Source organism: Bidens hawaiensis, unplaced genomic scaffold, assembly GCF_021521415.1.
Source record: "Bidens hawaiensis isolate Kalapana, Puna unplaced genomic scaffold, B.hawaiensis_p1.1 tig00000458_1, whole genome shotgun sequence".
NCBI classification, from domain to species: Eukaryota; Viridiplantae; Streptophyta; class Magnoliopsida; order Asterales; family Asteraceae; genus Bidens; species Bidens hawaiensis.
In genome coordinates, this window is record NW_027491030.1 from 5,538 (window position 1) to 149,716 (window position 144,179).

Sequence of the window (144,179 nt, forward strand, 5' to 3'; positions counted from 1 at the left end):
TTGGCATCTTCCATTGCCAAGGCATCATGAGCGCGTTGGAGAGCCTCTAATTTGCCTTTCAGCTCCTCATTCTCCAAACGCAGAGGCTCAGCAACGGCTTCAGCCTGGGCAGCCCTCTCGGTTGCGTTTCGCGCAGTTTCCCTGGCCAGCCGAAGCTGTTCATTCACAGCTTGGGCAGCCTTGGAACGGGCCTCGAGTCGCGCCTGAACTTCAACCTCGAGGGCCTTGAAGGCCTTCTCCTTGGCGGCGGCAGCTGCCGCCAGCTGTTGGTTCTCCTCCCGGAGAGCACGCGCTTCAGATACGTCTTTGGCGCGAGCTGCTTTCAACTTTTCGTTTTCACGACAAAGCAGCTCGATGCGCGGCTGCATCCGGGCCTGGAGAACCCGAAGCTCATTGGTTAGCCTACCCTCCTGGTAGCTAGCCATGGCTTCCCCCAACGCACCATGAGGAGCAGCGTGGCGGGCCCAGTCCACGCACTCCACAGGGGTACGAAGGGTTGTTCCTGTGCGTATGTTCCATCGTGGAACATACACTTCATTGGAATCCGACACTGCAAAAGAAACAAAGACAGTAAGGAAAAGCTGATAAAAAAAAGGGGAAAAACAAAGGAACCCTACGCACCTGTAGGGTCAATGACAGGCCGATATCCGCCAAACCCATCACCTGAACCTAAAGGAAATCCATCCAACAGGTCAGGCAGATGGGAAGGTGGCAAAGATCGGCAGGAAGCCCTGCGCGTACCTGATGGTCCGGCTGTCGGTGCCGGTGGCGCGGGCATGGTGGCAGCCGCCGTGGTCGCCGTCGTGGTCTCCGCCGCGGTCGCCGCCTCCTCAAAAGCAGCAGTAACCGCCGGTTCCGTGAAGGATGCTGTAAAAATCGCACTCACGGCCGGCGGTGACGTCATCTCTGCCGGAACAGTTGGCTCGACGGAATGAGCAACTGGACCAGCGGATGCAGGCGCAGGCGACTGGGTCGACGCCTCAGGAAGGCTGACCGAGCCTACCGTCATTGGCGAGGAGGTACTCCCCTGCATTTCACCACGGATTGCGTCAACATCCACGCCTGCACAAACAAAGTGTTAAAAGAAAATTATGAAGTGACAAATCTACAAAGGCATTATGATTATACTTACGGGTTTTCTTGACCCTGAACGTACGGACGGGCGGGGAGGAACCCGATGGAGCCGGCCTCTTGGTACCGGTCACCGTCGTCTTCGTTGGTTCTCCGGAGGTAACGGTCGTAGCCTCCGGAGCAGTGGTCTTCTCACCAACGGGCTTCCCCGCCACCTCTTCACTATCTGACTCCGTGTCAGATAGAACCACTGGATCAGCTGTGGGGGCCTTCTCCTTCCCCTTCACGCCGGCAGCAGTCTTCTTCTTCCGCACAAGGGGAGGACCATCTGCGGATTCCTCAGAAGAAGATAGGATGTAAGGATTTCCAACAGCGGGTACAGCATTGAGGGGTTCGGGATAAAATATCTCCTTACCTGGCCGCCGGTGGCTCAGGATCTCTTGGCCCGGCGGATAGACCTCCACAAACCTATCCGCCGTTTGCTCCAGGATGGGCAACTCATTGTCGTCCAGAGCACGAGTGCCCACCCGCACGGGACTGTCAGCTTCCCGCGGGAACAGGAGCGACTCCAAATTATTCCCCTCTGAAAGAAAAGAAAGTTAGAAAATAAACTAATATCAGCAAGAAAGACAAGACATACCATAAGGAATAGAGTTCAAACCGTATTCGAGAAGGATAGGAAACCGAGACGCATCCTTCCATACCCGGCTCATCCCCAGCAGCACCATCCCGGACTCCGCAAACCGGTAAACCGGAGATTGGACCCGGGATATCTTCGCGAACCATTCCGCCTCCTGGTAGCTGGAAGCGTGAAGGCTCGGAAGCGCTTGACCCTTCTTGAACTTCATAGCAATGGGGATGGCGCGGGCAGAGATGTAGAAGAACTCCCGCTTCCACGATCGGAGACTGCGCTCGGTCACGCAGATCTTTAAACCCTTAATACGGGTTGTCAGGGTGTACCACCCTTGGACGCACCTCCAAGTATAGAAGGTCATCAGGCGGTCCACGTAGGGCTCAATACCCAGAATCCGGCACACCCACTCGAAGTGCCGGACCTTGGCAATCGCCATCGGATGCACCTCGGTCAGGTGCACCCCGTGCCTCTCCAGGACACGGTACATAAACTTTGTCAATGGGAACCTAAGGTTTCCATACACAAAGAATGCAGCATATACCCCGATCTTGCCACTGGGGGCATCGTACACAGTCTGGTGAGATTCAGGAAACTCAGGCTCGAGGGACTCGAGCATGAACTTCCTGACGATGTACTGGTACTGATCGATAGGTAGAGCACACTGGCACTCGCCAGCAGTACTCCTATCGTCGGCTACAGCTTCAGCATCATGAGAAGACATTTTTGCAGAAAGAAGAGTGATTTCGGGAAAATGCTTGCCTGAAAAAGGGGAGTATTTGCCGGAAATCACTAAGAAGAAGAGAGGTGAAAGTGTGAATTGCAAATAACCCTCTTCCCCTTTATATAGTAATCGCAATTAATGCGGTGAATTTAATGCGGAGGAGAGAGAAATCGACAGTGCAATGAAACTATGACACGTGGCAAAAAGCAAGCTGGCAACAGCTGTTGAAAGGACGTGCCAGTAACTTCGCGGCCACGCGCCCGAAAAAACACGCCCACGCGCCTGAAAAAGCGACTGGAATGACCATGTTCTGTCACGTCACCATAACTTCCTGCACGTCCTGACACAGTCAGAAGAAACTGTCGCACGACGTTTCAGATGTTTGGATTGTTCTTATCCTTACCAACCTTTTGAATTTCAAAATTCAAAAAGATTCAAAAGTAAGCGGGAAAACACCCCTTACCTTGGCAACCAAGTAACCATAAGACGGACGCAGGTACAGTGTTAAGGCAAAACCCTTCACATACCTTGCACCCGCAGGGAATTGAAGCCAAGAATACCCCGGCAACAAAGTAACTATAAGACGGGTGCGGGTACAGTGTTAAGGCAAAACCCTTCACATACCTAGCACCCGCAGGGAATTGATGCCAGAGGCACCTTGAAAGTAAAGTAACCGTAAGACGAGCGCGGGTACAGTGTTTAGTCAAAACCCTTCACGTACCTAGCGCTCCGCAGGGAATTGAAACCAAGAAGGATCTTCTGGGCAATGCTTGCGGAAACGGAAATAACATCCCCGCATAGCGGGAACGTCGAGAACTACATTGTTTGAGGCTCCAGGATGGAATTGGTGGTTTAACATAATTGATCACTATGTTCAAAACCACTAAAACCTCAAGGAGAATCCACACAAGTGAGACTCAACGCTCCTGACTTGCGAGAAGGTTACATACCTACCCGCATCATACCCAAAGATCAAGCAAAAAAATCGGGAATTTTTGCAAGTGACATTAGGAAACCCGCGGGAAGAATCCCCACGGAGAACCTTAAAACTAAACCCTTTCAAAACCCCTTGCTTAAAGTCCAAAAGTTCACCTCACTTTATTAAACATTCGTGAGAAGAACATTGGACTGGGGGGACTTGAAGAGGTAGGTCCCAGCAGAGACCAGTTGGTCCCGCAAGACTCACCTTGAACAGGGACGTCTGCGCAAAGGCCATCTGCTCCCGCAGGACCCACCATGCTCATAGAATCTTACGCGCAGTACGCAAGCTGTACACGCAGGGAAAGCCTCCCAATGGTGAAGTACCCCGCCTGTTCCCGCAGTTGCGGATACAAGCCATCAGGGAAGGCTACCCGCAGACAGCAGAGCTACACGCACAAGACACTAGCTACTTCAGCAGTCACGTGAAGGAATGAGCAAGGCGGGAACAATCCCGCCCAAATGAGCCAGTCTGATTCTGAAAGATCTTTTGTACCATACCTACCAAGGTATGGATAGGACAGACGATCTGACCAGAACAGCCCATGAGCCAATCACAGGGTGACAGCTCACAGACAACAGTGCGAGGAGGAGCACCCTCTAGTACTGTTTGTCACTATTAGCCGCTGCCTACTCACCAACCCTTACTGTGGAGCATGCGCAGCCTACAGTTGGTGGAATAGTGTTACTGTTGGCCGTAACCTATTCACCAACCAGCATGGCCTGCGTACAATCCACAGTAAGTGGGACGTGCATAGTCTACAGTTGGTGGAATAGTGCAGCCGACTTTGTTACTGTTGGCCGTAACCTACCCACCAACCAGTATGGCCTGTGCGTAATCTACTGTTGGTTGAACAGGAATACTATTCAGCCGGCTGTACCTTCTAGAAAACCTACCTTCGGCTATAAATACTCCAACATCTTGGAATGGTAAGATCATCTGCTATCCAGTTATCTAGCAATCTCTTAATATACACTTATATTCAGAGCAACCTAGTCTGATTCTCACGCCGGAGGGTGGTCACAAGGAGGAACCCTCCCCTTCTCAGTGACGAGCTTACGGTGTTTGTTTTGCAGGTCTCCTGAAGAACAGCCTTCTCAGCTAGACCTCATTCGTGGGAAACATTACTTAACCCCCAGATTATCTATAATCTGTACCGGGTCACTTAGTGTTTCTTCAGTAATGAAATATCTCACGTTAGTACTTCAACTAGTAAACTTTTCACATTTGCAACATATTGTGTGTATATATATATATATATATATATGAATAGCATAGCCTTGCCCTCATATATACCATCTCGATTAATTCCTTAAAATTAACTAATTAATTAACCTCGGTGGCCTCATACCACTATGCCTATGGAGAATGCACCATGGCCCCCTATATCTCCTCCCATCACCACCCTCAACACCTTCTCACCCTCGCAGATGGCCCTTGCCCTATTCCTGGATGGTCAATCATATGCGATGTATGTGATAACAAAGTCAATGGACTTCGCTACACGTGTGATGCTTGTCACTTTTGCGCCCACCTTCAATGTACCGGCCCCGTGGTATCTTATTTACCATCCACTCTAAATTCTTCTTATCAGCAACAACAACAGCAGCTCCAGCTGAACCAGTTTCAACAGCAACCTCAGGTGAACCAGCTCCTACAACAGCAGCAGCAGCTCTTACAGCAGCAACAACAACTCTTACAACAGCAGCAGCAGCAACTCCAGTTGAACCAGCTCCAACAGCAGCAACAACTCTTACAACAGCAGTCCCAGATGAACCTGCGCCAACAACAATCGCGAAACAATGAAAGAAGTTGGATGGGGTACTGGACGCTAGGAAAGAAATAATCGAAATTATATCAGATATGTTTGCAAAAAGTTTGATTTTTTAATTCCTTTAAAATGTTTACTTTCAGTCTTTCAGGCAGTGTCCTTTACATGCTATGTTTATTTGATTTTTGTCCCTTTAAGCTAACTGCCATCCAATTCCTCCGTTATGTTGATGCACGTGAGTAACATGTGAACATGTTAAAGGTATTTAGGTGTGACTGATCTGGTGTTTTATCGTGGTTTAAGAGAGTGAGGGGGATAATTGACATGTTAAAAGACCAAAAAGCCCTCACTTGTTACTCACGTACATCAACTTAACGGAGGAATTGGATGACAGTTAGCTTAAAGGACGAAAATCAAATAAACATAGCATGTAAAAGATACGTCCTGAAAGTAAACATTTTAAAAGACCTAATTCGTAAATCAGGTATGTTTAACGGGTAAAATTTGTACTTATGTCTTGTTTTATATTCGTGTTTTACGTTTTCAAATTAATTATGTAACTTGTCTTTGTTTCGTTGATGTATAAATAATAATGAGTTATAAAATGTTAGAAAAAACAAAAAATATACACAACAAAGTATTTACCCAGTTGTAATTAAACAAGATGAACACATCAAACGATTATCTCTTACAGAAAGAAAGAAAGAAAGAAAGAAATGAAATCAATGAACTTGAAAGTCTATCTCAATATGAAAGTTCCCATATTTGGATAAATAAGTTGACCAATGTTTTGGCATATTCAAACAAAGCTGAAACTTTGTACCAAGCAAAAGCAACAGTTTAGTGATCATGTCAGCAACATTCTCTAAAGTATCAACTTTGTGAACTTGAACCTTTTGTGACTCAACAACATCGCTTGTGAAGTGCACTTTTACATTTATGTGTTTGGTTCAGTTAGAGCATTCTCAACCCATTCTCTAAAGTTGTCAAACTCATATAATTTAGGGTAAATTTTAAGAAAACCATTAAAATCACCTCTCCAATCCTTCCATTCCCTATTATATGGATAAGTTATATGACAACTAAAGTAAATCCCTAAATATAAGTACTCATTTTTGATCCATACCATATAATATATCACATATCTCCCAATCACCATTTACTATATAATAAGACAAAAGAGAAAAAATAATAAAGAATTAATTTATGGATATAAATAAGGAATAAAATGTGAAAGAATTTTGAAAAATGATAGATAAATTTATGGAATGATATTTTTTAGCTAAATTATAGAAAAAATATATAAAACAGGATGTGAATGCTCTAACCCTATAAATTTTTTAATATTTTTTTAAGTGTTTGAGAGTAAATGAGAGAGAATAAGTAAAGATAAGTTGTATAAAAATATTATTTAATTAAATATATGATATAAAATACACACTCTTTTTAGTGTAAAATTAGGTTTAAAGATAAAATAAAAGAAATGAGAATGCACTAAAGTATCATCATTTTAAACTTAATTCTTTAACTAACTTCCTTTGACTTATACTAACAACTCTTGAATAGTGCAATTTTATATTTATGGGTATACAGAGGATCGTATAAAGAAATATATAACTTTATAGAAAGTGTAGGAAGGACTTTTTATCATTGATCACAATAATTCAATGATTAAAATTAAATGGTGGCAACATCCTAATTATTAGTTACGCAATATGGTAAAAAAATTAAGAGGAAAAATAATAGCTTGATTTTGTTTTTCTTTTGTTAATTTTAGTTTCACAATTTTTAGAAGATAATCCTCGGCTACTGATTGTAACATTTGATTGCACATTGATTAAGGGGTTTCCATTTTTTATTACAACTGAATGGAATAGATGCGGATTGAAGGACTAATCAACTGAAACAGATGGGTGGTAATCTAAAGTGACGACATAAGGCAGTATGGAAATTGCCATTCAGAAGCATTGAAGATGAGATCAATACGTTGCACTCAAGTCACCATGTGAACCCTAAATATTCAATCATAGATTCTAAATGGTCTTGCATATCAAGTTGTTTCTTGCAACAAAATTCTACTCCATTTCAAATTGATCTAAAACAAATCTTCAATTTACTTGATTAAGGCTATACTAGTTTGTAAAAAAGTGTACATGTTTAACTTTCAACTATTTACTTACACACTTACAAATTTGTGCAAACTTTCCGAACATCTCTTCATGTAATAATGATATTATTATGGACCCTTTTCTTTTGCAAGATGTGACGAAAATGCCCTTAGCGTTAAAATATAGTTTTGTTCAGATATCATGGCTTGAAGGATACACTACGAAAATATATAATACCAAAAACCAGTCATCTTGATTTGCATGGTCATCCAAAAGCATATGCTCAATTACCAATTTGTCTCTTTTTCAATATTGACCCGTTTGACTAAACATAAGTCAAACCAACACTGTTTGTAGCAAATCACAAAACAGCTTTTTAAAGTTTATTTTTTAAATGTTCTTGCATGTCAAGTTGTTTCTTGCAACAAAATTCTACTCTATTCCAAATTGTTCTAAAACAAATCTTCAATTTACTTGATTAATGATATACTAGTTTGTACAAAAAAAATGCACAAGTTTGACTTTCAACTATTTGGTTACACACTCACAGTTTTGTGCAAACTTTCAAAATTACCCTCGAACCAATCCTAAATATAATCAACACTTTCTAATACTAAAGAGAAAAAACACATCCGTCTTCAGCACCGCTCTCCACAACATTAGTTCAGCACCACCCTCACCTCAACCTCACACGCAACCTTAGGCAGCCCATCCAGCACGTCTTGCAGCAACTCAACATCCTGTTCATTAACACATGAAACCAACACTTTCTTCAATCCCCGTGCTTTCACCGGCACATAGCTCAAAAACTTGAACTCAAGCCCGCCCACTCCATCAAAATGTGTAACCTTCAAACAACTAAGACTCTTAACCAAACACTTCGGTGGTAATGTGTCTACGGTCCAAAGAGAATGATCCAACTGTTAACAATGACACAAAATCAGCAAGTGATAATCAACAAACCAAAGTTTAAAAAACAACAAATCAAAGATTAAAAAACAACAAACACACCCTTTCAATTGACAAAAATCCAAATTAGGGCAACGCTCAAGTAGATAAAACACGGTAACAAGCCCATCTTCCACAATTTCTTTAAACTCCAGTTTCTTCAAACTCTGGAGTTTAAACAGTGGCGGAACGTTTGTAACCTGAAAAGGTTAAAAGCTTTAGTTAAACAAAATGAAAATATTAAATTTATGAAAAATACTTAAGTATATTAGAGAAAAGAAAAACTCACGTAGCCACAAGAAAACAACGACACCGCCTTCAGCGCACGAGATCCAGTGATTAGTCGGAAAACGTTATAGGAAACGTCACCTTAGGCAGATGTGTCAATAAACTGTAGACTAGGAAGACATATAACCATATGTGGGTACCATAAAGGTTGGTCCCAAACCTCAGAGACCCACCTTGAAAATCTAAGTTTTAGCTTGACGATGGTTCCACATGTGAAAAAAACCAGCAGAAGCTCTAGATCATTCACATTAAAGTCAATACCAGTGTCTCCCAAAAGACAGCCCCAGTAAACGACCAATGTAACGTGACTCGTCAATATTAAATATTTCTAAGGAAGTTAATCAAATATTTATAAGAAATGACCGAGACATATCCTTAACCACGTTTCCTTCATCAATTTTAGATAGATTTGGTTTTAGGCGTTAGCTTGTTCCCCAAGTTTTATGTATTATGGAAAAAATATGATATTATGTTGCTTGAAAGTTAGAACCTACGCATATCCACACTGATTACGTATCGTTTTGAAATTTTGAAAAGTTCATAACTAAATTTATTGAAGAAAAATGGAACGATACCCAACTACCAAGCACATGTTCCAACGATGAAGAAGATGAAATCGACAACACCTCATCTTCTTCGACTCATATCAAATCTCATAATAAACAAACCCGTTTGAAGGGGCCATAGACCGGAGTCGGTCTCTGGACCACCCTTCGACACTCAAATCAGTATTGAATTCTGAATCATATACATACATGCATACTGTGATACACATACATTTATGATTTAGAGAGAGAGAGAGAGAGAGAGAGAGAGAGAGATTTTTGGTATGAAGACCCTCTTTTCTTATGTGAAGTGGCCTCTTTTCTTTTATATGCGTATGATGTAGCAACCCTAATGGGCCTCTTTTCATTTGGGTCTGACATTATCAAATTAATAGGGGTTTAGACTAATATATTGTATGTTGGATTATGTGTATTAGATTATTTGAAAGGTTATCTCTACATTCATTTATTATAAATTTATATTTTTATTATATACTTGTTTTCATTTATTTAGTTTAATTAGTTATTTTATTTTATAATATGTTTTATCTTACAGGGTTTGGATATGGTAGAAACCATTTGTTAGGTAGGAAACGTAAGAAACAATCCAAGACTTTCATTATCAAATCCAAGGCATGATATCGTGTCTAGTAAAACAAAGTGTTTTTATTGTTTATACAGTTGTAAAAAGGGCAAAAAGATAAAGTGATGGTTTTCTAAATAAGGAGATTGCTCAATAGTTGTTCACCTTCAACAAAAATTCATGCGGTTCCCTCTCGATTTACACTCGACTAACAAAATTGAAGATAAAACGAGGGAATTGAAGATCGTCGACGGGATTTCAACAAGCAAGTCTCTCGTTTTAGTGTTGATTGGGTAAAAACCCTAATTTTTTTTGCTCTGGTTTTTCTTGTCGACTGTTTATTTTTTTATGGTTAACGGCGAAATCAGAAGCCGTACATGTGTAATGCACCTTGTATTTGTGGTATTTCTACAAAAATAGAAGCTCAATTGCAAGATTATTTTGATGTACATGCAGTTGGTGTGTTTATTTTTCTGGGTTTAAATTTGGTGGGTGCTGGGACGACCACAGTTGGTGTGGGTTTCTTAGGTCGGTGCTAACATGATATATGGTGGTGCTATATGAGTTGTTGTTGTTGTTGTTAGTAACATATATGTTAAACATTATGCTTGTTTCATATGTGTTGGTGATTTGCTATGGCTCTGTGTTGGTTTATCGTGTGTTGTTAACATGAATAATAAGGATGTTAAAGTATGTATTGTTATGGCGATGATGGTATCATTTTAGTGATTGTGCTGGTAATTTAAGGGGGGGGGGAGTATTATGCTGTGTTGGTTGCCACTAAGTTGTTAAGGTTTATGCATTATGTGTTGGTGATAGAATTGTTGATAAAGTATGGTGGTGTTGATATGATTTGAGCTCTTTGAGTTTTATGTTGGTGTTGATAGAATTTGAGCTAGTTAGTTTTTATGTTTGTGTTGCTAATTGACTTTTCTTTTAGTTGCTACATTGTGCCAGCAGTTTAGTTGTGTGCTTGTTTTTTAGTTGGTACACTGGTGTTGCTAATTGACTTTTGTGTTTGTCGTCATTCATGAATGGAAGGAACTAGTTGAAAGGAAGATTAAATTGCTTGATGTGTTCATGGATGCGGTTGAGGTTATATAATAAAAGAAGCGAAGGATAAATATGAAAACAATGATGGGATCAAGGCTTAGAAAATACACAAAAAAACTGTGTTGATTTATGTTGTTTTATACTTTTATGGGATGTTAAATATGTTCTTATTCATGTTGTTATTTGGGATTTGTATGTATATTTTTTTGTGTTGGCTCGAACAAATTATCGTGTTGACAAAAAACCTTATCGCAATAGAAATAAAAAAAACTTAGCGTGTTCCGATTTTGTGTTGTTAGGGATTTTATGTATTTCCGTTATTAGTGCTTGACTAAAACACCTTTATTGGATTGAGTTTAAGTGTGTTTCTATGAAAATTGTGTGTTGATATGAAGCATTTGTTTGTTGTAAGACCTGTAATTTAAACTACTGTTTTGCTATAAGCCTGAATTTAAACACTAATTTAGATAGTAATTGGATGATTATGTGTTTTTATGAAACATTTTGGTATGGTTTTTGTGTCGGTACGATTGCATTGATTTCAATTAGTCAAGCAGAAAGGAATGAAATTTTGTAACTAGATCAAATAAATTTTGTAACTATGATATTTTGTGTTGGTTCGATTGCATTGTATTTGCTATTGAAGATCAAATAAATCAGATTTTGAATATAAGAATTGAGTAAATTGTGGAATGAAATTTTGTAACTGAAGGTCCCATACTTTTCATGATCATAGGAAGTGAAATAAATCAAATTTTGACATATGACCAAAATGCCATTTTCTATACTGATTTTTTATTTCTTATTTTTAAATTGGTTCTCATCATTATCTTACAAACAAATTAATTAACCATTTATCTATATATTTTTCTTAAGGTTCTAATTATAAATTTGTAATTAGTTATCGATCTTGATGTAAGAAATGTTCCATTATATAATTTTGCATAAGTTCTGTGTCTAATTTTACATTTTTTCACCAACTTTCAGCATGCCTCGTATCGCTCAATTGAATTATCACATGTACAAATTAAATTAAATTAAATTTTAATTTTAATTTTTTTTTTTCCAAATGAGCAATCTTATTAATCTATTAACGCAACACAATTTTGTCAATTTGTCATTTACCTGGCATATCCACATATGCTTCCATATCATCAACTTTCCATAAATGTATTTTCCACATATTACCCATTCCCCGGTATGTTTATTATTACCCATGACCCGTAAGACTATATAAACTTTTGAAAAATGAATTATTGTGTGATACGGGATACCAACTCAAGACCTCATGTTTCAAGTTTCAATACAATGGTGCTTACCAACTCCACTAAAGTAGTAATTGTGTTATATTTGTTTACTTAACATATATAAATGCAATTTCTCTTCAAGTATAAAATCAAAATTATATTTAATTATTAACATTTCCATAATTCATAATATCACACCCTAAACCACTATATATTATCACATTTATAATTGTATTTATGTTAAAATATATGAACTTAAATATATTAGGTCATTCTTTACTATTTGTAGAGAAGGTTTATGTCTCCAATTCCTTTGAGTCGGATGCGAGCCGTGTCTTTATCAATTACTACTTATTTGAAATTGAAGAACACAAAAACCGGTATATAACAATTAGTCTTATATATTTTTTATTTTGTTTATATTTTTTAGATATGTTACTTTCTTACCAAGTAATATGTGTAACACTTAAAAACCTTTTGTTCGTTTGTTATGTTTTCTAATTAATTGCTTTTAATTAGAAACCATCTTAGCTCATCTAACTATACTATTAAAGCAATAAGCTTTAAGTCCATATACCCCCTTCTTATTGGTTGATTATCATATTTTTCATGTATATCAATGCCTTCTCTAATTTTCAAGTGAATAAAATAAATCAGTAATATATTAAAATAAGATTCATCAATGCTATTTAATTATTATCTTTCCTCTTTCCTTTAATCTTTAATTTTTCATTTTGAATACTTAAATAATAATGTAATAATGTAATATTTTAATATTACATTTAGCTAAAAGTGTAAATTTAGATTAATTAAATAACAACACAAAATATTCTAATTAATGTAATATTTTAAAATCGTAGCTATAGTTTGAATACGAAATATTCAAAATTTATTTTTGAAAATTTTATTATTTTTGGTTGATTTCATTCACCACCTTTGTTATTTTTTGGTTGATTTCATTCACCACCTGTGTTAATTTTATAGATAATATATAACAAATAATTTAATTAATTATTTGTTATTTCATCAATAGAAGAGATTACGGATTTAATATAGAGATTACGGGTAATATATATATATATATAATATATATATAGAGATACCGATTTAAAATATTATAATTCTGTTAAAATATTATATTATTTAAATTATATTTGTCAAACTCGTAAGGAAATTAAGGAAATTAGGAAAGGATGACCCATTTTATTAAGGAAAGTTTTAATTACGAATTTGTAAATTTGATATTCCCCCTTCCTATTTGAATTAATTATTGTCTAAATTATGGTCTAAATTTGAATGTAAATTTTATTTAATTAACAATCATTAAGTTTTACTATAATTACGTTAGTTGAACCATTGACCCAATGATTTAATTACAGTAACTTACTTTTAAGAATTAAAATAAAAATCCATTGACTTATTATTGTTTAACAATAACAACTGAGTTACAAATCCATTGTTGACCCATTCACCCATTCACTTATTATTGTCAATATTGACTCAGAATTACGATTTACTAATTAACAATTGAGTTACATATATATAACTAAATTAGTAACTTTTTATTTTCACACCTTATATGAATTACAATACATACTATATAATTAGTAACTTACATTTTTACATTATGTAACATTGCATTTTACAGAACTACTATTACATAAAATTCAAAAATTTGAAAATATATTATTTGTATTTCGAATCTAATTATGTAAGATTACATATTATTTGAAAATCCATTAATTACGATATCAATTCTATTCCTTCTTACTATATTTTTTTTGAAAATTTTTGAAATTTCCTAAATTTATGTTTTTAATCAATTACATTTATACATTCCTTCTATAATTTTCTCTACCCTAATTCGTTTCATATAAATATGTACATTTGATAGGCTAATTCTTACACCATCAAAGCCTTTTTAGTAAAAACGAGTAGCTTTGTGCCAAGGTTTTTAGTTTTTGTTGTTTATATATCTTCCATTTTCATATTTCATTTTTTAGGCTTAAAAGTGTTATTGTTATTTAATTTTAATTTTTTGTGTTTTTGTTAAATTTTTCTAGCACGATGGAGCCAACAAATATCACCATGTTGCACCAACTTGATGTTCTTAACAGTAAGTGTATCCTAAAGGTCCGTATTTTGAAACTTTGGCGGCTGAAGGACAACTCAAAGCCCGAGCAAGATTGGTCCATCGAAATGATTGTTCAAGACGAAATGGTATTGTTAACACATTCATTAATTTACTATATTATTCATACAACTTTTTACTAATCTTAATAATAATTTGCAGGGCAACAGAATGCAAGCCTATGTAAGGAAGCCTTGCATTCCTAAACTGATTTAGGTGCTATTTACAATTATTCTCTTAGATATGGTTGATTTAGGTGGTCATTAGAATTATTGTCTTACATATTCCGGTTAAATCCAATTTAGTTCTTGCTAAACCAAAATATGTATTTTTAATTTTTAATTTTATTCATTTCAGCTTCTGGTGGTGCAAAATTGTGAATTAGCAAATTGTCTCAAATGAGTGTGGATGTTATTGAAAATTTCTACTAATTGTAAACATGTTTTGATTGTTAATATGCGTGGATGTTATAGAAAATTTCTATCAATTTTAAACATGTTTGTCATTATTTTTTTAATGTGCTTTTTACAATAAACCTTTTCCAGCTTTATTACAGAATTACTCTTTAAAATACAAATTAATGACTTCAATTGATATTTAAATTTCAGATGAAGATATTCATTTGATTTTTCTTTAAAATCTTACTTAAAATACAAGTCTTTGTTTCTTAAATTTTGTTAATATTCATGACATAATTAATCAAGATTAAGTACGTATAAAATTAATGCATTTTTATGCCTAAAATATGTTCCAGTATTATTACCGAATTCCAGCATTAATGATTTTAAATACATAGCTTGACCAAAATATAAGTATTATCTTTGTTGCTTAATTTATTCTTAACTAATAAATAATTAATATTCATAACATATATATTTCCAATTAAATACGGAATTTTACTAATTACGTACTAACAAACTTTTAAAGCTTTCCATATTCTTCAATGTCAACAAACTTTCCATTTGTTTATATTTGACCATTTTTAGTTACGCATAAATGTTAAAATTAATGTCAAAAAATAAACCCCCAAATTAATAATTTCAACTTTCTATTCGAAATTCAATTTAGAATCATTATTATAACTTACTTTTAATTCTAATGTTACTGAAAATATAGTAAGCGTTGCTTAAATACGGAATTTGAGATAAATCATTTCGAATTTATATTTAAATTTCAAATTTTAAATAGTCACTATAATTGCTTAATTTATGGTTAATAATCATAACATATTTAAACCCGATTAAATACGGAATTTTACAAATTAAATACAAGCTTTTAAAGCTTTCTATAGTCTTCAATCTTAACAAACTTTCCATTCTTTTATATTTGACCATTTTTATTATGCCTAAATGTAAAAAATAATGTCTAAACTAAACCCCCGATTATAATGCTTCAAAAATAAAAAACCTTTCCATAATTTTTTGAAGTTGACTAATTAACCAATTTTTTTTATATTTTGTAATTATTTTGAAACAGGTTGTTTTAATTTTAAAAGAATATCAAATTTGTTTGGTATGAATTCGTGTCATCACAAGTTATTTTTAAGATATACTATTTTTTTAACTAAAAAGACATATTCATTTTCATATATAAATCATTTCGTAACCAGATTTTACAAAATATGAATATTTAAATTAAACCAAAACTTACACACGTTAATATTCAAATTTAATATTCAGATTTAGACAAAAACTGACATTATAATTAATTCTATCACATTCTTACAAAGTTTATCTAAATCATCTATAAATAAAAACCGTGTAATAATTTTGTTAAACAACTTCTATTAAAGCGTATGATATGATGACTATCTCTATATAATTCTTATCATAAAATTCATTCTTTCAATCCAAGGATGTATATAAAGATTTATGATTTGTTTATAAGCTTGTGAATTTTATTTGTACCTTTATTTCTCTTATTAACACAATACACTGAATTTGATTTTGTGGTGATTTTAGTTTTCTTCTTTTGCAAGTATAAAAATTACAACACATTTCTTTCTATTTCGATGATTGTTTAATGGACTTTATGACTTCATATATCATGATGTAGTATTTATTGATATATCCTTTTGGCCTCATGGTTTAAGTTAGAAAGATGTTTTAAGTTGGCAATTTACTTTGTATGTTATTTTGTTTTACTAAAAACAACATTGTAATACCTTCTAATGAATGTAAGATTATTTGTTCTTATAAATATTACACTATTATTATTATTATTATCATCATCATCATCATCATCAATGTCGCTATATATATTTATATACAATTTTCACGCATATGATAGACATGTTACTAGCCATTGAAAGATATTGAACAAGGAAGATAAGTTACAAATAAAACTACAAATGTGGTTTATAAGGAACTATTTACTATTTTGTAATTGTAAAATGGATGTTATTTTAGTTGAATGTTATGTTTTTACATTATTTATATTTCAGTTGATGCTAGAAAAGTGTGTATGTTACATTATTTATATTTTTCCACCCGTGACGCCCACGGGTCAATAAGCTAGTTACTTATATTATTTGTGACTCTCAATTTATAATGTTTAGTTTTTGTATAAAATTGTGTCAGAATACATGTAACATACATTATTGTAAATTTGGTTTTTCATTTTTATAATTTTTTAGTTCATATGCTTTTTCTACAGCAAATATTTACTTGCCTTTTGCTATTTTTGTTGAACTTAACACATATGATCGATATGCAAAGCTCTTTATATTATGAATGAATTGTTTTTTTTTCTAGAATGATAGCAATGAGTTATACAAGTATGTAATTTTGACTCACGAATTAATTAATCCTATAGATATTGCAATTTTTTTAACAACTTTATTAATGTTGAAATGAAACTCATTATGAAATTTGTTAACATGTTAATTGTATATTGAATCACGCTGCTATGGGTTCTTTCTTTCTTTTTTTCAGGTTGCGAAGAAAAATGACTTTCTTATGGTGGAATGTTGAAGAACTTGATGGTGGCATAATATGATTAGAACATGTTTAAGTCTTCGTTTGGTTGTTTGCTTTTAGGTGTATAGTAATTCTGTGTAATTATTAACTTTTTATGTAGACAATTTCCATGTTTAATATTTTAGTAACAAAACTTATGTTACATATTATTGTCTTGGTTTAATACGGTCTCTATATTTATATGTGAAAAAACACTAAGTCTAACCTGATAAGGTTAAACCTAATATCTCACCCCCAGGGGTAAGTTTATAGATAAGACTGGACCTATAAGCTCAACTCACTATTTTACCTATTGTACAATTATGAATGATGATGAGTTCCGGCAGATAATACACTTGCAAAACCGAACACCGTGAGCTCGTTACGAGAATGGGAAATAGAGGGGCCTTCTCGTAACCACCCTCCGACGTGAGAATCGGTATGGTAAGTGATCGAAATATATTTAGAGAGTTAGAGAATATGGAATCAGATTCTTTTACTGTTAGACCTCATCTTGTATTTATAGCCGAAGAGGGGAGAAAGGTTGGGCCAGCCGTCCTGCTCAATTGAAGCTTGTATTGTCATGGTTGAGAATGATGGCTTATCCTAATTGGCTGGACAGTCTGGCCAATGATGTTCTTTCTGTCACACCCCGACCAAAGGCGGCGGAACATGCCGGGGTGCAACGGATTGCCCAAGAACACAAGACACTATTAAAGTGACAACATTTAATCAACTCATTAATTTCATTCAATCACCAAAGTATCACATATTGTTCATACAAATAAACACCAAAATATGAGAAATAAATATTGTTCATTCTTTTAATAACCTAGCGGTATCAAAATAGAATGACGTCTTCAAACTCCAACTCAAGTAATAATCAAACCTGTAACAATGCATAAAATAATATTTGTCAACACGTATGTTGGTGAGCAATTTCATAGTTTTGAGTATATATAATATGAGCGAAATCCACAAACGTATATGAGACCATAAATAAAAGCATCAATCGTGGCATATAAAACATATGTAAATGAGGATCTTTTCTAATCGGTAACAACCGACATACTTGGATAATGAGGCCCTATTCTACTAGCACAAGGTTAAGTAGTTAGGGGAGCGTATGATCATACTTAATAAGGCTCAACAACAACATAAAAATAAACACTCGTGAACATAAAGCATATAAGACATATAACACACAAAAGAGCAAGTATTCTAAGTATCATACACCCTAAAGTTTGTGGTTTGAGAAATGTGTATAATAAATCATTCTTGTTTTGAATAAGTATGCATGTTACCCCAAAATATAAAAGTGAAAACAGGGGATGAAAAGTACTCACGTTAACAAAGTAACTTGAAAGATTGATTCGTGAATAATCGGAGATCAGGTTAACGAGCAAGACCTAGATTAAGCGGGTCTTAAGTTAGTAGGTAGTCTTGAAAGGGTTTAAAGTAAACTATGACAAGTAAAGTAAATAAATGAAGTTTATGGTTTAAAAATGTAAATATTTGGGAAATCAAAGGCATGTTCTAAAAAGTAAGTTTACTCGAAACCGGGTCTTGGTATTTCATTCATAAATGTTACTCAACCTATGTCAAGTAACTTATGTGGGTTATAATGCACTAATGCAAGACCCTTGGTTATATAAATACCAAAACAAGGTTTTAATCGAGTGTTCGGATTTGTTAATTTGGATCTAGATAATTAACTAAACTCAAAGTTAACTTTCCAAAATGTTTTGAGATAACTCAATAAATTCAAAAAACTTAACCAAGTATATAGTTCTATTGTGAAGAACCTTAACGTCCGTTAAGTAAGTATTTGGTTCACCGGACCAAACTTGTTATTAGATCAAGTTGGATTCCGACACACCAAGTATGTTGATAAAATAACTTGAAATTAGTCTAAAATACATTTTTGAAGAAAAGATGAGTTTCGGTAGCCAAAAACACACTTGTGTGTCTTAAGCAAGTGAACTCGGTTTAGTTCGGTTTTGGTTCGGTCCTTTATTCGGAATGATACCGAGGATGGTTGACACATACCCAAATACCATAGAACTATAAAAATGATTTTAGAAGTTATAATATTCAAATCTTACATAAACATGTTTATTTAACTATTTCAAACAAAACTAGTAAACAAAACTATTTAAAACAAAACTTGTAAACAAAACTATTTAATACAAAACTAGTAAACAAGAGTCCGGTCTTGGTTCGGTCTTGATTCGGTTCTAATCTCGGGATAAAACCGAGACTAGTGACTTCATACCCAATACCATGGAACTCTTTAAACATGAATTAGAAAGCTAAACTACTTACAATATAAACAAGACTAGTAAAGCATTAAAGGAAAATAGTATAATCAAGAACTACAATGAGTCCTCCATTAAGCCTTGCCTTGTAGCATATCACCTCCCGGAGAAGATGAAAGCCGAAGGAAACAAGGGGTGCATATTATATATATGTTGTACCACAAGATATGAATTAGTAAGTAATAAAACAAAAATTAAAGAATGTTGTTGTTTGATAATTATGAACCTTGAAGGTTTGAGAATGGTGTTCTTAGTTTGAGAGAGAAAAGAGATGAAATGAGCACGAAGAAATGAAGAGGATAACCTTGTATATATAGGATATTGGTCAAAGTTTTTTTCCATGGTTTATATCAATACTTGCATGTGTATAAAAAAAGATTTAAACAAGTCAAATAACACAAACAAGTAACAAATCCAAAAGGTAAGAGATGATTATGAAACATAAAAAACCATTATTTTATATTATTGAAAGATCCGGTTTACAAATCGGGTCGGGTTTTGATACAAATACAAATACAAAAAGGACCGAAAATGACGAATGTTACACTTTCCTTCCGTGCAAGTACTGTGTTGGCTAATTCCTATTGGTCCATCGTGCACCCATATAACTACCAGGTACTACACAGTGGTACCTCACCACGTGTCCTACCTATGGTGGTACTTTCGTTGTGCTTTGTTACTTCTCACTATTATGAGAGTGTTTTCCCCGATGGCCTGTGGCGCCTCGCGGAAGATATTCTTTCCACGGGTTATTCCTTTTGACTTGTTACTTATATGGTGTGTTTGGTACCTTATCCCCACAATATGATTTGTTTATATGTTTTTCACCCGTGTGTAATACGGGTAACTATTCTAGTTATATAATGTTACAAGGATTTTGACGTTTTGTGATTCATATGATAGAGATGCACAAAAAACCCGAACCCGATAAAAATGCCCCCTGGATTTTTAATAATCGAACCCGTACCCGACCCTACCCGTAGGGTACGAATAGGGTATGCATTTCAGTACCAAAACCCATACCCGGAACCGGACCCGATTTGTACTAGGTAATACGCAAAAACTCGAACCAGTTCCATACTCGGAACCCGGTTTTTCAAATACCCGATATTACCCGAAAAATACCCGAAAAAATAATCCTAAAAGGTGCAACCCCTTAAAAATTCCAATATAAATCTGAAAAATACCCGAAAAGAAGCCTGACAATACCCGAATCGGACCCGGGTATTGCCAATACCCGATTTTTCAATACCCAGTCATACCCGAACCCGGGTATTCGAAAAACCCGATTTGTGCAACTCATATGATACTAGTGATTCGTGGTTTGTATATTGGGTTGCTTAATTTAGACAGCACAACAATTGTGATTTGTTGCACATGGGCTTGGGCTTTAGACATCAATTATAAATTTTAACTTTTAATCCGTATTAATTTTTAAAAATGATCCCGAGCCCAAAAACAACCCAATGAATATTATTTGAACCTATTTATTTAATCCGACCATAATTTGTTTATTCGGGTTCGGGGACTTACACAATAAGTTATATGTATACAATCCAACCATCAATATGTAGATAGACTGGTTAAAGTTCTTGCTTGGGCTTTTGACCCTAAACCCTCCCCTCACTACATAATCGCCTATGCTTGCGAAGATGTGACTAGGCCCGGGGGTAGACATGTTCAAGTAGAGATTTACTCCTCATAAACAGGTACTTGGAGGGCTTGTGCCCACAGTTTTAGTTTCGGGTCTTTTATAACATTTGATAAAAGGGTTGTTTACTAGCGTGGCGCCATCCATTGGCTCTCCCGTCTTCATGTTTATCGTTTCACTTTAGATGGAGATGGTGAAGACAACCACACTCACTTTATATATGTAGAAGATCATAGAGCCTTGTATGACCTAACATCTGGTATTTATATTGATAAGCTAGTCGTGTCAGGTGATTGCCTGCACCTTGTTAGCGCCCTCCACACGGTCATAAAAAGGCTATGGCAATCAACAATGGATCTAATGCTATATATCTAAAGGTGTCCTAGAACTTAACTTAATGCGATCATATTACATGTTAATCACATATAATCAAAACTTGTATCAAGTACTTATAGGTTATCTCATAGACTTTTAGTACGGAAAAAGATAATCACCATGTCCGAAATCAAAATAAACTGAAAAGTGATGTAACATGAAAGTTGATATTCAGACTTCATGAAACAAAAATAATAAAACTTGTTACGAACATCAATCAAATAAACATTCATAAGATCATAATACCACTTTGCACTTGATCGATCATCATTTGGACATAAATAATGGAACTCCAATTATGGAAGTCGAAAGAATATTAGCAGCAATCTTCCCCACCTTCGTATAACCATTAGACTGCTGAGGTGGAGGAGGCGGTGGCGGAGGGGGAGGATGACTGATCATCACAGTCTGATTATTATTCACCACTTGATAACCACCAACAGCCGTAGGCGGCTGCTGAACCTGCTGGTGGTGGTTTGTCATAAACTGTTGGTTGGCATTAAACGACGTCGTAGGCATCAGTTGCGGCTGGTGGTGGTGGTGGTTGACCATCACAGGTTGACTATTTGTATTCATCCCTCCATGATAACCACCAAACGACGTCGTAGGCAGCATAGGCATCACTTGCTGCTGCTGCTGCGGGTGGTTGATCACAGGGGCTTGATTAATATTATTATTATTATTATTCATTCCATGATAACCACCAAACGACGTCGTAGGCATCATCCCTTGCTTCTGCTGTTGTTGTTGCTGTTGCTGCTGATAGTGGTTGGTCATCATATGTTGACTATTATTATTATAACCACCAAATGACGCTGTATGCATCGCTTGCATTTGCTGTTGCTGAAGCTGCTGGTGGTTGACCATCACAGGTTGACTATTAGCGACACCACTATATCCACCAAACGACGTCGAATGTGTCGATTGCATCGGTTGCTGCTGCTGGTGGTTGATCAACACAGGCTGATTCATATTATTATTATTAGCCAAAGGCAACGACTTATCACCGGTCAACGACGGAACCTGGATACAAATAGCATGAACATTAAACTCACACGCAGGACCGACCTCACACGTGTAGCAAAGGCCGTTAGTGACGCCTTTACATATATGGCACACGTGTGAGTCACCGGGGCGGTTGACGAGAACAAGGTGGTGGTGTGGGTGGAGGCTGATGGTGATACGGTGGGGAGCGGTGGCGCATTGTTCATGGAGGTCAAAGTCACAAGCGGAGCAGTGGTATCTTACGCCGTATCCGCCGGTGTTGCAACCGTCGCAGTTGAACTCAGCCGTCATGTAAAGTTTGTGAAGAACATGGTGGTGGATGAAGTGTTGGATTTGGAGTTGACCGGTTTGACTTGCAGATTTGGATCTCTGCAATGGAACCATTTGTTTTGTGTGTGTGTGATAATGGTTCCAAGGTGGAAGAATAGAAGACGACTTAAACAAGGATGGGTTTTCTTTTAAACTAACTTAGAATTGCTAAATCTAGGAAGATGTACGTGTTTTAATGAATGAGATACATGTTGAAAAGCTTGTCGGTTTGGATTATTTAATTGCAATCGAATAGTTGAAGTGTTGTGTTATAGCTGCTCATTTTTATCTAATTTCATACAATCAAACGTCTCTACGTAGAACACTTATACGACCGTTTTGATCAAAATGAACAAACTTTGAAAATTAGTGGTCATAACAATCATTTGAAAAATATTCGAACGACTATTCTGACCATAGAGGAGTCAAGCTTTGAAAATGTTTGGCCAATATCTGGATATACAGTCAAATTATAAAAATTATTACCGTTCTAACCATAGATGAGTCAAACATTGAAAATTATTAATTAGAACATCGTTTGGACAATATTCAAAGGGCCGTTCTGATCATATGTTGTCAAGTTTTGAAACTTATTTGTCACAACGGCTGCCTGATTTCTACATGGACGACCGTTTAAACCAGTGCTGATAAGATATCATATGGCGCGTATATAGTTTGCCCATAATTGAATTACAAGGTGTGAATACAATGTACATGTGTTAATGTGTTATGTACAATTGTTAAGCAATGTAGCGTGTGCAAACGGTGGTAGACTTGGTCAAGTGTAATATTTAATAATAAACAGATTTTATTTTAGAATTTATTATATTAAATCTTGGAATTAAATGGAGTAGACTTTTGTGTGTAAGACTTAATGAAAAGGAATAAAACGACAATAAACTAGTCAAGTTGGTGTTTAATTTTAGTGAATGAAAGTCAACTAGCCCAAATGGTGGGTCGAATGGGTCATTTACCAACTTGTTTTAGCCACAAATTTTGAGACATCAATGCCATTTTCCCACTCTGTATCTTTTTGTACGCGTTGCTATAATGCTGTTGTGGTCATTAGTTTGAATTTGGGTGTCCTGATTTTTTTAGTTGTAACCAATATTTCAACTAAATGGAATTTGAGGTTGGTGTTTCAAACCGAAAAAACTGAACTAAAAAGAAAACAAACATAATGTAAACGTAATTTGGGTTGCTTCATTTCGATTTCAATCAAAATGAGATTAAATTTTGCCTAAAATGTAATTCAAATGCCTTAGGTTTAGAACCAAATGTAAATGTTTTAACACCATTTAACAGAAGTTGGTTATTGATGAGATATGGATCCGGCATTGCTACAGTAGCCCAGGAGGAACCTGAGAGGCGGGGAACAACCGACAAAGAGTGGGCCAGTCTAGCTGGATATGGGTCGGCGCACCCAAGGAAGGTCCGGAGATAGTTGCACATTCTCTTAAAAAGGTCTTGGTTCCCTAATAAGAGAGGCATGAAATGAAACACAATTACCCTTGCGGCCTTGCTCAATGCTCACGCTCATTTCTTATGCTCTTAGTCCGTCAAGCTCAATCCCATGTACTCGCAACACACCTAACTATTGCATCTTAGGCTTCTCAAGTCCAATTCTTATTAACTTGGTGATACGAATCTAATCGTTAATCAAATGGTCCAATAAATTAGAGAGAATCTAGATAGAAACTAGAGAGATAATCTGATCAACTTTTCATAATATTCCTTCATATCCATGCTAGGAACAAACTAGTCTTTATATAGAGCCTTCAAGAAATGAACTAAACATGTAAATAAACTACCCATAACTTTAAAGAAAACTACCCACGACTAATATTATTTAATGAAAGTAAATGAATCAAGAGAGTTGCATGATTGTGTTGTGTGTGTTCATGGAAAACGAGGGTATGAGACAAGTTATATTGTGGCACACAACAGTTTGGTAAGGGAATTAGGAGTTTTTGAACTTGATTGGGTAGATATTATTGTCACACAAAAACAAATAGAAAAGGCACAAAGGTTGAGTAGCGAAAAACCAAGATCAAGAAGTAAAAAACCAAGATTGTCTGGGCCGGGGACCTCTAGTGTGTGAGACTAGCGTGATAACCGACTACACCACCCAGACGAAGTTGTTTATTTGTCATGTCAATGTCTATAAAAACAAAATAGATTTTTTATAATAATGTACTCATGCATAAAGAATGCTTTTCAAGATATGCATCAATTTTGATCTTCGGTTGTTGGTCCAAAAAATAATGAACTTTAATCAATTGTTCATAATTCTTGTATATATTTGTTCGCTTACTTTTATTAATTCATATATGTTAACTCAAATTTATTTTGAAGTATTCATTTATATTATGTGGTAGTTTATGCGTGTTCTTTTATGTTATTCATTGAACTATTGAAGTTTATTTTTACTAATAATAGTTAGAGCCAATTTGAATTTTGGATACATCACATTAGTCATTGGGGATTACTCGTTAGTCCTAATGATATGAACCAATTTGTCTTTAATCATATGTTTCATAATCCTTCTTAGAAGCTATCATCTCGTTAGTAGACCCCGTGAGAATTGAGTTTTGAATTTTAGACAAGTCACATTAATGTATAGGCCACATACATACCTACATACGAAGTTACATGAAAATCATGTTGGTTGTTGATTTCTACTTTAGTCACATTAATCTGTAGTCTTGATCACATGAAAATTATATCGACATAAACGAAAAAAATGTTAACAATTTCCATTCTTAGACGTGTTACTTTACAACGTTTTCTTTCTAAAACGACTAACTCACATATCCACTAATTATACTCATAAATCTACATCTTTTGTCCATCAAGGGACTTGAAGATAATGTTTATCCAGTTTCTAATGTTTTAGTTTAATTGCCTTGTTTACAATTCTTTTAATTGATATTACCAAGTACTCTTGTCACTTACATGTCCAAAGTTAAAATAAAAATTAGCGCATTGTTTTTAACAAGAAAGGAAAACATAAGAACAAGAAGAATAAGGTTTCAACATGCCTCGTTTATTCTAACACTCAGAACTATTAATGTAATAACTGACAAGGAGTATTTTAAAAATGTAGGAATTATCCGAGTTTCAAGCAATGATATTACAACCTTTGCGGTGGTTGGAATATATAAAAAATCACACTCAAAACTATAGTGTAGTCTACATAACTACAATATTTTATTAATTTCACAACTATTAGTCGTGAACAAGTGTTACACGTCTCTCAAGAGGATGATAATTCATGAAATCAAACTTCACTAGCATGAGCATTTGATCATGAAATCATGAACCAACCACGAGCAACGATTAATCTTGTGAGGCCAATGACCTATGAACTTACTTATATGGCTTCCATAACCGATATTGATTCTTACATAAATAAAGGAAGTTATTGTGGTACATGACCTATATTCGAGTATCACCATATATGTTTGATATCTCATAGTATCGGGTAGTCATTTTCAATAGATATATGCATAGAAAAATGGATGATAAGTTGAGATGATAGGAAAGAAAAACATGAAACATTCAAGAAATGTATTATGAGTATGGGACCAAGTATAAGATTAATAAAAATTTCATGGGTTCAGCCAGTGTTTTCAAAAACGAGTTTAAACCGGCCGGTTGAACCGGAATTCGCACAGTAGGCCGGTATTTTTGACTGGTTTACTAGAACATCGTTTAAAATACCGGTTTTAAGCCCGAGAAATTTTTAAAAATTTGTGGCTCATATTTTTTCAAAATTACTTTTAACCTAACAATTAGCATTCAAACGTGTAAACTTTATGACTATTTTTTTTTTAAAATTAAGTGATTTTGCATTATTTTTTTAATATGGATTAACTTTTGAATTATTTTTTTGTTATAGAAATTATTTAATTTTGGGTTATTTTTGGATTGAAGTTACGTTTATAGAAAATTATAAGGTAAACTATTCAATCGGTTGAACATCCCGGTATAACCCGGTTCAACCAGTTGTACCATTGTTTAGCTCAATCTGATATAAGTAAATATCGGTTTTTAAAACATTAGGTTCAGCCACCATTATGGTGTTAAGTGATACATAACCTAATTACCAGAAATATACATTGGTGTTTTTTCTAACTTTTTAAGTTTCGAGATCGGTACGGTATCAGTATTTTCCCGAATTCTTGTCTTCGATACCAATACCCATTTTCAATGGTTTTTTATACCAGTATTTACAGTAATATTGTATATGCGATATCAAGCTCATCCCAGTTAACCGTAACAAGATTGCATTGGGGTATAAGTTACCTGAAGTCATCTTTTCCTAAACTAGTGAAAGGTCAAAATCAAAACCCAAAAGTTGAGCTTGAGCCTGTTTTAGATAGTGGACAAGTGAATTGCGTCTCCTCCGCCTTTAATTTCATATCTTGTCTTCACTTCACTCTCAACCTTTCTGAATCAACCATGGCGCAAGGTATTCAATCTCTTCTTCACTCTCTCACACACTTCAATTATTCATTTTCATTAACCGCCACCTGCAACCGTAATATTAGTCCAACGGTTACTTTTTAACTGTTTTCAATTTCAATTGAATTTGAATGAATGAATGAATGTTTTGAGTTTAACCTAATAATAGCACCTACTGAATTTGCTAACTTATTGTTAATCCGACTTTGAATTTGAAGTAGATGATAAGTGCGGATCGATTGAAGCTAGTAGTAACATCTCACCTTATGATGAAGCAATGGATGCTCTCTCATCTCTAATTACGCAGAAAAGCCGTGCCGATTCCACTAACTCTGGCCTCAGATTTGAGCTCATGTTTGATTATGTAAAGGTAGTAGATCTGAATGATAACACTTGGAATTGATATTGAACATGTTGCAGATGAATTTTATTGCCTTTTGTTATAGATTTTGGATTTGGAGGAGGCGATTTCGAAGATGAACATCATTCATGTAGCAGGCACTAAAGGAAAGGTGTTGTGTTGCTAGTTAGTTTGGTTTCATCATTAATCATACTTTGCACAAATGTTGAATATTTTTAATAATCCAAACTATGATCCATTGGCCGATAATAATTCATACCGCCAATTTGACTAATGACACTCCTGACTTTCACTTTAGTTGCCAAGGGCAATCCCGGTAGCATAATCATCATAGATTACACTCGACTTACACTTAGTGCCCACTCATTTTGCTTGTAACCTTCCTCATTTCGTTCATAATCATCACTGTGAGCAAAATCATATAATATTATTGGCACTAAAGGAAAGGTATTGTGTTGCTAGTTAGTTTGCTTTCATCATCAGTCATATAATATTATTGGTATTGTGGATTTTAATGATCCATACTATTACATGTTGGCCAGTTAATAATCACATAATCATCAAAGATTTACACTTGATTTTGCTCACAGTGATGATTATGAACGAAATGAGGAAACTTACAAGTGGAATTTAAGTGTAAATCGAGTGTAAATGTGTATGGTGATTATGCTACTGGGATTGCTCTTGGCAACTAAAATGAAAGTTAGCAGTGTCATTGGTCAAATTGCCTGTATGGATTATTAAAAATATGTAACACTTGTAAGATGATATGTGTATTATTTATAGGGGTCAACATGCACTTTCACCGAGGCAATACTGCGCAATTGTGGCTTTCGCACAGGGCTTTTCACATCTCCTCACCTTATTGATGTCAGAGAAAGATTTCGATTGGACGGGTGAATTTCTGTTTATCCTTTAACTGTCAGGATTATCCCTAAATGGTTCATACATGCTATCAATGTGGATGATTGTTTAATTTATGTATATTTGTTGTATGCTTCAGTGTGGATATAAGTGAAGAGAAGTTTCTGGCATACTTCTGGTGGTGTTGGGATAGATTGAAGGCATGATTTCTGACCCATAATCATTCTTAATATAATTTACCTGTTGATCCCAATAAATGTAACATGGTCAATTACACGCTTGTTGACTGTTTTCTTCTTGAAGAATTAGATGTCTCTTAATTGCGTATGTTTTATGTATGCAGGAAAATTGCACTGATGATATACCAATGCCAAATTTGTTCCGCTTCCTTGCGTTACTTGCTTTTAAAATATTTGCAGCAGAGCAAGTGTGTGACTTTATTATCTAACTTTCCGATAACCGAAACAAAACTATAAATAATACATATTTTGTTTTGGATACAGGTAGATGTTGCTATTATGGAGGTTGGATTAGGCGGAAAGTTTGATGCAACAAATGTGGTATACAAATATATGTCGCTCTAACGCACTAGTTTAGATTCTAACTTCAAATTTTTACATATGTATATCTGAATGCCATGCATGAGTTTTCAGGTCCAGACGCCCATTGTTTGTGGTATTGCATCCTTGGGGTATGACCACACAGAAATTCTAGGTTAGTTATAACATATATATATATATATATATTAATTTAGACAAATCTTTATTTGCCTCGAGTGTGAATATTAGACAAATCTTAAATGTGTTAATTTTTTAGGAAATACGCTTGGAGCAATTGCTGGGGAGAAAGCTGGTATCTTTAAGGTGCTTACAAATAGGTTTAGTTTATTTTCATTTACAGTTGGTTTTCTTTTGTATTAATTAATGTTTAATTTGTGTTTATTTAATGCAGAAAGGTGTTCCTGCATTTACCGTGCCCCAACCAGATGAAGCTATGGAAGTGCTAAAGGAGAAGGCTGCACAGTTAGATGTAATTCACTTCACACTTATTAATAAGTCTGTTTTGTTGCATGTTTACTTATGAATGGCTTGATTCGGATTATGCTATATTCTTGTATCTCTAACGGGCCAATAGGGTAAAAATATATATAAAGAGAAAAATTAGCTAGAAGGAGAAGTGTCAAATGAGTTGAACAAGTTGAAAGTCGCCTACATTTGTTTTAACACATACAACATTTTAAATACTTATATTGAAACGAAAAATAATTGTATGAGAATTCTGGTCTTACAGGTACCACTTCAAGTAGCATATCCATTAGATAGCATATTGCTAAATGGGTTAAATCTAGGGCTTGTAGGCGAGCACCAGTATGTAAACGCTGGGCTGGCCATCAAGTTATGCTCCACGTGGCTCCAAAACACGGGTCAAATAGAACCTGATTCAGTTGACCAGAATGTAAGTACACCATAAAAGCAATTTCAATAATTGATTCTTGGAAAATATAATTTATTTTCAAATGTTTGAATATACAGAATTCACTGCCTCAGCAGTTTATTAAAGGACTAACGACAGCTACATTACAAGGACGGGCCCAAATCATACCCGACCCATCACTTGATATTGAAAGTGTGGGGGATCTTGTGTTTTATTTGGATGGTGCCCACAGTCCTGAAAGCATGGAAGTTTGTGCAGATTGGTTTTCAATTGCTATCAAAGAAGATGTCAGTAAGGACTCCACACAGGTTAGACACAACACATAATATTCAATTTTATTTTTGATATAACGAAGCATCATCTTAGAGGATTTAATTAACTTCATTTGAAAATGCAGATATTATTGTTCAATTGTATGTCGGTAAGGGACCCGCAGTTGCTTCTTCCTCGGCTAGTGAAGACATGTGGCGGTCATGGTAGTTAATATTGATCATGCCTTTTTGGAATCATATGTATTATGTTTATTAAATCGATATTGATTTCAGGTGTAAACTTTAAGAAGGCACTATTTGTACCAAACATGTCCCTTTACACCAAAGTTGGATCAACCTCATCCTTGTCATCAACTGAACCTGTAGCTGACGTGTCATGGCAACTCGCACTTCAAAGAGTTTGGGAGAGTATCATATCTGGTGAAAGAGGTATCATTTAAACACTTGTTTTCTATATGACTTCGGTTTAATACATTGGTGAATGGGTAAAACGGTGATTTAACTATTATATTACAGGGAATAACAATAATAATGAGTTGGTTTCTATTGAGGGCAAAGATTATAGTGAAACCATTGTTAAAAGCTGTGATAACAGCTTGGTGTTTTCATCACTTCCATTGGCTATTAAGTGGTTGAGAGATGCTGCTAAACAAAATAGATCTGTTCGAATGCAGGTAATTAGTTATACCCGTTCCTTTTTTTATAATCTATTAGAGATTTAACGTAAACTGAATCGACCCTTGAAAAGGCTATCTCTATGCTTTTTGTTTCTCCTTAAACATGTAAATAATACTGATTTTGACAGGTTCTTGTAACGGGTTCGTTACATTTAGTTGGCGATGTCATGAAATTACTGAAGAAATGAGTTTTGCAAACATTTGGTAGGGGATTGATACAATCTTATGGGTTTCAGCGTTGATCGAACACGAAAACACTCACCATAGTTGCTTGATATACAAACAAACACACGTATTTGGTCTCATTTTGTGATATTTTGAAGGCTGCAATACAAACAAGCACGCATATGTGTTCTCCCTTTTGTTTTCATTTTCAGTTTTCTAAAGTTATTGTTTGTTTCCTGTTGGTTTTAAATTACTATTGTAATGTTTGATTTTAGACGTGTATGTGCATTAACTAATAATAATCTATCCTTGTTATCTCAAAACATCACAACAATTTTCAGTGACATAATTTTTTTACTTATTTAATCATTAATTGAATATAATATTATTACCATGACTCATAACTATTGAGAATGCGCAAACAAGCGAATGACTTGACGTTTTGTGCATTAGCAAAAGCAAGGTACAATCCAAATAGAAAACCAGTTGATTTAAATGACAAATTTTTCAAAAGATTAAGCATTCCAATGTCTGCACTTGAAACTACCAAACCTGGGTAAAAGCTAAATATAAACATATTTGATGCCACAGTTTAAAAAACACAATTTCCACAAATTTCATCATTCTCCACCCGCTAAACATAACCATTCCATTGGATACGCCGATATGTGATCAAGTCATAATACACAAGACGAAAAGAGTCACATTCCCGCTTTTTCTTTCCCTAAAATCAGCACCCGTCATCTGCAAAAGATAAAAAAAAATATACTTCAAAGTCCAAAACAAGCGATATGGAATAATCAAAAACTGCTAATCAGTTGCAACAAGGTAAGTAAAAATACAAAGGAGGTGAATTTAAGTAATATAAAAATGATCTAACCTCAGGAAAATGAGCAGCTGAAACAATGCAACAATTACATCTTTGTAGATGTCATGAACTTATTTTTCTTCTCGGCTGGTTTAAGAATTTGAAACGAACACATTAAATTCTCATCGACACTCATCATCGCGCCTGCATTATCAAATTCACCACAATAGTTTGGGGCTGAAAATATAGTAACAATTTGCCTGTCTGCAAAGAACTCATAACCATCCTCCACAACCTGCAGCAAAACAAGTGTTTTAATAAACATACAATAAAAAATAATATAATAAAATTAAACTATATTCTCCTTGTTGGAATGTCAAAAGATATCCAAACATTTTCCTACAAATAAACAGGTTGGATAGGATTGGGTCCACCCACAAATAAATTTTTAATCCAACTTCTTTAAAACTTATAAATATAAATATGCTCTATATGATTAAAAAAACATAGTTGCACAAGAATAAACAAACATTTATGAATAAAAAGATTTAAGATTAGGATACCCTTTGGGTGACTTTCAACAAGGGCTGCTAAACAGATCATGCCCGTGGATTCACACACATGAACCCAAACACGACACTTGTACTCATGGGCTGACACGACCATGACCTGTCTAACTCGATAACCATGTCACAAAAAGAACCCAAACACGGTACGTGTATTTGTGGGTTGACACGAATATGGCCCGATTAAATGGGAAAAAAAATATTCAACCTTTTCTTTTTACATTTTACTACTTTGGAACTCTAGATTTACATATTATTTGTCTTTTTTGAAACAATTATTTTTAAACTATGCCATATTCTCAATAAAATTTTAAATTATGGCATTAAAATTACATAATGGCAAAAGTTATTATATAAAACGCATTTAAAATACAAAAAGTATTAACATACAGGTTAAACAGATCAATCTGTACGTTCAAACAAAACCCAAAGCAGCCTATATAGTAGGTAAAAGAACCGATTCATATATTTAGATCTTTTCAAGACCAAAAAAAACATAAATTATAACTTATAACTTATAACCAACCTGGTGGGCCCGACAAACAAGATCAAGATCATGCTTATTCAAAAACTCCGACACCTTATCGGGCCCGAAAGTAAAGGAAACCCCTCTATCATTCATCCCCCATCCTTTCACATCTTTGCTCGGGTCCGACCACAACAAATCACAAAGCAAGCCCGTATCAGGAATCGCAGTGGGTCGTGGCAAATTCCTAATTTGATCCAAATCCGATAAATCGGGCGATAATCCCCCATGCATGCAGAGTATCTTATCATCAATAAGAGCCGCAACGGGTAAACAGTTAAAACAGTCTGTAAAAGCCTTCCACAGTTTTACATTAAACCGTCTTTTGCACTCATCATAAAACCCGTATATTCGGTTTATGGATGCACATTCATGGTTTCCTCTTAGAAGAAAGAAGTTTTCTGGATATTTGATTTTGTAAGCGAGAAGTAGACATATTGTTTCTAGACTTTGTTTGCCTCGGTCCACATAATCTCCGAGAAAAAGATAATTGGATTGTGGAGGGAATCCGCCATATTCGAAGAGCCGTAACAAGTCGCTATATTGTCCGTGAATATCGCCTAAAATAAAAAAAAATGAAAAACAAATGAGATGCATCAGTTTTTATAAATAATATTTGTTATATTTACATCATGCAGCACAATGCTACCCACCAACGATGAGTTGGTCAACGAGGCAAAATCATTCGGAATGGAATAGGTCATTTTTCCGGCTGGGTTGAAAAGGATTAAGTTAGGTGTTTTTGCTAAAACAGTAGTTTTGCAATAACAAAAATATGAATTTTGGATAAAACAACTTAGAAGGTTGTATGAGCTAAAAGAAGACTCAGGGAGCCTTTCAACCCGTTTGACCAATTAACACATTCCCCTTTTAGAAGACGTCTAACTTGACATATTTGAGAGAAAAACACCACCCATAACGACACAATTAAGTAAACCAATCGAAATTGCTACCTTTAATGATAAGCACACACACACACACACATATATGCACTAGTGACAGGTAACTCACTAAGAAGCATAAGAAATGAGTGCATGTCATATATAAATAAACAAAGGTGGGTCTACGTTATTGTGAAGGTGATCTTGGTTTAAAAAGGCGGCAAGGCGCGCACGAGGTGATCAAGAAAACACCTCATGTACTTCTGGATCAAACTGGTCAAAAGTAGGATGAATAGATTGATACGTAAAACAAAGGGATAAAAAATTATGCAAGATTTGCTTGATAAAAAGGTTGATATATAAAACAGATATGAGAGAACCATCTTCTAGTTGTTAAAGTTTATTTAGTTGTACTACATAGAGCAACACCTCACGCCTTGGCTTCTGGGACCTAAATGCCTTGGAGCGTAAGAGGGTGATTATATAAAAAAATTAAAAATTTTAACTAATGCACATCGTATAATTTAGATAAAAATCATGATATATCAATTTTAGGCTAATTCATATTCAGTTTCTTGCATGAAACATATACTTCATGGCTATATTATAAATAAGCATAAGGGAATCAGCTACAACAATTAAAGCAAACTACTTGCACCAGCTTACTACCCACTTATAATATGAGAACAAAGAAAACAAAAAGAAATGCAAGTAGAAAATGCATAACACGGACTCGGTAGACTTGGAAGGGTACGTCTAAATCTCGCCCCAATCAAACATCCATGTCGTCAATAATGAAATCCAAAAGAAACTTGGCAAAGCCCACATGGGCGCTGCCAAGTCACCTCCAGATTTACATCCTTAAAAGACAAAAACATTTCAATGGAGCAAGAACAATATGTGCCATCCAAACCCACATAGTCCATATCATGCATTGTCTGGTTGCAGTTTTTTTGTTTCCTTTGCTCTCACGTTATCAGCAGAAAATGCGTTAGTGGGTGCAGTTCCCTTTAGTTGTTGTAGTCAATTCCCTTATGCCTATTTCTAACCATAAGACTACAAATCAAATTAAACACATTGCACAATGTTTACTACAAAATAAATATTATCCACATAACCGAAAACCATTAAGTCAAATTTCCCAAATACCAAACAACCCCAAATATCAAACTCAAAACACCAAACACCCAAATCCCACAAAACAATAATGAAAACCAAACTAATCATTAAACAAACATAATAAATAAATAAATAAAATACCACAAAGCTTGATGGGTGCTTCAAGTTCAAGCAAATTAGGCTGCTTCATAAAGATATCACGAGAGGCAACACAAAGCTGCTTGATTTCACCCTCAGACAACTGAACCAGCTTCCCGGGCTTGTTCGATCGGACTTCAATTAGCCGCTGGATAATATTATCAAGAGCCACTGGGTCCATCTCAGACGCTAGTACAAAAAACCCTTGATTATTTTGGTGAAATTGATATGGGTTTTGTGTGATCTGAGATGAAAAGGGTTAGAGAAAAAGTGTCGGCTTATCTATCGATTATTGTCTGGTAGGATTAAGGAAGAGCCTAAAAGTGTGTGTTGGGATGTGATTGGGGGGTTATATTATTTAACAGAAATAATAACGTCACTTTGACTAAAAGCTTTAGGAGAGCAAATGGTTAAGGTACTGAATCGATACCGGTACTGAATTTGGTTGTTATGATATGATATAGGTATTTTTTGATTTTTTGTTTTTTATACTGGTATCAAGATTTTAAGAAAGTTGAGATCGGAATTTTCATTACTTAGTATCAATTCGATACCAAGCTCCTCTTTAGTTAATTTAGGATGAATTAATTTCGAATCCAATAACCAAAGCTGAAATTTGAACTACTTAGAAAGAGTATGGTAGATATGAATTTGATTTTAAAAATCTTTTATGAGTACTATATAGATATTAGGTTATATCTAACCAGTTACTTTGTTAAGTGATTGTTTAATAGGATAATGATCCTTATGTTTCGACTGATGAGTCTTGCCCAGTTTGTTGCAAGGCCTGTATGGATTCTTTTGGAGACCATGCGATACATTGCAAAGAATTACATGATTTTAAATACATATGTGATTTGGTTAGGGATGTTATGTTCTTAAACGGGCAGAGATTTCTACTAAAAAGAAGGCCCTTGTTAATTTTCTTACGGAACCGCTTGAAGAGAGGTCCATCTTACGGCCAGCCAGTGGCGGACCTAGGAATTTTTTTCATGGGGGGCGGAAATTTTTTAACTATCATTTGACTATCCTCATACAATATTTTTTTTCGGTCGGTCATATTAAAAAAAGATAATCAAACTAAATTTCTTATAATCAACAAAAAATATGTCAAACGTCATTACAGTTTCATAGCCAGTGACATCTCTAAAAACTTTTAAACGGAGGGTGATAGTGCATGTTGTGTTTTTAGGATCATATAGTATAATAATAAGTATTTCAACCGATGAAAAATATACATATGAAGTAATAATGTAAAAGAATTTAAAAAAAATCTAAACATTTTTAAACAAAACTAAATGCACTACGAAAGTACAAAGAACACGAAAGGCAAAATCGAAGAAAAAACAAAAAGAATTAACTTTTTTGTTGTTATTATTAAATATTTTACATTGAAAGGGAAAAATTTGACGTGAAACTTGACAATGAAAAAAAGATAAGTATGTCAACTCACGTGTCACTGGTTTAAGTGGAATTGGTTAAAAAGGCGACCCCCACCAACCCCCACCCCCCAAAAACACACACACACACACAAACCTATAATACACCAAAAGTCCTCATCATCATCTTCGCAACCTTCAACCAGTGTTGAGACTAGAACACTTTTAATCGGAGATCCGAGCGATATCCTTTTTTTTAATAACAATCGTATGTTAATAATGTTTCTCAATAATAAATATACATGTGAATAGAATCGGTGTTTTTAATATTATCTTAGTTTGTTTAATACATTAAGTACTATTATGTTTTACATATAAGTATATTTATATATTATAATAATAATTAAATAACAAAACTTATTAAAAGTAACAAACCATAAATTAAGTAAGGGTATAAAGAGAAAAGCGGAAAACATTGTTTAATACGGATAGTTAAATAAGATTAAATTAATGGATAAAGGAAAATGATAAATAAATAAGTAAAAGTATTGAATCTGTGCAGTTACCTTTTCAGTCTTCTTCTTCGTTTGTCAAGGGGTTTATCAAGAAGATATACAGGTTCAACACTCATCATCTTTACCAGAAAAAAATTCCGATTAATCAATACTCACTCTTTTCCTTTTCTCAATGATTTCAAAAGTTTAAGGGGGGTGATTAAAAAGTTTTACGAGGGGCGCTCGGGATTTTCACATATATATAACACTAAACAGGAAAAACTTAAGGTGGGCGGCTGCCACCCTTCCATGAGCATTAGGTCCGCCTCTGGGGGAAACAAAAACAAAATTACATCAGCAAACACGGTTTTTTAACCAATCAACAAAACTTATTCTAGTTTTAGAATACCTGCTAGAATACCATAAAAATGAATACAATATCACGAAAGATAGACTCACGTTTATTTGGACTTGTAGAGAAGTCATGTCGTTTCTATGCTTCCAAATCACCCACCAAGTAGTCATGAACTCATGATAATAGCACCCAAAATCAATCTTCTTTCTTTACTAACAGTAATAGTATCGATCCAAAAGGCCAAATCTGAAGGAAAATACAAGTGTTTAGTAGCTGGGATTAGAACAACTTGAAAAAAAAATCCAAAATACCAAAGATTGGTTGTTTGCAAGTGTTCTTGCTTTGTTTTTCAATCTTGTTCTTTCTCCTCTCTCTTTACCCAAACTGGTGACTCAAGTTTACTGTATTCCTTTCTTCTTTATCAATTTCTTTTGTGTTTTTGGTTTCTTTAGAATGTTAATATTGTAATTCGTGTGAGAGGAAGATGAGTTTGCGAATAAGGTTGTTGAATATCCTATCTTTAGGTTATATAATTTGTGTCATATGTTATCAACAGATATAATTTGTCAATGGATGTACCCAGATGATCGGACTTTGTTGGTCGGGAAAAAAAAATAACAGCTAAGAATTAACATTACAGAAAGTTATAAAGTTAGACTCTCCACTTGGGAGTAATATTAAATATTTTAGGTATTACTTCAAGTCTTCAACTAAGAGAGTTTTGTCCTCTTACCCAATTAATTCAAGCTTTCAAAAATATGTTCATGGTTTGTCCTTTGCCTTTCTATCAATATTTAATTATTTATCATTGTTTATTTGATCACTCAATATTCTTGTATGACATTGAAAGGTTTTGCAAGAGCATAAGTACAATTATCTTCAAAAATTCTATTACATTATTTTACAACATATAACCAAGTTCGCACAAACAACTTTTTACGCCATGAGTTCCCAAACATCTCATTTTCTTACCGCGTTAATCGACATGTCACATGTTTATTTGATGGACATTTGATGGTATTCTAAAACGTGAAGGCATGCAAACTATGAGACCAAGAGTTATCGTCATTTCTTGATATACAATTTGATAATGATTAGTTATAACTCTCATTTCTAGATATACAATTTGATAATGATTAGTTAACATGTGACGTGAAATAATGAAATTGTTCTAACATAGAAAGTTTATAGCCATTACATGTCCCTAAATAAACTTCAAGATATAACTTTTCCTAAAACTACAAAAATAATATCTCATTGAATAAACAGAAGTCAAAATGATTACACCCTCAACAGAGGGACCAACTATAACTTGATATAATTTGTGTAGGCAAAAACATGATTCCTAATTTGAAGAAGATTATAACTAAGGTTATATCCTTTTACTAAAATACCCTTCTCCAGCTCTTCATTAGCAAGAGTCTAATTTTGACAAAACTTGCTTCAGTTTCTCATATGTCATGAATACAATCCCAATACTTGGAACCACTTTATAATATTCGGGCAAAATTCCTCGGTATATACCACGCAACCCTTCCGATTTTATTATCTGACCAAACGTACCCAAAATACCAGTCTTGTAAACACGGGCCCGCCCACCGGCTCCTTCTAACTGCATCCGCCGCCTCACCAGATCCAGAGGAAATGTTACTACAGCAAACATGTACCAACTGTTTCAAACTTTCAATAACTTATAATAAAACATATTTGAATAAATGGATGATAATAATAACAGTGACTACAAGTCATCCTAATATTGACCGGTTTAAGACTAACCTGTTGATGATGCAATGCCCGAAAAACTGCCACACGCCAGGCTGACAAGGACAGTCGAATCTTGCGGTCTGTCATACAATTGTGTAACCAACCGTTAATTACAATGTTTAAAAAAATAATAATAATATATTAACAGCAAAACAATGTGTACCACCTATGCAACTGCCAGTAAGATCTTGCAGTGTCATAAACCGAAAAGCTAATCGCCAAGTTTGGCCCAACACCCTGCAACAAATATTGTAACAAAAATATTAAGAACCGAGGCAAAAACAGTGATAAAAGTTAAAAACGTAAAAACCATCACATCAATATTAAAGAGTACCAGTAAACAAGCACCGAGTCCTTTATATAGTCCAAAAACGCCTTCTTCATGACTGATGGTACGCAAAGCATGCCATATACCTTTATAATATATAACATTTCTCTGCAAGATATTATGAAAATTAATAATAATAATAATAATGATATTAATAATAAACACAAGCTAATTAGTTTCTACCTGTGCTGAAAGCCGAGTCCTCACAAGATCCAACGGGTATGTAACCGAAGCGGCGGTGATACCCGCTAACCCACCGCCAGCGAGTCGTATAAACAGGTCCGTGCTTATACTTGTACCGTGATTCTGAACTCCCATTACTAGCTGCAAAATCTGTAAAAACAGACAACAAAAAACGTTGTAAAAACATCAAATGATGACTGAAAAACTGATGTTAATTGACAAGCAAAGAACGTTTGTACCAACATTCTTGTAGCGTTCGAATGCGTAGAAGCTAATCGAGGAGTATGGAAGCCGATGAGCGATTGTCACCAAATTCCCTTTCCAGAACGCTCGGAATCCTTCTTCGTTGACTATACGTGATGCCTCACGCCATATTGTTGTCTTTTTTAGAGTTGAAGCATCAGAGTGCATGCCTTGCACCTATAAAATTATAGCATATATCAAATTGGGAAAGGTTTAAACAATAGTTTGTATAAACATTGATTAAGATTCAAATGTCATTCATACAAATATTGTCCAGATTAACAGAACAATTAATGTTAGTGACTTCCTAAGCAAATCCCACATCGTTCTGTTTTGCTTTGTCCACAAGTATTGCAACCTCTGACTCATGGCAACATGGCCACTCTACCATTTACATACCCATTACGTTTTTGAATCATGACAACAAGACACTCCACTGACAATACCACTTGTTAGTTGTATTTAGTTATAATTAGGGTTTTAGCCCATATAGTTGGCTAAAGCCCATGGGCCTTTTATGGATTGATAGCTAGGGTTTATTTGTGTATAAATAGATGTAGTTGTTTATGTATTTCTCACACCTTCAAGTAATAAACATTACTTTCACTACAACCATCTTCTTTACATGGTATCAGAGCTACGGCTCTCGATCCAAACCCTAGCCGCGATCTGACCCGAACCCGAGTCTGACCAGCCGTCACCAGCAGCCTTCAGATCTGAAACAAGCCCCTGCCTTGTTGTTCTGTCCTGTCACGAATTTTTTTTTTCGACCGTGAAAGTACTGTTCACCGACGAGACTGTTCACGTTGGAATCACTGTTCATCGGAATACTGTTCACGCCGGAATCACTGTTCATCGGAGTACTGTTCATCGCCGGAAATCACTGTTCACGCCGGAAGTCACTGTTCAAGCCGGAAGTCACTGTTCACTGCCGGAATTTCTGTTCGCTGCCGGAAAGTTACTGTTCGCTGCCGGAATTACTGTTCGCTGCCGGGATTAACTGTTCTCGACGATTAACTGTTTACGCCAGAATCTGTTCCCGCCCTCCACCCGCACTTGTTACTGTTCACAGTCAATTTTCAGTTTCGTGTATCACTATGGGCGAAAATACATACATGTATACATTTACTAAAGAGGAGCATGATCTTATTCAACGGTTTCTTACCTCCCAGTTGCCTCATCCTCAAACCAGCTCGGCACAATCAGGTAAACCTTCTAGCTTTGACTTATCATGGGTGATTGATTCTGGAGCCACACATCACATGACTGGGAATCGGGGTATTTTTTCTAGTCTTCAAAATGTTTCCCATGCACCGGTACGTCTTGCCGATGGATCTTCATGTCCCGTTCTCGGCATAGGATCCATCAGTAACTCGGAAAACCTAAAACTGTCTTCTATCCTATTTGTTCCTAAATTTCCTACCAGTCTTTGTTCAGTGAGTCAGATTACCAAACAAAACAACTGTTCTGTGACCTTTTACCCAACTCACTGTGTTTTTCATGAACTAGGAACAAACCGGGTAATTGGTACTGGTTTTGAATCAGGAGGTCTCTATCGTATATCCCCGTTTTCGCATCCTGTAGCAAACTTATGTGATTCCACTGTCAGGGAGGCTCACTGTCGGTTAGGTCATCCCTCTACAGCGGTTCTGAGGCAAATGCGACCAGATTTACCACTTTCGTCTTTTAATTTTCATTGTGAGTCGTGTCAACTTGGTAAACATACCAGGCGTCCCTATCCCCCTAGGGTGCCCAATCGAGCCAGTTCTTGTTTTGAACTGTTGCATTCTGATGTATGGGGTCCTTGCCCTATCAAATCTACGTTGGGTTTTGAATATTTTATTACCTTTATTGATGACTATTCTCGCACTACTTGGGTTTATTTGTTGAAATCTCGTAGTGAGGTATTTTCCATATTTCGAGAATTTAATGCTTATGTTCAGAACCAATTTAACACCACCATTAAAACTTTTCGATCTGATAATGCTAAAGAATATTTTTCCACCGACTTTTCTTCATACTTAAAAACCAACGGCATTATTCATGAATCATCGTGTGCTTATATATCTCAACAAAATGGTGTGTCCGAACGCAAAAATCGTCACATATTGGATGTTGCTCGCACAATCATGATCCAATCACGTGTTCCTCATCGTTTTTGGGGAGATGCCGTTCTCACTGCCACATATCTGATTAACCGCATGCCCTCAACCGTTCTTCATGGTAAAACACCGTTTTCTATACTATTTCCCAACGATGATCCATTTCCTCTCGCACCTAAAGTATTTGGTTGCGTCGCCTATGTTCATGACCATAGTCCAAAAACCATCAAACTTGATCCCCGAGCCATTCGTGGTTCAAAAAGGGTATCGATGCTATAGCCCATCACTTCACCGATACTTTACCAGTGCCGATGTCACTTTTCACGAGTCTCCTTACTTTCTCGAGTATTCCACTCCTGTTTCTGACCCGTTTCCCGACCTCGATATACCCACATCTCCCTTCATCCCCACCATTCCTGTGTCAATTCCTTCTACCGATCCAATCTCTACTGATTCTGACCCACCGACAGAATCTCCGCCACTGCTTTTCACATATGCTAGGCGGGGTAGGGGTCAAACATCAGCGACTCTTGATTCACACCCTGGCCACGACCCCGAAATACCCTCCGATACTCCGTCTACATCTGAGCAATCCACACCTCTCACTAATACATCCTTACCCGATCCAACAACCTCTGATACACCGTTTATGATCCTCCTGGTGCCCCACTTCCCGATATACCTATTTCCTTTCGCAAGGAACCCCAGAAATGTACTCGTTACCCAATTCAGGACTATGTTGCCTACACCCACCTATCTCCTGAATCTCATGCGTACACCACTACCCTTGATTCCTACCCGATTCCCAAGAATGTGACGAGCGCTCTCGCTCACCCAGGATGGAGACAGGCTATGGAAGATGAAATTGGGGCTCTAAAGTCCAATCATACATGGGATCTTGAAACACTTCCTAAAGGGAAGCGTATTGTTGGTTGTCTTTGGGTGTTTACGGTTAAACTACACCCGGATGGCTCCTTACACCGCTTAAAGGCTCGGTTGGTTGCAAAAGGGTATTCTCAGGCATATGGCATTGATTACGATGAAACCTTCTCTCCGGTTGCTAAAATGTCATCTGTCCGTATTTGTATCGCTCTTGCTGCCATTAATCATTGGCCGCTCCATCAGCTTGATGTCAAGAACGCCTTTCTTAATGGTGTTCTTGAGGAGGAGGTATATATGGAGCAGCCCCCAGGGTTCGTTGTTGAGGAGGAGGCCTCGAAAGTTTGTAGACTACGTCGTTCTCTATATGGTCTTAAACAGTCTCCCAGGGCATGGTTTGGTCGATTCTCTAGTGTTATGGGACAGTTTGGGATGACTCGGAGTGCCTACGATCACTCTGTCTTCTTTAGACACCAGAAAGGAAAGAGGATTATCGTAGTTGTTTATGTGGATGACATTATAATCACAGGTGATGACGAGGTCGGGATTATCGAACTCAAGCAGTTTCTTCAGTCTCAGTTTCAGGTCAGCGACTTAGATCGATTGAGGTATTTCCTTGGCATAGAAGTATCCCGCTCTCCACAAGGAATACTTCTCTCCCAACGAAAGTATGTTCTTGATATGTTAACTGAATGTGGCTTACTGGGTTGTAAACCTGTTGATACCCCAATGCTTCCTACAAAGAAACTCCTCCCAAAGGAAGGAGATCCAATGAAAGATCCTGAGCGATACAGACGGTTGGTTGGTAAACTTAATTATTTAACCGTCACACGACCGGATATCTCCTTTACTGTCAGTGTTCTGAGCCAATTTATGGCTACACCATACACCGGTCACTGGGATGCTGCCATTCGTGTCTTAAGATATCTTAAGACCTCACCTGGCTTGGGTATATTATACTCTGATCAAAGTCATTGTCGTGTAGGTGCCTTCACGGAAGAAGGAGATGGTCGGATATCAGGGTTCTCAGATGCAGATTGGGCAGGTTGTCCGATTTCTTGACGATCTACCACCGGATATTGTGTGTTTGTTGGAGGAAATCTTGTATCATGGAAGAGTAAGAAGCAACACACGGTTTCCCGGTCGAGTGCCGAATCGGAGTATAGAGCCATGGCAGATGTAACATCAGAGATGACATGGGTTCGTCGTCTTCTCAGAGAGCTCGGGGTTGTTTCTAATGACTTGATGAGGTTATACTGTGATAGTCAGTCAGCCATTCACATAGCCAAGAATCAAGTATTTCATGAGAGGACAAAACATATTGAGGTCGACTGCCACCTTATCAGAGATCGAGTAGTAGGCACACAAACTGATCCTCCTTCCATTCAACCAGTTCATGTGAAGACAAATTTTCAGCTAGCAGACATTCTAACAAAACCGCTCCGGAAAGCTCAGATAGATTTTATTTGTAACAAGTTGGGCATGATTAACATCTATGCTCCAACTTGAGGAGGAGTGTTAGTTGTATTTAGTTATAATTAGGGTTTTAGCCCATATAGTTGGCTAAAGCCCATGGGCCTTTTATGGGTTGATAGCTAGAGTTTATTTGTGTATAAATAGATGTAGTTGTTTATGTATTTCTCACACCTTCAAGTAATAAACATTACTTTCACTACAACCATCTTCTTTACACCACTTACAACTACCCCAACTGCAAGGTCACTTTGCCACTTACAATGCCCTGCCACGTGTTTTGGATATAATACCCAACAATTAAGGCTACCATGCCATTACAATACCCCGTCATTTGTTTTGGATTGTAAACGCAAGGCACTCTACCACTTACAATACCTTGTCATTTGTTTTGGATCATGATAACAAGGCACTCTACAAATTGCAACACCCCGTCATTTGTTTAAATTAGTAGGGCCAATCTATCATTTACACTGGATTAAGGCATCAAGGTCATTTACAACAACTCGTCACGTAATTAAGTCAGGCTGCAAAGCCTTCTAACCTATCATTTAACAAGAAACATAATTCAACGCGGCCCGCACGGGTGGGATGTTACACTTAAGCTATATTATTATTACTTATGTGCATAATAATATCCAAAAACATCAAAGAATTAAACAAACTAATAAACAAAAACCTGAAAGAGGATAGTAAGGCGAGCCAGAGGAGCCGTACACGTCTTACTAACCGCACCGGCAACACCACCGGCAATAAGCTGAGTAGCCGTCCCCACCTGCGACTGCTGCTGCTGTGGCGCCGTCCTCTGGTGGTGGGCCACCAGTTTCCTCGCCGGACCACCGCCTTCCACCACCCCTACCGCCGCCGCCGCTTCAGTTTGCATATTTAAAATCCAAAAACAAATGCTATTATAAGCAATTGAATTGAAGATACAGCAAATTTGAAATTAAGATCTGAATAACAAAACCCTAAGACAGATGACAATAATAATATTGAAATTAGAAGTAAATGATTGGTGGGTATCCAGTTTTAGAAAGTGGGTAATGGCTTATTATTATTATTATTATTATTATTATTATTATTATTTAGATAAGAAGAAGTTGTTTGTAATCGGTGTTAGAGAGCACCGAGCGACACGCCCAATTCATCTCTTTCTTGTCAAAAAGATTGCCCTTTGAATGAATGAATGAATGAATGAATACGTAGGTGTGAAGGAAATTAAGGTCGGTGTTGAATCAAGATAATAATAATATTAATAATAATAATAATAATAATAATAATATTTTATAAATTAAATTGTTTCGTTACCGGGTGCAGATTGAGTGTTTGTGACGGGATGTCAAATGCATATACTGATTTTGATGTTCTAAATCAGACTAGCTAATAACACTATTTAAAAAAGATAAAGTCCACTGTCGTAAGAAAACTCCTTTTAAATCAGGTTAAAATAACGAGTTTTAGCTATCACGCTAACGTTATTGGAGTAGAATGCCTGAGTGGCTTTCGTTTAATTTATGGTATAAAATGTTGAATTTAATTTGATTCCATTTAACTCTCTTCATTTTAATTAGAAAGAGGTTGATTTTTAGGAATGTAAATATTAGTTTATATTCACTTTAAGCATATAGAGTTATTTCAAAGAGCATAAATTTTTTTTATATCAAAATAAATGGAATAATTGGATTTCATGATCAAATAATGACTAATTGGCCGATAGTAATTCATATTGCTAAATTAATCAATAATAGTTCTGTATTTTCTCGGTTATCAAAGTCGATCTCAATCTAACTTAAAAGTAACTTTGTATTCTCTTGATAAATAATTAACTAGCTTTGACTCTATTAAATGTTGTAAATTGTTTTGAAAATTGAAACTGTATAAATAAAAGGTAAGTACAATAGGGTGTTTCTTTTCTCATAATATGAAAGGGTCTTCATAATCAAAATATAAGTTGAAAGTGATTGATCAAATTAATATTGGTAAAGACCACTGATCAATCGATCATTTTTATTCCACCAATAAAAAAAGACTTACAATATGTGAGAAAATCCTCAGATCTTAATCTAAAACTTTTTTTTTTACATATCACGTATGAAACTTAAACATAAAACCTAACATTTATTAAAGTGAAATTTTTTAACGTCATATCTTAGTAGACATGTTATGAATGATTGGCAATCAATTATTAGTTGTAGTTTGGGTTGTTAGAGTAAAAAATTGTTAAATAGATATAATAAATTAAATTATAATTTTTCTAGAATAAATTAAATTAATAGATATGAAGAAAATAATTGTTGGAGGCAAGTAATTTTCACGTGTCATAAAAAGGAGTTGGAAAAGTTTGGGACCATGTGTTTGTTGAATTAATGGCTTCATCTTTTTCTCTGCTTTTTTTTTTTTTTGTTAAATTGGCAAAGAATATCTCTACTCGTGGCCTAGGAATATTCTTCTAAATAGTCTTTCATTTATGTTTTCTAGCATATATTGAGAAATAATTCTTGTTTTGAATAATCATATGGATGTTTCTATATCTTATTTTGGTATAGTGTAAATTTAGTACTTAGTGGGTTGCAAAAGGTAAATTTTCAATATCTTCAAATACATATGTACATAAGTATAAATACAAAGAGAATTACCATTACATTTGACTAGCATTATCTCTAGCTAATAAGATAAACTTGTTCCGAAGGTCAATTTCGTAGGTTGACAAGCGATTATAAGGTAGCTACTTACTTTTGATGCGTTAAAAAAGAGGAATATTCCAGAGTTTGTCCGATTTGCGGGAGGTTGAAGAGTCAACGATACACATTTTTGTCTCGTGTGGGTTCACTCAAACATTATGAAGTGTGACTGCTCAATGGTGTAAGTTGCCGCCGTTAATCTTATTCAACTTTCAAGATGTGGTGGATCTTCATAAGTTTTTTTTTTTCAAAGGAGACATCAAAGGTGGTCCTTGCTACTTGTCTAATCGCAACTTGGTGCTTGTGGAAATAAAGCGCGTTGGTTCATTTTGGGGTCCGATTTAGGTGTTGTATATGTTAGAAGAAATAAAGGTGTTGGGTTTCGTTTGGATCAATAATAGGGCTAAGAAATGAGGGCTTACGTGGAAAGATTGGTGTAGCTTTCAGTTATAAAGGGTTCTCGGGCAGGGTTGGGAGTTGTGTTTGCTTATGTTTTGTTTTGTTTGGTGATGTTTCTTGTTTGTTGGTGTATGTACTGGTGTATCTAGCGGCCTGCTAGCGTTTTATATAATTGCGTTTTGTTATTCGTTAAGAAAAACAATGTTGACTTGACTATTGACGATAACTCTTTTCGACTTGATTATCGTCTAGTAACTCTTCTTTGACTTGACTAGTAACCCTCGTTGACTTGACTAGTCAATCCTATTATGGGGTAACTAGTTTTGGATACTTGGATTAACATATAAATATAAATCCATAAATTCACAATAGGTTATCAAACATATTTTCGGACCATGAAGCCCAAGATATACTATGCCACCCACTACTCAAATATAACAGTTTTAAGAAGCCCAAGTTAAATAAAAAATGGTCACTTTAGGAATTTTAGAATGTTTGGCCAGTTTGAGAATGTAATGGATCAAAATGGCTATTTTGGTCATTTTCATTATACAAATTGAAACATTCATCCACAAAAACTGTTATTGAAAAATGTTTCAATATTTGAAGGCCGACATGGATTTTAAAGGATCACATTGTCCAGATTTATAAAATCATGATGTCATGTTGTTTCCTATAACACAAAGAATGCCCAATTGATCATTTGAGATAGATGTAGCGAATGAGAAACGAGTAACACTAACACGGGGATAATAAAACTTCTATCAAGGCTTAAGTAATGGGACTACATTTAGAAATAAGCTTGTACATGCCATGTTTGAGTCTTGAAATGCTACCAGTTGATTACAATGTGTATGTTGATTTATGTCCTTTATGTTAAACTTTTTTTGAGACTTCAAATATGATAATATGAGATTTTGGTTAAAAAAAAATCTGTTTATGACGGTAATGTTTCGTAATTTACTTTTCATTGAAAATTTGTTTAAACAATCGCGATTTCTCATTCTTTTTTTAGCATTACAAACCAAACATAACTATTTATAATAATTCATTTTATTTTAGTAGCGAAACGCCGTTTGTCACATTCTAATTCTTACATAATTAACATTGTGTAAACAGAAGGTCCCCTTAATATTTCCATTCAAATTGATGTTCTTTTAAACCTTTCATAAATTACATGGTAACATTTTTCACCCCTTATTAAGAGATTAATTCTTGTTCATAAAATCTATTTGTTTTTATCTTTGCGATACATGTTAAAAAGAGTATACAAACAGTGTAACATATTTAAGTTGCATATTTTGCCAAATTTTATAACTTTAAGCCAAAACGAATATCTTTTTTACAAGAAATAAACGACCCGTATCTTTCTTCCTTTTTGAGATCGACGATATAGAATATGAGGGAAAAGTACGAGTGTTCGACGAGATCATGCCCATCAAATGCATTAGAACTTGAAACTGTTACTTTTTAAATGTGGTGACCTGTGATGAGACATATGGTAACATTAGGTACAAAGACATGTTGGTTGTATAAAAGTAAAATTGGATTTTGACACTTTATTATGCAACATCGATATGAAATATCCATCTTGATATCGTGAATTATTTAAAATGAAAGTAAATTTAAGTTTTGTTTCTAAAATCATTTGATAAGTATATTTTTTTTTAACCACGATAATCTGTTATCAAAAAACTTTACAAGACTCTGCAAAAATAAATTGATAAATACTATTTACAAGGTGGGGGTTTATATAGTAGTGAATTTGTATGTATTCTCTCTCTCTCCGATTCCAATAGATCAAAACAGGAACAAAAAGTCAACTGCTCAACAGAACAGAAGGCTTGCATTGGAGTATTAATTCTGTGCGGTTTCGAGCAACTTGAGTTGAGGTTATTTTCTTTTCTAACTCGATTAATCTTTGAACTGTCGAAACATCGATGGTTTATTTGTATTTTATAAGTCGATCGAGAGATTTTCGGTTTTCTTGATTAAGATTAAGGTCGTATCATGTTTCAGATCGGTTTCCTGGATTTGACTTTCAGATCGGTAAAACTGAAAGTCAAATCTTGGTTTTAAATTTAATTAAACCCTTCGTCCGTTTATCATTTGTAATCAGATTAGATACACATATGATATCATTCATTACTTTTGACTTGAGAAAGTCAAACTTTTGCATTTCTCTTCTCCTTTCTTATCACAATATCACATAATTTTAAATTTCATTATTTTTTGGTGCAACAAACCTAACTTTATAAAGTAACTGTGAGAACATCTAACAATTCAAAATATAATCATTTTGTTATAACTGAATTATCTTATTAGTGTAATCATCTTTTCGAGAAGGAATATATCAGGACTCGCGCACGGGTCTGGTCAAGTGGTCAGGCTGGTTAAGGTCACGGGTCATAAAGGATCAGGGTCGGAACAAGTCGATAAAAAAAGTGTTATTTTGGTTCGAGATGAAAGGGGTTAGAACAGGTTGGGGTCGGTCGAATGGGTTTGAAAATAATACCAACCTATTCTGACCCGTTTCATTAGAAAATGACCCACCCGTATTATAAGAAACAGCCAACCATATCAACCGACGTTCTTTGTTTTTTTTTAAACAAACCCATATCAAACCAACCAATTTAAGGATGGTGGGCCAAGATTGCCGGCCCTAGAATATATAAACACCTTCTGAATGTTGGATTCATATATAAAAAGTTACTTTTTATATGTCCATGTTACTAGTTCCTTATGTTTGACATCATAGAAATTTTTAATATACATCTAGGCCCATTAAGTTATAATGAAATGCTTGTGGCTCAATGTAACTAAAATAAAAGTGTAATTAAAAGTGTGATCCATTTCTTTGTAGTCATCTTTGAAGAGCGTTTGCTAAAGATTTGCTTAAGCTATATATAGGACCCTTCAATGGCATCTTCTTCAGCTTCATTCATTAAGGAGAGGAGCTATCAGTATGATGTTTTTTTGAGTTTTAGCGGTGAAGACACTCGTAAGAACTTTGTGGATCACCTTTATGATGCTCTTCAGCGACATGGTATCCACACTTTCAAGGATGACGAGAAACTCAAAAAAGGAGACAGCATCGGTCGCCAGCTTTCGAAATCTATAGAAGGTTCAAAGTTGTTCATCATAGTTTTCTCAAAGAAGTATGCATCTTCGTCGTGGTGCTTAAACGAACTTGTAAAGATTATGGAGTGCCAAAAGTCGGACGAGCAGATAGCTTATCCTGTTTTCTACGATGTGGATCCCTCTGAAGTTCGCAAACAACGCGGGCCTGTTGGATAAGCCCTTGCCAAACATACCGATATAGAGATCGGGAAATGGAAAAAAGCTCTGACAGATGCAGCCAATTTGTCTGGGTGGGATTTGAGGAACACTGCTGACGGGTAACTCCTCTCTCATTTCTCTGCAATATTCTTTTTTTTAATTAATTTATTTCTTATTTCGAGGAAAGCTCCGGTCTTGTTCGTTATAGACTTAAAAGGTGACTTTTTGTGTGGGTTCTTGAGCAAGCTAATTGATCATCTGTAAAATGCAGGCATGAAGCTAAAGTCGTCAAGTTAATCGTTGAGCGAATTTCACTCGAGTTGCGATCCACAAATGTGAACCTTGATGATAATTTAGTAGGCATGGAACCCAGAATACAGAACCTTCAGAATTCTTTAGATATCGATGCGGACGAGGTTCGCATGATAGGGATTAAGGGGATGGGAGGTGCTGGTAAGACTACGCTAGCCAAAGCCACTTTTGATAGAATATCAATTCACTTTGAAGCTAAATGCTTTGTTGAGAATGTCAGGGAAGTTTCTAAAACGCCGTTGACCGGTGTATTGTCATTGCAAAAAAAGATCTTTTCAGATTTTCTAAATGGTGAAGGCAACAACATAAGTAGTGTTCATGACGGGACAAACATGATGAAAACAAAGCTTCGTGGTAGAAAGGTTCTTGTGGTTTTAGATGATGTGGATCATAAGGATCAGCTTGATGAGCTGGTGATCTTAGCTGGTTCAAACCCGGAAGTAGGATTATCATTACAACAAGAGGCGAGCAAGTGTTGAAAGCACACAAAGTGAAATGGATTCATGATGTCTATCTGTTATCGATGAGGAAGCGATTGGCCTGTTTAGCAGGCACGCATTTGGGAAACATATTCTAGTCCAAGAGTACGAAAAGCAATCACTACAAGTTGTTCATTATGCTGCTGGTCTTCCCTTAACAATTAAAGTTTTAGGTTCATTTCTGTGTGGTAAAGACAAGCCTGAATGGATAGATGCATTAGAAAGACTCGAAACAATTCCATTGAAGGAAACTCTTGAAAAACTGGAATTAAGCTTTGAAAGCCTCGAGGACGATTACAAGGAAATATTCCTAGATGTTGCATGCTTACTCAAGGGATGGGAGAAAAACGAAGCGGTAAAATTACTTGAAAGCAATGGATTTCACGCTAAAAATGGCCTAAGAGTTCTTGAGCAGAGATGTCTTATAACTCTTAGGGATGAGTTTGATGATGCTCCTAAGATTGTCTTGAGCATGCATGACCATATTGAAGAAATGGGCAAGAATATCGTACGTCGTTTGCACCCTGATGATCCTAATAAACATAGCTGATTGTGGATTCAGAAGGAAATTGAAGATGTATTGGATAATGACTTGGTAAGAATGAACATTACTTCTAACATAATGATTTAAAGTTTTAAACAAACGCAATTATCTTTACTTATACACGACCTATACTTGAATTACAGGATATTGAAGCAACAAGATGTATAATTCATTGGCTCCCCCCTTCGATCATTTTTAAAGGTCTTGGAAACATGAAGAAACTTAGATTGCTTATCATATATAGTGGGTATCTTTCTAGGAATTGTGATGACCATGTGAAGATTGATGAAGTTAATCAATACTTACCGGATGCATTACGATACTTGAGGTGGAACTATTACCCTCATCGGTGTTTACCCAAAACCTTTCGAGCAAATAATCTTGTTACACTAAAAATGCCTGGTAGCATAATCGAACACCTTTGGGTAGGAGGAAAGGTAAGATGATTGATTGGTAATTTTGTTTGATTTATTTATAACTTGATACTATATTACCTTCTTTTGGTGTGACAATAGGTTCTGAAGAAGCTTAATTCCATTGAACTCCCCTTTTCAAAGTTGAGGACCCTTGACCTTGGGTTGACTCCAAATCTTGTGAGGACCTTCAAAAGTGTGATGATTTGGTAGAACTTCATGTGCCTGTTGGATGTTTAAAAAGGCTTGTGTACCTAAACCTCTGTGGTTGTACAAGGTTAAAATCTGTTTCATTTATCAAGGAGTTGGATTCACTTGACGTTCTTATTCTAAGTGGGTTAAATCTGAAGGAGTTCCCGGATATAATACCTAGCCACTCCGACAGTAGTTTGCAACAGCTTCATTTTTGTTACCTTCATCAATTGGAAATCTTCATAAGCTTGTTTATTTAGATCTCAGTGAATACAAAGAACTCAAGAATCTTCCTGGAAGCATTTGTAGTTTACAACATTTAAAATATCTTGACCTTAGATGCAGTGACATTGAGGAATTGCCTGAGAACATTGGCCAATTAGAATGTTTAGAAAGCCTATTTTTAAGTTATTCAAAAGTTAAACAACTCCCGGATAGCATTTGTAAGTTAAAACATCTTAAAACTCTCATTCTAGATGGTTGTGAAGTTGGTAAGTTACCCGAGGATTTTGGCCAAATAGAATCATTGAATGTACTATTTCTAAGATACATCAAAATAAGAGATTTTCCATCCAGCATTTTTAAGTTAAAGCATCTCAAAGTGCTTGCCATTTCTGGATGGTCCGAACTCAAGAAACTACCCGAGAACCTAGGAGATCTAGAATATTTGGAAAAATTAGATCTCAAAGGTACTCCGATAAGAGATATTCCTTCCAGCATTTGTAACTTAAAATTTCTCAAATGGCTTGTCATTTCTAAATGTTTTGAACTTAAGAAATTACCTGAGAACCTAGGAGATCTTGAATGTTTGGAACATTTAAATCTAGAGGGAACTCCGATAAGAGAGATTCCATCCAGCATTTGTAACTTAAAGCATCTCAAAGAGCTTAACCTTTTTGAATGTTCTGAACTCAACAAACTACCCGAGAGTCTAGGAGATTTAGAATCTTTGCAACGTTTATATCTAGAGGGTACTTCGATAAGTCATCTTCCCCATAACATTTCTTTGTTGAAAGGGCTTACAGTTTTTGGATATGAAAAAATGATTGATCCAGATGAACTTTTATCTGAAGAACAACTACAAATGTCACATCCTCCTAAAAGAATAAAGCTCAATAATGAAGCAACAACATGTGACACAGGTTTTTGTTGTGATATATAATGTTTCAATCTTATTGAATATTTCCCATTAAAAGTGTCCACATTTCCTTTTTATTTGTCCCATTACAAATGTCAATTTTCAAAATTTGTTAGCCAATTTCCAAGTTTACCCTTAAACACACACAACTAACATTAATAAACAATATTGATGGACCCAATTTCCAAGGACATTATTGTCATTTGGTAAGCAAAGAAAACAATAATTTAATCTACCTTAAACTTTGTGTTTTTCAAACTAAGACACTTTGGCCGGGACAAAGAGAGTAATATTTTTTTTTCTAGTGAGATATGTACTTGAAATGTATGCTTATGTCTTTGTAGGTGAGAGAAGGTTGGATAATGAAAGCTGAGGGAGAATGGGAAGTTATATTTTCTGAAGGACTAAAGCAGGCACAATTGAAAGCTGAAGGGGCGTACTGAAAGAGTCTTTTCAGTATTGAAATCGGTTTGGCAAAAGAATCGGTTTGAAAAAAAGAACTCGGTTTTGTACTGGTCTAGATACATATACCGTTAGCCAGCCCAATATGATTGGCAACATTTAATCAAAAATGGTGTTTGCGATTGTAAGTTCAACAATGCGATTATTATTTCTTATGATTTGTGATTTTCAACTGCCTAATGTTTGCAATGCTCGTCGAAGATTCAAAGGTGTGTTGCTTTCAGTTCACTTGTGTATGTAACCTACGTTGATGAGAGTGCAATTTTACATACCTTTGTGTATATGACTGTACAATATGATCTAGCTAGGTTTTACTTTTAGCTACATTTTGACTTATTAAGTATCTGCTGCCTGTAGACTTTTAGTAGCTCAGATCCAATATGTTCATCAACGATTCAATAGTAGTTTCCGGCTATTTTTGTTTGATTTTGCTGATTGAAGAGGTAGGTCCCAGCAGAGCCCAGTTGGACCCGCAGGACTCACCTTGAAGAGAGACGTCTGCGCAGAAACCAACTGGATCCGCAGGACCCACCATGCTCAGAGACGTGACGTCCTTACGCGCAGTACGCAAGCTGTTCCCGCAGGAAATGCCTCCCAATGGTGTACTCCGCCTGTTCCCGCAGCTGCGGATACAAGCCATCAGGGAAGGCCACCCGCGCAGCAAGGCTACACGCACAAGGCACTTAGCTCTCAAAATAATTCAGTAATGTCACCTGAAGAAGGAATGAGCAAAGCCGGGAACAATCCCGCACAAAGGCGGGAGGGGGAATACTCCCGCCCAAATGAGCCAGTCCGTACGATACTGGAGGATCTTTTGTACTGTACCTGACGAGGTATGGGCAAAAGATCTGACCAGAGATACGACAGCTCATTGACAACAGTATGGCGAGCAGCATGCTCTTGTACTGTATGTTACTATTAGCCGCTGCATACTCACCAACTCCTGTCATACCACGTGCATAGCCTGCAGTTGGTGGAAAAGGAATAGTACACAGCAGGCCTGGTCACTGTCAGCCGCTGCCTACCCACCAACTGCCAGCATGGCACGTGCGTAGGCCACAGTTGGTAGAACAGGAATACTATTCAGCCGGCTATACCTTCTTGGAAACCTACCTTCGGCTATAAATACCCCAAATGGTATGATCATCTCATCTTATCTTGTATCTCATATCTTATACCTGATATCTGCTCTAGCAATCTCTTAATATACACTTATATTCAAAAGCAATCTAGTCTGATTCTCACGCCGGAGGGTGGTCACAAGGAGGTACCCCCCTTCTCAGTGACGAGCTCACGGTGTCTGTTTTGCAGGTTATCAGAAGAACCATCTTTGCCGGATCTAACCCCTCGTGGGAAACATCTATTTAACCCCCAGATTATCCGTAACCTGCCCGGGGTCGATTAGTGTTTCTTCACTGATAATTTGATTAATAATTTGTTCAGTTTCGGTTAGAATATTCTTCATAATATTCAAACTCTGCGGTTGAGTTTTAGTAACCTTGGTTGCAAGCTCAGATCTGATATAACTAAAACCTAAAACATCACCGAGTCACTCGGTAGTTTGAAGTCTATTCATGATGAATACAATATGTGATATGTTCAAAGAGAGATGCCGGACGGAAACTAGCGATGAAAATTGAGGAATTAAAAGGGAAACTGCTGGTGAAGCAGGAGCGGTCAAAAAAGTGGGAAAATGAGGTGGAAACAAAGATTTCGCTTTTCTTAACCTGTTCTAACTGTTATCGAATAAATACAATCTTAATTGACTCGTTTTCGTATTAATGGGTTGGTTGTGAGTTTTCTAATCTTTGATGCAGATAGCTGAGATGGCGGTTATACGCGATTGCAATCATGAAATAATAGAATCATGAAGTATTATAATATTCTCCTCTACCTTCTGAACTTGTGTTGTCAACCTGTGTAGTAGACTAATACTCTATACTGGCCACTTGTCTAATATGCCTCTTATGGGCATTAGGACTTGCTTGCTTGTAAATTAATATATCTAATATACCTCACTTAGTCTTTGCTAGATATATGTAGCTAATGAGAAACGCGTAACACAAACATGTTGACGAGGATAATATAACTTCTATCAAGGCTTTTAAGTAATGGGACTACATTTAGAAATAAGCTTGTACATGCCATGTTTGAGTCTTGAAATGCTACCAGTTGATTACAATGTGTATGTTGATTTATGCCCTTTATGTTAAACTTTTTTTGAGACTTCAAATATGATAATATGAGATTTTGGTTAAAAAAAATCTGTTTATGACGGTAATGTTTCGTAATTTACTTTTCATTGAAAATTTGTTTAAACAATCGCGATTTCTCATTCTTTTTTTAGCATTACAAACCAAACATAACTATTTATAATAATTCATTTTATTTTAGTAGCGAAACGCCGTTTGTCACATTCTAATTCTTACATAATTAACATTGTGTAAACAGAAGGTCCCCTTAATATTTCCATTCAAATTGATGTTCTTTTAAACCTTTCATAAATTACATGGTAACATTTTTCACCCCTTTTTAAGAGATTAATTCTTGTTCATAAAATCTATTTGTTTTTTATCTTTGCGATATATGTTAAAAAGAGTATACAGACAGTGTAACATATTTAAGTTGCATATTTTGCCAAATTTTATAACTTTAAGCCAAAACGAATATCTTTTTTACAAGAAATAAACGACCCGTATCTTTCTTCCTTTTTGAGATCGACGATATAGAATATGAGGGAAAAGTACGAGTGTTCGACGAGATCATGCCCATCAAATGCATTAGAACTTGAAACTGTTACTTTTTAAATGTGGTGACCTGTAATGAGACAAATGGTAACATTAGGTACAAAGACATGTTGGTTATATAAACGTAAGATAGGATTTTGACACTTTATTATTATTATTAAGCAACATTGATATGAAATATCCATCTTGATATCGTGAATTATTTAAAATGAAAGTAAATTTAAGTTTTGTTTCTAAAATCATTTGATAAGTATATTTTTTTTAACCACGATAATCTGTTATCAAAAAACTTTACAAGACTCTGCAAAAATAAATTGATAAATATTATTTATTTGCATGGGTTGGAAGAAAATGCTATTGACATTGTGCACGCTTTGGATATTTATTTTTTCCATTGATTGTATACCGATCGGGAAAGAACAAAGAACAAAGAAATAAGAATAAACTTATTTATTTTTTCCATTGATTGTATACCGATCATGAATGTTGCCCATACAAAGAACAAAGAATAAACTCATTTGACAAAATACTAAAATTTCAAACTTTCGCTTAAAACATGTTAACTATTTGAGAATAAACATTCTTGATAGCGAAATATTCGAATTTAAGAACTTTTGTCTTTCTCAACTTTTACGAGTAGTGATGCTTTAGCATTCTACTAATTAACATCGAAAAAGGGAATAATCAAAATTTAGAGTCATAATTTGATTTAATGCCACAAAATTAAGTATAAAATATTAAACTAATTATCTAATGATCAGTGTGACTTGCGTTGTGGGTGCGCAACGTTAAACGTCCACAAACTAACACATCAAGTCCACATCATATTCCAAACAAAAACACCCATATGTGTGTGTGTGTGTGATGAGGGTGGTATACTGGTATGTGGCTAGTTTGTAGACCTAAACTTCCCATCCGAACGAGCGGAGCAAACCCAAACGGCCAAACCTCCAACGGACGAGTGTGTTGGAGGGCTCTAACACGTCCAGTCATGATATCCTTCAATATTATATGGTTTGATTATATAATATCACATATTCAGTTTCAAAATGCATGTTTAAATATCTCAAATTAGATTATCAATATGACAATACACATAGATATTACGCAAATACGCAATTACTATACTGTAATTCCTATTTCACGTAAAATGGATAGCAACGAGGTCGAGTGTTGAGCTTTTAATTTTCTTTTATAGAGAGTAGATTTTTATTTTTTATTATTTTATTTTTAATTTTTGTTTTGGTGAAAACCAAGTCTGCATGTAAATCGCATCTATTTTATAAAAACTTTACACACATGACAGTATGACACATATAGTATGACAAGTTGACAGCTCTGACTAATGTGGAATTGCTGATATAACTATATAAGCGTTAGTTTACGTATCATATATGATTATTGGGTTTATTAAATATATATGCAAGTTGTATGCCCTATCATATACTGCTTTTGGATATGAATGCACTATGCAGTACGCTACATGAAATTATTTTGATGACAGTAATACATGTACATGAAACTTACACGAATTAAAAATTGATAACGAAAAAGAAAACGATAAAACTCATTTCCTAATAAAAATGCAAGGCGACACATCAAAAGATTAAAAAAATCAAATCAGGTAAGGTGCAAGTACTAGTAATTTATAAGAGTAGAATTATGAAAGCTAAGAGTAGCCAGTAGCCCATATAAAAGATTCGTTGATCGTTTAAAAAAAGTGACATTAAAAGTAATAAGATTCCTTTGTAGTCCTTATAAATATCGAATACCGTTTGATTTGCTCTACACCAAAGAACACAACGAGAGAATTCAAGTAATAATGGAGAACAAGAAGCAACAGTTTGCTGAGACTCTGCGTGGTCCGGTATGTCATCATGTTCTCCGGTTGATGCATAATTTGATTCAAACGATATCATTAACTTTAGCCTTTCAGTTAAAACATAATTTATAACAATTTTGATCTCCTTCTTTTCAATTTCAGAGCCTAGGTTCATCAAACAAGCAGGATTTTGGAAATACCAAACATTCAACAACAGGTCGGTATAATTTAACTGAAATAACCAACATAACCGAACTAAAATAACCCAAAACGGACAGTTTTGTTTTATGGTTTTTCAAAAACGATCGAGGTTCCGGTTTGGTTTTAGTTTTGCATGCACTGAAAACCGAAATAACTATAATGTAACCGATATAACCAAACTCAACTCAAAATCGACGGCTTGGTTTTATATTTACTGAAATTCCGGTTCGGTTTTAGTTTTGCATGTACTGAAAATCGAAAAAATCAAACAAAATCGAAAAAATCAAACAAACTTTATAAATGAGCCCTTAAAAACCACCTTTTGTTATTATCTGGATTATAATTATCATTTTTGAAAATAATTTATAAAAACACTAATAATTGGCGTAGCTTGAATTTTAAGGCCAAAATGTCTAGTAATTAAATTATTGACCAGACCCAAATTCTATTTTGGGGTATGTTTTTTTTGTTATCAAGCAATTTCAAGCCCAATTTCTAAAATCGAAACCAAATCTAACCCTTTGTAAAATCCGAAGCCAAATAGCTTTTAGAAGCCCAAAAATCCAATTTTTGGTTTTTGTTTGGTTTAAGTCCAAAATTGACTCATGCACACGCTTATATATAATATTATCAATTTCATGAACATTCCTTTTTTGGAAACCAATACACCAAACAAAAGCAAGCTACTATGGTGGCCAAGAAGTTTATCCTCCAACTAATAATATCAATTACTCTCAGCGCGTGGTGCGTATTTTCTATAAATGAGTAGTCAACCAACTTAATTTACATTCAATAATTGATTTGGTTATATACACAGAATGCTATTATATATAGAATATTACAATGAAATAGGAAAACAATAACCGCTTGATTCTATCCTAATATAAGACAAATAATATTCAAATTGTCTTATTGTTTCGGGCGGAACCGAAGTAGTCACTAATATGCTCCCGCAAGATGGACGATCGAGAGACAAGTCCAATCTTGGAAGACAGATTATGGAAACGTGGTTTCAGTAACGGCTTGGTTAGGGCGTCGGTAAGCTGGTCATCACCAGAAATATGAGTTACCCGTATAATGCCTTGTTGTACCTTTTCTCGCACAAAGTGAAAATCAAGGGCAAGGTGTTTCATTCGCGAGTGAAAAACCGGATTCGCCGAGTAATGTGTAGCACTCAAATTATCACAGTAGATTGTGGGAGTGACAACAGATTTGTAGCCAAGTTCAGATAAAAGTGATATTAACCATTGTACCTCTGTTGTAGTTGAGGCTATAGCCCGAAATTCCGCCTCTGTGGAAGACCTTGCAAGGGTTGGTTGGCGTTTTGAGTTCCAAGCCACCGGGTTTGACCCGAGATAAACAACATAACCGGTGGTACTTCTGTATGTTGAATGGTCACTAGCCCAATCCGCATCGGTAAACGCATGAAGATGTAAAGGGGAGTTATGTTTAAAGAACAACCCATGGTGGAAAGTACCGTGAAGATAGCGAAGAAGTCTTTTGAGGGCAACCCAATGTATGTTGGTGGGTAAATGCATAAATTAGGAAAGCTTGTTGACCGCGAATGCCACATCAGGTCGAGTGAGAGATAGGTATTGTAAGGCACCAACAAATGCACGATATTGGGTCGGTGACGATAGAGGTGTACCATCTGTGGAAGTAAGACGGTCCGAGAAGGACATTGGGGTGGTCGCTGGTTTGCAATCACTCATGTTAGCTCGATTTAACAAGTCAAGAATATATTTAGACTGAGAGAGGAAAAGGCCATTTTTGTGAGGAATGAATTCAACGCCTAGAAAATATGAAAGAGAACCGAGATCTTTAAGAGAAAAACGAGAAGCGAGAGAGTTAATAAAACAGTTTATTAGAGAAGTGTTGGGCCCGGTTATGATGATGTTATCAACGTAGACGAGTAGGAATAATGGAGATTTAGTGACACGATTTACGAACAAAGAGGGATCGGAAATGGTTGGTTTGAAGCCAACCGAGAGAAGATAAGATTTTAATTCATCATACCACGCTCGCAATGCTTGACGAAGGCCATAGATGGCCTTGTTTAATTTACAAACGTGGTTCGGGCGGGAAGGATCAGTGAAACCGGGAGGTTGAGCCATGAATACATCCTCACTCAACGTGCCTTGAAGAAAGGCATTATTTATGTCGAGTTGACGGAGACACCAATTTTGAGAGGTAGCTAGGGAGAGAATGAGACGGAGTGTGGCGGGTTTGATGACCGGACTAAAAGTTTCAACGTAGTCTAATCCGGGACGTTGATGAAAACCTTTGGCCACTAGATGAGCCTTAAGGCGGTCGAGTGTTCCATCGGGTTTGAATTTCGTTCGGAAAACCCATTTGCAACCAACAAGATTGGGTGCGGATTCGGGCGGAACTAAGGACCATGTTACGTTGCGTTGTAAGGCATCAAATTCCTCTTGCATGGCCTTACGCCAAAGAGGACTTTTAAGGGCTTGAGTGATGGTAGAAGGTTCAATAGGATGAGCAGAAGTGACATTATAGAGAACGAAATTTTGATTGTGATATTTGGGATTTGGTTTGCATGTACGGGGAGGGATTAGTATTATTTGTAGTTGAAGTATTATAGTTTTGATCAGGAGAGGATAATGATTCACTTGGTGTTGATGATTCAAGTGATGGTGAGGGTTCAATGGAGGAATGAGTTTGGAGTGGTGGGTCAGGGATAGGTGAGTGGACTATGGGATTTTCTGAAGATGTGGTGGATTTAGTAGGTGATTCATGTGTGGGGGAGGCTGTGATAGTTTGGGTGATGGTTGGAGCAGTGCTTGAGATGGGTTGTAGTTGAACGGTAAAAGGTAACCAGGTGTTCGGATTAGGTGGTGAAGGGGTAGACGAGTTAGAGAGAATTTCATACGTCTCAACAAAGTGTACGTGACGGGAGACGTATACTTTGTCAGTTTGAGGGTCGAGTAGGTAGTAGGCGCTTTGAGTGGATGAGTAGCCTACAAAGACGCATGGTTTGGATTTTGGTTGCAGTTTATGGGTGGAATAGGGTCGTAACCAAGGATAAGAAAGGCAACCGAAACTACAAAGTTTGTCGTAGTTGGGTAACTTGTGAAATAAACTAAAAAATGGTGAGTCGTTTTTAAGGGTAGAGGTCGGTAATCGATTAATTAGGTAAGTGGCAGTAGTGAATGCAAAAGGCCAAAATTTGAGGGGCATTTTTGCATGAGATAAAAGAGTTAGACCTGTTTCGACAATGTGCCGGTGTCTGCGTTCGGCGTAGCCGTTATGTTCGGGTGTGTGAGGTGAGAAATGCCACATGAAGCAAGATGTGATGCAAGTTTAATATATTTACCGCCATTGTCGGAAAATATTTGTTTGATTTTGCATTGAAAAAAATTCTCAACAAGGCGTTGGAAGCTAATGAATATATTAAGCGAATCGGATTTCCTTTTGAGCGGATAAATCCATGTATATTTGGTGTAATGATCGACAAAAATTATGTAATATCTGTAACCATCGTAAGAGAGGATGGGAGAAGACCATACATCCGAAAATAGGATTTGTAACGGTTTATTAGAAGTAATGGATGAAGTATGAAATGGAAGCTTATGGCTTTTATTAACGCAACAAGAATTACATGATTCATTGAAATAAGGAATGGATGAAATAAGGGAAGACAAGTGTTGCGACACTTGTGAATGCGGGCGTCCAAGTCGATGATGCCATAAAGATGGTTTATTTTGTTGAACGTGAAAAGCAAAAGGTGGTGATTTCGGACGAAGTTCGTAAATTCCATGTTTAGTTGTTCCACGAAAAATGCGGATATAGGAGTGGCTGTCCTTGATAACAAAATTAAGGGAAAAGAATTGAACTGTTATGTTGTTATCAATGCATAAACGAGAAATGGATATAATATTACGAGATATGGAAGGAACACATAAAACATTATGTAATACTAAAGGGGCGGAATCGAAATGAAGAGTTAAAGAACCAACATGAGTGATAGCAAGAGACGAACCATCACCAATGACTAGTTCTTGGGTGGCATTATATGGGGCATGCGTGGATAATACCGAGAGGTCATTTGTAATATGGTGAGAAGCACCACTATCAAAGAGTAAGGGCGTATGACATCGGGTTTGGTACTGGTAACATTCATCATGTTTGCTTGTGGGTGTAATTTTTGTGTACCTTTGGTTAAAGAAGGTAAACGAATGTGCGGATATATCCGTTTGAAAGCGTAACATGAAGTGAGTGAGTGGCCTTTGGTGAAACAAAATTGACATGTCCCAAGAAATTGATGGTTGGTTGTAAGAGATTGACTTGTGACAGATGAGTTTTGTGGTACAGAGGAGGATTGATTAGTAGAGGCAGTAGACATGGTGATTTGGAGGAGATGTGAGGGAGTCAGAAAGATGTGCGTGGGGTTGCCGGAGAGGTTGCAGCCGCCGGAGAAGACAGTGAGGGCTGATGTATGTGGCGGCGTTATTTTAGAGAGATTAGGGTAATCCTGGCTGATACCATATAAATGAGTAGTCAACCAACTTAATTTACATTCAATAATTGATTTGGTTATATACACAGAATGCTATTATATGTAGAATATTACAATGAAATAGGAAAACAATAACCGCCACCTTTCCATTAATAGAAAGAACAGGAATATTGTTTTGGAATCTTCAGTTTTTGTTGATGGATTTTCTGTTGATTAGTTTCCGAATGGTGGAGGTCATGATAAAGGTCCTAATGGAAGCGTTGCTTCAAGAGGAAATTGGTGGCAAGGTGGATTTTCTGTTAACTGTTTGAAAGATCATTCAAGGTTTTATGATGATGTGTTTGATAGAATACTGTGTTTTTTGTTCTTGTTTTTGTAGGATCGCTCTACTACTGAAGATCTGGTTTTCGGTTCTTGTTTGAATCGAGTTTAATTAGTTTGAATTGATTGTAATATTCATATGATGTTGTTTGTGCTTGTATTATATTGTGCCACTCTACCACTATATGTCATGTTATTGGTATATGTGTGTTTTTACGTTGTTTGCTTTGGAACCAGGGTTCTCTTTGAAAGAGGTCTCTCTATCCTCGTGGGTAGAGGTAAGGTTCGCCTACATAACACCCATCCAGACCATGTCGATGGCTTTTCCTATTTGTAGGATTTACCGGGTACAATTGTTGATGTTGTTTAATTGCTTGTAATATTCACCGATTTATATCGTTAACTACTAAAGTTATTTTTATAGTTATCTTAAATATATATAAACAAAATCTCCCTAAATTCTCTCAAGCCACCAGATTGCTTTATTAGTAAATGGATGTTTCTCATGCATTTAACCCAAATTCATGAAACCCAAATAACCTTAAACGAGTTATAACATCTCATTAAATTAAAAATTAATCTCACCAAATATTTGATATGAAAATCTTATAAAATAGAAATACACTAAAAAATAATATCCGATTTAAAAATATATATATTATTTATTATTAAGAAACAATTTTATAGTAAAAATAAAAAATAAATAGATCATTGGTATCACCAAACTCATATAGCTTTTAAAACGGATTATAATATCTCATTTATTTGTGAAACTCTTTCATCATCAAACTCAAATATATTATTAACTTTTTTATAATAAATAAGATTAAAATTAAAAAAATCAATACAATTATTATAAATAAATAATGTTAAACAATCCCCGTAATACGGGAGATACAATTTAGTTATTAAATAAATTAGAAGTCTAGTTTAATTATGTTTCATTGTTTGAATAGAAGCAGGATTGTGGGTGTTATAAACCCATCAATATCGTATTTGGTATTCCATTCATTTTTCTTATTAATTAAAAGAGTCGCATAAGGTTTATGCAAACCTGATTTGTGTTATTGATTCATTTGTTTGAATAAGGTCAACAATTTTGACTCGAATTACACTTAGGTTGGTAGAAAAAACTCGAACCACACAAGAAAACCTGAGTTATCATATATACTTTATGTTAGTTTCTCTACTTCTAACAATATTATAGGAAACTTGAAATTATTAGAAGTATATATCGTAAATGTAAATTTGTTAAATATAATTGGGTATTTGATATTTCAAGTTGTTTTCTTCTTTTATTAAGTTTATTAATTGAGTTTTGGGTAATAGGGACAAATATAGTTGGGTATTTGATATTTCAAGTTGTTTTCTTCTTTTATTAAGTTTATTAATTGAGTTTTGGGTAATAGGGACATAAGATTATAAACATGTAGTACACGATACCCATGAGTAACACGTACCTGACGTGTATGAGATACAATTTACAATCGAGTATGAGCTTGGGATTACTAATATCCGACCCATTTTAACCAAAAACCACATGTGATTCACTCACACCACAATCATACAACATACATTAACACCACACCATCTTTCACGGCAACTAATAATCTGCAAAGCAAAATACACAAGTTGGTCAGCCTCCAAAATCATAACAACTTAAACAACCATAATCTAATCAAACACATCAAAAGGTTAAATAAACCAATCCATATTCATAACCAATGGGCCAATCAACAATATTACATCGTTTAGAGTGGTCATTGCGATCACCGGGTCAATCCCATAGTGTTCAGCAGCATCAGCCAGACAACAAAAGTGAGCACAAGCAACCTGGATCCTTCTCGAGTTTCTTGACTTGAGCACAACAACGACGAGACACAAAAGCATATTCATCTTGTGTAGCTAATGCACAAGATCTAGCCTCATGGCTTTCATACCCGGGTTTACGATACCACATTTACGAAATCCAAATGCTTCACTTGATCCAATGATTATAATAACAAGAACACCACAAAGAAAGTATAAACATTTAGTAGAGTAGCTTTTCAAGTTTGCAATGTGACGATAAGATTGCATTCACACTGGTTTAAGGAATTTGAACATGTTCCCAAAGATTCTACTGGTCATATATGGAAATGGTTCAAGGTATCATATAACCGTTATATATTTTTCATATGCTTGCCTTGGTTTCATTAGCAACTTGTTTTTGTTTTAGAATTGTTTAAAAGCTTTAGATAATACACACATGGTTAGCGTCACTATAGGAAAAGCCTAGATGCATACCAAGAATAAGAGATATTGCTACTAATATATGAGGCATGGGTTCACAAGCTATACAACTTATCTTCGTGTTACCAAGGTGGGAGAGAAGTCAACAACTTTTTTTTTGCCAACTAATATTCTCATCATGTTTTATTTGAGACTAGAACTCGTAACATTTTTATTGAAGGTCATACACATTTGCTACTAGAGTACTAGACCAACTAGTGGTTGTTCAACGGAATGCTCTTGATAGGCCTTATGAATTGGAAGTTCAAGATTTGGTATTTAAATACATATTAAAATTAAAATAATCATTTAGGCATATGTAAAAAAACCTATTGTATGTATTTCTAGGTTATATTTGGTATGTGCATTATACACAACTAGAAAAGGTTTTATCATTCTTTGTAGAGTTCAAAGATATTATCTAAATGATTGGTGTGAATGTGTGATGGACATCAATCTACCATGCCAAAAGAATTATACAATTTGCAACGTTTATCCACAAAAATTGTAATCGAAATATGTTTCAATATTTGAAGGTAGATTTGGACTTAAAGGATCACATTGGCCTAATTAATAAAGTCATAATGGCATGTTGTTAACACAAAGAAAGCCAATTGATCATTCGAGACAGAAGATGTAGCAAATGAGAGGATGAGCAACATTAAAGATGTAGAGGATGTAGAGGATAATATAACTTCTATCGTCGCAAAGTAGTGGACTGCATTTAGAAATACGCTTACACAATTCATGTTTGAATCTTGAAATGCTACCAGATATTTATAATGTTTGTATTGATTTATGTCGTTGTATGTTGATTTTTATTGAGACTTCAAATACGATAATATGAGATTTTGGTTGAACAATACCAATTTCTATCTATGATGGTATTGTCTCGTAATTTATTTATCATTGAAAATTTGTTTAAACAATCTCAATTTCTATTTATTTTAGTATTATGCGAATAAATTTATAAATAGTTTTTATAGAAATTTATCGTATTATTTACTCTTAAAATGATATAATTACATAATATAAAAAATAACTATAAATTCTTATAATAAAGCGTATTCTATTATTTCTCGTGATTTTACTGTTCACTTTCACAATTTTACATTCAATTTTTTTTTACACTTAGACAAACCGAATATGATTATTTCTAATAATTCATTTCATCCGTGCAACCAAACGTCCAAACGCCTTTTGGCATATTTTAATTCTTGATAAATATTTAATTATTTGACAAGGAATTGAATGATTTTGGAACATATTGCTTTTGACCTGGTACACACTTTGGATATTGGTTTTTATTTTATTATATACCAATCAAGAACAAAATCGATAATGAGATATAATCACAAATCTATAATGATAAAGATTAGAATAGTATATGTTCTTGCCAAATAAAGAAAGGGGGTTCCAAGTGTCTTGCTTTCTTTTTGACTTATTTGGACATTTTATCAAACAAATTTTCAACCATAGATCATGAATGCTGCCCATACAAAGCACAAAGAATAAACCCAACTGATAAAATACCAAACTTTCAAACGTTCACTTAAAACATGTCAACTATTCGCAAATAAACAATGTTGATAGCGAAATATTCAAACTTTAAGAACTTTTTCTTGTCAACTTTTACGAGTAGCGATGCCTCAGCATTCTACTAACATCGAAAAAGGAAAGAATACGGGTCACAACTTTGTTTTGATGACATAAAAGTATAAAAAATGGGAGGGATTAGATGTATGACATGAAACTAATTATCTAGTGATATGTGTGACTTGAAGTCATAATAATTAGTTTTTCATATTCAAATAAATGTCGATGTTCATGATCTAATTTAAAGTACTTATATACGTATTTAAAATTTTGTTTGTCTATCTTTCTTCTTCTTATATGATGAAGACACTGAGATTTTGAAAGATAATTTCTTACTTAAAGTTTGGTTATTCAAAGAACGCTAACACGTATGGTCGTAGTCTACTTCATCCCTTTTGTTACCGGTGATTATCTGGTTTAATTAATAATACACATAATCAGTTTTAAAATACATGTTTAAGTACCACATGTACATTATCATTATACATCCTATTAGATCTATCTTTACGTAATGACAATATTGTCATTCCTATTTCGAGTAAAATGGATAGCAACGAGGTCAACATGCTTGAGGTTTTTTATTGTGTATGTGTATTTGTCCTTTATATCATTGTGTTTGATGTCCCATTTAATATTTAGTACTCGTAACCAAAAAAAATAAGGATTTAATGAATAAATGAAACATAAAAACAAGAAAAATATTAGAAATCATTAAAAGATTGGAATATAGGCAAGAAAAAGTTATGAATGTTATTGTAAAAAAGTAGAACTTAAATTTATAAAACACGTGCATAATTGTATGGACAAATTTTAGAAGGTCACAATGTATTCGAATGCTTAAAACTAACTAGACTGTTAAGATCCTTTTTTTATTTACTTTTTTTATGTATATAACATTAGAGAGTATCCAAAATTATGAAACATGGATGATACAGTGATAATGGACATGAGTCTTCCTCCTTATCTTGTCACTTATCATTGAGTTAATAATCTTTAAAAAAAACTTTCAAAAACCCATAATACATAACCCTATTTTAAATCAAGACCCAATGAAACTGAAGGCCATAACCTTGACCTGATTTAGTTGGCCCTTGACAGATTCCTACTAGGATAATTGCATAGTTATAACTTTAAGCTAACTTAGAGCATATAGAGTGCATCCGGGAAATGGGAAATAGGAAAAATTGGCACTTGATACGAAGGTGGGAAGTGATGAACTGGAGTGTGTAAGGTGATGTGGTGGAGGGTATAAGTGTGGAAAATCGGGGAGTATTCATCGAAATCCACCAAATTACAAGAATAAAATATTAGATTCAGGAAAGAAATAGAGAATGGGAATTTGCATCCAGAAAGAATCGGCAACACCGTCCCCTCATAAGACCAAACGTAGTGGAGCGCTGATGAGGGGGAAAACCCCAAAGCGTCAGGCACACGGCCCACAGAGGGCGCTTGGAATAGGGGGGGGGGGGTGGCTTGGGTGTTTTGTGTAAAGCGCCCAAGTTGTACTGACTTTGTTGAAAATTGGTTCTAGCCAATGAAAAAAGAGGTGAGCGTTTCCCCCCTCCACCGTTACACATGATCTAAAAGAGGAAGATGATGTGGGTCCGGAGAGTGGGGTAAAATAGTGATGACACCATATGCTCTTATATGTATTCTTTTGTTGGTTCAAGAAAGAGGAACTTGTGTAAATGATCACGTAACTAAACACCATCTTCCATTATCTTTCGGACCAAGGCTCGGCCAATAGTGAAAATGAAAAACATTTCAATTTCACTTACGATAATCTAAAATCTAAAAAGTAATATATAATCATACCATAAAACAATTTTCATCAAATAAAGTTAGAGAAATAAACTTTTAATAAAAGCAAGAAAAAGGCCTCAAACTTTATTCTGCTTTAAATATTTATAAAAATTGAATCATCCCTGTTACCAGTCATCATCAGTAGTTCTCATTGCTTTGCTGATAAACGATAAGATGAGTGGTTCTTTTTATTATGTGTTATTTATTTATTTTTAATTATCTCACCCTTCATGCAACATATTTCTGACCCTTTTTCGTATTTTTTGTAACATACTTAATACAATTAGAGGAAAAAATATATGATATGTAGTTAGCAACTAAAAGTAATTTCAGATTATTTATAAAATAAATCAATAAATGATACAAAAAATATACTAGTGTATGCAATATTTTTAGATTCTAATATAAATACTATAATCTCTACCACTTGTGTTTGTATATATAGAAGATGCAATACATGATAATATCATTATTCCATAGTTGACATGACCATTTTTTTGGTTGACAACACTTCCACGTTGCAGTGCTTTCAAGAGGAATCATGTATATCATAAGTCCTATATTCGACGACAATTGCTTCTACCTCGTATCATATCCAACATGTACTTGACTAGCTCTATGACATATATATTTTATATTTACAACTTACTCTATATAAAATTTGAATCAATTTTCAACAAAACATAAGAGAACATAGCAGGAAAGAAGAACAACCACACGAAAGCCAGAATGCGTATAAATATGTGTATTGTGAGAGGTTGTACATACACACATGGTTCGTGTATTTATCTATGTATTCTAATTAAACAGTACTGAGTATTGTAGAGTACAATATAGAAATACGAAACCTTAACCCTAAATCCAATTAATTTAATTGTCGAGCTAACAACTAACGGGTCTAGAATATCAGTAAGGCGATTATTATTAATGCACACACAAGTCAAGAACGAATTGATATATATCAACAAATGTGAAGGTGCTTAATGATTAAGTTCATGAATGTTTTTGAAACTTGTGTAAGGGAAATCAAGACAATATATTTATTATTTGTGAAAACCAAGTACTCGTATAGATCTCTCTTGACCATTTTATTATAACTTGTCACACATGTCCACTATTAATCATGTAGAATAAGATTAACTGGTTGTATGCCCTACCATGATGCTGCTTTTGAACATGTATATATCCTACATGAAATTATTTAGATGACACTGAATTATGTGCATGAAAGTTAGAGCCCCTAAATGGTTAAAAATTGATAAATATTGGAAAAGAAAACTATATTAGTTATTTAGCTTGTTTCCTATACAATAAAAAATTAAGATGATTCATCAAAAGATAAAGATACAACTTAGACTGTCCGTTGTGATTGTGGTTTGGGGACGCCAACCATGCCACGTAAATGCGTAATCCACCCTCAAACCACAACACCTCCCAATTACCATGTCGGCATCAAACTGCTTACGTGTCAGTATAGTTACGCTTTAACTAAGCAAACCACAACACATGGTCTTATGGTAAAGTAGTAACACCAAGTGACTAAAATAGTAACACGTCAAATGTGACATTAACAACTTTTCAACAAAACTACTAAGAATCCTAGAAACTAACTTGCGATACAATCCAACAAAAAATGTGACATTAAAAATATATAAAAATAATAAGGATTCGTTTGAAGAGCCTATAAATATCGAATACCGGCCATTTGATTTGTTCACCACCATACAGAAGCTCACGTGTCTTCTTCGTTTCTTCTCTTTCAACCAGCAAATAAATTTGATTCAATCTGGTGATAATGGAGAACATGAAGCACCAGTCATCGTCTTCATCGTTCACGGAAACTCTGTTTGGTCCGAAGGACGGTCGGACCTCCTCCACAGGCCTTTTTGGCTCTGTTTTTGGCCCGTCTTCCACGGTACGCTGTCTGTAGTGTTTGCCAGTTGATGCATAATTTGATTATGTAACTGATTTTCTAGTTTAATTGTTTTCTGTCCAATTAAATTTCCTTGTACTTTTGTTTCAGGGTGTAAGGCACACAGGATCATCAAACAAGCAGGATTTTGGAAATTCAAATCATTCAACAACGGGTTGGTATTATTATTATTATTATTATTATTATTATTATTATTATTATTATTATTATTATTATTATTATTATTATAACTCAGCTTCGATGCTTCATTCGCATATGATAGAGGACCCGGTGCATGCCGCATGCGACCAAAATAACTTACCAGTAACTGAAATAACTGACATAACTGAATAAAAAAGTACTAAAGTCAATTGAAAATGGACGGTTTAGTTTTATGTTTTTTTCTAGAACTTTTTTTTTTGTTTGATTTCGGCTTTGTATGTACTGAAAGCTGAAAAATCGAACCGTAACTAAACAAACAAACTTTTATAAACGAACCGAACCCGTAAAAACCAACTTTTGTTATTAAGTTTATGGATTACTAGTTTTTTTTAATTGTCGATTAGTTTTTAAAAAGTTAATAAGTGGTGCGGTTGAGAATATTTTTGCTAAAATGTTTAATAATCAATTAATTATTAAGGCAAAAAAATATGTAATAATCAATTAATTATAAACTAACAAAGAGATTTAGGTTTGAAGTTTTAGGTCCAAATTCATTATTTTGCGCCGTCTTTCAGCCCAAAAGTTTTAAGACCATATGTCAAATTTGAAAAAACCAAACTTTCAGTGAAACCGAACAACAAAGCCAAATGGTTTTTAGAAACCCAAGAACCGATTTTTCAGTCTTTGAGCCTAATACCGACCCATGCACACCTAAAAGGTGTTCCATTAATTTCATGAAATTCCTTTTTCTGGAAACAGATTGCAAGACCCAAGGAATGAAATGTGAAAATAGAAGGAATTCAAGTTACCAAACAGAATCAGCAGAACCAAGCTATTATAGTTCATCAATCTACTATGGTGGTCAAGATATTTATCCTCCAACTAGTACCAACAATTGCTCTCAGCGCACGGTGAGTATCTAGAAAGAACAAAAATATTATTTGGAATCTTCAGTTTTTATTGATGGATTTTTGGTTGTTTAGTTTAAAAGAGGTGGAGGTGATGAAGATCCTAATGGAAACAGTGCTTCAAGAGGAAACTGGTGGCAAGGTAGTATTACTTTTCATTTATCAATTTTTTGAAAGATAATATAAGGTTTTATGTCATGTTTCAGTTGTCATATGTTTGATCAAATGTTGTGTCCTTGTGTTTGTGCAGGATCTCTCTACTACTGAAGATATGGTATCTAGTTCTTGTTTAAATCGATTTTGACTTTTTAAATCGCTTGTAATATTCACTAGTTTATATAGTTTAATGGATTATAAGTTGGATTGACAAGATCTTGGATTGTTTTGACTTGAATTGCACATATTCATGACGAGTATTTGGAATAGGATCGTGTGTGAGATTAATTATAACCGTTTACCTGTATCGAAAGCAAACTAATTAACATCTTAAAAAATATAATAAAATGGAATTTTGAAGTTTATGGAAACTTGAAATTATTAAAAGTATAGATAAAATGTAAATTTGTTAAAGTTTCACTTGGGTTTCCAATATTTCAAGTCATGTTTTTACGTTAGTTTTAAGATCAAGTTTTTTTTATAACAGGGACATAAGATTATAAACATTTATACCGATACCTATGGGGAAACCCGTGAACCTGACAAGTGATGAGTAATAGATACTCAACGTGTACGTGACACAATTTTACAATCGAGTATGAGTCAGGAAATCCGGACCATTTCCATCCCTAATAATTACACTCCAAATGCAACATATAACATGCATATAACAAACCACAACAAAATCAACACAAACAACATAAAAAACAGAAAGTCATAAACCACATGTGATTCGCTAATCACAAACACAAACACACTCATACAACATAACATACGTTAACACCAACTAGCAACTGAAAGTAACCACCACCCTTCAAGGCAACTTATAATCTGCAAATTAAAACACACAAACCAGTCAGCCACCACAAACCAAAACATTAATCAATTAATCAAACACGTTAAACGGTTAATTAAACCAACCTCCACATTTATAACCAACGGGACGATCAGCAATATTACATCGTTTAGGAATAGTCATCGCGATCTCAGGATCAATCCCATACCGTTCAGCAGCATTAGACAACAAAAGCGAGCACAAGCAATCCGGATCCTTCTCGAGTTTCTTGACTTGCGCACAACAACGTCGCGAAACAAAGGCAAATTCATCTTGTGCGGCTAATGCACAAGATGCTAGCCTCATAACTTTCATACCCGGGTTCACTGAACCACATTTAGGAAAACCATATGCTTCAGTTGATCTAGTGATCATAGTAAGAACAAGAACACCACAAAGGAAGTGTAGTGGTGTCATTGAGGATGCCATTTGTGTGTGCATGTGTGTGTGTGATGAACATTTAAGGTTTATAGATGCCAGCAAAGTGGACATGTGGTATGGTAGTTACAACAAGTGTTGGGGTGAGTTTTTGTCTGTTTTCCCAAGCAAGATACGAGGATCAAAGATGTTATATTTTGATCCTTACGATTTTTTTAATGTTACTCGTGCATCCCTATATAAGTTAAACCAATATTTGTTCCAAAAGAGTAATAACTTGTGAATGAAATCTTGTAATAATATGCGCAATTTCTTGCATTTATTCAAAGGATGCGACAACTTGTGTACAGTGTACCTATGTTATAGTGCATTTTACTATAGATTCAAATGGACCGTACCTGCGGGTTAAATTTTACACAAACCAAAATGTTGCTAGATATATGTGAGCTAACACTAGCACGACCCATATTTAACCCAAAAAAATATTTCATTTTTTATTTATTGCTGCTTTAATTTATAAAAAAAAATTGCAAATGTGTGTAATACAATTGTGTTTTCAATATAATCATGAGCTGATTGAGAAAAAAAACATAAAAAAGGTATAATAAAAGAACAAAATAGAGATATATAATAGATTGATTAAAAACAAAGTTTTAATTATATCGGTTAAAAATGCAAGATAAATAAAAAATAAATACACCAGCATCATTTTGGTAAATATGATTGATGTGTGTGTTAGGAATTATATTATCATGGATTATATTTTTGTAATTTTAATTCATAAATGAAACAAAAAGGGTTTAATTAGTGGTTATAATATGGGTTAGGAGGTGTGAAGTAGATTGAATAAGTTAGACTTGAAAGATTGATATGAAATTTGGTTTATACTTGGTAAATATGTTGATAGGTGAAGCCTGACTATTTGTCAGTCGTTGTAACCGATCATACAAAGGTAACTTTTGGAACGGTCGGTATGAAACACACACATGATGTTACCGACAAGTGACAAACAAAAAATTCGATGAGGATCAAACACTAATGTTTAAATTTTGATGATCAAAAACATATCATTACCACATTCCTACCAAAAGGAAATGTGTCCATTTTTGTAAAAGGGGTGTGTAACAATACGGTTAATTAAGTGTCCATGAGAAGTGTGGTGCTTTATAAAAACACATCCTAGTTAGTGTGTGTGCACACATTATACTGACCTTGGTCAACAATATAACAAAATTCACATAAGAACATACTTATAGATCTCTCAGTTATTGCTTAAGTTGTGTCTTTAAACTTAAGTGTTTTCTAAGATTATCCCAATTGAGTATAGCCTTGAACTAGAAAATTTCCCGTGATAATAAATGGTTATTGTCTTTCATGAGATAATAAAATAAATGGTTATATAGTATGTGTGCAATATGACTTCTAATTTAGAGAAGTTTAAAAGAGAATTTAAGAGATGGCAAAAAGATAAGGTACTTTCTACTAACGGTTGAGTTTGGTACACAAGTTTTTTTTCTAGAGAACTTTAATAGCAATAATAGACTTTTGTGCATGAACCATTATTGAACAACTCGAGAACGGACGAGTAGAAGTTCATATACGAATACAATAAAACTTGAACACAACCATAGATCGATAGAAAATATTTACCTTATTGGATTGTAGAGATCAAACCAAATCAATAAATGTCTAAGGCTTACAGAAATCACCGAAACAACCACAATATAAACCCTATAAGACACCTCGAGACAACGACATGGTCGCTATGTCCGGTACAAGAAAAAAAACAAAAAAAAAAGATTTAACCATCTTGGGTCTAAGGCCCAACTACACATATTTTTCCACTTTGGATTTTTATAATATCAGTAAGTAATGCATGTGTTTTAAATCATTATTTTATACACTTGACCTTCATGGTCTTAATGGACAATACTAGACACGGTAGCCACTTAATAACTATGTTGGGCCTAAGCCCATTGTATGCATAACCCAATATAACTTTATGTGCTTTAAGCCTTTAATGACTTATTATTACTTGTGCTGACTAAGCGTCACATGACGCAAAATTCTTGGTGGTGTTTTGGCTCATAACTCTACCCCCCACCCAAAGTTGTAGGTTTCAAAATAGGGAGCCATTTTGTGAGAAGGGGGGGGGGGGGGGGGTTCAATGGTGACTAAACCGTCACGTGTCGCAAAACGCCTAATTGTGGAATGTTTTGACTACGCATAGTCTTAGAGATGGGCATAGTCGTGGAGCTTGGTCCCAAATGAAGATGATTACCTTCATTTCTTAAGACGGACATCAAAACTTCGGATTCAAACAAGGCCCGTTAGACAATTTAGTACTTGTTCATTATATAACCATTTCAGTCTTTAACTAAAATTTCATATAACGTAATAAATTATTTTCGATGGTTTGTTTTATTATCCAGTGAAGAAACACTAATCGACCCCGGGCAGATTACGGATAATCTGGGGGTTAAATAGATGTTTCCCACGAGGATGAGGTCCAGCAAAGAAAGTTGTTCTTCAGGTTACCTGCAAAACAGACACCGTAAGCTCGTCACTGAGAAGGGGGGTTCCTCCTTGTGACCACCCTCCGGTGTGAGAATCAGACTAGATTGCTCTGAATATAAGTGTATATTAAGAGATTGCTAGAGAAGATAAGATAATGAGATATCAGATAATGTCCTTACCATTCCAAGGTGTTGGAGTATTTATAGCCGAAGGTAGGTTTCCAAGAAGGTACAGCCGGCTGAATAGTATTCCTGTTCTACCAACAGTGGGCTACGCACGAGCCATGCTGGTTGGTGGATAGGCTGCGGCTGATAGTGACAAGGCCGGCTGTATACTGTTCCTTTACTGCCGGCTATGCACTGTTCCACCAACTGTAGGCTACGCACGTCCCACAGTGAGGGTTGGTGAGTAGGCAGCGGCTAATAGTGACAAACAGTACTAGAGGGTGCTCCTCCTCGTACTGTTGTCGGTGAGCTGTCACCCTGTGATTGGTTCATGGGCTGCTTTGGTTAGATCTTGTCTATTTTGTCCATACCTTGGCAGGTATAGTTCAAAAGATCTTCCAGAAGCATACAGACTGGCTCATTTGGGCGGGAGTATTCCCGCCTTGCTCATTCCTTCAGGTGACATTACTGAAGTATCAAGAGTTAGTGCCTTGTGCGTGTAGCCTTGCTATTAGTGCGGGTAGCCTTCCCTGATGGCTTGTATCCGCAGCTGCGGGAACCGGCGCGGTACTTCACCATTGGGAGGCTTTCCCTGCGGGAACAGCTGGCGTACTGCGCGTAAGGTCTTCATCTCTGAGCATGGTGGGTCCTGCGGAAGCAGTTGGTCCTTGCGCAGACGTCCCTCTTCAAGGTGAGTCTTGCGGGTCCAACTGGGCTCTGCTGGGACCTACCTCTTCAAGTCCCCCCAGTCCAATGTTCTTCTCATGAATTATTAATAAGTGAGGTGAACTTTTGGACTTTAGCAAGGGGTTTTGAAAAGGGTTTTTAGTTTTAAGGTTTTCCGTGGGGATTCTTCCCGCGGTTTTCCTAATGTCACGCAGAAATTCCCGACTTTTCTGCTTGATCTTTGGGTATGATGCGGGTAGGTTTGTAACCTCCTCGCAAGTCAGGAGCGTTGAGTTTCACTTGTGTAGAATCTCCATGAGGTTTTGGTAGTTTTAACATAGTGATCAATTATGTTAAACAACCAATTCCATCTTGGAGCTTCAAACAATCTAGTTGTCAACGATCCCGCTATGCGGGGATGTTATTTCCCTTTCCGCGAGCATGGCCCAGAAGATCTTTCTTGGTTTCAATTCCCTGCGAGTGCTAAGTATGTGAAGGGTTTCGCCTTGACACTGTACACGCACTCGTCTTATAGTTAGTTTACTTCCAAGGTATTCTTGGCGTCCATTCCCTGCGGGTGCTAAGTATGTGAAGGGTTTTACTTTGACACTGTACCCGCACCTGTCTTATAGTTACTTGGTTGCCCAGGTAAGGGGATATATTCCCTCTTATTTTTGAATATTTGAATCTTTTTGAATTTCTTTGAAATTCGACGAGTTGGTGAAAGGATAAGAACAGTCCAGACTGTTGAAGGGACGTTAGTGTCTGACGGTTTCTTCTGACAGTTTCAGGACGTGCAGGAAGTTATGACGACGTGACAGTATATGGTCATTCCAGGCGCTTTTTCAGGCGCGTGGGCGCGATTTTTCGGGCGCATGGGTGCGGATTTTACGACACACGTCCCGTCAACAGCTGTTGCCAGGTTGCTTTTTCCACGTGTCATAGTTTCATTGCACCAGCTCTTTTCTCTCTCCTCCGCATTAAATTCATCGCATTTATTGCGATGAGTATATAAAGGGGGTGAGGGTTCACAGTAATCTACACTTTCACTTCTCTCTTCTTCTTGTAAACGATTTTCGGCGAATACTCACTATTTCGTCGAGCATTCTTCTGAAATCATTCTGTTACATCCAAAACATGTCTTGTACCCGTGATTTTGAGGCCACTGCCGAGGAGTCTGAGATGTTCGTCGAGAACCCGACGTCGACGTCCGATAAGGACGACAAGAGCACTGCTGGTGAGTGTCAGTGCGCTCTTCCTACTGATCTCTACCAGTACATCGTCCGGAAGTTCATGCTCGAGCCTTTCGAGCCTGAGTTTTCGGAGCCTCATCAGACGGTGTACGATGCCCCCAAGGGCAAGATAGGGGTGTACGCCGCATTCTTCGTCTATGGGAATCTGAGGTTCCCATTGACGAAGTTTGTGTACCATGTTCTGGAGAGGCACGGTGTATACTTGACAGAGGTACACCCAATGGCGATCGCAAAGATCCGCCATTTCGAATGGGTGTGCCTCATTATGGGTGTGGAGCCCCATGTCGAACGCCTGATGACCTTCTACTCCTGGAGGTGCATCCAAGGGTGGTACACCCTGTTCAACCGGATCAAGGGTCTGAAGATTTGCGCAATCGAGCGCAGTCTTCGGTCGTGGAAGCGGGAGTTTTTTATATCTCCGCTCGCGTCATCCCGATAGCGATGACGTTTAAAAACGGGAGCGCGCTCCCGAACCTTCCCGCCTTGAATTACCAGGAGGCGGAATGGTTCTCCAAGGTTTCCCGGATCCAGTCTCCGGTTTACCGCTTTGCGGAGTCCGGGATGGTGATGCTCGCGATGAGCCGGGTGTGGAAGAGGCGTCACAGATTCCCATCGTCCTAGAATACGGTTTGAACTCTGTCCCTTACGGTATGCTTTGTCTTCTTTGTTGATTTAGGTTTTTCTTCTAACTGTTTCTTCTTTTATTTCAGAAGGGAATGACTTGCAGTCGCTCCTGCATCCGCGGGAGGCTGATGGTCCCGCTCGGATGGGTACTCGTGCTCTAGATGAGAACGAGTTGCCCATCCTTGAGCAAACGGCGGATCGGTTCGTGGAGGTCTACCCGCCAGGCCACGAGATCCTAAGCGCCAGGCGGCCAGGTAAAGAACTTTTTAACCCTCGCCCTGTGAATGCTGAAACCTCTGCGGGAATTCCTCTAATTCTGTCATCTTCTGATGAGGAATCCGCAGATGGTCTTTGTTGGCGAGGAAGAAGAAGGCTGCCGGCGGGAAGGGCAAGGCGACAGTTGCCTCCACTGCCGATCCGGTGAATCGGTCTAACTCAGAGACCGAAAGTGAGGAGGTGGCGGGGAACCCTGGTGGTGAGACCACTGTTCTAGAGGTTCAGACGGCTGTCACCTCCGAGCAGCCCCGGACGACGACGGTCACCGGCGTGAAGAGGCCGGCTCCATCGGGTTCGTTCCCGCGTGTTCGCACCTTCAAGCTCAAAAGGACTCGTAAGTGTAAAGTTAATAATTTTAACTTCATGTTTCTGCCATTATATTTAAATATGTTGTCTTCGTGCAGGCGTGGATGCAACCGCATTCCCGAGTGGAGCGGGAAGGAGTGCGTCTGGACCCATGACGGCAGGTTTGGTCAACCTACCCGAGGCGATGACCCAGGCTGCTGCGCCTGCTTCGAGTGTTTGTTTAGTTGCTCACCCTGTTGAGGCAACTGTTCCACTCGTAACTTCATCCCCGCCGGCTGTGAGTGCCATTTTTACGTAATCCTTCACTGAGCCGGCGGTGGTTCCTTCTGCGGGCTCTTCTGCCGCCGCGGCCACGGTTGTGAGTTCACCTCCGGTGAGTTCACCTCCGTTGGTTTCCACCGCGACGGCCTCCACTATGCCTCCTCCGACACCGGCGAGTACGGCCGGCTCTTTAGGTACATACGGGGCTTCTCGCCAACCTCTGACTCCTTCCCATCTGCCTGACCTCTTGGATGGATTTCCCTTAGGTTCAGGTGATGGGTTTGGCGGCTATCGGCCTGTTGTCGACCCTACAGGTGCGTAGGGTTCTTTTGGCTGTTTTTTTTTTTTTTTAATCATCTTTTCCTAACTGCTTTTTGTTTTTTGCAGTGTCGGATTCCAATGAAGTGTATGTTCCACGATGGAACATCCGCCGAGGAACAACCCTTCGCACGTCTGTGGACTGCGTGGAGTGGGCGCGCCACGCAGCTCCCAATGGTGCGTTGGGGGAAGCAATGGCTAGCTACCAAGAGGGTAGGCTTAGCACGGAGCTTCGAATTCTCCTGGCCCGGATGCAGCCGCGCGTCGAGCTGCTTTGTCGTGAAAATGACAAATTAAAGGCGGCGCGTATGCAAAAGGTGGCTCAGGCGCGGGCCATCCGGGAGGAGAACAGAAGACTCTCCGCCACTGCTGCGGAGAAGGAGAAGGCGTTCAGGCCCTCGAGGTTGACGTTCAGGCCCGGCTTGAGGCCCGTTCCAAGGCTGCCCAAGCTGTTAACGAACAGCTTCGGTTAGCTAAGGAAACCGCACGGAATGCAACTGAGAGGGCCGTCAAGGCTGAAGCTGTTGCGGAGCCTCTACGCGTGGAGAATGAGGAGCTTAAAGCCAAATTAGAGGCTCTCCAGCAGGCTCATGATGCCTTGGCCATGGAAGACGCCAAGAAGCTCCAAGAGATCCTGGACCAGAGGGGGGTGCTTGAGCATACTGAGCGTAAGCTAAAGGGCGTCGAAGAGGCTGCAGCGAAAGATGTGTTGCTTGCCAACCTTACAAAGAACGAAGCCGAACGCGCCCGTAATGAAGCTCAAGCTGCCCTCCAGGAGGCTCTGGTTATCAAGGAATGGCTTCTTCGAGAAGTGTTGTCTCAGGTATGTATAGTCTTCATAATGTCTTCACGCTTTTCTTTATACCTGGAAAAGTTGACATTTATATTTTTTTTTGTAGGTTGTGCATCGGGTCTTCACGGATACATCTTACGATGATGCTATGAGTGCAACCCTCAACGCTTCTCACGATGATGGGGAAAAGACAGGTTTCCTGCTTGGTCTGGGATATGTTGAGAAGGGCATCCCGCCTTCTAACTTCCCTCTCTATAGCGTAGATACTGACGTTAACCATTTCTTGGTCACTTACTGGCCTTGGGACCGGAGTAACGTTAACCATTTCTTCAGAAATTTTGAAAAAACTAAGAATTAGTTCTAGCTTTTATGCACGGATGGCGCCAATGAAGAAACACTAATCGACCCCGGGCAGATTACGGATAATCTGGGGGTTAAATAGATGTTTCCCACGAGGATGAGGTCCAGCAAAGAAAGTTGTTCTTCAGGTGACCTGCAAAACAGACACCGTAAGCTCGTCACTGAGAAGGGGGGGTTCCTCCTTGTGACCACCCTCCGGTGTGAGAATCAGACTAGATTGCTCTGAATATAAGTGTATATTAAGAGATTGCTAGAGAAGAAAAGATAATGAGATATCAGATAATGACCTTACCATTCCAAGGTGTTGGAGTATTTATAGCCGAAGGTAGGTTTCCAAGAAGGTACAGCCGGCTGAATAGTATTCCTGTTCTACCAACAGTGGGCTACGCACGAGCCATGCTTGTTGGTGGATAGGCTGCGGCTGATAGTGACAAGGCCGGCTGTATACTGTTCCTTTACTGCCGGCTATGCACTGTTCCACCAACTGTAGGCTACGCACGTCCCACAGTGAGGGTTGGTGAGTAGGCAGCGGCTAATAGTGACAAACAGTACTAGAGGGTGCTCCTCCTCGTACTGTTGTCGGTGAGCTGTCACCCTGTGATTGGTTCATGGGCTGCTTTGGTCAGATCTTGTCTATTTTGTCCATACCTTGGCAGGTATAGTTCAAAAGATCTTCCAGAAGCATACGGACTAGCTCATTTGGGCGGGAGTATTCCCGCCTTGCTCATTCCTTCAAGTGACATTACTGAAGTATCAAGAGTTAGTGCCTTGTGCGTGTAGCCTTGCTATTAGTGCGGGTAGCCTTCCCTGATGGCTTGTATCCGCAGCTGCGGGAACAGGCGGGGTACTTCACCATTGGGAGGCTTTCCCTGCGGGAACAGCTGGCGTACTGCGCGTAAGGTCTTCATCTCTGAGCATGGTGGGTCCTGCGGAAGCAGTTGGTCCTTGCGCAGACGTCCCTCTTCAAGGTGAGTCTTGCGGGTCCAACTGGGCTCTGCTGGGACCTACCTCTTCATCCAGTCTGTCACATAACGAGTTAACGATCTAACCCGGGTCCAAGGGAGTTTGAAAGAACTTATCTCCCGTTGGGTGAATGTTGGAAGGAGATTGAATAAATTTTGGTCTACCAATATAGAAAACATTATCCTATGAAGAGGTTTAAAATGAATAAAAATTATAATTTTGAATATACCGGCAAAGAAAATAACATGTTTTGAATGGGAGTTGGAAGGTTTTAACTGTCGTTGGTGAAAAGTGAAAAAGGAGCCTATTCATTCGTCACGCCCATCTACACCTTCATTATATTATTATTATTATTATTCTCTCTCATCTCTGATCTCCTTCCTACCCGTGACACAGCTCCCCTAGCCATATCATATCACGTGACAAACAAATACCATTTTCCATTTCAAAATTTGAATCGTGCTTCTACGTACAAAAAATATTAATAATAACGCCGTTGCCGGGGATCGAACCCGGGTCACCCGCGTGACAGGCGAGAATACTTACCACTATACTACAACGACTTGATGACTTCTTGTTTAATAGTTATCTTAAAGAAATATGTTTATTTATTTGGTACTTTTATATTTTTTATTTTATGCTATTTTCATTATCACTTATTGTTAATATAATATTTAATTTATCGTATATTATTGATACTGTTTTCGATAAAAACAACCAACTATGAATAACTGTATTTGGTCACAAACTCACAAGAAAATAATTGAAGAACATTACATGTAAATGTTTACATTCAATCAAGTGTTAAAAGTTAAACCATAGTTTAAGATCAAAGACAACACACAACTACAGTATTTCGAATCAACCTTTAACCAAATAAAAGCCATAAAAGAATATTATAGACCCTAAACACCACCACCTTAAATCATACTTAACCATGAGGGCTAACAATCCTCACTATGTTTCCTATATTTTCCTACCTTAATCACAACAACTTAACTTCAAAACAACAAATCAACACATAATCAATGTTCAATCGCGGGCATCCGGTTCTCTTTCTCTTTCTGACTCAACCGCCCATCAATGCTACCCCGAGCAGGCGGCATATCACCATTTCTAGTCATAAGACAACCGGCCGGACCTTCAAGCAGCGGAATGTTATTATTATTCCCTTTCCCCTTCACCTCACCCGCAAGATAACTAGTCAACGCACGTTTGACCCCAAAACCACGCCTTGGAGGCTTGTTACTGTTCCCACTCAATGAAGGAGTCCTATCCACTGACCCCGGGGCCACAAGGGGCCCTGGTGAAAACTTTGGAGTCGCGAATGCGGATTTGTATGGCGTCCCTGATGATGGCATGCACGCGATAGGGGGCCGTTTCTGCACGATCACATCTGTCATGGACCCCATGTTATCTGATTGTCGAGTCAAATCGTCCACGTAAAGTAAATCATCTATTCGTGCCACGATGTTGAACGATAAACTCTCCAAAACTCGTGAGTAGCTCTCGAGAATCGATTTTCCAACGTCCTGCACGTTAAACAACATTTAATGTAACGAATTAATAATAAACGAATACGTGTTTTCAATTAATAGTGATAAACGACGTTTAATGTAACGAATTAATAATAAATGAATATGTGTTACAGTGTCAAATGTACCTTGTTGTGTTGGATTTTGCTAATGTCTAATGCGGTTTGAGTTAAACCGGGAAACCGATGTTTAAGGCAAAGTAAGAGGCTTTCGGCTCGATCAGCTAACGAGTCACGTTTGTAACCATCAGCCATGAGGTCCTTGACCATGTCCCATGAGGCTTTAGCTGCAGACCGGTTTGGGTGCTGTAAGTTAGGTCTCGAGTGGACCCGTTTACGCCAGACGTAGATCGAGGCCTCTACACGGTTAGCAATCTCAAGAGCCACATGTTCGGATGAAAGATCAAGACAATCTAATAAACACTCGGCTGTAAATTGTTCGGAAGTTATGTAACGATATATAACGTCTCCTAAACACGCCCTCCCATTCTGCATATGAAATTATAAAAAATCCACAATAAGTATTATACACAAAAATGAAAACCGAAATAACCAAATCGTAACAGAAATAACCGACATAAGCAAATCCAATGAAAACCTACGGCTTGGTTTTATGTTTTTTCCAAAAACCAATATTTCGGTTAGGTTTCAGTTTTACTTTGAACAAAAAGCCGAAATGACCAAACAGCGAAAACTATAAACTCGATTTTAAAAATTATAAGCAATTAATAAATTTTGAAACTCTAAATATTTAGATCCAAATATGTATAGATATATTAATCATTATTTAAGAAAAAACTGCAGATATTGAAAGTTCGGTTTTCGGTTCGTTTTAAGCTCATAACCTACTTATAATACCTTCGGGAGAGACTCGTAATACGATTCGGGAACTTCCATTTCCGCTAACGCAACACTATTAATAGCCATGGCTGCTTTTAATATCTGATTCGCACATTCCCGTTTATGGGTCAACTGTCTCCTCATCTCTTCGTGGAGCCCGCCAGACGGGACCCGTGGGACCGGCAGCCACCACTTCTCCTGGTGGCGTTGTGGTGGTTTCCTAAACGAGCCTGACCCTGAACCCGACCCGTCTGACTCAGTAGCCACTATCCCCTGATCCACATACCAGAACTCAGTGCTCTTAAAACCATCAAGTATTTCCTATAACAAAAGAAAAAAGTTAACTTCATTTAACATTATAATGATCATAATTAACAACACAACACTAATAATTAACAATTAACATTAACCAGAAGCATGTTATCTAGTTTCCTTAGAGCCGGGAGGTTAATAAAAATGTCAGATCTCGGTCTGCAAGTCATAACCTGATATTCAAATTTTAACAATTTAGTTAACCGTAATTTAAATGTATGAACAAATCATTTAGTTTTCGGTTGAAAGAACAAGAACTACCTCGAGCTTGCTTCCGTCCGGAAATATTTGCCAAGACGGTATTAATTCGACAATGTGATCGCTCACGCAAAGAAGACAATCCATCTCTCTTTGCCACATTTGTTTCTTTTCGGATTGTAACGGTTCTAACCTCCATAACTGACCAAACGCAGTAGCTGTAGAAATAGAATAATATCAGAGTTATGAAACCCTTAAGTGATGAACATTAGGGGTGTGCAAATAACCAAAAAAATCCATCTGAACCTGAAAAATCGAAAAATTCAAACCGAAAAAATATAACTGAAATAAAATCCGACAGTTTGGTTTTATGCTTTTGTAAAAATCGAACTGTAATGTAACATCCTACTTTTGGTTGTTTTAATAAAATAAATTTCGTTATTTTATAGTGGGTTGTTATCGGTCTAGATAAATAGAATACGAGTTGGGCTAGTGTTGGGTAAATGAATATGGGTTATGGACTTGGGTTAGGAATGAAAGAAGGAAAGACCATGGGCTTAAGCCCATGATCCATAAATATATAAACCCTTAATCTCCATTTAATCCTCATTCACATATATTCCATATACCACCAAAACACACACTTAAGATCTCTCTCTAGTTCTCTCCTTCTCTAGCCGAAACCAAGAAAGAATCCGAGCACCGACCCGAGGTAATGATAGTTTAATATTGTATGAGCTTAACCCGTTAGATATAGTCACGAAACGACGAGCCGACACCGTTAAACCGTTTAAGTCACGAGATCCGGGTAAAATCAGGTATAAACCGAACCTATGATGAGCTTAGGGTCACCCTAGCTCAAATCTGGATCGAACGGGACAAAAAACGGTGAAAAACGAGTTACGTGTTCGCGGTTTTCCGGCGGCGGCACCGGAAAGGCGGCGCCGGAAAAGTTAATACGAGGATGTCAGGGAATGTTCTGACATTCCCTGACCTAACCCTAGTTCGCTACGGGAATTTAACGAATTAAAGGTGATTCGCTAGCTGGTTCGTCTATGGGAACATAACGAACTAGCTACAGTTCGTGTTCAATTCGTTAAGTTGATTCGCTGAGGAAAGAATAACGAACTGGCCTTAGTTCGCGTCCAGATTCGTTAAGGAAAAGATAACGAATTCGTTATAGCCATTCGTTAGAAAAGATAACGAATTGGGTGGACCAATTCGTTACCAGGACTGGTTCATTATGGGCTGATTCGTTATAAGATCCAGTTCGCTTAATAACCAGTTCGTTAAATGGTTCATATCGCTGCATGGATCAGTTCGTTAAGATAACACAATTGGTTAAGAACCAAGTAACGAACCAGAAGTTTGATAGAATGACAGAACAGTCCCTGGACTTGAAAAGAATGATTTAATTACAAAGAAGCCCTTGAACTTTTACCTAGCAAATTAAATAATGATCCAAAATTCTAATGGAAAATGTGTTAAGGCAGTTAATGAAAATAAAATTTTTCCAAGCTGACCTGGCAGCTTAACCCCAGCCAGGGGCGCTGCCCCCGGACCCCCGTTCGTTGAGGGTAATAATTAAACTAGAAAGACGATATGTGTAGTGATAGTTTACTAGAAACGTATAATTATTATACAGTTAGTCGTGCACAGCTCAAGAAGGGAATAACCGTAAACGGTGAACGCAACCGCATTGAGGTGAGTTTCTAGCCCCATTCCTTGTTATGTTTTCGGGGCTGTGTGCATACTCGATGTGATTAGTTATACACTTATCCCAAGTGATAAGTGTATGCCATATATGTATTACGTGAAATGTATGAATGATTTTTTGTCGGTGCATGAACGATCTTCGGAATTGCATGTACTGTCAGGAAATGTTTGATGTTATATGTATGATGTAAGATGAAGAATGATTGATGTATGTACGTAAGAAACTTACGAGTATGTATTCAGAAAAGTATGTTATAAAGGTATGGAAGAGAGGGTACCGGACCCTAATAATATCCGACGATGGAGGGTACCGGACCCTAATAATTTCCGAGGATGAAGGGTGACCGGACCCTAATAATTTCCGAGGATGAAGGGTGACCGGACCCTAATAATATCCGAGGATGGAGGGTACCGGACCCTAATAATATCCGAGGATGAAGGGTGACCGGACCCTAATAATATCCGAGGATGGAGGGTGCCGGACCCTAATAATATCCGAGGTATATAGGGAGAAATGCTCGTTATAATGTAAGGTTAGCTATGAATATGTATAGATGTATGATGAACAGGTTATGTATGAAAAGTGTACCTTCGAGCACGTATATGTGTATGTAAAGTAAGTTATGTGATTAACTAGAACTCACTCAGCGTAGCTGACTTTTAGTATGCACACAGGTTAACAGATTGAGACAGTTGGTTTGAGATGGACACATGGCAGGACTGAAGAGGTTGGCATCAGAAGATTTGTCATGAAGTTTTAATACTATGTTTTATGTTATGTTTTTAAAAGACAAGTTATGGATGTTTGTAATGGATGGTTGACAGTTTATATTATTCCGCGAAATTTTTAATTAACTCTGATATTTAGAACTGCGTTTATGAGTAAATCCAACACCAAATGTAGGGCACCGGTAACGGGGCCTTACATGTAAGTTCGGTTTTGAGTTTACATGTAATAAAAACCGAAAAACCAAACTGAACCAAATTTCTATATATATATTTTTATTTTAGGTAATTTATATGAATTTAATAACAAGTATTTATATCTATATTAGTTAGTTAATAATTAACAAAACTATTTATATCTATATTAATTATTTTCGGCTGACTTTTTTTTCAGCCTAAAATTTTCAAGCTAAAAAAAACGAAACCAAAACGAAAATAAAAAAACCGACCCAAACCGAACCATTCACACTCCTAATGAGCATGAACAAAATAATAATAATAATAATAATAATAATAATAATAATTACCACAGAGATTTGTAATGGCATTTGAAATTGCTAAAGCTGTGCAAACGCCTTTACCACAACCAGACATATCTTCACCAAGCAACAATTTAGCAAATCTTTCTTTCATCATCTCAATTTCTAACAACACAAACAATAATAATAATAATAAATAAAAACAAACCCTAACAAAATTCAAAAATTATGTCTTAAATCTTAAAAACCTGAATCAGTGGAACCCATTCGGTTAATATCAGAATCCAAATCGATCTGGTGTTTAATTTTCTCTTCTTCCTCTTCTTCGCATTTGCCGGTTTTTCGAATCGGCCAGCCGAGAGGGGTAGAATCGTAATTACTGACATTGGAGCTGCAAGTGCTGGTTTCGGATGAATTGATCATACTCTTATCATCCATACTTTCCATCTGAACTGATTAAAAGGCTAAACTGGTTAGGAATGAAGTTACAAAGTAAACGACAATAACGGCTCTGTGTGTGTGTGTTTGTGATTTGAATTGAAATGAAATGAAATGATGATAAAGAATTTGTTGGGGCAGATATAGCCGTAGAGGGGGTGGATGTGTTAATGTTAATAAAGTGGAATTTACAGTTTTGGAACTTTATATTGTTTTGTTTGATGGAAATAGTCCCTAATTTTGTTGGGTATCGAATAACTTAATGAATAATTACGTATACAACTGGCGATTAAATCGAACCGTTAAACGGCTATGTAACGCCTACCTTTTATTGACCATAACCTCGGTTAAACTTATTAACAATAGCAATCGTTAGAGGATCTTATAAAACTTTATGTTACATGACACATGAATAACAAATATTAGACCATCTGTAGGTTTGGCAAACAATTTTGGGTGTTAGAGGAGGCGTTTTGTGAGAGAGGGGTAATGATTTCATGAGAGTTGTAGGATTTTTACCACTACATCATTTTTTACAAAACTCTCAAATGTTTACTAAACTGCCAAGGGTGGAAAGTTTTGACTATGCATGATCAAAAGTTGAACATCAACATCACCTCGTAAGCTTAGTGTTCTAAGGTGTCTTTGGGAGTGAGTCTATAGATTTTGCAATCGCCTTCATAGCCCAGTAATATGTTGGGTATCCGGTGATGTATAATACAAACAAGCGGGATGCCAAGTGAATACGAATGGATTAAATGATCTTGATGTTCATCGAGTAATTACTGAGTAATTACATAAACAATAAAGTGTTTAAATACATATAGAACTGACGGTCAAATCTAACTGTTAAACGCCTACCTTCTATTGACTATAATCTCGGTTATGAACCAATTAACAGCCGCTAGTAAATCTAATAAATCTTTATGTTTTGTAAGACTCGAAATATAAATAGTAAGTTTAATATCAACAAGTTTATATGATAATAATAAAGAATTCTTTGGGGGCAAATAACTCATAAGCCGTAGAGGGGCAGAAATGTCAATATGAAGAAAGAAAGTTTTACAATTTGATCCGTGTGATTATTTTGTTTGAAAAGAGTCCCTACATTTATTTATTTTAGTTATGTTGACAGATTTGAGGGATTAATTCTCGTACATATAAGACAAGGCAGAAACGTACATGCTATTATTATGTTAAGTTATTACCCGCCGTTTGAGGACGTTTTTTTTTTTGTTTTATTTTGGAAAGAAATTACTTGTTTTAAGGAAATGTTGAGATAAAATTAATAATCAAGGATTATTGTGGGTGTCATTAATTATCTAAATATTATGAATTTATGATTGCATGATTTAGGGTTGTATAATTACTTATCTATTCTTGTGACTTATGTATGTTTGGATATGAAACACAAGAGCGTGATTTCTGCCATTGTTTGTATCATTGTGATGATTGAACATGAAATATTGTATTGTCATCAAACCATGATGTCTATATATGTAATATTGAACTATGATGTTTCTAAATGTAATACAACTAATGCTTCAATATTTAATATCGGATTTTTTCTAAGCGTAAACACCCCAACCCCAACTGCTAGCATTTACAACTCCATGCTTGTGGAAATTTCAACGAGCCACAACCACTATCACGCTCATGAACACAGGCGCAGAGTTCTCGTGACCGTGATTCTGATGTGGCTAACGGCCACGAACAATAACACGTGGTCTAAGCAACATTACTTTTGGAATCCTGACTTTTATCTGAAAATCGATTTAAATCTTTTCTAGATTCTGAAAATTTAACTTTCGAACATACCTTTGTTAAAAAAAAGATGAATTTTGACTTGTACAGAAGAGAGAAAACCGTCTCTTCGGAATGATAGATCTTTAATTTCTTCTTTTTTTTTTATGTATACCATGTTGATAGATTTTGTTGAACTATATATTTACTCATAATATATTGTTATTACAATTCTACTTAACTAAAAGTATATAAATTGTTTATAAACTTATTGTTTTATCATATCATTAGTAGATATTTTGAAACCAAATTCCTCACTCAATACTAAAAGATACACGTTGTTAATGAATACAAAAATATCAAAAATAATGTTTTTAAAAATAAGAATAGAGAAATATATAACTATTTGCAATGGGTAAAAAGAAAGGCTTAGGGATTGAAATTGAAATAATAAATTGTGGAATTTGGTTGGGACAATCGAAAAGTAAATAGAGTTCATAGCCAGCCCTTGACCTCGTCACCCAATGCTTTTTTTTATTCTTCCGGCAGAATTGTCAATAGAAGCTATTGCATGTTGTTTCCAAAATACCGGAAAAATACTTTTTAACTTTATTAAGTTGTCATTAAGGGTCAGGTTTGGTTCGATCCGTTTTAGGTTGAAAATCTTGGTTTAATCGAAGATGATTATTATAAAGTATCTTAAGCTAAACCGTGCAAGTGACACAGTCTTAAGAATAGTTTGATTTGGTTGTTTTTATGCCTAAAAACAAGTGGAAGGGGTAACAAATATAATGGGTTTGGGTTAGAACATTGTCTTTTACAAAAGTATTTGATTTTCAACTAAATCTCAATCCAAGACTTCGCTATTGTCTTTTACAAATTAATCGATTTAGCAAGAAGACTAAAAAACAATGGCAAAAGATTAAACTTTAGTATGCTTTAAAAGAGAGACAGTCACATGAACATGAATCATTGGATCCGATAATTACATGAGCACGATACTAATCACTTTAAGCCAAATTGTCAAGTATCATTTTTTGCTCACTAAGTCAATAGTGTAAATTTACATATTTTCGTCTGAATATTTTATCAAATATTTTAACCTGGAAACAATATGAAAAGCAATATCATTGGAAGCATTTGATATTGGGACATAGAAGAAAAGCATTGTGTGGAGTTTGATATGTTTTAAATCTATTGTGGAACGTCATGAATCACCTTATTCTAACACAAATCATAAACCTTGTAGTATCATATTAAAATTTGTAAAGAGAGTGATGAGAAGAAAAAAAATAAAAGAGAACAATAATTTATCAACGTTCTGTGTAGTTAAATAAAAAGTGAGAAACATATATTCTAATTTTTTAAAAGCATAAGCATATATTAAAATTTATATTTATAAGCTGATTTCTATATGCCAACCAATATGACACAACTGGAATTTGTAACAAAGAGACGTTAAAATTCGAAACACAACTAACCGTTAAAGTAAAAAACTTGACTTTACATGCGATGCGGTCCTATGTGTCACTTTTTCTCAAAGTGAAAAAAGGATACCTTTTTCACACTCCAAAACCTTTTTTGTTTCTTTAAGGTCAAAAGTGTAATTGTGTATTTTTCATGGTTAAGTAAACATAATTTGGATGTCTCTTAAATTATATATTAATCAAAGTACTTTAATCAAGCATACTTTAAGTTTTTAAATATTGCAACACTGTCTTAGAGAAGTATTTCTTACAAATTTTGAATGTGTATACTTATAAAGTTGGTGACCAAAACCTTCAATCATAGTATGATTTAAAAGTCACGTCTCTTAAAAATTAAATATTTAAGGGGTTATTCGGTAGCCTATCTTGTTGCTCGGGTAGCAAGAGTGTATGGACAAGTACTAAAAACTTACAAAATATACGAATATTTGAGTTTACGAGTCACATGTTAAAAAAATCTATGTATAATTGAGGATTGTCGTTAAAAAAGTCGTTGGTTCCTCGGATAATTGTAATATACATAATATATATTTGAAGTTGAACTTGTTTAAATGCGCATTACAGTTGAAATAAATGAAAGAATAATGAAAATAATCTGGCTAAGGATACATGTTTAACATGAATCTTTTAAAACAATTTGCTCGTCTCTGATAGCCAGGAACAATATGTCTCTCAATGTATAACAACTGGAACAATATTAATTGTCGAAGATAGCCCGAGATCATGAAATCGCACCTGAAACTTGTAATTAAAAAAAAAAATCTAAGCATTTGTAAATTGTATTAAACCTAGCTGCGGAAGCTCGATATCATGATCCACACCTTCCCCTTATTCACTTGAATAATTTATGGATATAATGTGATAACAAACTAAACATAGAAGGACCATCACTTTTGGCTGTGAGTGAAATTTTAATGAAATTAAGAGGTTATGATGGTGTTTTAGTACATGGTCTGAGTTTTTCTATATTGCAGTCTTTCCTGTACGCTCATTGTTGTTTGGCCCAAGAAAGAGCCCAACCCAATAATTTAAAAGGGTTGTTTAAAAGGTTACTTATAATACTTTAATAGCCTAGTGAAGGTTATTAGATTTTTTGTTACCCAAATTTGAGTTAACATTATAAACAAATTATATCATGTTAGGGTTTCATTAAGAGAAACATGAGTTATATGTAAAATACGCTTTTGAGTTAACATTGCTTTATAATATATAACTAGTGTTTTGAACCCGCGCGTTGCACGGGTTTCGGACCTTCGTTGTTAAATAAGTTACTATGTAAACAGAATAGCAAGTTGTGCAGGTTCCGGACCCGCATTGTTAGATAAGTTGTTGCATAAACAGAAAATGGCAAGTTAAAGCGCCAACATATGAGTTATGACTAACAACAATTCAAACAGTTGATTTTGAACAAAAATCCAAAAGGTTAAATTTTATAGGCAAAGACAGAATAATGCAACAGCTTATGTTTTCTTTGTTGATTTTTTTCAGTTTAAGTAATTATTGTATCTCACTTTGATTAAGTAGATAAAGTAAGTAATTCTTGTATCTCAATTTGATTAAGTAGATAAAGTAGTTCTCGCATCTTGTATCAATCACGATATAGAACACGAAGTTTAAAGATACACGACTTGCTGAACATGCTTGCATCTGTGCATGTCCAGAAGCTCATGATAGACCAGATTACCAAATTAATTTTGAATCCTCCAAATTCATTTCAGATTATTGTATAATGTTATGGTGATACGTTAAAATTTACTTTGACAATAGCTAATGTTCCATCTGGCCCATCTTGTACTACACCAAGACCTGCACGTTGCATCCGGCTAGTGATCGTACTGTAAGTCGTGGGTATAAAGTTGTTTTAACAAACGTCACAAACATGTTCATCGTAAAAATTAAGTAATTAATTGTAAAACACAAATCCAAACAAAATAAAATATAAAATTAAGTACACTAACACCACTTTTTTTGTGAGTTTTTTGTCATCTCCTCACTGTGCATATCCTTCCTAACACATCCCATATCTTCTTGTAGCAGGATTTGAAGAAACCACGAAATATCACCACATAAAAGTTTAAATTTGAATTTTCACTTGCAAAAAAGTTCAAATGAAACAATCTTCCGTAGACAACGCGGGTAGATTGAGTAGCACGTTTCGCAATGTAATGTGTAACAAAAGTCTCTAAAAACAAATTTACAAACTTTCCAACCAATAAATACAATAGAACACATGGTGGCGACGATGATATGTGTCAGACGACGTTGGTAGATTGATTGACTGACGACGGTGGACATAGAGGTGATGGTGCTCTAGTCTCTGTTACTAAGGATAGAGATAACTTCATAGATGAACACGTGGGTTACAGGTCTTTATGAGGTGTAAAATACAATAACACACGTGTAAGGTTATGAAGAATAGACTGTGTGTACAACAATAGAAGCTAGTGGTACAATAGGTAATGCACACGAACATTGTCTTTTAATATATAACTATTAACAGTTATTCAATAATCATTTTGTGTGTGTGCGTTTTATCAATTCGTTCTTGATTTCCATTATGTATCTAAGATCTTGAAGTATATATTTTTACTATATTTATTGTGGGAGTTTAAAAACGAACTGCATTGTGTAAATTTGTACAATGGTTTCCGTGATCTAATAGAGCATGATGTTTGGTAATTATGTATTGTAGGAAGGGATTAGAAAGCAATGATAAATAAGGAAATTTGATACTAGATTGGTCAATATCAAACATGCATAAGCACGAAAATGGACTGGGAGAGGTTTGTAGATCACCCGCAATCCCAAATATGTATTCATACATATTTACACTGCTAGGCGGTTAGGCACATAAACTTAATAAAACACATGTCATGATACCTTTGACCTTACTAGAACATATTGTCACATAACATAACATATTACTTCTTGACATGCTTCTCCGCAATCGATTGTATTTCTACATGAAGTACCTCCCAATCGCCCAAGTCTCCTTGTTTGTTTTTACATCACCCATCTTCGGATCTTCCAACTTTCTCCTAACCATCTGGTGGTTATTGGAATACGAAACTGAAATAAAAAAATGTGTGAAGCGTTGGTTATTTAGAGATTTGCCATGGTGATTATGGAACTAGTTTATGTGGAGCGGTGGAGTGGATGGCTACATAGAGGAAGATACCATTGACACGTAGCTGAAAATGACTGAGTGACAGCACTAGGGTTGTCCCGTTACAAGGACATTTTGTGGAAAATATTAAAAGGATATTTTTGACTTTAGTGCATTAAAAGGTTGCAAATTACCAAGAAATAAAGTAACGTATGAATTAATATGCAAAAAAAAAAATTAACCAACAAATAAATAGTAAAAGATGTGAGTAACACCGACATATAATATGTATAAGTGCTATTTCTATATTTTTACAACCGATGGAGTGGTGATCAAACTAATAATGGGCAGTATTAATAATTAGTAGGCCTAATCGCTTACCACAAAGTTAAATCGAACCATCAAGAACATCGAACCCGGACGTCACAATAAATATTGCAATATAAAATTCATCAACGACCATCTTTTTGTTTCTTACCACCGGAAATCTTTATTTATATTTTATTTGATTTTATTTTGTTCATTTTTGGCAAATAATAATAACAAGAGGGCTTACACCTTTACGTTACGGCAAGCCGAAGAAATTAGCAAACAAAAAGGTCAAACCGATCAAAACCTTTTTCAGATCATCATCACTCGATTCCAATCCAAACCCATCTTCAGTTATCTCCATATGCACTCTGTATGTCCGTACAAATCCCTGTTTGTAGATCAATTTATGAAATTTGTAGTCTTTAATTGCATTAATGATTGAAATTTAATATAAGCTGGTTTTTGGATCTTGCTTTAATGGATGTTTGTTTCCTACATATGAAGTGCATAAAAGTTATTTGCTTTGGATATAATATGTTATGAATTATGATATCATTTTTGGAATTCTGTAATATTATTTTTAATATAGCATTTTTACATTCTATGCAAGTTGTGAAATGAAGAGTTTTAAGTAGAAAACCGCGAGAATAACATAAAAATTTGTGCATTTTGTTTTTGCTTTAACGGAGATACATAAGACAGTTATGTAACCATATATATTGCACCATGTGTAAGTGTTTATGTGGTTCGTGTAGTTCTGTAATTAAAATTGGTTTTGTATTGGCTTAACTGTGATACATAATACGGTTATGTATCGTTTTTGTAGTTTGGTTGGATTATATTACTAAAATGAGTACGAGTGGTTGAAATAAATGCGATGCAGGTCAAGTTTACCATTCTATTGTGACTAGTTTTTGGTGATTTATGAACTACGTTATTCGTAAATGTGGTCTTTAAACTTCCTCTTAAACAAATTGCTGAATGGAGGAGATAATGAATCGGAATACAACTACAAATCGCCGTTGAGAAATGATCAAAGCAAGAAAGAAGTGCTGGTACAGTCACACTTCATTAATGTAAGTGTATTTCATTCTTGGTTTAATAATTCTTGTTTTTAAGTTTACTTCTAGTAATTAAGCTGTGGATATGGTATAGGTCCCGCATATAAAACAAACACGCACATGGGATTGTGGCCTCTTTTGTGTTTTAATGGTTTTAAAAACGCTTAACGTTAACCATTATGATATTCAAGATTTGGAGGCTTTTTGCGGTACAAACAGGTATTCTTTTTCTTTTTAATGTGTTTGAAGCTCTTAATGTAGTTTAAGTTCTTTTTGTCCATAAGAACTATTACAGAACTCACGTACACACAAAATACACTGCTAACCAATAGGATTAGGGCAGGTTCAGTTTGTGCTGGGAAGATAACCTTTAAAGGGGATGTAGTTTATAGTATGTAGGGGTGTAAACGAGCCAAGTCACTCGTGAGCTATTTAGATCGGCTCGCTAAAAGTTTGAATTGAGCCGATCTTAAACGAGCTCGTGTTTAGAAATAAGCTTGTTTAATAAACGAGTACGAGCTTCACTTATCGAGTTCAAGCTGGCTCATGAGCCTATATGAGCCAATTATTTTATAAAAATAAGTAAAGTTATGATAAAATAACTTAATAACATATATTAGCATATATTAATTGTTACTATTTATTTAATTATTTATAAAAATTACGGTAAATATATTTAAATAATGTATATTATGTTATATATAAAATCTTAAAAACAAAAATAACTAAAATGCATATAAATTAAATAGTAAATAAAAAACGAGCCGGGCTCGAGCTTGGAAAGCTACTTACGAACCGAGCTCGAGCTTTACAAGTAGAAATGAAAACAAGCCGTGCTTGAACTTTAGTTTGGCTCAAGCTTGGCTCGTTAACAGCCGTAATAGCATCAGAAGCTTAACCTTAATTTCTTGAAATGTTTTTCAGTCATTTTTTTGTTGCAGTATTTGGACTGTGGATTTGGCATATTTACTGCAGAAACTTTCTATTACGTTTTCTTACATCACTGTAACTTTAGGTGCTAATCCTAATTTTTCACTCGAGACATTTTATGAGGTAAATTTATATATTTTTCAGATTTAACAAATGTTGGAATTTAACTTTTTAAACATGTTTGCAGAAACAACTGAGTGATGATATAATAAGAGTCAATATGTTATTCCAGAGATCACAGGAAGCTGGGATAAATATTGAGGTACAAACTATGAATTCCCAAATTAATATTAATAAATATTTGTATTTTAGTTAATTTAGTTCTGAAATTTGTTAGTTGCTAACAGTGCAGGTCAATAAAGGGAGATGAAATTGCATTATTGATCTTATCAGGAAAGTATATTGTGATTGCTTTAGTTGACCAGTACATTTTAAGGTTTGACCAACTGTATATATAATTGTTATGAAAATAAACAGCTTACTTTGTTTTTTATATATATATTTTTTCCTTTTTTTATAGTCAGCCTTGGACGGAGGATGTTTACGTGTCGGATTTCTACTCTCGTTCCTCCGGTTATACGGGTGAGTATAAAACTTAATACTTAAACGTGTAAGTTTTTGGTTTAGTACTTTAAAATTTGAAATAAAATAATATTATATAAAAATAGTAGGCGTGTAAACGAACCGAACATTCAGTGTGTTGTTCGTGACCGTTCAGTGAGAAGTTCTTTAATGCCCGTTTATATATGTTTATTTAATAGACAAACGAATATGAACAAATTTTTTTTTTGTTCATTTAGTTAAATGAGCGAACACGAACACATGTATGGTTTGTTGTTTTTTGTCCGTGAACGTTCGTTAACCTTCGTTTATATGTAAGTTTAAAAAATTTAGGTCTATTACAATTTAGTCTAGATATGTTACTTTTTTAGGCCCATTAAATTGATGTTCACGTTTTACTTTTAATCGATGTTTTTTCAGTTATGTTTGTTCATCTATTTTCAGTTTTGTCCGTCCATTTGCGTTCGTTTGCGTTTGTGAAACGTTCGTTTCTCTGTTAACGAATGAACATTAACAAACACGAACACGTTCATTTTCTCAACGAACACAGACAAGAATTTTTGGTTCGTTTGATTGCTTGTGTTTGATTGTTTGTTCGGTTGAAGTTAAACAAACAAATATGAACATGCCCTGCATGTGTTCATTCGGGTCTATTACGGGCCTAAAGATGATTTTTTTTATGACTTGCATAGGTCACTATATTGTGATATGTGGGTATGATGCTCTAACAGACGAATTCGAGATCCGAGATCCCGCCAGCTCTAGGTATATAATTTTCACATAATTTGTTTTTTATTTTTTAGTTTATTGGATTAAACGGACCGTGCTCATGTCAACCTGCTAATGCGCATGTCGTTTCATGATTTTTAGAAATAATATGTCATCTGTTTTTAAAATGTAAAACAGGTTTCGTGAAACGATCTCGTCAAGATGCCTGGAAAAGGCGCGCAAATCATTTGGAACAGATGAAGATATTCTTTTGGTAACATGTTTTATTATTACTTTAAATTATGTGAATGGATAATAATATTGGATCTAAATATCTAATTGCCTTTGGTTCTGAATTGCAGATTCATCTGGAGAATGCACTTGCTTAAACGGATCTATATACAAACACAGCCCGGTTAACATTTAACTTGGTATTTTTTTTTCAACAAAATCTATTTTTATGATATTTGTAATCCTTTTTTATTTTTATGATATAATTAATTTAAAGTATTTGTAAAAGAAGAAGTGTTTATCTTATATTGATTTCTTTTATAAACCTTTTAAGGAGTTTAAAAACTTCATCTGCATATTCTTCCATTGATTTCTTTTATAAACATCGACTTGCTGAGCCATGGCTCTGCTTGTAAACAAGCCGAGTTTAAGTTCAACTTTTCATCTCGATAGAAAATATTAACTCATAAGTTGGCTTGGCTTGTAAACGTGACAGAAGTTGGCTTGTTTCTATAATCTGTTTACTCCACTCTTCTCTCACAGTGCATCACACACATACATATACATACTTCCAAAAGCATAAGCTGTGTTGATATATATAATGGCAATATGGCACTGGATTCCAAAAAAAAATAATTATATTTATTAATCCAATTTGGTTAACAAGTAGTAATGTAACAAAGACATTCAAGTTGTTTATAGACTTACTAGGATAGTACCCATGTTACACACGGGTTAAAAATAGATAAATAACAAAATCAATATAGACAAATTTACCAACCGTCAACTTCTTCAAAATTTAACCAAAAAAAGAAATTACCTTCACAACTTGACAAACAAAATAAACGATTATAAAAGTTTATTGTAGGTTTTTTGAAGTTTCTAGTTATGAACTAAACTAACAACTTAAATAGAAAACACAAAGTAAACAATGAAATTAAAAAATTAGTAATCAACTACATAACTAAATTATTGGTGTTACCTTAAATTTTACCTTCAGATTCCAAAGAGTTTGGAAGATCATTAAAATTTGACTCATAGTTCTCACACTCTAGCAACAATTTTACCTTCTCACTAACTTCATTTTTCAAATCCAAATGTGTCATTTCTTTTATAACATTAGCAAGCTTCAAGTGATCCAAATCTCTTAAAGAAACAGATCTATGAATTCTAATATTGATTTAGGATAGTACCCGTGTTACACACGGTGGAACATATTTAAAAACATAATATATATGTAACATCATATAAATTTAATGAAATGCAAATGTTGTATTTATAAATAAATGATACTTTTACATGAATTATAAGAAATCATAACTTATTTGAGTAAAATACAAAAACATTCAAAGATTGACAAATCATCATCATCATCATCGTACTCAGTATATCCCACCAATAGCAAAGTTATGGTAGGGTCTGAGGAGGGTAAGATGTAGGCAGCCTTACCTCTACCCCATAGGGATAGAGAGGCTGCTTCCGGTGAGACCCCCGGCTCGATAGTAGTTTTGCATCAAGCCTTGGACATAAGGCACATAGCACTCAATCATCGGGACACCAGCTGATCGGTGCATGTACCCTTATCTTTCAGCTATCAACGCCACTACATGATGCCTGATTAACCATCCGTCACTTTTAACGTTATTTTCACGAGATTAGTAAAATAACGTCAAAATTAGTGCAATTTCACTTTTGCCCACCCGAGGGTTCACACATATATACATCATATGTGCGCACCGCACCGCAAGCAAGGCTATTCAAAGACTAACAAAGATAAATAAAAAGTTAAAATAACTTATATCATTAGTACAATAATAAGCAAACAAAGGAAATTAGTCTCCAAATCAATAAAACAATTCTACAATGTCGATTCAACAAAAAATTTATCTTAATGTTAATTCAAAAGATGAACTCTATCTAAGACATTTATTGCACATCAATAACTATAACGTTTATTACTCTAAGATAGTACCCGTGTTTATTTGCACATCAATTTAAAAACATTTATTACAAACCATGTTTGAATTAAATATTACCAATTTGAAAAACATTTATCACTAACTTCGTTTTCCAAATCCAAATGTTTCCTTTCTTTTGTAACATTATCAAGCTTCAAGTGATCCAAATCTCTTAAAAGAAACTGATAATTGGATTCCAATATTGATTTATGATAGTACCCGTGTTACACACGGTGAAACATATTTAAAAACATAATATATGTGTAACATCATATAAATTTAATGAAATGCAAATGTTGTACTTATAAATAAATGATACTTTTACATGAATTATAAGACATCGTAACTTATTTGAATCAAATACAAAGACTAACAAAGTTAAATGAAAAGTTAACATATTTTATAACTTATATCATTAGTACATAATAAGCAAATAAATGAAATTAGTCTCCGAATCAATAAAACAACTCTACAATGTCGATTCAACAAAACCTTTATCGCAATGTTGATTCAAAAGATAAACTCTATATAAGACATTTATTGTACATCAATAACTATAATGTTTATTACTCTAAGATAGTATACGCGTTCATTTGTACATCAATTTAAACATTTATTACCAAACATGTTTGAATTAAATATTACCATCTTGAAAAATATTTATCTCTAACTTCATTTTCCAAATCCAAATGTGTCATTTCTTTTATAAAATTAGCAAGCTTCAAGTGATACAAATCTCTTAAAAGAAACAGATCATTGGATTTTAATATTAATTTAGGATAATACATGTGTTACACACGGTGAAACATATTTAAAAACATAATATACATATAACATAATATAAATTTATTGAAATGCAAATGTTGTACTTATAAATAAATGATACTTTTACATGAATTATAAGATATTATAACTTATATGAATCAAATACAAAAACATACAAAGACTATCTAAGACATTTATTACACATCAATAACTGTAATATTTATTACTCTAAGATAGTACCCGTGTTTATTTATACATCGATTTTAAACATTTATTACACATCAATGTTAAAAGATGTTAAAAGATAAACAATAGATGTTAAAAGATAAACAATATATAAGACATTTATTTTTATAAGTATATTATAAAATTATGTTACAAAACAAACTATTATGACAATCAATATTTACAATAAAGTTTTAATCAATATTCAATAAAATGTTAATTTTCATTCAAGTGTGTTTGAAATATAGTTGATTCTAATATATATCATTCAGGAATTAGCCAAAGCTCTCTCATCCATTTTTTATAACCCTTTTATGGATAAATTATGCTAAATAATTATTGAATACATATAATAATAAATAGCATGATCGAGAAAACAAATATTTAATATTAGGTTGGCCTAACCAAACTATTAAAGAGTAAGATTGTTTACATAAAAAGTTAATAGCTACACAAACTTGTCTATATTAGCAAAGTCATGAAAATGTTTAAATCGTATTATCCCAGCATGAACTTTCAAATATTTACGTCCAAAAACAAAAGCATTTTGCTTTAGAACCTGAAAAACAAAGCAAACCATGCAACCTGATTAAGTATGAAACGAAAATCTTAATGTATGTCATAATGAGTTTATGTTAACATTAATATCTAGAGTATTATATAAAACTAAAAACAAAATGTGTGATTGTAACAATTACCATATAAATATAGACGATCATAAAATTTCATAAGAAAACATTTTAGAAAGTCATAAAATTTAACATAACTTTATAACCACAATCTTAAAAATTCAGATGCTTTTAAAAAAAATTGCAACAAACTGATCATCAAAATCATAACATTTTTACACTATCATATTAAACAAACACACGTATTAAACATAAGTTAGGATAGTACCTGTATTACACACGGTGAAACGTATTTAAAAACATAATATATATGTAACATCATATAAATTTAATGAAATGCAAATGTTGTACTTATAAATAAATGATAATTTTACATGAATTATAAGATATCATAATTTTTCAATATTCATTCCTTAAATTACAATATTATATTTTTAATAAGCATTACTAAATGCTTAAAGATATTATGATTTTATTGTCACCTTCAACTAAATCTATTAATATATTTATTTCTAAATGTCAAAAATAACACACACACACACACACACACACACACATATATATATTGTAAAGCCCCGTTACCGGTAACCCTACTTTCGTGTTAGATTTACTCATAAACACAGTTCTAAATATCAGAGTTAATTAAAACATTTACGCGGAATATAAAACTTTCATAAAACATTACAATATTTCATAACTTGTCTCAAAACGTCCTTTGTCTTTCACATTAAAACATTAAAATTAAAACATCGTAAGTCTTCAGATGCCAGGCTCTTATTCTTCTGCCATGTGTCCCCGCTCAAGCCAGCTGTCTCATCCTACTCACCTGCGTGCATACTAAAAGTCAGCTACGCTGAGTGAGTTCTAGTTAATCACATAATCATACAATACATTCTTTACATTTCATACTTAACCTCCTAACTTTCTTTCATACACACTTAAGTGCTTTTACTTTCATTCTTACCTTCATACTTTCTTTACATACATAATCATACGTTTTAAAGAGCATTTCGCCCTATAACCTCACAGATATTATAAGGGTCTGGTCCCTAGTTTTCGAATATTAGAAGGGTTCGATTCCCTAACATCACAGATATTATAAGGGTCTGGTCCCTACCATCACAGATATTATAAGGGTCTGGTCCCTAGTTTCGAATATTAGAAGGGTTCGATTCCCTAACATCACAGATATTATAAGGGTCTGGTCCCTAACATCACAGATATTATAAGGGTCTGGTCCCTAGTTTTCGAATATTAGTAGGGTTCGATTCCCTCTTCGTTACCATACATTATACCCCGAGTATTTTTAGGGCTCGGTACCCTTTTCGTAACCATACAACCATACATCGTACCTCGAGTATTATTAGGGCTCGGTACCCTTTTCGTAACCATACAACCATACATCGTACCTCGAGTATTATTAGGGCTCGGTACCCTTTTCGTAACCATACAACCATACATCATACCTCGAGTATTATTAGGGCTCGGTACCCTTTTCGTAACCATACAACCATACATCATTATTTCCTTCTTTTATTATCTCTATCACGTTCATACGCATAAGCATTCATATTATACTTACCTTATACATAGCATTACAACCTGACAGTACGTGCAATATCCGAAGATCTCTCACATACCATCAAGCAATCATTCTTACAAAACACATATATCACATAGGGCATACACTTATCACTTAGGATAAATGTATTAACAACACATCAAGTATGCACACAGCCCCGAAAACATAACAAGGAATGGGGCTAGAAACTCACCTGAACACGGTTACGTTCACCGTTAATCGTAATTCCTTTCTTCAGTTGTGCACGGCTGACTGTATAACAAGTATACGTATCAATTAACTATCACTTCTCATAATGTATGTCTATCTTTATATGACCCACAACGAACGGGGGTCCGGGGGCAGCGCCCCTGGCAGCGGGGTCTAGGGGCGGCAGCCCCTAGCAGGGTCCAAGGGGCAGAGCCCCTGGCTGGGGTCGAGCTGCCAGGTCAGCTTGGAAAAATTTTATTTCCATTAACTGTCTTAACACATTTTTCATTAGATTTTTAGTTTACTTCCTAATCGAACTTGGCTTTAGGCGAAGTTAAACCTTAGACGAACTTAGCTTTAGGCGAAGTTAAACCTTAGGCGAACTTAGCTTTAGGCGAAGTTAAACCTTAGGCGAACTTAGCTTTAGGCGAAGTTGTCATCAGGCGAACTTGGCTTTAGGCGAAGTTGTCATCAGGCGAACTTGGCCTCAGGCGAAGTTGTCATCAGGCGAACTTAGCTTGCAGGCGAAGTTCATCAGGCGAACTTAGCTTGCAGGCGAAGTTCATCAGGCGAACTTAGCTTGCAGGCGAAGTTCATCGCTTTGAAGGCGAAGTTGCCCAGATGCAGGAGAAGTTGCCCAGACAGCCGCTGTTCGGTTTCTTTCCAGCATTTTGAGCGATTTTAACACCCTTGCTATGGTTCAATATCACCCACTACGCTTCCCGACCATTTAGGTCGCTTATACACTAAAAAAAGCTTGGATCTTTAAACTTCAAAGATCAAGAATCATACCTTTTTGGGCTTGTTTGGATCTCGTTTACTTGCTAGTACACTAATCGCTCTCTCTCGGACCTGCCCGACTCTTCCCTTGGCTCGGCCGGCGGCGGTATGTGTGTGGTGTGTGTGTGTTTTGGGGTGTTAGGGAGTTTGGTGAAAATGAAGATATTTTGGGATTTTGGGGGTATTTATATCCCTGAAATCCCATTCTCATTTAACCCATCTCAATTAATCCACGTCCAAGACCCGCTCCCTACCCGATATTAATTAATTACGCGAAATCACTAAACATAACTTCCTTTATTCATCATTAAAATTTTTAGGATGTTACATATATATCTAACTGAATTTCAAATTCCGATTCTCACCATTTATATGAAATTTACAAAAATATGTTATACAGTTTGACTTTCAGCATTTGTTCAAAAACCGAATTTGAATAAATATACTAATTAATTCTACTAATATGTTAATTTAAAAAATTACAAAAATGAAAATCAAATTGGTTAATTTGAAAACTTCAAAAAATTATGAAAAGATTTTGAAATTGGTTTAAAATTAATGAAAAGTATTAAAACATTTAAAACTTTGTTGAAGATTAGTCAAATTCTGAATTTAAAATGGGTTTAAATATGTTATATATATTAAGCATAAATTAAGGATATTATTTAAAAACAGAAATATATAAATATACATTTTCTTATTAAAATTTTTCTAGTTAAACTTTGAAGTTACGTATATTAAATTGAAGGTTATGACTCAATTTTATGAATAATAAAAAATATCAAAACAATAAACTTATGTTATATTATTTTTACTAAATAATATAGAGATAATTACAAAGGTTAATGACATATCACAAAAAATAAAATCAAATCAGTTATAATTATTAATACTACTAATTTGACTAACTGATTTAGAAATAGTTACAAAAATTAAAATCAAACTGGTTAATTTGAAAAAAATTAAAATAGAGATAATTTCTTTTACTAAATAATATAGAGATAATTACAAAAGTTAATGTCAATCCTCATTACATTTGGTGATATTTTGTCCTTTAAATGCCATAGTTTGAGAAGTCGTGAATTTCTGACTGAATTATTTAGAAAACTCTTAATCCTTATGGGAAAAATATGAATAAATTAAGAAAACATTCCATGTTCACTAATAGTTATTTTACAAAAAAAATGTATAAAAACAATAACATAAGAACTTGTAAAATTTATACTTAATTTTTCCTTATTGGAATAAATAATCATTATTATTGTTATCTAGTTTAGAGCCCGTGTTACACACGGTTGAAAATATAAAAACAATAACATAAGAAGAAGTAAAATATATACTTAAAGTTTTCAAACACGTGTCATAATTCAATATGGTTTCAAATGATAGTATTTGAACTAACAATATATTTCAAACTCGAGTAATATTTAAAACGAAAGTACGAAATAATTTGTAGTAGTTGTAGATATTATAATATTGGATTTAAAATTGAAATAGATGGGAAGATATTTTGAATTTCAATTTATTAATGTTAAAGTCTATAACTTATTTTTGTAAAGTTCGTATAAAGATTGAAAATTATAGTCAAATCATTATTCATTATCATTATTATAAAAGAAAGTCTAAATCAAATACCAAATATGTATACAATTACCGGAAAGTTAATTTGAATTTGTGGAAATAAATTGAAATTACTTATTGCAAATTATAAACTCATCTCTAACATTTGGCAACTATTGTAAATTATTGTAAATAATAACGAACTTGTTAGAATATATATTAGAATATAATTCTATAAGATAAATATAAATAACAACGAACTTGTAAAGTGTATTTTTAATAATGTCTAAATTAAACATATTGTGAATGAGATATTTTTGTAATTTATGAAAATACCATCCTTAACACTATAATCAAAATTTAAATGTATATAAGTTATTATTGTAAAGAGAATATATATTCCATTTAAATGTTAGTCAAATCATTATTATGGATCATTACTTATAAATTAAAGGTTAAATCATATGCAAATTTAACATAATCTGAATAAGAAAAATACAACTAATAACATACTTATAAAGTATAATTTTAATAATGTTTAAACTTAAGATATTCGGAATTATACGGAGTAATTATTATTATATTAAATATAGTAAATATAATAATTATTTAGTCAAAGAACATATAAAAATTATTTAATAATTATTTAATTACAAATTCAAATGTTAGTTGTACAATTAAAGGAAACTTGTTAAATATGAAACTTGTTAAATGAATACAAAGGAAAGCTGTTAGTTAAACAATTAATATGGACATTTATTAAAAATTTAAATTAAAATTTAAATCATATACCAAAATTGTATAGAGATACCATAGATAAATTATATAACTTGATTTACTTATTTATGTAAATTAGTAAAGTTGTTACTCCGTATTATGTATTATTTTTTATAGATTATGGACATTTAATTTTAGAGAAATTATTATTATGTATATTACGGATAATTAAAAATTTTTTCCGTGTTTTTATTATATATAAAAACTATATACAATTACGGTAAACTAAGATTAACTTTGAGTTTGGTCAAATAATTTTAAATTAATTTTAACTTACATTTTATTTCGTTAACATGTCTAAATGTAATAAAATTATTTTATTTCATTAAAGTAATAAAATTATTTTATATGTCTAAATGTTATTTTATAATTAGAATTGATATTTTATAATTATTTGTAAATTAAGGAATGTCATGGTGTAAAAATATAAATGTAATTAATTGTATTAACACCACAAAAATTAGGAAATACTTAATTGAGGAAAGTCAATGTATAACAAATAATTCGGTTATGACCACACATTAGGAAACTTAAACTAAATAATTATAATTAATGGAATAATCAATGGTGTAATTTATTAAAAAAAGGAAAACAAATACAATTAACTTTTAACTAAAATATATGAAATTCAAATATTGAAATACATGAATATTAAAAAAATTAAATCTATACATGAATATATAATAAAAATATATATACTAAAGTCTTGATCAATGGTGATATTAGTACAGATGAGTCGTACAATAAACTGAAATAATAAATTCAAGAATTAATATTGATATTATGGACTTTTGAACATAATTAAAACACGGAAAATTTAAAAGGTGTTACCGGAAAAACTATATTGTCGGAATTACCATGGTATACCGGAAAAGAGAAATGAGCATCTATTAGTTTTGCCATTAACCTGAAATTATAAAAGAACAATATTAATGTGGAATTTCTTACCGGTAAATAACAAATATGATTGTTAACCATGAAATCTCAGTTTTTAATTAAAAAAATTAAATGAATTATTCAACAGAAACAGTCGATGGTATATAAACAGAAACAGTCGATCAATTATCAAAATTTTCATTTACAACATAGATTAACAATATGTCAAACAAAAGCACACAAAAATTAAAAAACGAATTTTAATCTTTGTTATAAACATAACCAGAAAAAATAACCGGCAACACTTACCGGAAAAAGGTAAAAACGACCAAAAATAATAAACAACACCGATTTGTATTAAAAACACGAATCTGATTTAAAAAGAAACATAACAAAATTGGATGAAACAATAACCAGATGATAATATATTGCTGGAAAAAATATATATAATAAAAACTTACCGGAAAATAATATTATATTGCCGGATGATAATATAACAATACACATTTGGATTGGCCGGAATATAGAAGAGGAACAATAAGATCCAGGTATTTGGGAATTAGAGAAAAAAATGATTAGAGGGAAAACTTATGAAATATTACCGGAAAGTTAACTTACCGGAAATTAATTAATAACAATATACATTAGGATTGGCCGGAATATAGAAGATGAATGAAAGAAGAGCCGAGTCTTTGAGAAATAGAGAAAAAAATGATTAGGGGAAAAAATATGAAATATTATGGTTTAAATATGGTTAAGTAGATGACATGGCATTGATATAAAAGGCATTGGTGACATTGCCTTAAGGTGGCATTGATGTAGAGGCCCTAGAAGCTTGACAAATGGAAAATGCATATTGCTTTAATAACATGTATAGATTAATATTTTAAACAATTATTAGTTAACATATATGAGTTAATTATGTTCCTCATGCATCATATATATAATAAGTTAATAACCACCTCAAATCACCTCACAACTAAACAAAGCTCGGAAACAATGGACGCCCTCATCCCTGCCCGACGCCATCGTCCAAAAGACGAAGCTAAACCGCAGATTGGTGCTGCTGCCGTACCCTCTTCAAGGCCACATAAACCCGATGTTTCAACTCGCAAACATCCTTCACTCCAAAGGCTTCTCAATCACCATCCTCCATACTCGTTTCAACACACCCGATCACATAAACCACCCTCACCTCAACTTCCTTCCAATTCCAGGTGTAACCTAGGAGAACCTATCGTCATCCGGCATTAATAACTTGATCCGTTTAATGCACTACCTCAATAATAATTGTTTGAAACCGATATCAAGATTGTTTGAAGCAGTTATTGTCGGAAGAAGGTGGTGTTGCGTGCTTAATCACTGACGCTCAGTGGTTCATGATTCAACAGGTCGTTGATCGGGTCAACATCCCAAGGATTGTTTATTGGACTAGTAGGGTCTCGTCTTTTCTTTCCTTTTCTTCGGTCCCAGTCTTACGGCAAATGGGCTGTCTTCGACCACCCTCCGATGAAGGTAACAAGTCTCTACTTCCTTAAAGTCTACATACAACTATATTCATGTTCGTAACATACAACACGTTATATATATAATGTAGAAATGAAATCAGAAGCATTAGTCCCGGGGCTTGAACCGCTAAAAGTTAAGGATATATCAAAATTCTTGACTAGTGATGCTCATGGTGCGGGCGAGTTGATGGAACTCCTAGGCCAAGGAATGAAGCCGGCACAAGCCATAATATGGAACACGTTTAAAGAGCTCGAAGAACTCCAACTACCAGACTTGACTCGTGATTTCACTAACCAACATTTTATGATAGGTCCGTTTCATAAGTACTTTCCAACGTTGTCTAGCAGCCTCTTGACACAGGACATGACATCTATTACATGGTTGGACAAACATGCACCCAACTCTGTGTTATATGTTAGTTTTGGTAGTCTAGCCGGGGTTGAGGAATCCGAGTTCTTGGAGACTGCTTGGGGTTTAGCTAATAGCAAGCAACCGTTTTTATGGGTGGTTAGACCGGGGTCAGTAAAAGGGTCAGAGTGGCTCGAACCGTTGCCAGAAGGGTATTTGGAAAAAGTTGTAGAAGGAAGAGGGTACATTGTGAAATGGGCTCCACAAGAGGAGGTGTTAGCACATCGTTCAACGGGCGGTTTCTGGACTCATAATGGGTGGAACTCGACGCTTGAGAGTATTTTTGAAGGGGTTCCAATGATATGTTTACCATCGTTTGGCGATCAACTCACAATTTCAAGAAATGTAACCGATGTTTGGAAGATCGGGTTGGAAATGGGAAATGGGTTTGAAGGGGGGGGGGGGGGGGATTGAAACCGCGATAAAAACATTAATGGTGGATAAAAAAGGGTTAGAAATAAGGGATAGAATCATGAGTTTGAAGGAGAAGGCAATTGTTTGTCTAAAGAAAGGTGGTTCATCATACTTGTCACTTGAGGATTTGGCTAACTATATTTTGTCATGTTAGCAGCAGAAAAATTATAATGCTAGTGGAATGTTGTTATAGTGATGCATCTTGTAGTTGTGTGCGCGTATTGATGTGTTTAAAGTGTGTGATCATAAATTCTTAACTAGTATATTTTAGATGTTGCGGATTATAACACTCATTCTTCTTTCTCAGTCTGCCGATTTTTGTGATATTATGTACTCTATACGACACAAAGTTATTAACGAATAGAAAAACTTAAATAAAAAATTGACATGCCCTATGTCTAAGCTAACATGTTTCACAAATCATGCATTGAAAGATCAGAAAACCAAGAACTAGACAAAAGACATCACAAGAACCATACAAAAATTTTAAGTAATTTATTACATTAAACCATCTTTTAGTCTTTGGTATGCGTATTATGCTCCAATGGGTACCTTGTGACATGACATGACATGCTTAAGCTATCAAATTTGTTTGATATCACATTTAGTATTGTTTTATAAGTTTTTAACTTAGAATCTTCAATACCATAAAAGGGTTATAGCATTTATGTAGATTGAATAAGCAGACTAAACATGTTTTCTAGTTAGTCAAAAGGGTAACATGTGAAGCAATTGTTTGAACAATTAGCTCAAGAACCCAAAATAGAGTTATGTAGATTTTTTTGTTAAGAACTCTCCTGATAACACTAGATAATTTGTGAACTTTCTTCATGTGTGGGTTCTATACAACTGATTCAAAGATTAAAGTTTGCTTTATGAAAAATTACCTTATATAGAACTTTTATCAAGTGACACTTTTTTTTTATATCCCATTAGTCATTTCTTTTTGACATTTCACTTGAGTTTGATCAAACAATTTGATGATTTAGGCTGCAGCATATAGTCATTGTCTAGTATGACCGTTTATCAATCGTAGATCTTGTCCATTGATTAAACCTTGTCCATTCTTTAAACTAGAGGTGTACAGAAAACTGGTTTCGACCCGACCCGCTTCAAAAGATAACTAGTTAGGACCCAACCCTACCCAACACGCCAATTCATAGTCCCGTTCCCTGAAAGCTGTTTTGGACCTGACTCGATTTGAAAAACATGCCAAAACACGTTACTTTTGTCCCAAACAGGTTTGAACCCGACCTGTATCGATTTGATAGGTTCAAACCCTTTTCATCCTAAGCAGATTATAACACAAACTGATTTTTATTTGTTGGCCAACCGGTTCAGTTTATAGCCCGAAGTGGTCTGTCAAAAAAAAAGCACAGTTTTGTAAAAATCGGCCCTACTTTAAACTAGAGGTGCACAAAAAAACCGGTTCCGGACCCGACTTGGTAGTTCATTCCTGGAACCGGACGGACCCACGGGTACAGACTGGGTTTTAGGTTTCTCACTAAAACTGTACTCGGAACTAGTTCCACCAATACCCGGTCAAAACCCAACACGACCTTACCAAAAACCCGACAAAAACACAGTCAAATACCTGACCTAGCTATTGACTTTTATTGACCGTACGGGAACCGGTTTTGGTGTTTGTGCACCTATACTTAAAACTAGTTATAAATTCAAGACATATATCATATGTGGGCCAAACAAGAATCAGCCCATAAAGTAGCATTAAAAACCCTAAAACAAAGCCCACTAAACCTTGACATACATAAACCAACATCCTGCACTTCCGCGGTTGGTTGGTTCTAACTAGGGTTTACACTTTCTTCAGCGTTCAGATTCTGCAACAACACAAAAATGGTGAAAGGCAGTCGAGGTGAACGCGTCAGACTCTACACCAGAGGAACCATTCTCGGCTACAAAAGGTTATTTTCATAATTTCACTCTTTATTATTAATTTCACGATTAAAATGATTAATTATCAATTTATTACTGATATTATTATCAATTAACAATGTATTTGTTTAGTTTCACGATTTAAATTGATTAATTACTGATATTGTTATTATTATTTCATAACATATATATTTATATTTAGTTTAACGATTGGAATTGAGTAATTACTGATAATGTTGTTAATTTATATTGATCAGTATCCGAACACTTGGCTGATCCAAATCGAAGGAAGAGGTGACGTGGTACCAAGGGAAGCGTATGGCGAAGGTGAAGAAGAACGGATCGCATTACAGGTGCATCTGGGGGAATTGTGAGAGCCAAGTTCAAGTCTAATCTTCCACCTAAATCCATGGTAACTAAGATTCAAGCTTTTCTGTTTGATACTTTTTTTATTTCATTTGTGGGTTTTTATTTACTTGTTTTGTAGGGATCAAGGGTGAGAGTGTTCATGTATCCAACCAACATTTAAGGTACTTTTAATGTTGTTTTTGCTGCTGTTATAGATTATTGTTATATTTTGTGTCGTGTATACTATTATTAGGGACTCGTCAAGTACGTATTGAGCTCAAGCTGGTTTGCGGGACCAAATGACTATTTTTTATTATAATTTTTTTTAATATATATTTATATTATAAATATTATTGTCTATAAAGTTATTGATAAAAATAGTTTAGTAGTATATACTATATTATATAATTAGTTAATATTAAACAAACCTATATTGTGCTTGATAAACTACCTATGAGTTGAGCTTTAGAGATAGAGCTCAATATGAACGAGCTTTAGCTCGAGCCTTTGTAAGTTAAAATGAATCGAGCTTGAGACTTTACTATCTCGGCTTGTTTACACCTTTGATTATTACTATACTTTTTTTATCATGTATGCTATTAATCATTTTAGGTTGGAATGATTAATGTATTATACTAATGTTGCAGTAGAACGAGAAGAAAAATGGTTGCTGCTGCTGGTGTTTAGATGGCTCTTTTTCAACAATTCAGTTATGAGTTTTAGAAATTCGTGCATGTTATCATTGGTAGTATCGATCATTGTCTTTGAGTTCTGATACAATTTTCCTTTTGGGTTTAGTTATGTTGACATTTGAGAGAGTTATATTATTTTCTTTGTTTTGATTGTCAAATTCATGTTTTCTGTTATGCAAAATGTGTGCGTACTGTTCGGTTTTGATAGTCTTTTGAGCCAACTTGTTGAAATGGTTTGGCAATTCAACAAATCAGATATGCTTAATTTGACATGTTAGATTCTAAGCAAGGTAATTTTGACATTTAGATTTAGAAGTGAATTACCACAGTGCTACACCCTTTGGCCATATTAAAAGTGATATGATCATATGAGTTTGTAAGGTTCCATAGGGAAACATATGTGAAATCAGTATCTTTGGCTAAGCACAGTACAATACGCGAATCAATAAAAAATTTAATATTAATAATCCGAACTTGATTTTGTTATTTGAATTCAGTTTGTTTTAAGTTTCGAGTTAATCAAATCTAACACTTATTATTTTTTACCGCGATAAAAGATAACACCAACATGACACAAGTGCTTCTGATAAATAGCTGGTTGTGTTTTGTACTGTGTGATTTTCCTGAATCAATCATTATTGATCTATCTTATTGACCTGGTTACCCATCCTTGTGCACTTTGCATGGATACGTTCTTCAATTACTAGTTTTCTAAAGTTCTTGAAAATAGTTGCAATGATTAACATTCTCTTTAGTTTAATTTATACTGTAACGTGAGTGAGACTATTATTTTAAGAAATTAACAATTTGTCATATTATTGGTGTTTATTGAAAGAGAAATTTGAAATGACCTTCACATGGTTGATGAAATTTTGCATAAGCATAGGGTTCCTGGATATGTGCAATGCTACATTCGACAATTAGTCAAAAGACATCTAGAAGATAGTAGCATGTAATAATATGAACAAAACTCATTTGTTGATCAGAACATTGGTCATCGTTAGTATCTTGCTGCTCCCAAGATGAGGGCAATTTATTACCTGGTCCATAAATACCCTAATTAAAAGCGACTTGTGCATTGAGATATCGTGTGAATTACGCAAGCAGTGGCGAAGCTTGGACTCGAGCGTCGGGGGGGGGGGGGGGGGGAGCGAACTCAAAATGTATTTAAAAAAAATCATAAACGAGGGGGGAGGCTCAAATTTTTGACCGAAAACGGGTAAATTTAAACTACGTATAAAACTTTCGGGCGAAAAAACAAATACATTTACACTACTGCAAAAAAACAAATACATTTACACTACTGCGAAAAAAATAGAGAGTTTTCGCACGAAATCGAGTAAGTTTACACCACATATTAAATTTTCGGGCGAAAAACGGATACATTTACACTACTGCGAAATAAAATAGGGAGGTCGGGCTCAAACTTTCGGGCGACGGAGTAAGTTTACACTACGTATTAAATTTTTGGGCGAAAATTACACTACCGCGAAAAAAATAGGGAGGTCGGGCGAAAACGAGTAAGTTTATACTACATATTAAATTTTCGGGCGAAAAACGGACACATTTACACTATTGCGCAAAAAAACAGGGGGGGGCGGGGCCACCCCTGGCCCTAATAAAACTTAGCCATTGTACGCAAGACCTTATTTCCTTAGTAAATGTGCTAAATAAATGATGTTCGAAATCACATAACTCGAACTAGCACATGTTATAGTATACTTATTGGATACGAGAGACTTTGATCTCGTTTACAAAAATAGATAAAAAAAAAAGTCTCAGTTTGTTGGTATGCCGATGCAAGATATCAATGGGATCCACCTTTAAACACTATCTCATACATGCTATGTATTATCATATGCGGCACAAATTCTTGAAGGTCAACAAAGCAACTTTTATAACAATGTCCAATTCTGTTTAGTTTGTGTGCTAAATCCATATGTGTATAATCGAAAACCGGTTTCAAATTGGGTTACATATTTCGCTTCAAAACGACATGCAGCCTCTGAAACAATTGCTTGACTCTAGTATCGCCCGACAAGAAATCGACCAATTCTTTAGTTCTATCTAACCGTGCAACTTGTATAACTTTAGACAGACCAACCCTCTATTGGGTCAGTATGTGGGTTTCACATTCAATCTCTTTCCAATAACATGCTAGGAAAGCATAAAGACATGCCTAAACTCATTTGATTGAGTTTGGTTGGTTTCTAATTCTTTGTTGGTGTGGTTGGTCTTTAATTACATTTGTATAACATTTTCATTTTATATGCTACAATCGTGCCAATCAAGAGTTACGGTTTAACGAGTTAACATAGTAAAAGACATGATTTCTCGGCACACATGCGAACTTTACCTATTTAACATCTTTAATTTAGTTAAAAAATTGTGTATACTCATAAAAAAATGCATGATTTCGAAGTTATGTTTGTGTGATTTTGAAGATATTTATAAAGATCCAAGAAATCATTGGTTTGATATGGTTCGCGGTAGTTGTCTTTTCTTCATGTACTCTTATTCTTTAAATATTTGTTTCGATCTCTATGTTCTTTCATTTGAAATTTTATTCAACCGTAACCGAAACTAAACCAACCGAATTCAATAAGGTTCAAGCCACTTAGGTTAGATTAGAAAATATTAGTTAAAATTAAATAACTAAAAATTATATTTTTTTAACCAAACAAAATTTAAATAAACCTTGCTAAGTTGCAAACCGAAGAGTTCAACGAGCTTTAGCTCAGTTAAGACTAAATGAGAAGTAAAAATTTAGGACGAAGACCGCTAATATGATCCTAGCTGGGTTTTACCCTTTTTAGCCTTCGAACGATGGGTTTTCTCCGGAACAGTATACAGTGGGTTTAGGCTACCCAACAGCCAACACGTCACCGGGTTACTGAGTAGCTGTGCTTTGTTCGTCGATTGAAAAAAGAAAAACCCTGATTTGTCAAGGCCCAATTGGTTTGACCCGGTTCATTCCGCTATTTCTTCTTCAGTTCTCCATAGCAAAAGCACACACACTATCAGATCATCAGGCGAACGATTAACTGTAATTAATATTATCATCCAAATCCCTAAAAATACATTTATTGTTCTATCAAAGCTTGCTCTTCAGGTACCAATCCAACCATTCTCTGATAATATATTTTCTTTGTATAATGTTCAATTTTCTAAGTTTTAAACTTTATTAGCTTAATGTTGACCCAGATTATATGAAATTGAGCCAACTGTTATTATCTATCCATCTATATTCCTGCAATTTGATTGAATGGTTATTGCAAAGTTGAATTTTAGTCGGCTTTCGTATCGAAAGTACAAAGGGCTGTGACTGTTAGGGTGTGTTATTAGCCTAAACTGAAAGCGTAACCGAAGTCATCGGTTAACCTATTTTATTAACCAATCGTTTTTTGGTTCGTCGGTTCGGTTAGTTTGTTGGTTTTTGGTTTGCTTAGTTTTGGTAATGGAGGGTATAAAAAATAACCAGTAACTGTTTTTTAATTAATTCGGTTTTAGGTTTGGTTTCGGTTATTGGTTCGGTTACTGCACACATCTAGTGGTTATTTCATGGTTATGTCAAAATTGGATAGTGGTTGTACCATGTTTATTACAATATCATGCTTCACTGAAAAGGTTGAAGATTAATAAGTGTGTATGCTTTTGTTGCAATATCTATAAACTCTGCATTAAAATACGGATTTGTGTTAAAAGTTAGTTTTTTTTAAACTGGTCTTTTGCTACAACAAAAGAACATGCTACCATATATAAATCAGTGGTTTGTGTAATAAAATGCCTTTTGATTTCTGATTTTCCCAGCAAAAGAATTTGCCCGGTTAATGTTCATTTTATGTTAAATGTGTTAGTTGTTATGGAATAAATAATATTGGTCTAAAATTGTAGTTTGATTTAACTGCATGACAAAACTTAGATAACTATTATTCGTCATTCGGTTTTATTGGGGTGATTTGATTTAAACCGTATATTACCTAGTTTGTAAAACTGAAAACCTAAATGAAATGTGAATTTGTAATTCTGTTCATTTTAATAGGTTTCGGTTCGGTTTGGCATTCATCTAAGGCCCAACTGGCCGACTGTTAAGGTTTGTTGAATTCACTTCATATTTGATTCATGGTTGTATAAAACTTGGCTTCTGAAACCAAACATCAGAAATGGCGAATTCAACCTCGGATCTTTATGAAAAACTCATTCTGTAAGCCCTCTATTCTCCCACGTCCCGATACTGCGTATATCTATTTATATATCTATAAACTCTTATGCTGTGTCGCAATGCAGATTAGCAGAACCAATCCGACAGTCACTATCACGAACCTCCACCGAACAATCGAACGAGCCAATCAAATCCTTCTCTCAATCCCTTCTACCCCCAACCAACGGAACTGATTTTCAACTCGCATTGACCAACTTCACCTTACTATGCGCCGCTTTAACCGCTTCCCAAACCTCAACAGCTGATCAACTCTCATGGATTCCGGCCTCTCTTTCCACATCAGCAGATTCTGCTTTCCGAGACTTACAAAAAGCTTATTATGATTACTATAGTAAGGATTTAGTGGTGGAATTGATGCCCCGTGTTTTGCCTGTGCTAAAATTGAGTATTAAGGAGAGTGCAATTGATAAAGAGGATGCTGATGGTGATGAGGTTTCGGCTGCTTCGGCTAGGGTTCCGGTTGCTTATGCTATTGTTGCTGCTTATCAGTTTAGATGGTTTGTTACACAGGTTTTGTTACTTGCCCTTTTATTATAGAATTGGTATAAAATACTAGGGTTTTGGATTGTTTGTTTTAACAAATTTTTTATCTATGTATATGAAAGATTGATGTTCAGCTGGTGGGAAATATGTGTTCGTTGATTATTCCTTGTGCACTTACAGCCCTTGATCATTGGTCTCCTGAAGTCAAAGTATGTACCCAAATTTTGGTTCTTCAATGAATAAGCCTTATTTACGACCATAAGTTGCGTCTTTCTAATCTGTTTGTTAGTCTGCTACAAGCCTAATTTTGACCAACTTTGACTTATACGTACACGAGGCACGTGCCAAGGCTGTAATTGATGGTGGGTGAATCTGTTTATTATGTCAGGGGCAGGGAATGATTGTGTTTATACATCTTGCGAAGCATGTTAATTGTAGTGAGTTTAGCTTGTATGAAGATGTGATCTTGGATGCCTGCTGTCAAAATATTGCTTCAAGTGATGAAATATGGGAGCATGTGGTCGAGATGTCGGTGCTCCTTGTGAGTCGTACACAACAGAACAATCCGCGCAGTGTGTGGTATGCTACTTTATCTACAACTTAAATGATTTTATTGAGTTTTGAAATGAAGAATACAAAGAGGAAAAACAATGTGTATTTGGATGGCATTTATGTAGGTTTGAGAAGGTGCTAAATGAGATGTTAAGCCACTTATGGCGACAACCGAGATCTAAGGAGCGGCGTATTGCTTGGCTTAAACATATTGAACCGCTTTTCAGTGGCATGGGTATTGTGTTGTTAGGTCATTTCAGGCGGCTTTTACCCCTGTTTTTCAAGTGGATTCATGCTGATGATGATGCAACGGTTCTACTGGTAAGAGCTAATTTCAGAATGATCTCCAAAAGAACATTAATCACTTCATTCTGTTTTTGCTTGTTTGTTTTAATGATCTTCTCTTTTATCTTTTTTTCTGTCAAGATGAAGTGTGTTAAATTGTGAATGTTATGTGCCAGATATAGGGGTGACAATTTTTAACACAACCTGAAAATAATCAGTTTTTGGGTTGTTATTTCTTTAATGCTTTAACAATTTCAGTTTTTGTTGTTATATCTGTTAAACCATCATATGCTATGTTCTGATATAAGTTTAATGATTTTAAGTTAAAATATCCAATTTGCAGGCCCTCGACAGTATCAAGACAGTTATAAAGTTCACGTGGATAAGATACTCACCGTATTATGACAAGTAATAATTTTTTTTCTCTGCTTAACCTTACTTAAATACAAGTAACAACACACTAAATTTACCATTTTAATAATGCGTTCTAATATCCTCTCAGATTGATAGATGAGTTGGTGATTCTATACAAGGAAGCATCACTTAAAGTCGAAAGAGAAAATATCCGAGCTCGCATACTTCAAATACTCAGCTTACTTCAACAGTAATATTCAAACCCTTAATTGTTTTCGCCCCATACTGTAACTAATACCGCTTACTTTACCTAACTTGCATTTTTATCAATCAATTTCAGATGCAAAGGTCCAGAATTTGAAGCAGCTTGGTTAAAGCACAAACATGATCCAAATTTATCAACACTCATTCCCTCATTGACCAACTGTAGAGCAGCTGATTCTTGCTCGATTTCAACTCAAATCACAGCTGGAAATGCACAAACGCCTAATTGAGAGTTTTGAGATCATTTTTATTTTTGAATGTAACATTATGATGAACATACATTATGGATTCATGTTAGCCCTAGTTGTTTGCAGTCTTTAATCTATGTAAGTGGTAGTCAATAATAATGAAAACTTTATATAATTGCTCTATGCTCAGTGCTACAGAACTCGCTAGTCGCTAGTCAGTCAGTGGGGTACCAAATAGCGATTAATCAGATTGAAGTTGTTATATGCAAAATTTTGAAATTGACTGGTTTTAACCCCTCCTCGGCCCATTGAGGACCGAAATCACCAGAGGTAGCGATTAATGTCACCGATTACCAAAAATTTAATCGACCGGGTAGCAACTAGTCACGATTTTGCTACTGAGGATATGATAATCAAACCATAGTTAATAGTAATTGAAATTTGAATATCATGTTGCTGCACCTAATTACCTAAACTGATCAGTAGTCACTAATTATCACCCTCTATTACCAGATACTTAACGATGTAAACCTAACCATGTCTACAGTCTTCTAATCTCAATATTAACCAATTACATCAAATTAACACACCAATCACCAGCAACATAGCCACCTTCACCGCCACCCCGGAGACACCACAACACCCGCCCGAGAAGTCAATTTTGAATTTCATCGACATGTTGGCCCGCATAAACCCCCAACGCTCCCCCGTCCCCATTCGTATCAAACACCTCGTAAATAAACGCCTCGGCCACACCTTCCTTCCTCAAAGGCGTACCGACACCAGACCGAAGATGCGAAACCAAACCGTTTAAGTACATTTCCGCGTAAACCGGATGCGCTTCAACCTCATTCGATGATCCACCACCGCTTGGCCACCCCGTCTCGGTCACCACCACCGGAATGTTTTGGTGTCCGGATATCGTCAACGCCGCGATCACCGCGTCCACCATAAGATCAAACAGATTCCGATACCGAACGCCGGTGATTGCATCGTCTCGGAAATTGTACGGATGCTGCTGAAACAGCGAGAATCCGATCGGAATCTCGGGGCGTAGTTTGTACACAAAGTACGGATACAGATTAATAAAAAACGAAGAGTTAATCTCCGTTAAGTACTGAAGCAACGGTTTGAGTATCATACTATTAACAGGCTCTTCAAATTCAGCTGAAGAAGGCGGGAATGACGTCATGGTCGTTGAAGGTGACGTCATGGGCGTTGTTTCCGACGGAGTTGGCGGTGATTAAGGCGCGTGGATAGTACGGGACGACGTAGGTGTAGAGCCATGACGTGGCGGCGGAGCGGTTGGTGGAGATGGCGGGAAGGAGGTGGTTTGGGATGGTGAGGTGGAGGGATATGTTGGTGTAGAAGAAGGCGCGAATGACGTGTGACATCTGCCCCGATCCGACCCGACCCAGGTACCCGTTTCTCTGATCCGATCTCTTTCTTTTATGATTTAATATTAAGTATACTTTACTTTTAATAATAATATATATTTTCCTTCCCGCCTCTTTCTCTCTCTTTCTTTCCGCCGTCCCGTCCCTCTCCTCTCTTTCCGCCTTCTTTTCCCTCTTGTCGCCGTCCCGCCCTTACGCCTTGTTTCCCTCTTTTCCTTCTAACTCTTTGCTTGTCCTTTGTTCCTTCCCGCCTAAGGTTGTCTGCGCAGCTCCACGCGCCAGACCCCTTACAAGGAATCCTGCGTGAAGACCACCTGTTACAGCGATACGCGAGACGAACTCTTCTCGCAGCGCGCTAAGAATTGTAATTCTTCTCGCAGCGCGCTAAGAACGGTAGTTCTTCCCACGACGCGCTAAGGATCTGTAGTTCTTCTCGCAGCGCGCTAAGAATCGTAGTTCATCCCTCGACGCGCGAAGAATTATAGTTCTTCCCGCGGCGCGCTAGGAATTGAAGTTCTTCCCGCGGCGCGCTTAGAAATATAATTCTTCCCGCGACGCGTTAAGGTTGGTTCTGTCTGCCTTCGCGCTCGCGCACTTTTGCCTTCGCGCTCGATGCCTTCTCGCGCTAAACCCTTTGAGTTTTCTTCTGTTTAATCTAGCCGTTTGCTTTTGTGTTGTCTTATCTGTTGTGCTGTTGACCTAATCTGCTTTATGTCTGAAAAGTTACTTTCGGCGCAGCATGCGCACCAACCCCATTGGTTGGCAGAAAAAGTGACTGACATTATCTTTTGAGATCTGCTTTTGCCATGCTTGACCAGTACCTTTATCTGATCCGCCCATGCTTTTTACTGTTCCCTGTCAGCTTTATCTTGCCCCCTGCAGCTGCCATATCTTTTGATATCTTTTGCTTTTGGAATCTTTTACTTTTTGAGATCTTTTTCCCCTTTTCTAGGGATTGTGTTCCCTAGGGTTTCTCTATAAATAATAATCTTATTTTTTCTTAACACTACACACACAAACACTTATTATCTCTCTTCCTTTGCTCTCTGCCGATTGTCCTTCCGCCGCCTCCTCTCTTGCCTCCGTTTTCTCCTCTCATCTACCCTGCTTTTTCCGGTAATATATTATATATATAATTTACTTATTAATTATGCTAACTTATAATCAAGACTTAGAACCAATCATTAAAACAATAATCTTATTTATAGGTTAACTTGTGCTTGTTTAAAGTTGGTTCTTGCTTTATCTTACACCGCATCGTTTATCAAGTGAGTAATCTCGTACCTAATCCCTTTTTGCTTTTAATGTTTTGGGATGTTCATGTGTTCATACAAACTTAGAGTCTTAAACTTGTTTATGAACTTTAGTCGCGCAGTATCCCATGTGTTGAGGACGTAGACTTGGCTGTTTATTTGTATGTGTGGATCATTAACCGTCTTGTCGGTCTATTCCGCAGTTCTCATGGTACCATTAGATGAACACGGGAGAACTATCGTTTATGATTTTCTCTTTTGTTTGCACATGCACAGTTTGTCTTGTTTGTGAGCTCAATTGTGAGCACCGGCAGTCTATGAATCTTAGAGTTGGTCCCGATCAGATTACACCCTTGTTGAAAACCAAACATACACATGTTGCGCGCAGATTTATTGTTATCTATGTATTGTATTAAACTTGATTTCTCACCAACACGCAAGTGTTTGACGTTTATTTTAACACATGTTCAGGTTTGCAGTAGCTGTTTTGGAGCTTGTGGACACATAGGACGTTTTTACTTTTGGACCTAGATTAAAATGTATCAAGACAAGTTATTGCTGTTCGAATATTATGATTTATAATATATTGATTTATGTTGGTTTATTTATATCTTGTGTTTACGTTGCGCGTGCGTGAATGAATGTATTTATTAAATATTGACACCCAATAGTGTCACGAGTAATGAAACAATATGTGGCGCCCCGATGTATAATCCGCCTTTGGTCGGGGTGTTACAGATTGGTATCAGAGCTCGTTGACTTTAGGATAGGTGGTTAGACGTAACGACCTAGAATACCTAAGAGTCCCTTCTCGCGCATGAGAGAAATCTCATGTTTGCGCGCTTATTGTTAATTACTCGTTATTTATGAATATGCTCGCGCTTGCGCAGTATATGATTTTATGTTTTATTTCGCGATATTTCGATTTTTGTTGAATTTCGATTTTTATTGATTTTTCTTACATATTCGTTTGTTGGGTTTGAAAATCCGAAAAGTCATGGTGATACATGAATAGTTGATTTTCAATTTCCATTTACGATTATGTTCTGAGGTTGGAGACTTGAAAAGTCATGGTGATACATGAATTGTCAACCTCCAATACTCATTTTCTTGTGTATTTTATATTGAAGATTGAAAAGTCATGGTGATACATGAATCGTCAATCTCCAATACTCGTTTGCTCGTATATTTTAAATTGGGAATTCGGAAAGTCATGGTGATACATGAATTGTCGATTCTTGATTCGAATTTGTTACCTTTATTAAGTCTGCATTTAGGGTCATTTATTTTACTTTAACTTTTGACAGTAACTGACTCCGCGAAACCAAGCTTTATAAGATTAAAACTTTGCGCTAAAATCAAGATATTAACTAAAATTAAAATTTTTATAGAATGCCTCCGCTATCTCGTCGCCATCTCAAGAAGAAAGAAGCCGCGTGCAGACGCTCGCAGCAACGTTCCCAGGAAATGGCCGCCGCAATAGCCCAAGCTTTGAGCCAAAACAATACCAACACCTCTGGTTACAACATTAAGTCCTTTAACGCGGGTAACCCTCCAAAGTTCACAGGTCTTGAAGGAGCCACCGTGATGCTCCAGTGGCTTGAGAAAATAGAAAACACTTTCCTCCACACCCAATGCCCCTCAGACAGACGAACCCTATATGCTTCCAGTGTCCTGGAATCTAGAGCGCTTACATGGTGGAATGGAGTAGCTCATGCGCGTGGCGCAGAAGCTGCTTCCAGCATGCTCTGGGAGGAATTTAAGGAAATTCTGACGCGAGAATTCTGCCCTCCCAACGAAGTTAAGCGCCTGGAGGAAGAATTCTGGAACTTGAAGCAATACAGCGGTGAAGCGCGCGAGTACGCGACGCGCTTCCATGAACTAAGCCTGCTTGTCCCTCACCTTGTTACCCCTTCCCGCCGAGCCATAGAGAAATTCCTTGGGGGTCTCCCCATGGAAATTCAAGATTCTGTATGGGCTAGAAACCCAGTTACCCTCTCTGACGCCATCGAGTTGGCCGCTGTGCTCAGCGACAACCATGTCAGAGCAGGAACCCTGTTCCTGCGGGGATCTGAGAAGACCAAACTCACCAAGACTGTCCCTGAACCAACAGAAACCAAACCAGAACCCTCAAACCATAACCAGAAACGTAGGCGCAGACAAGCTTACGCGCTTACCAGCCCACCCATAGTCCAGCAACCCGCATACCAACCTCCAGTTTATGCGCCTAACCCACTGTCAGCCTACCCAACACCTCCTGTAGTCCACAACTATGCCTTAACCAATCCAGCACTCCCTGCCCCGCCAACTAAGAAACCTTACACAGGAAACCATCCCTTCTGCCCAACCTGTAGACTTCACCACCCACCTCAAGTCCCATGTCGACCTTGTACCCGATGTGGCCGCGCTGGTCACCTTGCAGAAAACTGTAGAGTCCTTCCCGCCAATCCAATTGCGCCAACACCACCAGTCTACCCGCAAAACCCTCAACCAACCTACCAAAACCCACGACCCAGATCGTGCTTTAACTGCGGTGATCCCAGTCATTTCCGGAACGCGTGCCCGAGACTACAAGTTCAGATTACGCAAGCGAATCCGATAAACCAGATTTCAAACCAAGTAACGCGTGGACGAGCTTTTAACATAACCGCGCACCAAGCGCAAGCGAATAATGACGTAGTTAATGGTACATTTTTGCTTAACGGATTTTATGCTTCTATACTTTTTGATACTGGCGCCGATCGAAGTTTTATTTCTCGCGCCTTCGAGCAGAAGCTTGCGCGACCGCGCGATAACTTAAAAGAAGATTTTTCAGTTGAATTGGCTAACGGTGAAACTGTTTTAATTAACTCTGTGATTAAAGATTGCACGCTTAACCTTAACGAAAACGATTTTCTGATCGACCTCATCCCCATGCCTCTTGGGAGCTTTGATGTTATCATTGGTATGGACTGGCTCTCGCATAATCGCGCCGAAGTTATTTGCGCCAAGAAGATGATTCGCATACCTCGAGAAAATGGTGATCTTCACATCTACGGCGAAAAACCCTCCAGTGGTCTTAAGCTTATGTCTTGCGCCGAAGCCCGAAGACTCATGCGGAAGAAGTGTATTGCATTCTTAGCCCATGTGGTTAAACCTGCTGAAGAAAAGAAGCTTCGCGATATCCCTGTTGTGCGTGATTTCCCTGAAGTTTTTCCTGATGATCTTCCTGGTATCCCTCCCGCTCGTGAAGTCGAGTTCCGTATTGATCTTGTCCCTGGTGCTTCCCCCGTAGCCAAATCTCCTTACCGTCTTGCGCCCGCTGAGATGCAAGAATTGGCAAGCCAACTTCAAGAGTTGACAGCTAAAGGATTCATTCGCCCTAGCTCTTCGCCCTGGGGTGCTCCGGTGTTGTTCGTTAAAAAGAAAGATGGATCGTTTCGCATGTGTATTGATTACCGCGAGTTGAACAAACTCACCATTAAAAACCGGTATCCCTTACCGCGTATTGACGACCTCTTTGATCAACTCCAAGGTGCCTCTTGTTTCTCGAAGATTGATCTCCGCTCTGGTTATCACCAGTTGCGCATCCGCGATGAAGATGTTCCGAAGACTGCTTTTCGAACTCGTTATGGCCATTTTGAATTCTTGGTCATGTCCTTCGGTTTAACCAACGCACCCGCCGTTTTCATGGATCTAATGAATCGGGTGTGTAGGCCTTTCTTGGATAAATTCGTGATTGTGTTTATCGATGATGTTCTGGTGTATTCTAAGACCAAGGCCGAGCATGAGCAACATCTCCGGTTGGTGTTGCAAAAGCTTCGAACCGAGCAGCTCTATGCTAAGCTTTCCAAGTGTGAATTTTGGTCTGATGAAGTACAGTTTCTTGGCCATGTTGTGAACAAGATGGGTATTCATGTCGACCCATCCAAAATTGAAGCAATCAAGAACTGGATTACGCCATCCACTCCTTCTGAGATCCGTTCCTTTCTGGGCTTAGCTGGTTATTACCGGCGTTTCATTTCGAACTTCTCAAAGATCGCATTGCCCTTAACAGCTCTAACGCACAAAGGTAAACCGTATATTTGGGGCTCGAAGCAAGAAGAAGCCTTTCTATCGCTCAAGCAATTGTTGTGTGAAGCTCCTGTTCTTGCACTACCTGAGGGTAATGATGATTTTGTCGAGTACTGCGATGCCTCCAACCAAGGTCTCGGTTGTGTTCTTATGCAACGAGGCAAGGTTATCGCTTACGCATCAAGGCAACTTAAGGTTCATGAAAAGAATTATACAACTCACGATCTCGAACTTGGTGCAGTTGTTTTTGCCTTGAAGATCTGGAGACACTACCTTTATGGTACTAAGTGTATCCTTTACACTGACCATAAAAGCCTTCAGCATATCTTTGATCAAAAGGAACTCAACATGAGGCAACGCCGATGGAACGAACTCATCAGCGATTACGATTGTGAGATCCGGTATCATCCTGGTAAGGCTAATGTGGTAGCCGATGCGCTCAGCCGAAAACCCTGCCAGCTTAACTGTATCTTGCCGCGCACCCAGCTTCACTTCGCGCCGATTCAAAGCAACCTTGAATCGCGTATTCGTGACGCGCAGAGCGCATCCATCAGTAATGGTAACCTTCGCGCCGAGTTAGCGTGTGGCGCGGAAGCGCACTTTGTCCCTAATCTGAGTGGAATTCTCTGCTATCTTAATCGCATCTGGATTCCCTTTGATGAGAATCTTCGCGCCGATATCCTGAGTGAAGCGCACAAATCTCGGTATTCTATTCATCCTGGCGCTGATAAGATGTACAAGGATTTGCGCATTACTTATTGGTGGCCCGGTATGAAAAAGGATATTGCTGTGTTCGTAGCTAAATGTCTGACTTGTTCTAAAGTGAAAGCTGAACACCAACGCCCATCTGGTTTGCTCGAACAACCTGAAATTCCTACGTGGAAATGGGAATGTGTAGCGATGGACTTTATTACCAAGTTACCTTTGACAGCAAGCAAACATGATAGCATTTGGGTAATAGTGGATCGTTTGACTAAGTCTGCTCACTTTCTGCCCATTCGTGAAAACTACCGTGTTGAGCAACTCGCGCAGCTTTATGTCAAGGAAATTGTCTGCCGCCATGGTACTCCTTTAAGCATCATATCCGATCGCGATGGCCGTTTTATATCTCGCTTTTGGAAATCTCTCCAATCTGCGCTAGGAACTCGCTTGGACATGAGTACGGCATATCATCCTCAGACTGACGGTCAGTCTGAGCGAACTATTCAAACTCTTGAGGATATGCTCCGATCTTGTGTTCTTGATTTTGGAGGTAATTGGGATTCGCACCTGCCTTTGATCGAGTTCTCTTATAATAACAGCTATCATTCCAGTATCGGTATGGCCCCATTCGAAGCACTTTACGGTCGCAAGTGCCGCTCCCCGATTTGTTGGAGCGAAGTGGGAGAAACTCAAATCACAGGACCCGAACTTGTTCAAGAGACAACCGATAAAATCGCCAAGATCCGTGATCATCTGCTGACTGCCAGAAGCCGACAGAAGAGTTACGCAGATCGCAGGCGAAAGCCTCTTGAATTTCAAGTTGGTGATCTTGTTCTCCTCAAAGTGTCGCCCTGGAAAGGTGTTGTCCGCTTTGGGAAGAAAGGTAAGCTTGCTCCTCGTTATGTTGGTCCATTCAAGATTCTCGCGCGTGTAGGAAAAGTTGCCTACAGACTTGACCTGCCGCCCGCGCTCAGTAATGTGCATCCAACGTTCCATGTATCCAATCTCAAGAAGTGTTTAGCTGACGAGAACCTTCACATTCCACTTGATGAAGTTCAAGTTGATGAAACTATGCATTTCGTTGAGAAGCCTGTTGAGATTATGGATCGCGAGGTAAAGCAAACCAAGCGCAGTCGCATCCCTATCGTGAAAGTTCGTTGGGAGTCCAAGCGCGGAGCCGAGTTTACATGGGAAAGGGAAGATCAAATGAAGATCAAGTACCCGCACCTGTTCTCTGCGCAACCTACTTCGAGAAAAATTTCGGGACGAAATTTCTTAAAGTAGGGGAGACTGTGACATCTGCCCCGATCCGACCCGACCCAGGTACCCGTTTCTCTGATCCGATCTCTTTCTTTTATGATTTAATAATAAGTATACTTTACTTTTAATAATAATATATATTTTCCTTCCCGCCTCTTTCTCTCTCTTTCTTTCCGCCGTCCCGTCCCTCTCCTCTCTTTCCGCCTTCTTTTCCCTCTTGTCGCCGTCCCGCCCTTACGCCTTGTTTCCCTCTTTTCCTTCTAACTCTTTGCTTGTCCTTTGTTCCTTCCCGCCTAAGGTTGTCTGCGCAGCTCCACGCGCCAGACCCCTTACAAGGAATCCTGCGTGAAGACCACCTGTTACAGCGATACGCGAGACGAACTCTTCTCGCAGCGCGCTAAGAATTGTAATTCTTCTCGCAGCGCGCTAAGAACGGTAGTTCTTCCCGCGACGCGCTAAGGATCTGTAGTTCTTCTCGCAGCGCGCTAAGAATCGTAGTTCATCCCTCGACGCGCGAAGAATTATAGTTCTTCCCGCGGCGCGCTAGGAATTGAAGTTCTTCCCGCGGCGCGTTTAGAAATATAATTCTTCCCGCGACGCGTTAAGGTTGGTTCTGTCTGCCTTCGCGCTCGCGCACTTTTGCCTTCGCGCTCGATGCCTTCTCGCGCTAAACCCTTTGAGTTTTCTTCTGTTTAATCTAGCCGTTTGCTTTTGTGTTGTCTTATCTGTTGTGCTGTTGACCTAATCTGCTTTATGTCTGAAAAGTTACTTTCGGCGCAGCATGCGCACCAACCCCATTGGTTGGCAGAAAAAGTGACTGACATTATCTTTTGAGATCTGCTTTTGCCATGCTTGACCAGTACCTTTATCTGATCCGCCCATGCTTTTTACTGTTCCCTGTCAGCTTTATCTTGCCCCCTGCAGCTGCCATATCTTTTGATATCTTTTGCTTTTGGAATCTTTTACTTTTTGAGATCTTTTTCCCCTTTTCTAGGGATTGTGTTCCCTAGGGTTTCTCTATAAATAATAATCTTATTTTTTCTTAACACTACACACACAAACACTTATTATCTCTCTTCCTTTGCTCTCTGCCGATTGTCCTTCCGCCGCCTCCTCTCTTGCCTCCGTTTTCTCCTCTCATCTACCCTGCTTTTTCCGGTAATATATTATATATATAATTTACTTATTAATTATGCTAACTTATAATCAAGACTTAGAACCAATCATTAAAACAATAATCTTATTTATAGGTTAACTTGTGCTTGTTTAAAGTTGGTTCTTGCTTTATCTTACACCGCATCGTTTATCAAGTGAGTAATCTCGTACCTAATCCCTTTTTGCTTTTAATGTTTTGGGATGTTCATGTGTTCATACAAACTTAGAGTCTTAAACTTGTTTATGAACTTTAGTCGCGCAGTATCCCATGTGTTGAGGACGTAGACTTGGCTGTTTATTTGTATGTGTGGATCATTAACCGTCTTGTCGGTCTATTCCGCAGTTCTCATGGTACCATTAGATGAACACGGGAGAACTATCGTTTATGATTTTCTCTTTTGTTTGCACATGCACAGTTTGTCTTGTTTGTGAGCTCAATTGTGAGCACCGGCAGTCTATGAATCTTAGAGTTGGTCCCGATCAGATTACACCCTTGTTGAAAACCAAACATACACATGTTGCGCGCAGATTTATTGTTATCTATGTATTGTATTAAACTTGATTTCTCACCAACACGCAAGTGTTTGACGTTTATTTTAACAAATGTTCAGGTTTGCAGTAGCTGTTTTGGAGCTTGTGGACACATAGGACGTTTTTACTTTTGGACCTAGATTAAAATGTATCAAGACAAGTTATTGCTGTTCGAATATTATGATTTATAATATATTGATTTATGTTGGTTTATTTATATCTTGTGTTTACGTTGCGCGTGCGTGAATGAATGTATTTATTAAATATTGACACCCAATAGTGTCACGAGTAATGAAACAATATGTGGCGCCCCGATGTATAATCCGCCTTTGGTCGGGGTGTTACATAACGGGTGGTGACGGTGATGGGAGGCGGACTGCGGTGATTTTTAAGGAGGTGAGGGTGGTGACGACTTGTTCGGGTGGTGGTTGGGTGGGGGAGGGGATGTAAGTGACGCCGAGTGTGGTTGCGGCGACGGTGATGGTGATGGTAATAATCATTAGGAGTAGAGTTAGAGAGTTTGCGAGTGACATAATTTGGTAGTGGTGTTTTGGTGAATGGTGGTGTGTGGGGGTTTAATGGTATAAGAGGGGTGTGTTAAGTTTTATGGTGCATTTTAGCAAGTGGTAGTAAGTTAGTTAGTTAGCTGTAATGATATGCATGGGCATGTATGGTAGAATTTATAAACAACTTCTGGTTATTTTTAAAAATGTTACACGAAATTAGGGCATGTTTAAGATTGAGTTTGAAAAATGCTTATTGGTTTATTGGTGTTTTTAAAAAGCCAATAAGTTTAAATGTGTTTGGCAATCATAAAAACATCTTAATTTAGTTTTTTGAAAAAGCTAAAAACAGTTTACAAAAGCCTCAAATTCTGGCTTTTTAAAATGACTTTTAGAAAAGCCATAAGCATTTTTTAAACTCAATCTTAAACATGCTCTTAGTTCATGTATTTTTTTTAATGGATACATTGGCTCCGTTTGAGGGGATCATGGAAATTTTTTACTTTTTGTAAGTTCATTTTTAGGTTTTTAGAATAAAGTTTTATTGTGAGTTTATGATTAAAATACAGTCTAGAGCTTATCGTTTACATGATTCTTTTAACCAATACTTTCAATTTGACATTTTGATAAATTTGTAACCTCCTTTGTAATTGCCACAGCCCATCTTATAACCTTCTTAATATGCCTTTTGTTAAGTTTAACACTTAACGTATTGCATTATGTAAAGACATAACGTCTTCAAGCCCGCTTAGCCCTCGCAATTGGCGATTCACATTTTCTTGTTTAGCAGAGTATTAACGGCCCAACGGGTCTAATGAGTTTTCCAACAACTATGTCTCGTAATTAAAAAAAGAGAAAAAAAAACTAGTACTGTCAAATGGTTTTAATTCATCAATTTTATTTTTTATGAAAACTAATAAAAACTAATAAACTTATTTATTTGATTGATATTTTTACAACATAAGCTAAACGTTTCTAGCTGACTTTTAAATAGAGGTGGACAAAATCCCGGTTCCAAACCCAGTCCTACCTGGCCCATGTGTTTGTACTTTGTATTGGTTCACAAAAATATCGAAATCAGACTTAGCACTATATCTCTACTTTGTCAAAACTCGATAAAAACCCGTCAAACCCTGTTAGACACCCGATCAAACTCGGAACCGGTTCCTACCGGGCCCAGTTCTTGATTTTGTTAACCAAACCTGAAAATGGCTCCTACCCAGTTCCGGTTCCGTAAAATACCCGATTTGTGCACCTCCACTATCTCATTTAAAGAAACGGGCTTCAACTAAGCTCATTATCCTTTCAAAGCAATTCATTTAGCCATACGTACCCACCACCACGCAACAAAATCAAACAGCCCAAGCCCACCACTTATTAACCTCCTAGGGTTCCACTCATATTAATACAACCCAATCTCTTCACACAGTCTCAAGGGTTTCTTCACACCTCTCACCACCACCCAATCGAACAGAAGAGGTTAAAGCGACGGCCGCCGCTGTCCGCCTTGTATAAGCACGCTTATCTTGGCCCTCGGTTTTGCATAACCACACTCATCTCTTCCGTTCATACTTTTAGCTTTTATTATTAATTCACTTCAAACAGTAAGTAAGTAAGTAATGGGCAAGGTATCGAAAGCCGATAAGAAGATCGCTTATGACTCCAAGCTTTGTCAGCTTCTTGATGACTACACTCAGGTGCTGGTTGCTGCTGCTGATAATGTTGGATCGAATCAGCTTCAGAATATTCGCCATGGGCTCAGGGGTGATTCGGTCATTTTGATGGGGAAGAATACTATGATGAAGAGGTCTATTAGGATGCATTCTGAGAAGACTGGAAACAAGGCTTATTTGAACCTTATTCCACTTCTTGTTGTAAGTTTTTTGCTGTTTATTATTATTGTTATTGTTTATATATTTTGTGATATGAGTTTGATATAAGTTGATGTTGAGTTAGTTTTGTTATGATTTGTGAATATGATAAGTTCAAAAAATTGTTGATTATGACTTTATGATGAATAGAATTGCTAGCTTGTACAATTATTGTTATTTTATGTTTTTTTTGACAGAATTTAGAGTTGAATATAAAGTTTAGTATGTGATTTGATACTTCTGAGTACTATGACATTGATAGATTTGATTATTTTAAGTATGGTTTGTTGTTTTGATACATGCATTTTGTTGAATTGTAATAATTAAGTTTATTTTTGTGTGCGAGTTATGTTTAGGTTGTTTTTGATTTTTTATTGTTTTGATGTTTTAGCTTGATAAAATTGATATATATGATGTTTATGATAGTTAGTATTGTTACTAGCTTCAATGTTATATAGTTTTTTAAAGTTAAATATGTTTTTGTGAAGTTAAATTGTTTCTAAGTTTATTGCTTTTTTTTGTTACTGTTATAATGTTATGAATACAATGATAGAAATGAGGAACTTGATGTATTTGATTGGGATGCCATTTACTATTTTAATTGACGACTCGTTTTTAAAATTATGGTGATATTTTAAGTTAATATTTGTATTAGATATAATTAACTCTGTTTATGTGTTATTGGTTGCTACTTTTGTTTTGTTATAATCTGATGTATGAACATGAAAAACTTTTTTGTTGTGATTGATAAAACCTATGTTTTGTTATTAAATTTGTTTCTGTGCTAGTAAGGTTTGTTTTGGGTTTGAATTATTAACTCTTGTAACACTTTTAATGACTTTATGAATTGAAGTACTGATTTTTTATAATGCAGGGAAATGTTGGTCTTATCTTCACCAAGGGTGACTTGAAGGAAGTTCGTGAGGAAGTTGCTAAGTACAAGGTTGGAGCACCTGCTCGTGTTGGTCTCGTGGCTCCAGTTGATGTGGTTGTGCCACCTGGCAACACTGGTCTCGACCCATCTCAGACCTCTTTCTTCCAGGTTCATATTATCTCTAATTTTACGTTTTTTCCATAACAATACAGTGATACACTTGTTCTGTTTTTTAACGTAATGTTTTTAATAATTTAGGTTCTTAACATTCCAACCAAGATTAACAAGGGTACTGTTGAAATCATCACCCCTGTTGAGCTTATCAAGAAGGGTGACAAGGTTGGATCCTCTGAGGCTGCTCTCTTGGCCAAGCTTGGCATCAGGCCGTTTTCATACGGTCTGGTTGTTCAAACCGTTTATGATAACGGTTCTGTTTTCAGCCCTGAGGTGCTAGACTTGACTGAGGATGACCTTGTTGAGAAGTTTGCTCTTGGTGTGTCCGTGGTTACTTCTTTGGCCTTGGCTATCCACTACCCGACTGTTGCAGCTGCACCTCACATGTTGATCAACGGCTACAAGAATCTGTTGGCTGTTGCTGTTGAGACCGAGTATTCCTTCCCATTGGCCGACAAAGTGAAAGAGTACCTCGCTGTAAGTTTAATGAGTAGTTTCTTTATTTTGATTTATTAATTTATAGAAATAGTAAATAGTGTATTAATAAATGAATTGTTGCAGGATCCAAGCAAGTTTGCTGTGGCTGCACCGGTTGCTGCTGATGCTGGCTCCCCTCCGGCTGCTGCTGCCGCTGCACCTGCTGAGGCGAAGAAAGAAGAACCTGAAGAGGAGGAAGATGATGACTTGGGTTTCAGCTTGTTTGATGATTAGATCATCATTGAGATGTTTACCTATCAGACAATTTAGTTTTCTGTTGAGCTTTGGTTGCTATTGAACTTTATTTGCTTGTTTGGATTGGATTTTTTTGTTTTGTTTTTGAGACTGTGGATCTTTTAATACTTCAATCTGTTTTGGTTGTATGGATCTTTTACTGTTAGCAACTTTTCACAGTATGCATCTTTTTTTACTACTTTAAAGTATAAAGTAGAAACTGTGTTGATTTAATGCGTTTCTATTAGAGGTGCTCAAGTCGTGTATTCTGTTAAAACGAAACCGGGTATGGTCAACAAAAGTCAAAATTGGATCCGGACGGTTCTGGATATAATCGAGTATTTGACCGGATTTTGTTCGGTTCCATCAGGTCTTTTTCAGGTTTCGGGTAGGGTAGAGTAGAGTCGAGTTTTGACCGGGTATTGGCGGAACCTGTTCTGCCGGGTCTGGGTCGGTTCTTTTTTGGTTACAGTTCTCAGGGAAAAACCAAAGCTTGGTTTCTACTTGCAGATAGGGTCGGGTCCGGAACCGGTTCTTTTATGCACCTCTAGTTTCTATTCTGATGTTTTTTTTTTGGATATTCCCCCATAGATTTCCTTTCATATCGCTCCTCTCTTTTGCACTATGTTATGTTTCCGATTTATTTAACAAAAGAAAAGAAGAAATTTCTTTCCTTTCTTTTCTTTCTTCCCAACTTTCTTTCCTTCTTAATTTTTCTTATTTAGAAAGAAACCAACCCCATAAGTTTACTCTTTCTTTTCCCTTTATTTATTTTATATCTTTTAATAAAACTTTGGAACACAAATATTCTTCGTACTCTTCTTTTTCTTTATTAAATGAAACTTGGGAACACAAACATTTCATTCTTTCTATTTATTTTCTTTCCTTTCCTTTCATCGGTTAAGTAGAACTCGAAAACACAGTGTTGGTGTCTATGCTGTAAGCATTTCAAGTCATAGGTCTAACCGTTTCTACTGCCCATTTCTGGCTTCCTAAAGTTTTTTGAGTCTCTTGACAGCGGGAGTGTTAGATTACCGGTTAGCTAGATTCTTGAGAACTAATACCTTGCACCGTGATTTCAATCTACGTGCGCCCCACCGTTTCTACCATCGGCTGTGGGTGTGGCAGTTTTGTGTGTTTTTTAAACAATGATTTTCTTATTTGTTAGGTCATCGCACTTTCTAATTTGGAGAGCCCGTTGCCTCACTCTGGCCAGACTATATTGTTTTAACCGGACAAATGCTGAATTTAGTGTTTGGCTTGAACGCGCCCCAAAAAACCATATCGCTGGCTGCCACTTAACAGTTATGCTAACACAAGAACATAACTTTGTTGCGTAACACACAGTGTGTTACGGACTGAAACCATTGCAATGTATGAGACTTGTCCCACATCGGTTGTATGGGCAAACTGATGTGGGGTTTATAAGCCAAATAGGTTCCCTCACCTATCAGACTAGTCTTTTGAGTTGAGTTCTTCTGTTTGGCTTGTAACATTGGTATCAAAGCCAACCTCGGAGTGGTGGCCTGGAGGAAGCCAGCCGTGACCAACGAGGACTCGGAGTGGTGGCCCACGGAGTGGTGGCCTGGAGTGAGCCAGCCGTGACCAACGTGGCCGTGACCAACGAGGACGTTGGCCCTTAAGGAGGGTGCATTGTTACGTGTAACATCCTAAAATTTTTATATTGATAAATAAAAGAAAGTTATGTTTAGTAATTTCACGTTTTAGTTATTTAATGTCGAGTAAGGAACGGGTCTTGGGCTTAGTTATTTTATGAACTCGGCCTGTCTCAACCCGTAGGAAGCCAACCCGAGCCTAACCAAACCCGTAGTATATAAACGAAAGTTCTTGACACTTCCACCATTTTCACCATCTTCCTTCACTTACACCCACCCAAACACTCTCATTTCTAGAGAGAGAAGCTAGAGAGAGAAAGTTCTCAAATCACAAATCCGAGTCCACAATCTTGTTCCTAATCGTTTTTGGTAAGTCCCTCTCGAAAATCATCCGTTTTCATAACCATTTCCGACCTCAAATCGAGCAAAAACTCCCATTTTCGTAACTTGAGTTTTCGGGTCAAAAACCGCCTTGTTTTGGTGTCAAAATGCAAGCTTTTGTGTTTAAAAGTACTAGGAATCGATAGCCCTTTCAATCCCGAGCATTTCCATGTCAAAAACTTCGATTTTGGGTCAAAAATCTGGAAAATCTGGAAAACCCGTGGGTTTCTCCGTCGCCCAGCTTGAAGGAGTCGAATCAGACTCATTCGATCGAACCAGTCGATCGAATCAGTCCATTCGATCGAATGCGTAGATCGAACAAGTCCAGTCGACCGAATAGGGAAGCAACCGAATGGTCTCCAACTCATTCGATCGAATGAGTTTTGTATTCGATCGAATGAGTGTTGTATTCGATCGAACGTGTTCCTGTTTGATCGAACGTGTTGTATTCGATCGAACGTGTTCCTGTTTGATCGAACGTGTTCCTATTCGATCGAACGTGTTCCTATTCGATCGAACGTGTTCCTATTCGATCGAACGTGTCCCTATTCGACCGAATCAAGCCAGAACCAAGCTGTTTCCAAGTTCGCCTAAGGTTTAACTTCGCCTGAAGTGAAGTTCGTTTATAAAATAAATTAAAAACCTAATGGAAAATGTGTTAAGGCAGTTATCGAAAATAAAATTTTTCCAAGCTGACCTGGCAGCTTAACCCCAGCCAGGGGCTCTGCCCCTTGGACCCCGCTAGGGGCTGCCGCCCCTAGAACCCCGCTACCAGGGGCGCTGCCCCCGGACCCCCGTTCGTTGTGGGTCATATAAAGATAGAAACGCAACATAAGTAGTAGTAGCTAATTGATACGTGTAAATATTATACAGTTAGCCGTGCGCAGCTCAAGAGGGGAATAACTATTAACGGAGAGCGTAACAGTATTCAGGTGAGTTTCTAGCCCCATTTATGTGTTATGTTTTCGGGGCTGTGTGCATACTCGATGTGTTGTTAATACATTTATCCTAAGTGATAAGTGTATGCCATATGTGATATATGTGATGGATATGAATGGTTGCTTGTCGGTACGCGAACGATCTTCGGATATTGCGCGTACTGTCAGGTCAAAAATAAAGGTACGAATATTATACATCGAAGATGCATGAACATTACAAATGAATACTTGTCGGGGCGTGAACGATCTTCGGATATTGCACGTATCGACAAGAGGTATGGTTGTTAAATGAATGATGTAAAGAACGCCTAGGGTGTTCTTATGCTATGATGTAATTATTGTATATGTGAAGTAGGTGTATGCAGGTACACGAATGGTATGTGAGTTCTACGTTCGACATAGTAAGTTAGGATGGCAAATCCCTCTAGCTTTTGTCGGACATAGACTCGGCTGGTGATGGCGTAGTTAAGGACTGCGGGCCTTATACGTAAAGTAGATGATAGATGTAAACGTAGTTAAGGACTGCGGGCCTTATACGTAAAGTAGATGATAGACGTAAACGTAGATAGGGACGGTGGGCCTTATACGTGTTACAGATAATAGACGACAACGTAGTTAAGGACTGCGGACCTCATACGTATTATAGATAGGCATCAGCATAGGAAAGGACTGTGGACCTTATACGTGCTGTAGTTGTATTGTGGTAGTATAGGGGAGGACTGCGGACCTCGTACGTGCTATGGTTTAGGTTGCAACATAGGGGAGGACTGTGGACCTTGTACGTGTTGTGGATGTAGGATGGTATAGGGAAGGACTGCGGACCTTGCACGTACCATAAAGGGTGAACATAGGTAAGGACCGCGGACCTTTTACGTGTTCACGACCTTGAGTACAGGTATAGACGGCGGACTATGAACGTACTCTCGGTAGACTGAGGTTAGTGGTTATAAATATGTGTGTATGTATGGTAGTAAGTGTGTATGTAGAACAGAAGGGTAACTAGTGAAGTATGGATATGTATCTACGGATATGTATGTATGTGTATGTATTGTATGGCGTTCGATTAACTAGAACTCACTCAGCGTAGCTGACTTTTAGTATGCACGCAGGTGAGCTGATTACAGAGTTAGCATGAGGATGACACACGGCATGGATTGAACGGCTGGCATCTGAAGAAAGAAGTAAAGATGTTTTAAATATAAAGTTTTGTGTTATGGTATCAAAGAAAAGGTTTAACGTTTTGTAACAAATGATTGATGTTTTATATTCCGCGAAAAGTTTTAATAAACTCTGATTGAAGAACTGTGTTTATGAGTAAATCCGACGCTAAAGTAGGGCTACCGGGTTCGGGGCCTTACAAGTTGGTATCAGAGCATAAGTTCGAGAGATTTAAGCATCCTACATGCTTAGACTCGAACAGAGAATGAGATTTAAAATGAGAAAGAAAGAAGATGCCAGTTCAAGAATGCCATGTGTCGCTCAAGCAAGATCAGTAAAGGTAAAGTGTATGATTAAATGATATATGTTAATGAGAAAGAAAAGATACGTGAACGGCAGGGATAGGAATAATTGATTGTTTGACTTGACTAACTGCTTAAGTAGAACCAGCACAAATAGACTCATAAAGGGAAGTGTATAGGACACGGAAGGTAACGTGATCAGCTAATCACAACTGGCCACTGTTATTACCTGTTAGCCTTACTATCCTTGTACTAAATAGTTCCTTGAGTGATGATGTTTGTGTTTTTCCCTTTTAGAATACGGATGGCTGGAGCTGGAGAATTTGTGGGAACTGGGGGTCGCACAGGACGTCGTGGCAGGCCTCGTCTTGTCCGGCAACCCTCGGTAGAAGAAGCTTCCCACACCGAAGATGAAGGAAGCGCAGCTGGAGGAGACCAGAACAACAATGAAGAAGTTCAACTTAGCCCTGCAGTTCAAGCAGCCATTGTTCAAGCTGTAGTTGCTGCTGTGAAGAACCTGAATCCCGAAGGATCTGCTGGAAGCCGTGAGCGAACTGCTGAAGGGGCAGGGGGTGATGGTAAGGAGGTTGGGGAAGGAGAAAGAGGGGCCTCGAGCGAGGATAAGTCTGTGAAAGTCGATGATAGGAGAAGAGGACAAGGTGGGTGCAGCTATAAGTCCTTCAAAGGATGCGACCCGCCGAAGCTGACTGGGTTGGGAGACGCAATCGCTACTCTCCAATGGATAACCACTATGGACAAGGTTATCCGCATTAGCGAATGCCGACCCGACCAAGCTGTGGGTTATGCTACTCAGTCATTTGTGGAAGAAGCTATGTATTGGTGGGAAAGTGTGGAGCAGAGAAAGACTAGGGATGAGATCAAGGCGTTGAGATGGGACGATCTGAAAGAGTTGGTGATGAAGAAGTTCTGTGCAGATGCAGAGGTTGAAAGGACGGAGATGAAGTTCCTGAATTTGAAGGCCGGTATGATGACGCATCGTGAGTATACTACTGAATTCAGCCGACTATCTAGATTGGTGCCTGATATGGTTGACACTGAGGTCAAAAGAATCAAATGTTATGTGAGGGGATTGCCACAAAAAGTCCGCATGTTGGTCAGGGCAAATAAACCTGCTACTTTTGACTCTGCTGTTGAACTTGCAGAAGTGGTTTATGCTGACCTGGCTGAGGACGATGTGGTGGTGGGGGAAAAGAAGGAGAAGAAATGGGCTACCTCTGCTAAGCGGTCTGGCGAGATGGTGACAACAACTGATGAGAGGAAGGCCAAGGTTGGGAACAAGGATGCATGTAAGACGTGTGGGCAAGTACACCTGGGAGAATGCAAGACTGGGACAGACAGGTGCTATCGGTGTGGAAAGAGTGGGCATTATTCTCGAGAATGCCCTGATCGTCCAAAGTGCTTCAAATGCGGAAAAGCTGACCACATGGCTAGGGATTGCAAGGAATCAGGGGCGGTAGGTGCGAAAGGATGAAGACTTTGGGAAACTGCAGAGAGGAACACCTGATGTAGGAATAATTGCTCATGCAATGGTTTTATTAAATTACATTTGCTTAAGAACTTGTTTTGTGTTAAGGTCTAAAACTTATGTTTATCTGTGGCGTGTAATTATTTTGAGTTTGGTTAAGAATGATTATTATGTTATGGTGAAATGTTGTTTTAGACAATAGTGTTAAAAGTACTAATCGAAACCCTTAGAAGGATGAGATGAGTCTTGGTGCATCGAGGGTCTCATGGACAAGCTACCTTAAATAGCTAAAACACATGACCACCATTCGATGGCTGTAAAGTCGGAAGTAGGAAGGGTAACTCAGAAAGCGAAGGCATTTCTATAAAACGTGTAAATGTAAGAAGTTTTCCTTTTATAGGGAATAAGTTAGGTTTCGGGGACGAAACCTCTTTAAGGAGGGAAGACTTGTAACATCCTAAAATTTTTATATTGATAAATAAAAGAAAGTTATGTTTAGTAATTTCACGTTTTAGTTATTTAATGTCGAGTAAGGAACGGGTCTTGGGCTTAGTTATTTTATGAACTCGGCCTGTCTCAACCCGTAGGAAGCCAACCCGAGCCTAACCAAACCCGTAGTATATAAACGAAAGTTCTTGACACTTCCACCATTTTCACCATCTTCCTTCACTTACACCCACCCAAACACTCTCATTTCTAGAGAGAGAAGCTAGAGAGAGAAAGTTCTCAAATCACAAATCCGAGTCCACAATCTTGTTCCTAATCGTTTTTGGTAAGTCCCTCTCGAAAATCATCCGTTTTCATAACCATTTCCGACCTCAAATCGAGCAAAAACTCCCATTTTCGTAACTTGAGTTTTCGGGTCAAAAACCGCCTTGTTTTGGTGTCAAAATGCAAGCTTTTGTGTTTAAAAGTACTAGGAATCGATAGCCCTTTCAATCCCGAGCATTTCCATGTCAAAAACTTCGATTTTGGGTCAAAAATCTGGAAAATCTGGAAAACCCGTGGGTTTCTCCGTCGCCCAGCTTGAAGGAGTCGAATCAGACTCATTCGATCGAACCAGTCGATCGAATCAGTCCATTCGATCGAATGCGTAGATCGAACAAGTCCAGTCGACCGAATAGGGAAGCAACCGAATGGTCTCCAACTCATTCGATCGAATGAGTTTTGTATTCGATCGAATGAGTGTTGTATTCGATCGAACGTGTTCCTGTTTGATCGAACGTGTTGTATTCGATCGAACGTGTTCCTGTTTGATCGAACGTGTTCCTATTCGATCGAACGTGTTCCTATTCGATCGAACGTGTTCCTATTCGATCGAACGTGTCCCTATTCGACCGAATCAAGCCAGAACCAAGCTGTTTCCAAGTTCGCCTAAGGTTTAACTTCGCCTGAAGTGAAGTTCGTTTATAAAATAAATTAAAAACCTAATGGAAAATGTGTTAAGGCAGTTATCGAAAATAAAATTTTTCCAAGCTGACCTGGCAGCTTAACCCCAGCCAGGGGCTCTGCCCCTTGGACCCCGCTAGGGGCTGCCGCCCCTAGAACCCCGCTACCAGGGGCGCTGCCCCCGGACCCCCGTTCGTTGTGGGTCATATAAAGATAGAAACGCAACATAAGTAGTAGTAGCTAATTGATACGTGTAAATATTATACAGTTAGCCGTGCGCAGCTCAAGAGGGGAATAACTATTAACGGAGAGCGTAACAGTATTCAGGTGAGTTTCTAGCCCCATTTATGTGTTATGTTTTCGGGGCTGTGTGCATACTCGATGTGTTGTTAATACATTTATCCTAAGTGATAAGTGTATGCCATATGTGATATATGTGATGGATATGAATGGTTGCTTGTCGGTACGCGAACGATCTTCGGATATTGCGCGTACTGTCAGGTCAAAAATAAAGGTACGAATATTATACATCGAAGATGCATGAACATTACAAATGAATACTTGTCGGGGCGTGAACGATCTTCGGATATTGCACGTATCGACAAGAGGTATGGTTGTTAAATGAATGATGTAAAGAACGCCTAGGGTGTTCTTATGCTATGATGTAATTATTGTATATGTGAAGTAGGTGTATGCAGGTACACGAATGGTATGTGAGTTCTACGTTCGACATAGTAAGTTAGGATGGCAAATCCCTCTAGCTTTTGTCGGACATAGACTCGGCTGGTGATGGCGTAGTTAAGGACTGCGGGCCTTATACGTAAAGTAGATGATAGATGTAAACGTAGTTAAGGACTGCGGGCCTTATACGTAAAGTAGATGATAGACGTAAACGTAGATAGGGACGGTGGGCCTTATACGTGTTACAGATAATAGACGACAACGTAGTTAAGGACTGCGGACCTCATACGTATTATAGATAGGCATCAGCATAGGAAAGGACTGTGGACCTTATACGTGCTGTAGTTGTATTGTGGTAGTATAGGGGAGGACTGCGGACCTCGTACGTGCTATGGTTTAGGTTGCAACATAGGGGAGGACTGTGGACCTTGTACGTGTTGTGGATGTAGGATGGTATAGGGAAGGACTGCGGACCTTGCACGTACCATAAAGGGTGAACATAGGTAAGGACCGCGGACCTTTTACGTGTTCACGACCTTGAGTACAGGTATAGACGGCGGACTATGAACGTACTCTCGGTAGACTGAGGTTAGTGGTTATAAATATGTGTGTATGTATGGTAGTAAGTGTGTATGTAGAACAGAAGGGTAACTAGTGAAGTATGGATATGTATCTACGGATATGTATGTATGTGTATGTATTGTATGGCGTTCGATTAACTAGAACTCACTCAGCGTAGCTGACTTTTAGTATGCACGCAGGTGAGCTGATTACAGAGTTAGCATGAGGATGACACACGGCATGGATTGAACGGCTGGCATCTGAAGAAAGAAGTAAAGATGTTTTAAATATAAAGTTTTGTGTTATGGTATCAAAGAAAAGGTTTAACGTTTTGTAACAAATGATTGATGTTTTATATTCCGCGAAAAGTTTTAATAAACTCTGATTGAAGAACTGTGTTTATGAGTAAATCCGACGCTAAAGTAGGGCTACCGGGTTCGGGGCCTTACATTACGGACTGAAACCATTGCAAGGTATGGGACTTGTCCCACATCGGTTGTATGGGCAACTGATGTGGGGTTTATAAGCCAAATAGGTTCCCTCACCTATCAGACTAGTCTTTTGGGTTGAGTTCTTCTGTTTGGCTTGTAACACAGTGGGACTCAAACCATGGTGGGCTCCGGATTCGAACGGACAACCTCGTATAGTCTAGCTCAAATAATTCATTGTCAATATCCACCCAAAATGTATATCAAACTTGGATACTAGAGATCTCGAGTTTCCTATCAATATGTCACAAGTGAGGGATAAACCAGTCATTCAACTAAAAGTCACATTTTCATAAATTAGTTAACTTACTTTTTCAAAAACTTACATTCCTTTCTCTATATTTATCTTTATTTTGATAAATAATATTTTTTTTTATTTCTTTTTATCTTTCTTTCACTCACCCAAAAAATATATTATATTTGAGGGAAGGATAAGAAAAGGAACACCTAATAAAATTGTAAACAACTTTCAAAAATATTCCAATTAAGTCACTCATACGTATTTTTCTTAAATCGGGTCACTAAATCTGTAAATCGAGTGTCACCGATTTTTTTTTGCGATAAGAAACAAATAAAGGATAATATGTCAGAGTCGGAATTTGCAATATATGTAGTTAATTTTTTTTAAAAAACGCTCATTATATTAAAATTCAAAAATAAAAAATAAAATTCACGTCGTCACTCAACGTCAACATAAAAAAAAGATTTCTTATGTGAAACAAAAAAGAAAAATGCTAAAAAAACATGTTAAAACGTTTAATTCAATAAAATATGAAAGTTAAATAACTTAATTGGAACATTTTTTTAAAATTAACTAATCAATTTAAAACATTTTCAAAACTTAGTTATTATTTTATAAAATTGTCCCGATAAAAAAGAAGCAACTTTTATGCTGTGTTCTTGAGTGTTAATAATGAAGAGAAAGGAAAAGAAATGAATGAAATCAAACAACTTTCTATTATAGTTTTTTTTAGGAGAGAAAGGAAAAGAAAAATACAAATGATGTGTTCCCAAGTTTCATTAATGGAAGGAAAGGAATGGAAAGAGGGAGAAATAAAGAAGAAAAGTGGGTGGAAAGCTTTCTTTCCAAAATGGAAAGAATTGAGAAGAAAGGAAAAGAAAAAGAGAAAGGAGATGAAAGGGAAAAAAAAGGAAAGAAAAACTTTCTTTTACTTTCTTTTCTCTCGTTAAGTAAA

General features: G+C 36.3%; 9 protein-coding genes, 1 non-coding gene and 4 pseudogenes across 13 annotated transcripts; 8 read left to right on the forward strand and 6 right to left on the reverse strand.

Annotated features, from left to right (window-relative positions):
- Positions 1–21,308: 21,308 nt before the first annotated feature.
- LOC143626010 (uncharacterized) lies at positions 21,309–22,909 on the reverse strand. The gene has a single exon (XM_077096213.1). The coding sequence runs from the start codon at positions 22,767–22,769 to the stop codon at positions 21,648–21,650; it is 1,122 nt and encodes a 373-aa protein (XP_076952328.1). The 5' UTR covers positions 22,770–22,909; the 3' UTR covers positions 21,309–21,647.
- A 4,107-nt stretch (positions 22,910–27,016) lies between these two features.
- LOC143627362 (folylpolyglutamate synthase-like) lies at positions 27,017–31,130 on the forward strand. The gene is made up of 16 exons (XM_077097209.1): positions 27,017–27,168; positions 27,383–27,531; positions 27,608–27,673; positions 28,309–28,418; positions 28,526–28,586; positions 28,730–28,813; positions 28,890–28,946; positions 29,040–29,100; positions 29,203–29,249; positions 29,338–29,415; positions 29,677–29,841; positions 29,919–30,128; positions 30,218–30,296; positions 30,366–30,521; positions 30,609–30,766; positions 30,898–31,130. The coding sequence occupies exons 1-16, from the start codon at positions 27,159–27,161 to the stop codon at positions 30,955–30,957; spliced, it is 1,551 nt and encodes a 516-aa protein (XP_076953324.1). The 5' UTR covers positions 27,017–27,158; the 3' UTR covers positions 30,958–31,130.
- A 268-nt stretch (positions 31,131–31,398) lies between these two features.
- On the reverse strand, positions 31,399–35,260 carry LOC143627381 (serine/threonine-protein phosphatase PP1 isozyme 3). Its single transcript, XM_077097221.1, has 4 exons — positions 34,976–35,260; positions 32,835–33,394; positions 31,815–32,037; positions 31,399–31,678 (listed from the first exon to the last, which is right to left on the reverse strand). Exons 1-3 carry the CDS (start codon positions 35,151–35,153, stop codon positions 31,849–31,851), a joined length of 927 nt encoding a protein of 308 aa, XP_076953336.1. The 5' UTR covers positions 35,154–35,260; the 3' UTR covers positions 31,399–31,678; positions 31,815–31,848.
- A 3,117-nt stretch (positions 35,261–38,377) lies between these two features.
- LOC143627374 (uncharacterized) lies at positions 38,378–45,233 on the reverse strand. The gene is made up of 7 exons (XM_077097215.1): positions 44,852–45,233; positions 39,719–39,895; positions 39,476–39,625; positions 39,299–39,400; positions 39,131–39,201; positions 38,977–39,044; positions 38,378–38,850 (listed from the first exon to the last, which is right to left on the reverse strand). Exons 1-7 carry the CDS (start codon positions 45,053–45,055, stop codon positions 38,612–38,614), a joined length of 1,011 nt encoding a protein of 336 aa, XP_076953330.1. The 5' UTR covers positions 45,056–45,233; the 3' UTR covers positions 38,378–38,611.
- A 4,938-nt stretch (positions 45,234–50,171) lies between these two features.
- On the forward strand, positions 50,172–54,446 carry LOC143627386 (TMV resistance protein N-like; annotated as a pseudogene). Its single transcript, XR_013152587.1, has 5 exons — positions 50,172–50,650; positions 50,803–51,917; positions 52,010–52,303; positions 52,382–53,613; positions 53,954–54,446. The product of XR_013152587.1 is annotated as a TMV resistance protein N-like (transcript).
- A 16,605-nt stretch (positions 54,447–71,051) lies between these two features.
- LOC143626022 (uncharacterized) lies at positions 71,052–72,661 on the forward strand. Its single transcript, XM_077096220.1, has 5 exons — positions 71,052–71,224; positions 71,333–71,396; positions 72,143–72,294; positions 72,367–72,433; positions 72,542–72,661. The coding sequence occupies exons 1-5, from the start codon at positions 71,105–71,107 to the stop codon at positions 72,556–72,558; spliced, it is 420 nt and encodes a 139-aa protein (XP_076952335.1). The 5' UTR covers positions 71,052–71,104; the 3' UTR covers positions 72,559–72,661.
- A 9,991-nt stretch (positions 72,662–82,652) lies between these two features.
- On the reverse strand, positions 82,653–82,724 carry TRNAD-GUC (transfer RNA aspartic acid (anticodon GUC)). Its single transcript has one exon. It is a non-coding gene; the product is annotated as a tRNA-Asp (tRNA).
- A 255-nt stretch (positions 82,725–82,979) lies between these two features.
- On the reverse strand, positions 82,980–88,667 carry LOC143627396 (rop guanine nucleotide exchange factor 7-like). Its single transcript, XM_077097230.1, has 7 exons — positions 88,215–88,667; positions 88,015–88,131; positions 85,109–85,263; positions 84,946–85,020; positions 84,554–84,856; positions 83,825–84,184; positions 82,980–83,693 (listed from the first exon to the last, which is right to left on the reverse strand). Exons 1-7 carry the CDS (start codon positions 88,411–88,413, stop codon positions 83,187–83,189), a joined length of 1,716 nt encoding a protein of 571 aa, XP_076953345.1. The 5' UTR covers positions 88,414–88,667; the 3' UTR covers positions 82,980–83,186.
- A 6,627-nt stretch (positions 88,668–95,294) lies between these two features.
- Positions 95,295–98,776, forward strand: LOC143626033 (guanylyl cyclase 1-like). The gene is made up of 10 exons (XM_077096226.1): positions 95,295–95,422; positions 95,936–96,128; positions 96,208–96,332; positions 97,055–97,166; positions 97,231–97,305; positions 97,391–97,479; positions 97,564–97,625; positions 98,297–98,369; positions 98,511–98,586; positions 98,675–98,776. Exons 2-10 carry the CDS (start codon positions 95,997–95,999, stop codon positions 98,699–98,701), a joined length of 771 nt encoding a protein of 256 aa, XP_076952341.1. The 5' UTR covers positions 95,295–95,422; positions 95,936–95,996; the 3' UTR covers positions 98,702–98,776.
- Positions 98,777–108,842: 10,066 nt separating this feature from the next.
- LOC143625188 (UDP-glycosyltransferase 76B1 pseudogene) lies at positions 108,843–110,478 on the forward strand (annotated as a pseudogene).
- Positions 110,479–112,065: 1,587 nt separating this feature from the next.
- Positions 112,066–113,155, forward strand: LOC143626044 (large ribosomal subunit protein eL33w-like; annotated as a pseudogene). The gene is made up of 4 exons (XR_013152363.1): positions 112,066–112,149; positions 112,362–112,523; positions 112,599–112,641; positions 113,107–113,155. The product of XR_013152363.1 is annotated as a large ribosomal subunit protein eL33w-like (transcript).
- Positions 113,156–116,228: 3,073 nt separating this feature from the next.
- Positions 116,229–119,688, forward strand: LOC143626055 (uncharacterized protein At2g39910-like). 2 transcript variants are annotated; one of them, XM_077096237.1, is made up of 9 exons: positions 116,229–116,263; positions 117,194–117,355; positions 117,439–117,883; positions 117,979–118,065; positions 118,245–118,435; positions 118,534–118,729; positions 119,037–119,101; positions 119,196–119,297; positions 119,388–119,688. In XM_077096237.1, exons 2-9 carry the CDS (start codon positions 117,315–117,317, stop codon positions 119,539–119,541), a joined length of 1,281 nt encoding a protein of 426 aa, XP_076952352.1. In that variant the 5' UTR covers positions 116,229–116,263; positions 117,194–117,314; the 3' UTR covers positions 119,542–119,688. The 2 variants fall into 2 exon arrangements, with proteins under 2 accessions (XP_076952352.1, XP_076952356.1); XM_077096241.1 differs by lacking the exon at positions 116,229–116,263 and having other exon boundaries at positions 117,175–117,355.
- A 387-nt stretch (positions 119,689–120,075) lies between these two features.
- Positions 120,076–130,383, reverse strand: LOC143625197 (putative glucan endo-1,3-beta-glucosidase A6; annotated as a pseudogene).
- A 1,426-nt stretch (positions 130,384–131,809) lies between these two features.
- Positions 131,810–134,117, forward strand: LOC143627408 (large ribosomal subunit protein uL10-like). The gene is made up of 4 exons (XM_077097239.1): positions 131,810–132,227; positions 133,099–133,266; positions 133,357–133,749; positions 133,834–134,117. The coding sequence occupies exons 1-4, from the start codon at positions 131,973–131,975 to the stop codon at positions 133,981–133,983; spliced, it is 966 nt and encodes a 321-aa protein (XP_076953354.1). The 5' UTR covers positions 131,810–131,972; the 3' UTR covers positions 133,984–134,117.
- The last annotated feature ends 10,062 nt before the right edge of the window (positions 134,118–144,179 follow it).

What these genes read in the sequence shown, in the direction of transcription:
- LOC143626033 (XM_077096226.1), top strand. Translation starts at nt 95,997, where the DNA reads ATGTGGTCTTTAAACTTCCTCTTAAACAAATTGCTGAATGGAGGAGAT. An exon ending in AAGCTGGGATAAATATTGAG is followed by an intron (nt 97,306 to 97,390) that starts GTACAAACTATG and finishes AGTTGCTAACAG; the next exon opens with TGCAGGTCAATAAAGGGAGA. An exon ending in TCGTTCCTCCGGTTATACGG is followed by an intron (nt 97,626 to 98,296) that starts GTGAGTATAAAA and finishes TGACTTGCATAG; the next exon opens with GTCACTATATTGTGATATGT.
- LOC143627396 (XM_077097230.1), bottom strand. Translation starts at nt 88,413, where the DNA reads ATGGAAAGTATGGATGATAAGAGTATGATCAATTCATCCGAAACCAGC. An exon ending in CGGACGGAAGCAAGCTCGAG is followed by an intron (nt 85,021 to 85,108) that starts GTAGTTCTTGTT and finishes TTTGAATATCAG; the next exon opens with GTTATGACTTGCAGACCGAG. An exon ending in GCAAAATCCAACACAACAAG is followed by an intron (nt 83,694 to 83,824) that starts GTACATTTGACA and finishes TTTAACGTGCAG; the next exon opens with GACGTTGGAAAATCGATTCT.
- LOC143627374 (XM_077097215.1), bottom strand. Translation starts at nt 45,055, where the DNA reads ATGCAAACTGAAGCGGCGGCGGCGGTAGGGGTGGTGGAAGGCGGTGGT. An exon ending in CATTCGAACGCTACAAGAAT is followed by an intron (nt 39,626 to 39,718) that starts GTTGGTACAAAC and finishes CTGTTTTTACAG; the next exon opens with ATTTTGCAGCTAGTAATGGG. An exon ending in GGACTCGGCTTTCAGCACAG is followed by an intron (nt 39,401 to 39,475) that starts GTAGAAACTAAT and finishes AATATCTTGCAG; the next exon opens with AGAAATGTTATATATTATAA.
- LOC143627381 (XM_077097221.1), bottom strand. Translation starts at nt 35,153, where the DNA reads ATGGACCCAGTGGCTCTTGATAATATTATCCAGCGGCTAATTGAAGTC. An exon ending in AGCACCCATCAAGCTTTGTG is followed by an intron (nt 33,395 to 34,975) that starts GTATTTTATTTA and finishes TTTTTATTTTAG; the next exon opens with GCGATATTCACGGACAATAT. An exon ending in TTGTTTGTCGGGCCCACCAG is followed by an intron (nt 32,038 to 32,834) that starts GTTGGTTATAAG and finishes GTTTTGCTGCAG; the next exon opens with GTTGTGGAGGATGGTTATGA.
- LOC143626055 (XM_077096237.1), top strand. Translation starts at nt 117,315, where the DNA reads ATGGCGAATTCAACCTCGGATCTTTATGAAAAACTCATTCT. An exon ending in ATTGGTCTCCTGAAGTCAAA is followed by an intron (nt 118,066 to 118,244) that starts GTATGTACCCAA and finishes TTATTATGTCAG; the next exon opens with GGGCAGGGAATGATTGTGTT. An exon ending in ATGATGCAACGGTTCTACTG is followed by an intron (nt 118,730 to 119,036) that starts GTAAGAGCTAAT and finishes TCCAATTTGCAG; the next exon opens with GCCCTCGACAGTATCAAGAC.
- LOC143627362 (XM_077097209.1), top strand. An exon ending in TCATGTTTGATTATGTAAAG is followed by an intron (nt 27,532 to 27,607) that starts GTAGTAGATCTG and finishes CTTTTGTTATAG; the next exon opens with ATTTTGGATTTGGAGGAGGC. An exon ending in GGTGTTGGGATAGATTGAAG is followed by an intron (nt 28,587 to 28,729) that starts GCATGATTTCTG and finishes TTATGTATGCAG; the next exon opens with GAAAATTGCACTGATGATAT.
- LOC143626010 (XM_077096213.1), bottom strand. Translation starts at nt 22,769, where the DNA reads ATGGTTCCATTGCAGAGATCCAAATCTGCAAGTCAAACCGGTCAACTC.
- LOC143627408 (XM_077097239.1), top strand. Translation starts at nt 131,973, where the DNA reads ATGGGCAAGGTATCGAAAGCCGATAAGAAGATCGCTTATGACTCCAAG. An exon ending in CTCAGACCTCTTTCTTCCAG is followed by an intron (nt 133,267 to 133,356) that starts GTTCATATTATC and finishes TTAATAATTTAG; the next exon opens with GTTCTTAACATTCCAACCAA. An exon ending in AAGTGAAAGAGTACCTCGCT is followed by an intron (nt 133,750 to 133,833) that starts GTAAGTTTAATG and finishes GAATTGTTGCAG; the next exon opens with GATCCAAGCAAGTTTGCTGT.
- LOC143626022 (XM_077096220.1), top strand. Translation starts at nt 71,105, where the DNA reads ATGGAGAACATGAAGCACCAGTCATCGTCTTCATCGTTCACGGAAACT. An exon ending in TTTTTGGCCCGTCTTCCACG is followed by an intron (nt 71,225 to 71,332) that starts GTACGCTGTCTG and finishes CTTTTGTTTCAG; the next exon opens with GGTGTAAGGCACACAGGATC. An exon ending in ACAATTGCTCTCAGCGCACG is followed by an intron (nt 72,295 to 72,366) that starts GTGAGTATCTAG and finishes TTGGTTGTTTAG; the next exon opens with TTTAAAAGAGGTGGAGGTGA.